We start from the raw sequence: 135,331 nt of genomic DNA, 5'->3' as shown, positions 1-135,331 counted from the left end.
AAAGTTCCGATTATTTTTGAACGTTTTTTGTTTTTTTTTTTTTTTTTTGGCGGTGAAAACGCATCACATGAAATCCCCTCATCTCGGCCGTTTTAAAGCGTCCATTTCAGTGCTGTTAAATAGGTTCGTTCCTTCCTCATCATGCAGCACGTATGAAGTTTTCTCTAAGCAAAGCGCTCTTGCAGGCCCACCTTCTGGAAGTTTCTCCCCCGTGGTATAATACTTGACCACCGCGCCTGAACTAACTTCGCAAGGGCTGCAGAGCTTTCAGAAAGGAGCTGGAAAAAAATGCGTGGGTGTGACCTTTGTCCTTTGACTTTGTTCCTCTCTCTTTCTAGAACCATCTTCTCGATTCTAGAATGACTTAACAGAGCTTGTAAGACTCCCCCCAGCATCAATGAAATCGTCATCTCTGGGGTCTCCGGGATCCGTGTTAAGGGAAAAACAAAAGCGTCCCCTGGAAATCGAATGTGCGCGGCCGCTTTGCACAACCCGTGTCCTGGATGGGTGGTTCTCGGAGTGAGGTCCCAGAGCAGCAAGAGCAGCAACACCGGGGAACTTGCTAGAAATGCAGATTCTCGGTCCCTGCCCCACAGTTACGGAGTCAGAAGCTTTGGGGCCAGGGCCCGGGAATGTGTATTTTAACAAGCCCTCCGGGTGATTCCCATGCAAATCAGATTTTGCCCCGTGGATCTCAGGGGTATGTTCTAGAAGTCGTCTAAGAATCAGAGCTGTGAACTGGAATTCTAAAAAAAAAAAAAAAATAGCTCATTCCTGACTCCTTACCGACCTCTTTCTGTGTTTTCACTGCAAACACGTCAAGCATTGAAGACCCATCTCTTCCCTCTCAAAACCTGAGTCGGTTTTGCAAAGGGCAAAAGGGCCCTTGTTTTTTTTTTTTTTTTTGAGACAGAGTCTGGCTCTGTCACCCGGGCTAGAGTGCCGTGGCGTCAGCCTCGCTCACAGCAACCTCCAACTCCTGGGCTCAAGCAATCCTCCTGCCTCAGCCTCCCGAGTAGCTGGGACGACAGGCATGCGCCACCACGCCCGGCTCATTTTTCTTTTTTGTAGAGATGGGGTCTTGCTATGTTGTCCAGGCTAGCCTCAAACTCCGGGGCTCAAGCCATCCTCCTGCCTCAGCCTCCCGGGTAGCTGGGACTACAGGCATGCGCCACCACGCCCGGCTAATTTTTCCTATATATGTTTTTTAGCTGTCCAGATAATTTCTTCCTATTTTTAGTAGAGACGGGGTCTCACTCTTGCTCAGGCTGGTCTCGAACTCCTGACCTTGAGCGATCCTCCCGCCTCGGCCTCCCAGAGTGCTGGGATGACAGGCGTGAGCCACCGCGCCCGGCCAAAAGGGCCTTTATTTTGCATACAGTTCGCTCAGGTGATCTCCGTGTATGACCTTGGTCACGTCTGGTCTTTCTAGTCGGGACTCGTTTTTGTCTATTTGCAAAGCCTCCAGGGGCTTCCGGAAAACCGGTCCTGCTATCTCGGGATCCTTTATCTGCACCTTCATTCCTCCACGTGAAACCCAACCCCGAGAGTTTCTAAGACTCATTGATAAAGTGTTCCAGTAACTTCTCAATGAGACCACACACTGTAACCGCGGCCGATAATGGCCTATATGTAGCCGTGGACTCCTGCCCGGGTTCCTCCGTTATCTGCGGAGCATGAATGACCAGAGGCTAGGTGACAAGTGGAAGGTGATCAAGTCGGTCACATGCCAGCTCTCAGCACTCTGCAGGAAGCCAGATCAGCCCAGGTCTCTCGAGCCTGCTGACAGCTCGGAGCTGTCCGATAACGTCGTCGCAAAATGAAAAGGACAGTCCCAGGAAGTTTGGGGCTTCCGGAACTTGGAGAAGTTCTGCTAGAGGCGGGGCAGCGGTGGATGGGATGATGTCGAGGAGAGGCTGGAATCGCATTTAGGGGCAGATCAGACCTGTCCTGTCCTCTGCGATGTCACCGTGCTAAACTAGCACCATCCTCTCTTCCCTGCTCGAGGTCTCGGGGGTGGGACGAGGGGGCCAGGCTCTTAAAAGGAGAGCCAGGGAGCCACAGCAGTCAGAGATAATCGGAAAGACGGAGGAACTCAGGGCAGGCAGGGAGAATTCAGAATTGCAGAAATGAGAGGAGAGAAAAACAAGTTAACATCCACTGGCGTCAGAGCGCTTGTTTTTATTAAGCCTGCAAGGGCGTGATGCCACGTGCATTGGCGTGACATTAAAAAAGCCACAAGGAGGCACAAGGTCCCGATCTTTCTTTCCCCGGAGCGCATGAGCTGTCTGAGACCCTCAGGGGCTGTCCCCGTTATTTCGTCTCCGCTGTAGAAGTTCTCGGAGTGGAATCGCAACAGTGCAGAAAGCCATACGTTAATAAATGACACAGTTGCATTGGGAGTTTGCAACAAAGGACACAGTTGCACCGGGAGCTTGCAACAAATGACACAGTTGCACCGGGAGTTTGCAACAAATGACACAGTTGCACCGGGAGCTTGCAACAAATGACACAGTTGCACCGGGAGCTTGCAACAAATGACACAGTTGCACCGGGAGCTTGCAACAAATGACACAGTTGCACCGGGAGCTTGCAACAAATGACACAGTTGCACCGGGAGCTTGCAACAAATGACACAGTTGCACCGGGAGCTTGCAACAAATGACACAGTTGCACCGGGAGCTTGCAACAAATGACACAGTTGCACCGGGAGCTTGCAACAAATGACACAGTTGCACCGGGAGCTTGCAACAAATGACACAGTTGCACCGGGAGCTTGCAACAAATGACACAGTTGCACCGGGAGTCTGCAACAAATGACACAGTTGCACCGGGAGTTTGCAACAAATGACACAGTTGCACCGGGAGCTTGCAACAAATGACACAGTTGCACCGGGAGTTTGCAACAAATGACACAGTTGCATCGGGAGTTTGCAACAAATGACACAGTTGCATGGGAGTTTGCAACAAATGACACAGTTTCATCGGGGAGTTTGCAACAAATGACACAGTTGCACCGGGAGTTTGCAACAAATGACACAGTTGCATCGGGAGTTTGCAACAAATGACACAGTTGCACCGGGAGCTTGCAACAAATGACACAGTTGCATCGGGAGTTTGCAACGCTCAACGTTTACTCTGTCCACAGCCCCCACCCCCATCTTTTGCACTTGGATTTGCACGCCCTGTTCAGCCAGGCCCGAGAAAGCTGCAAAAGGGGTTCTATGACCCCGCCCCGCGCCCCACCTTCAAAAAGGCTCGAGCCCGTCGGGCCTTGGCACGCATCGGAAAGATCCTGCGGGTTCTCATATTGCCACCCGACCGTGTCACGGGGGGAGACAGGGCCCGACCTGGGCGGGGTGAGCCGAGGAGGCTGGACGACTTCCCGGCCTCCCATGAGTCAGGTGTTTCGTGGCCTCCTCGTTCTTTTGTTCCAAGAGAATTCCTGGCACCTAACGTGTTTTCTGATACCCGTGCAAAACACCTTCGGCACCAGGAGGTGTGCTCTGGGGGTCACATCCCTGGCCCCCTCCGGGCGGAGGCCCTCGTCTCTGCAGGGTCTCCGGAGCAAGGGGGCAGGGTTTGGGTTTTATGCTAAGGGCGATGGGAAGTTGTCGGAGAGCTGCATGCAGACAGGCCGTGACCTGACGATTGTTTTTTTTTTTGTTTTGAGACAAGAGTCTCGCTCTGTCACCCGGGCTAGCGTGCCGTGGCGTCAGCCTCGCTCACAGCAACCTCCGACTCCTGGGCTCCAGCGATCCTCCTGCCTCAGCCTCCCGAGTAGCTGGGACTACAGGCATGCGCCACCACGCCCGGCTCATTTTTCTTTTTTTCTTTTTTGTAGAGATGGGGTCTTGCTATGTTGCCCAGGCTGGCCTCAAACTCCAGGGCTCAAGCGATCCTCCTGCCTCAGCCTCCCGAGTAGCTGGGACTACAGGCATGTGCCACCACGCCCGGCTCATTTTTTCTATATATATTTTTAGTTGTCCAGCTAATTTCTATTTTTAGTAGAGACGGGGTCTCGCTCTTGCTCAGGCTGGTCTCGAACTCCTGACCTCGAGCGATCCTCCCGCCTCGGCCTCCCAGAGTGCCGGGATGACAGGCGTGAGCCACCGCCGCGCGCCCGGCCTGACGGTCGTTTTTAGAAGGCGTCTATGCCAGCGCCGTGGCTGACAGGGTCGGGGGGAGGCGAGGAGGAGACAGGGGGTCCCCTAGCTCCCGTGCGCATTCCCTCTGCAAATGTCCCTATCTCCCGGGCTCTAGCTGTAGGGGCGCAGGCCGGGGAGAAGGTCCCCTACCCTGCCGGAGCCGGGGAGAAGGACAGTACCGAAGGAAACACACAAACAGAACCAGAACGGGGACATTTCAAACTGCAGAAAGTGCTGTGCAGAAAACAACCCAGTCGGCTGCGACCAAGAGGGACGAAGGAGGGAGAAGGAGAGAGAGAGACACTGGTCACTCCAGAGGGCGGAAGGGACACAGAGGAGACAACATTCCGTGCGGAGACCTAACTAATGGGAACGCGCGAGACACGAGAAGCGTGGGGGTCGGGGAGAGCCGCGGGCAGAGGAAACAGCCAGTGCAAAGGCCCTGGGGCAGGAGTGAGCGTGGTTGGTGACCGGAGAGTGGCGAGTGACAGGGGCCCAGGTCGGCAGGGGCCTGATGCCCGCGGCTCAGAGCTGGTTCCACTCTGAGCAGACGAGGAGCCATCACAGGCTTGGGAGGCGGCGTGGGCTGGGCAGCTGGTTCCCATAACCTGCGTGTCCCCCGCCAGCCGCCCGTCGGGACCGCCAAGGGCGCCCGCACACGCCCAGCCCACGGCAGGAGGGGCTGTGGGAACCGGATCTGGTTTCCAAGGCGCAGGGCAGATGGCTTCGGTTTGGTTTCTTAAGGAAAAAAAAAAAAACAAAAAACCAAAAAAAAAACCTCCCCCCCCCCAAAAAAAAAACGCATGCCGTCAGCAAAATAGCTGAGCGCCGTGTTCAAAAACTAACCCCAAACATCTGGGTTTCCCAGACCGCGGGGGGTAGTTTCATTCCTCTGGTTCTCGCTGATAAATAGGCACGGAATAATTGAGTTGCGGCTTTTTGTTTTTTTTGAGAAGGAAACGGTCCGTGTGGCATGAAGACACGGCCAGGATGAGGGCAGGGACAAGGAGAGAAGCTGTCCCCAACTGTAGTGCCCTGTAGCTGCGAGATGGGAAAGGCTGCAGTTCAGCAAGCGTTTATTGAGCAGCTACTTTGTGCCAACCGCCGCTGGGTGCTGGGGAACGGGAGTGGGATGAAACGAGGTCCCTGCCGCCCGGAGGGGGTCACAGTCTGACAGCGGCAAATATAAGTGACAATATGACCAGGTGACAAAAGTGGGCCGTGGGCCAGGGCTGGAGGCCCGGGGAGGTTGGGAGCCTCTGGCCAGAGCCAGTTCTGGGGACGTCACCGCCACGCCGGTGTCGTCCCGGGAACCAGGAGGTTCCGCCGTCGGCCAGCCCGGCCCACACCCAGACTGTCCCAGAAACGGTCATCGCACGCGTGGTGGCCCCAGCCAGCCTCCTTGTCCGTCCACACGCGACGAGTGACCCACGGAAACCTGCCCTGCGACAGGCCCGTGCGGTGGGTTCTCGGCTCGGCGGCCCCGCGGGAAGGGGACAGACCGGCCGGCCGCTTGTTCGGGGCCAAAGGGCTCCGCCGCCCCGGAGTCCCTGGGCGGAGGGAAGACCCCAGCAGGGCTGTGTGGGGAAGCAGGGCTGCCGGGGACGTGACTGCGGCCAGCGGGCCACGAGGACGGGGCCCTGAGCCCAGAGGATTTGCGTCCCCACGGGGGGAAACTGCAGAAAGCTCCTCCCTCCTCCCCCTCCCTCCTCCTCCTCCTCCCCCTCCTCCTCCTCCCTCCTCCCTCCTCCCCCTCCCTCCCCCTCCCTCCTACCCCTCCTCCTCCCTCCTCCCCCTCCCTCCTCCTCCCCTCCTCCCCCTCCCTCCTTCTCCCTCCTCCTCCCTCCTCCCCCCTCATCCCCCTCCTCCCCCTCCCCTCCTCCCTCCTCCTCCTTCCTCCTCCTCCTTCCTCCTCCTCCCTCCTCCCCCCCTGCCTCCCTCCTCTTCCTCCTCCTCCTCCCTCCTCCCCCCTCCCTGCCTCCCTCCTCTTCCTCCTCCTCCTCCCTCCTCCCCCCTCCCTGCCTCCCTCCTCTTCCTCCTCCTCCTCCCTCCTCCCCCCTCATCCCCCTCCTCCCCCTCCCCTCCTCCCTCCTCCTTCCTCCTCCTCCCTCCTCCCCCCTCCTTGCCTCCCTCCTCTTCCTCCTCCTCCTCCCTCCTCCCCCTCCCTCCTCCTCCTCCTCCCGCCTCCTCCCGCCTCCTCCCTACCCTCCTCCTCCTCCCTCCTCCCCCTCCTCCTCCCTCCTCCTCCTCCCTCCCCCCTCACCCCCTTCCTCCCTCCTCCCTGCCCTCCTCCTCCCTCCTCCTCCCTGCCCTCCTCCTCCTCCTCCCTCCTCCCCCCTCCTCCTCCTCTCCCCTCCTCCTTCCCCTCCCTCCCCCCTCACCCCCTTCCTCCCTCCTCCCTGCCCTCCTCCTCCCTCCTCCTCCCTGCCCTCCTCCTCCTCCTCCCTCCTCCCCCCTCCTCCTCCTCTCCCCTCCTCCTCCCCCTCCCTCCTCCTCTCCCCTCCTCCTCCCCCTCCCTCCTCCTCCCCCTCCCTCCTCCCCCTCCCTCCTCCTCCTCCCCCTCCCCCCTCCTCCCCCTCCTCCCCCTCCCCCTCCTCCCCCCTCCTCCTCCTCCTCCTCCCTCCTCCCCCTCCTCCCCCTCCTCCTCCTCTCCCCTCCCCGTCCTCCTCCCTCCTCCCCCCTCCTCCTCCTCCCTCCCTCCTCCCCCTCCTCCCCCTCCTCCCCCTCCTCCTCCTCTCCCCTCCCCCTCCTCCCTCCCTCCTCCCCCCTCCTCCCCCTCCCCCCTCCTCCTCCTCCCTCCCTCCTCTCCCCTCCTCCTCCCCCTCCCCCCTCCTCCCCCCTCCTCCTCCCTCCCTCCTCTCCCCTCCTCCTCCCCCTCCCCCCTCCTCCCCCCTCCTCCTCCTCCCTCCCTCCTCTCCCCTCCTCCTCCTCCCTCCCCCCTCCTCCCCCTCCCTCCTCCTCCCTGCCCTCCTCCCCCTCCCTCCTCCTCCTCCTCTTCCCCCCCATTCCATCTGAGTGAAGGCTACAGCCGCCCCATGAGCTGCCGCAGGGGCGGGATCAGGCCCGCGGCCGCCCCCGGGGAGGCGGGACGGACCAGGCGGGGACAGGGGGCGCCGTGTGAGGAGCCGACGGTGTTTGGCGCCTGGGTCTGGGTGCGAGTCGCACGCGCGGGTACGTGTGTCACAGCCGTGCCCGGCCGTGCGCGGAAGGTGCGTGCCCGTCCCTGTGTGTGAATGACGCCTTAGATCTGCCCCTGCGCCAGGCACCGCGTCCGGCACCAGGGGAGGGCGCAGGACACAAGTCCTGCCCCTCCAGGGCTCTGGGGGCCCTCACATGTCACACCACCGTGCAGCCCTTAGGGGGGACCGGGCTCTGGGCTGGAACCAGCAGGCAGGGAAAGGGCGGTGGGAAATGTGTCCCGTGGTCCCCACCCTGGTCCCCACCCCCGCCTGCCATGTCGTGCATTCTTGGCCTTCCCGGTGCGGTCTGGGAAGACTCAGAAACTCGCCTTCCAGAACCCCGGGAAGCCAAGAACAGGAGCCGCCTGGGGCGATTCTGTCCCCGGGTCCCCTTTCCAAGGGTTTCTGGGTCCATGGAGACAGAACGAGGCTCGCAGGCAGGCGGGGGCGGGGGCCTGTCGCCGGTTCAGATTTCTGGCCGGGCTCAGGGGTTCAAGCTCTCCAACCCCCACGCGAGATGCCTCGATGGCTGCAGATGAAGGCCTGGGCCCCCAGGGACTGGCTGTGGCCGGTGTTGTTTCTGCCGCATCTACGCAGCCTCCCTCGCTGCCTTCCGGCCAGCCCCGCGTGGCAGTTAGGGATCTCTGGGTGACAAGTGACAGACACTCACGGCAAACCAGCCCGACCCCTGCCCGCAAAAGAGGGGATTTATCTGTTCGCAGATCTAAAAAAAAAAAAATCTAGGAGGAAACGGCTTCAGGCTGGGCTGGATCCAGGTGCTTAAATATTGTCATGAGGGGTGTGACTCTCTCTGCCTGTGGCTCTGCTTTCTCTTCCTCTGTTGGTGGCAGAGGGGACTAGACTTACACGTCCTTCCAGCTTGGTAGCTCCGGCGGAAAGATAACACCTCTTCTTAGTAGATGAAGCCAAAAAAAAAAAAATCTCAGGAAAGGCTCCCATTGGCCGAGCGTGGAGAATCAGCCCCCTGGAAACACGTGGTCCGATCACGTGGGGAGGGTCCCTTCTGAGAGGGACAGTGGGTGTTGCAACTGGAATTAGGGTGTCAGGCAAGCGACGTCACCAGCCACCCCTGCCACCTCCATGCCGCACGTGTTTCCCTTTCTGGAATATCCTCTGCTTTTTCCTTTTCTTTAAGCTCCACCTCCACCAGGAAGCCCTCCCTGGTCTTCCAGCCCGCGCGGCCGTTTCATGTCTCTGAACTCACCGTGAAAACGATTTGATTGTTCTGATGCTGTCAGAATCATACTGGTTCCCAGCAACAAATCGGAAACTATAAAGATGGAATCCCGCTGGGCACACAGAGGGGACAGCTCCGGGGAGGAGCCAGGGGTGCCCGGGTGCGAGTAGCGATTGGCAGGAGGGAGCAGGGGCGTTTCGGGGCTCTCCTGGCCGCGTGTCGCGCCCACGGCCGCTAGATGGCGCTGCTGCACACGTCCTGCTGGCCCCAGTCCACAGACCTCCACGCTGGCCTCCATGGTGACCTCCACCCAGACACCTCCACCCGGACCTCCACCCGGACCTGGGCACAGCCAGCGGAGGCCCTGAGGTCCCACCCGTGTGCCGGAGCCCTGGCCCCAACTCCACGCCCCCTGCCCCCGTTCCCACGGTGACCCCCTGTGGTCCTGTGAGCCGCCTGCCCCCTTCCCTGCCACCCCAGGGCCTGACCCTGACCCTAACTCGGGTCTGCTGCGTGGCGCTTCTGCCCAGACGGTCTGAGGCGTGACAGCCCCGCAGACAGACGCCACCTGGGGCCTCGGGCAAACGGCCTCCCCGCTCGCTGCCTCAGTTTCCCCCTTTGCACCATGACGTTGTCACGAGGGCGCCGTGAGTTACTCCGCGAGGAGAGCTGAGCTGAGTGCCTGGCCGGCAGGTGGGCCGTGAGTGTCCACGGTCGCCGCGGCCGGGACGGTCACCCGGCTCGTCGCTGTCATGCGTGACGGGGGTGACAGGCACGAGTCCCAGGCCCCGCCGAGTGCACCTGGGTACCCTCCTGCCCCATCAGCTGTGCGCGCATGTGTGTCTGTGTGCATGTGTGTGCGTGCATGTACGTGTGCGTGTAGGTGTGCGTGTATGTGCGTGTGCATGCACATATATGCACGTGTGCATGTTTGTGTGCCTGTGTGTGCATGCATGTACGTGTGTATGTGTGTGTGTGTGCACACGCATGTATATGCACTTGTGCGTGTGTGCACGTGTTTGCATGCATGTGTGCATGTGTGCGCATGTATGTGCATGTCTGTATGCGTGCATGTATGTGCGTGTGCGCATGTTTGTGCATGTCTGTATGCGTGCATGTGTGTGCATGTGTGTGCATGTCTATGCGTGCATATATGTGCATGTGTGTGCATGTATGTGCGTGTGTGTATGGATGTACGTGTGTATGCGTGCATGCGTGTGCACACGCATGTATATGCAGTTGTGCGTGTATGTGCGTGTGCATGCACATGTGTGTTTGCATGCATGTGTGCGTATGTGCATGTATGTGCATGTCTGTATGCGTGCATGTGTGTGCGTGTGTGCGTGTGTGTATGCATATGTGGGCATGTGTGGGCATGTATGTGCATGTATGTATGCGTGCATGTGTGTGCATGTGTGTGTATGTCTATGCGTGCATGTGTGCGTGCATGCATGTATGTGCACGTGTGTGCATGTGTGTGCATGTCTGTATGCGTGCATGTATGTGCGTGTGTGCATGCGTGTGTGTGTGTGCATGTACGCGCATGTATGTGCATGTCTGCATGTGTGCATGTGTGCATGCGTGCATGTGTGTGCATGCGTGTGCATGTGCACGCATGTATGTGCATGTCTGTATGCGTGCATGTGTGTGCATGTTTGTGCATGTCTATGCGTGCATGTGTGTGCGTGTGTGTGCATGTCTGTATGTGTGCATGTGTGTGCATGCATGTGTGTGCGTGTGTGCATGTACGCGCATGTATGTGCATGTCTGCATGCGTGCATGTGTGTGCATACGTGCATGTGTGTGCATGCGTGTGCATGTGCACGCATGTATGTGCATGTCTGTATGCGTGCATGTGTGTGCATGTTTGTGCATGTCTATGCGTGCATGTGTGTGCATGTGTGTGTGCATGTGTGCGTGCGTGCATGCATGTGCACGTGTGTGCATGTGTGTGCATGTCTATGTGTGCATGTGTGTGTGTGTGCATGTATGTGCGTGCGTGTGTGCGTGTACGCGCATGTATGTGCATGTCTGCATGCGTGCATGTGTGTGCATACGTGCATGTGTGTGCATACATGTGTGCATGCGTGTGCATGTGCACGCATGTATGTGCATGTCTGTATGCGTGCATGTATGTGCATGTCTGCATGTGGGCATGTGTGTGCGTGCACGTATGTGCATGTCTGTCTGTATGTGTGCATGTATATGTATGTGTGTGTGTGTCGAGCGTCCCTCGGGCCGTCCCTTTGAGAACGTGGGAGCCAAACTGTCAGCTCCACACTTGCCCCGCTGCCTTGGGTTCCACTCTTAGTTTTTCCAAAAAAATACACAGAAAGTTTGCAAAGGCGATTGCCAGGGTCTGGATGTCTGTGTCCCCTGCCAGACTCATACGCTGAAACCCGCACCCCCGAGGTGATGCTATCGGGGAGGTGGGGGGATGATCAGGTCACGAGGGCAGGTCCTGCGTGGCTGGGACTCGCGCCTTCCACGAGAGACCCCCCCGGGGTCGCCCGTCCCTGCCGCCGTGCGAAGACAGGTCTGGAAGGCGCCGTCCGTGACCCAGAGCGGAGCCCTCAGCACGCGCCGGGTCTGCGGGCGTCTCGGTCTCAGGCGTCTCAGCCCTGGGCACCGTGAGAAACAGCGGCCTCTCGTTTCTAAGCCACGCAGCCCGTGTGGTTCCGTTACAGCCGCAGGACGCCCCACGGAGTGACAGACGCCCACGGCAGCAAGCAAGCGCAGACGTCTCCAGAAACAAACTGCCAGCTCCGGCTGCCTTTGTCGTCCCCGTGCCTCCTCTTCGGTCCCCTCCCATGTGGCTCCGATATTGCCAGCCCCCTTCTGTGCCTTTCCAGAAATCCTCTTACCCCTGCACGCATCTCTCTCTCTCCTTCACGTCCATTCTTCCCCTCGTGATTATTTTTTGACGGCAAAAAAAAAAAAACACACACACACACAAAAAAAAAAAAACAAAAAAAAACAAAAAAAAAAAAAAAACGGAATTGAGCCAAACTGCCCCAAACTATCCCTGCCCTTTAAAAAATCTGTAGTCTGATCCAGTTTGGAGACCCACAAGAAGTTGCAAAAATAGCACAGAGTTCTCGTGTACCTTTCACCCGGCTCCCCGCAGCTGCCCGGGTGACAATATCTTACGCAATCACCACGCCACATTGTCAAAACCGGGAAGCTGACGGGGACACGAGGTGACTAAGTCAAGATCGGACTTGACTTGGATTTTTCCAGCCTTACGGTGACAAGGACCGCGGCTGTCGGCACACGGCGGCGTCAATATCCCTGACATTGGCCGTTTTAGTTAGGGGGTGCTGGGGTGGAAATTGACGAGGCGCTCAGGGCAGGTGGGCAGAGATCTCCCGCACAGAGTTTAGGGTACACGGAAGTAAAAGTTTACTGATGTCTCCGAGCAAGAAAGAGAGCAAGGGAGGAAGGGAAGGAAAGAAGGAAGGAAGGAAGAGAGAGTGATGTCATTTAAGGCTGTGACATGCGCCGCACACGTCAGCTTCTGGCAAGCACCATTGCTCACGGGCCGGGTGAAAACAGAGAGGGTAAGAGCCCTGCCCAAGGCCACACAGCAGCCCAGAAGCAAAGAGCCTGCAACCGGGGCGTCCTACCCCACATCGCAGCTTTCTCTCTGGCACCTTCCTTTGTCCCTTTAAGGCCTCTCAGAGGCTCCCGGGCCGCTCCCGCTGATCTGGGGACCCCGTTCTAATCGCCAGCCAGGAGCCCCCCCCCCCTTCTCCCATCTGTTGGGTTTGGGCCCAACTGACTCCCCCAGCGCCAGGCGGCGTGAGCTCCGCAAATCCAAACTCATTTAAATGTCAGCCGGAGCAACAGGGAGCTTAGAAAGGCAAACGGGGACAGAAATAGACGTGACAATCACAGAGCCTAGACTGTCACCAGCCGCCTCCAGCCCCCTCTTAACCCTTCCCAGGGCAGGAGGCCCTGCCAGAGTCAGGACAACGGGAGGCCCCGCGCGGGGAAGGCTCACGCACACGTGTGATTTCATGTGTCGCTTTGGAGCGGGTCACATGCCCAAGCCCCACGGCAACGGCTTGTTTTTTTTTTGTTTGTTTTTTGTTTTTTTTTGTTTTTTTTTTTTGTTATTTTTTTCATTTTGCCCACATAAGATTTTTTTTTTTTTTTTTGCAAAAAGCCGTCCGGTGCCAGGAATTTGGAAGTGACTGATGTCATTGATTTGTTCCGGGCAGCCACCGGCTCGTGAGCTGTGAAGACGTGTTCCGATCCGCTCCGGGGTCCGCCGTTGGCGACCAGAAACCCTCCCCTCGAAGCCACCTGCGTGCGAGAGAGAGATTCGGGGTCACCTGGCAGGCGGAGGTGTCGGGCTTTGACGAGCCGCCAGGCACAGGGGCAAGGAACACAGCTGGCCCGTCCTTGCTTGCCTCAGTTTCCCCATCCGTGCCGTGGGGAGGTGATAACCTGTGGCCGTCCCGCTTTCCAGGGCTGCAGGGAGGCAGAGACGGCTCTGGCCAGGGTCGGGGGTGGGCCTGCTTGTCCCCTCGGGCACTTACGAACTGCCAGCCTCTGACTCTGTTTCCCCATCAGAAACGGGTGAAGACGTGAGCCACGTCCCTGGCAAATGGCAAACCCTCTGCTCTCTCCTGCTGCGCCCAAGGCAGACATTGCTAATCGATCAAGATAGTCTCTCTCCCTGAGCTTCAGAATCCTTCTGTGTGTCCGGAGCTCCAGGAAGCCACTTCCGATGGGCATGTGAAAAGAATCTTATTTTTTTTTCTCTTATCTCCATTAAAATAGCTGTAGGATACGATTCTATATAAATGTCAGCTACCACCTGGTCTCCGCTCAGTGCAGGAACCCTCATCTGTGATCCCCAACTCTTGCTTACCTCCCGTGACGGGGAGCTCACTCCTTTCTCAGACCGGACAGGTCTGACGATGAGGAAGTCCCTTCTCAAACGTCACTCCCTGACTTTCCCCCTTCTGTCCAGCGGCCCACAAGTCTATGGCAGAGAGCCCCCTTTCCTGCGAGGAGAAACCGGCGTTTACAGATTTAGGTGACTTATCTTTAGGTAATAAATTTGAACCTCCTGTCGGGGTCAAACCTTGTCTCGGGTTGCCTGTGGCGGATCCCAGACTAGCTACGTGTTTGGGGAAGCGTGTGAACATGTGTGTGTGTGTGTGTGTGTGTGTGCGTGCGTGTTAGAACGCGCAGGTGAGGAGGAGAGACCGAGGAAGAGAGGAGAGCGCGAGCAAGAATGGATTTTGGAGCCTGGTGACACGCCGGGCCGATGTCACTGCTTATGTAACCCTAATAGCTTCTGGGGGATTGGGGTTGTATTCAGCTGATTAAAGGTGATTATTCCCAGGGGAGGGGGCCCGTGGAACGCGGGGGGAAGTTACGTAACTATCCGTTTATTCGGATTTAATCCGCGCTTCTAAATTTAGGCCCCGGAAGAATTCAGAACGAGCCCGTGTCATCCTTTGAAACCCTCCGTGCTGAGGACAGAATTCAAATCCCGCACCCCGGCCGCAAAAATCCCGTGTCCGAACCGAGCCCCCCGCCGCCCGCTCTGAGCCCGCTGCGCTCCTCGCTGGTCCTGGAACGTGCCAAGCCCGCGCCGACCCCAGGGCCTTTGCACCTCTGCCCGCGTCTGTCCACCGCTGAGCGGAGGGGGGGGACTGCAGGGGGCCGGGTCCCGCGGATCGTGGGAGCCGTTAAGGAGCAAGATGCCCGCTTTGTGGTCCCCAGATCGCTGCGTTTCGCCGTCCAAATCCTTCCTGTACCCGCCTCCCCCGACCTCTGCCAGTGTAAATGTTCCTTTACGTTTTTTTTTTTTTTTTTGTGGGTTGTTGTTTTTTTTGTTTTTTTTTTGGAAGAAGAACAAGTGATAATTGATATCTTGCCACGGAGATTAAGCGGCTAAAAACCGGCTTGGACTCGATTCAGAAATTGATACCGTCAGTGCGTCCGTTTCCAAAGATAATAAAAAAAAGAAACGGGCTAGGCAGGCTCCTCCTGCAGGGGCCCTCTGGTCGGACCCCACGGGGCCGGAGACCCCCGAGTCCTGCGGCTACGGTCAAGCTTCCTCTGAGCATCCCGACTCGCTGTTCCCTCGGGCTCGTACCTTCCCCGCAGGCCTCCGGCCTTAACGGCTGCTCTAGCCTCGGTCCGATGTGCCCTTCCCCCCACCTCCCCCGTCCCCGCATGTTCAAATTCTCACCATGTCCCCAGACCAAGGCGACCCCCGATCACCTGCGGGAAGCCTGAAAATGTCAAAGCAGCCCGATGACAGCGATCTTTTTTGGTTTTTGGTTTTTGTTTTTTCTGAATTATGAACTTGGCCTCTGACATCTGCACCCCACCCCCCACCCCCTACCCCATCTTGCCGACGCAGAGATGGGATTTGGAGACAAACCTCATTGATTCGCATCCGTTGTTTTCTGGTCCGACCCATGTTTTGTTTTGTTTTGGTTTGTTTTTGAGACAGAGTCTGGCTCTGTCGCCCGGGCTGGAGTGCCGTGGCGTCAGCCTCGCTCACAGCAACCTCAGACTCCTGGGCTCAAGTGATCCTCCTGCCTCAGCCTCCCGAGTAGCTGGGACTACAGGCATGCGCCACCACGCCCGGCTCATTTTTCTTTTTTTCTTTTTTGTAGAGATGGGGTCTTGCTATGTTGCCCAGGCTGGCCTCCAACTCCCGGGCTTGAGCGATCCTCCTACCTCAGCCTCCCGAGTAGCTGGGACTAGAGGAGTAGCTGGGACGAGAGGAGTAGCTGGGACGACAGGCATGTGCCACCACGCCTGGCTAATTTTTCTTTTTTGTAGAGATGGGGTCTTGCTATGTTGTCCAGGCTGGCCTCAAACTCCAGGGCTCAAGCGATCCTCCTGCCTCAGCCTCCAAGTAGCTGGGACTACAGGCATGCGCCACCACACCCGGCTCATTTTTTCTATATATATTTTTAGTTTCCGGCTAATTTCTTTCTATTTTTAGTAGAGACGGGGTCTTGCTCTTGCTCAGGCTGGTCTCCAACTCCTGACCTCGAGCGATCCTCCCGCCTCGGCCTCCCAGAGTGCCGGGATGACAGGTGTGAGCCACCGCGCCCGGCCCCGACCAATGTTTTTTGACAAATCGATCTTATCGTCCGGTGCGCCTTAAAAATTGAGAGTCGGGGTGGCGGGGGACGTTTCCCATCTGAACGAGGTGGCAGTTTGCTCAGCGAGGAAGGGAAAGGTTACGTAAAACCGAGAGTCTCTGCTCTGAAGCTGCTCGATCGAGCTGGCCTGTGGTGCGTGCTTGGATCGGTCTCACCTGCCCTGTCGGCGGGCTCGGAGGCCTCGCTTTGGACGCAGAATCTCAACCGCAGGCCGGGGCTTAACCGTCTAAACTTGGTCTGAACTTGAAGTGCAAACAGAAAACGCTGATGTCAAGATTTAACCCTCCGCACAGAGTAGAAAAACCCTGGGGGGGGCCCGTGTCTGCCAGGGCCAGCCCCTCCAGCCCATGCAGGTACCCCTGGCGGGTGGAGCTGGCTTTGGGAACAGGCCCAGGGACAAAGGGACGTATTAGCGGGGGGATAAAGGCGGGTTGGGAGCAGGTTGGGAGCAGCAAGTGGGCTGGTTCGGGCAGCTCCTGGGCCTCACGGGGAGCTTTTGTTGGCAGCTTCCTCCTGTCTCGCCCAGAGCCAAGGTTTTCACCCAGACACAGATAAACAACGCAGCGGGGGGCCAGAATAAGTCCCATGATGCTTGCTCTCCGTGCGGTCACTCTCCTGCTCAAGCACCTTCCATGGCTCCCCAGTGCCCACGCAGTCTTTGCCTGGCTCTCCCGTCTGGCCGCGACCCGGCCTGACAGGCACCTGGCTGGCCCTTCTCGGCCGCCTCTTCTGGGTGTTTTATCTCCTGCCCAACACGTTATCAGCCTGGGCCGGGCACCGGGCGTGGTGGTCCGCCAAGCATCTCGTTTCATCTCCATGAATGTTCTAGAAGAAGAGCTCATGAGGTTCCAGGCAGCGGGACGAGCCAAGGCACTCCTCTCGGTGGGCCTCAGTTGCCTCCTCTGTTCGTGCGTGAGTGAGGTTGGGGGGTGCTGCCTTCCAGCTCTCTGAGGGCCCCCCTAAAAATTCGGGGTGAATTTTGGGTGCCTCGATCGTGGGACCCCCGGTCCCATCAGGCTCCCGACCCCAGTGGGGAAATAAATAGGTAAACAGGCCGACCAGGGTCAGGGAGCTGGGCTCATGCTGGCTCCTAATTTCTCCTTTTTTTGTTTTTTTTTGCCTTTTCACAAATGTTCCGTGAGGTCCTTCGATGATAATAATGTCAAAATGAGTTTTTTTTTTGTTTGTTTGTTTTTGTTTTTTTTTGTTTGTTTGTTTTTGTTTTTGTTTTTTTTTTTTGGGAGACAGGGTCTCGCTCTGTCGCCCGGGCTAGAGTGTCGTGGCGTCAGCCTCGCCCACAGTCTGTCATCCCGGCGTGGGGCCAGCTCTGGTCTGAGCACAGAGACTGACGCGGCGTCACCAGCTCCTGCATTCGCCCAGCCATGGCCTCTCGGTCCCCCCTCACCGTCCTTGCTCCGCCCAAGCGGGTGGCGGCCGCTCTCTGCCACCCAGCAGGTCGGCACAGCTCCGAGCCCTCGTCCTCTGTCCCTGGGGTCCCAGATTTCCTTTATCTCCCCCCACAGGGGACTGTCACAGGAGATGGAAACAGACATCTGCTAGGAGTTCTAGGAAGGGTTTCGGTTTCATTGAGGAAAGGGGTCAGGCACAGCTGGCCTGCCCCTGCCCCTTTGATCCTTCCCGGAACGCAGGCGTGATGGCTGGAGCAGCGGCAGCCGTCCTGCGGCCGTAGGAGGGAAAGCGAAAACAATCACAGAATTCTAGCTCTGACCTCACCGAGTGACCAAATTAATGCCCGCGGTCACCTCTCTCCGGGTTTCTTATCAGATAAGGAAACTATCACCTTATTTGCTAGGCCATGTTGACTCGGAGGTGACAGTGATCCAACTGGAGACAGTTGCTGGCACTGTTCACCGCGGCTACACGAATGGTGACAGGGTTGCCTCCGGTCCCCGAGCTGCACGTTTTACGGCATCTGCTGAGTGTCGCTCTTCAGCGCGTCTGAGCTCCAATTTCCGAGTCCCGAGTTTCAAAACACATTCCTGGGCTGAGACTCACTGGCTCCGTCCGGGTTGCCCGGGCCGGGGCCAGTTCTCTGTGGCCAGGCAGGGTGGGCTCACGCCGGCCCGGCCGGTGCCAAGCCCTGGACGCGCCAGCCTCAGCCGGGCGAGGGGCGGGAGGGGAGCCAGCCCGAAGGGCTCTGGGCCACCCGGACCGTCGGTGTTGTTCTCGCCTCCAGATCGAGGGCGCTGACGAGGTCAGCCCCCCTGGCCGCTGTGGCTGTCACTCACGCGTTGGGGGTTAACTTGGCCAGGCCCCCCGGGTGGAGGCTCTGGGGAAGGGGCCGTGCCCAGAGCTGGCGCTCGGGACAAGCTACAAGCCACGTGTCGAAGTGGCTCCCTCGGAGCCCACCCCGGCCCCAGGAAGGAGACCCCGTGGTCACCCCCATTTCACAGAAGGGGAAACTGAGGCCCGGAGAGCTGAGCGGGCCTGCTCAGGGTCGCACGGCCGGAAAGCGGGCACCGAGATCGCGGACCCCGTCTGCCCAGCCCCAGAGAGGTGGCCCCTTCCTCTCCCGGGACGTCGCCTCCTCCGGGAAGCAGGTGAGACGTCATCGTGGCACCGTGGTGGCGTGGGACCCAGCCGGGCCAGGTGGCAGGGGACCTCCCCGGCTCGCCAGAGCACCCGCAGCCTGGCCCGGCCACCTGCTCGAACCACCCTCCCTCCCCCCCCACCCCCCCCACCCTCCCCACCCCACCCCACCCCACCCCCCCGTGCCCCAGCGGAGCTCCCCGCCCACTTCCAAGGTCTCCACTGAGACGCCGCCTCCCCCCGGCAGTCCGCCCTGATTTCTCCCAGCTGGGGCGCCACCTCTCAGCTTCCTTGGGGACAGTCCAAACCCCGGAGGACAATAGTGTTGCTGCCCCGTCCCCAGCAGTGTCTCCAGGGTGCCGGGCGCGCAGTGGGCCCTCAATAAATGGTTGACCAGACACCCCAGCCCAAGGGCCCAGAGCACAGAGCCTCCCCGGGGGAAAGCGCGGTGTCTCTCGGGCCGAGGAGGACAGGATGGGACCGTCCCAGGGAGTCTCAGGCGTCCCAGGGACTACCTCGGCCCCCCCACCGAGAATGCCATGTGTCCCCAAGGCCCCGCCCACCGCATTGTTTCCGGCCGACTCACTCGTGATTCACCCTCAGTCCCCTGGCACGCCCGGGCCTACCCAGAGGCCGCAGGGCCCCCCGGCTAAGTTTAGTGACTGCGAAATGTCCCCGTGAAATTCCAGACGGAGCCAGGGGGGCTGGCGGCACATTCCGCGGGAGCGTCCCTGGGCCGTCAACCCTGCGTCCCTCCAGTAAACAGGCTGGACGCGCTAAGTCCTCGACTCCACGGAAGCCAAGGACAGAGAGGCGTCCTTGGGTGTCAGGGGAACTCGGAGTAGAGAGGGACGGGAGACTTTGACGAACAGGCCGCAGAGGACAGGGCCACTCGCGGAAGGTCAGGACGGATTCTTCCCTGCCTGGGACATGTCGGACACCCCCCCCCCCCGCCCCCCGCCGTGCCCAGGATGAAACTTCCCTGCTTTGAGCGGAGGTTTGTGTCCCTTTGCCCGTCTGGGAGACGGCAGCGTCCTGGCTCTGTCCTTTGGGCCTCAGACCCACCTGCCTCGTGCCCATCGCAGGACAGAAGCCCCGGCCCTCTCCCTGCTCTGTAGCTGCCTTCAGATGTTCTCTGTCTGCCCTGTGCTTCTCTCGGAGATGAGCCAGAGACCCCCCAAACAAACAGAGGAGAGAGCCTGAGACCCCCTCCGTCTCCTCTGAACACGGCGTAAAACTCCGTAGCAACTGCAGAGGCAGCGAAAGGGATCTTAAGCTAGCTTAAAACTGTCGAGCTTGTGGTCCACTGAGACCTTCAGATCTTCTTCAGGTGAGCCCGTTCCCCCCCCCACCCACCCCGGGAAGGCCTCCCTTCGGCCCGCATCTGGCAATTGGTGTCAGCGAATCCGCGTCCACCTCATCCTCTGGGTCGGCAGCAGCAATATCAGTCTCGCTACCGGACCGTCCCATCCACGGGGACAGGGTGGCGCTGGCAGCTCTCCCCGCGATCTCCACCCCCGGCACAGAGGTGGCAGCGAGAGGGACGGCCCCTTTTTAAAACGTGAAATAGATACACGAAAGAGGATTATGACCGGTTATAAAGAATAATGTTTTCACAACGGTAAGGCGAGGCAAGCGAAATCCGATCCACCGAGAAAGGGAAGGAATTTTAACAATGGGATATGAGTAGGGGGGCAAAAAAGGAGCTTCAGCTGCCCCCCAAAATCCATTTGGAGTGGATCAGTGTCCAAAGCAAACCCAAGAGCGTAGAGAAAACAGACAAGTATCTCTGCGACATTAGAGGGCATAAGGCTGTCTTGGTGGGAACAGAAAAAATCGCTAACTCTAAAAGAAAAAAAAACGGATACACTGGGCTTCGTCCAAATCCAGATTTTTTTTGCTCATTGCAAGACAGCGTTAGCAAAAAATAATAGGCGAGCCGGAGATTGGGAAACAATATTCGCCGCATGTGCGTGTTTGTGTGTGTGTGTGTGTGCGCGTGTGACAAAGGGCTCATTCCCAGAACACACAAATAACGACACAGCGACAGGAACGAGAAAAATGACCCCATTGTCCCCGGGCGGAGAGGACGGGGACAGACACAAAAGACCGCATACGAACAACTGCTAAGGCCCCCAAAAATGGAGTTTGGCACCAAGAAAACACAAACGATTATTAGGACGTTTATAACCGGGTGCCATATTTTAGCCACCAGAAGGGCCCAATTTTTTTTTTTTTTTTTTTTTTGGAAAACTTATGACATCAAGGGCTACGAGGGTTTCTGCCGGGCTTGAAGTTAAACAAGAGGAGGCCGGGCGTGGTGGCTCCCGTCTGTCATCCCAGCGCTCTGGGAGGCCGAGGCGGGAGGATCGCTCGAGGTCAGGAGTTCGAGACCAGCCTGAGCAAGAGCGAGACACTCCCCCCCCAGCCCTGTGTAGCCTCAGACAAGTTGCTGCTCGCCCCATAAACTGGGTTGACAACCCAGCGTTTGTAGGATGTGTCCGTGGGAGACTCCCTCCTCAAGGTAATTGGAAGTGCCACCTCCTCCAGGGAGCCCTCCTGGCCTGCCAAACCCAAACAAGCCTCTCCCTGCTGGAGTCTCTGGTGTTTTCCTGCCCGCACGGTGCCCTGAGAAACATCAGGGCTGAAGCGACCACTGAACGAACTCATGGTCCCCAGAGGAAGCCGAGGCCGCCTCCAGGGAGTTCTCTTGGGGCAGCTCAGCGGGTGGTGTAGACTGTGGGCTTGGGGGTCTGTTAGACTTGGGTTCGAACCCCAGCTCTGCCCGAGTCCCGAGGCCCAGGTCACCCCAGCTCGCTGTGGGGGAGTGAGGCCCAGCGCCTCCACCTGCAGACGGGGGTGGTGATTACATGGTTGTCACAGGGTCGTTTGCAGCCGGTGGGGGAGGGGGCAGCCCGGGCTGTAAGAGTCGCCGGCTCACACGCGGGGCCTGCCTGAGCCGCTGGTGGCGAGACCATCCCGGTTCAAAGGTTCAAAGTCCGGCTTTGTTCCTTTCCCCGCTGTGTGACCTCAGGCAAGTTACTGAGCCTCTCTGTGCCTCGAGAGCTGAAAAACAAACACAGGAACAGTCCTTGCTGAGGGGAAGGGGCCATTGGAGGCGGCCAGGCTGACTGCCGAGGGGCCAGGTGGGCGGGAGGTGGCTGCCTCCCGGGACCCCCTCACGGCACCATCGCAGGCCACCACCCCCCGTCTTACAGATGGGGAAACTGAGGCCCGGGGAAGGGGAGCGCCTGCCCAGGTTCCCTGGCTGGGGCGTGGAAGTGCTGAGGTCCAAACCCACAGCCACGTCCCCGAACCGCACGTCCTCGGCCACCAAGCCCAGGGCGCAGGGCAGCGACCGGGGGCGGCCGAGCCTTGGGGCAGAGGTCGGCGTGACAATAGGGGTCACTGAGTCACGCAGGCGTCCGGGCAGAGGTCGGCGTGACAATAGGGGGTCACTAAGTCACGCAGGCGTCCGGGCCGGGTCCCCGACTGTGTGGCCTCAGCCTGAGCCCTCTCCCAGCCGGACCTCGGCTCCCCCGCGGGGAGGCGTGATGTGGAATCTCAGATAAACGACAAAGCATTTGCGGGTCTCCCGCGTGTCGCGGGCGATATCGGGGACACGGTTACACCGGAAGAACGGGCTTGTCTGTGTGGGATCCCGAAGGAGCGGGGTGTCTGTCTGCAACGCGCTGGGCCTCAGTTTACCCTCCCCGGGACACACGGCCGGGGGCAGCCGGGCCTTTGCGGGTGGCGGGCGGAGAAGGGGTCTCCCCGGGAATGTCCTCGCACTGCTGTCCTTGGTTTGCATCTCACCTCCGGGGCCGGCCGAGAGCTGGCACCGCCCGCCGGGCCAGGACAGACGTGACGTCAGGACCCCCGTTATCTCCCTCCAGCCCCGACCGACCCTGGGGGTCAGCTTCGTAATTTGCAGAAGGAACATCCGGGGCGCTATTCTGAATGCCATGCCCCAAAAAATGTCATTAAAAAGACCGCGGTGCCTCCTTTTTGTGTTCACAGTTTAATGTCTTGTTTTGCCTTGGCCGCCAGGGAACTCGGCAAGCATCAGCAACCGCGTCCTCCCAGCCAGCCCAGCCGTCCAGGACAGGGGGGCATTGATTAAGCTCCGACTGTTTGCCTCGCGCTTCTGCGTTCAGTGTGTTCTTAGCTGTCCTCTCCTCCTCTCTGCACGACTGCCCGGCTAGCAGCGGGGGGAAACTGAGGCGCCGAGGGGGAGGAGCCCGAGGTGAGCGGGGAGGGTCATTCATCACTCTAGAGACACCCGCCAGCAAACAGGATGGGGGCTCCGCCGCACATACTGTGCGCTTACTGAATGCACGGCGGAATGGGTGAGGCCCCGGCTCCGTGGTGGTGCCCGGCGTTTGTTGAGTGAATAAACGGTTCCCAGCAAGGCACATTAAAAGGCCCGCAGCGCCCCTCCTCCACCACGGTGTTCCGATAGCTCCGGCTCCAGGATCGGGAATCAGGTCGTTCTATTAACCGTGAACCGGGCTGGGCCGGGGCGGGGGGTGGGGCTGTAGCCAAGGCCAAGGTCAAGACTGGGGCCCAAACTGGGGCCCAGGGTAGAGCCGGGATCAGGCTGAGTCTGGAACCGAGGGGGCCGGAGGTCCGTCTACACCCGGCTCGAGACCCACTTTCCCTCCGAGGCCGTGTGGATAAGCGGGTTCCGGGGCGGAGGGGGGGGGTGAAGATTCAGGCCAAGGCCACACGATCCGGGCTCAGCCCTCGTCTGTATCATGAGGCTTGTCCGCGGTTTCCTGGCGACACAAAACGGTGAAGGAAGAAGCTTCCAGAAACGCTGAGCTCCCTCCCACGCTTTGGACCCAGCTGAATTTCCTTCTGCTCTTTAAAACCGAGCCCCTCTGTCGGGGGGCGGGGGGGGGGGGCGGGGCGGGTGCTGCCAACAGGGTCCGCAGCAGCCCCTCCCCCCCACCCCCACCCCCACCCCCCCCCCGCCAGGGAAGCCTCCGGACTCCAGATCGCAAAGCGCAGAGCAAGAGTTGGGTCTCGCACCCATTTCCCAGGGCAGGTAAACTGAGGCTGGGGCATCCCAGTCACCCGCCCAGAGCAGCACCGCCAGGAGGCGGCGGCGGCGCCGGGATTCGAACCCGCGTGTGCCGGGCTCTGCGTCCCAGAGAGAGCAGTGGGACCCGTCACCGTCCCCTCCTCGTCCCAGTCCAGCCCCTCTGTGGCAGCCCGCCCCTGCCTCAAGTCACAGCGGGGTGCTCGTGCAGCACGAGCCACGGCTGGACAGGTTAACAAAGCTCTGTCACCACCGGCTTCAGAAGGAGCCTCCGGCTGGCCCCGGGGGACGGGACAGTGGACCCAGCAGGGGGACAGTTCGCGCAAAAAGCCACCACGGGGAAAGCCGACCCTTTGGTCGGGCTGGTGGGAAAAGCGGAGGGGCAGTGGCGGGCAGTCCAGCCGGAGGCTGGGATGGGGGATGATACGCAGGGCAATAGGGAGCCACCGAAGACTCTATAGTGAGAGAGTAGCATGGCGACTTGGCTTTTCCTCAGGGGGTTTCCCGTGGAGGCCAGAAGGGGCCAGGAGGGTCCCGGCCGGGGCTGGGGAGGGCGTGGGGCCCTAAGTCAGGGTTGGGGACTCGGAGAGGGTCTCCCCGGGTGCCGCAGGCCCGGGTGTGTTGGGACTGACGGCGTCGGGGACGTTTCAGCTCAGGACGAGGCCAGGAGACCCCGAGGGGGGACCCCTGGGCAGCTGCGGGAGGCACGGACGGGGTGACTGAGGCCTGAGAAAGTGGGGTGTGCGGCCGACCCCGGGCCCCAGCCCGAGGCCCTGTCTACGCAGACAGGCCCCCCCGCGACTGGCTGCCCAGGGGACAGCGTCAGGCGGGGCCATTGCTGTATTTCCTGTTGGCAGAGCGGGGGGTGATGCCAGTGTCCCGGCAACCAAGGAGCCTGCCCCTCCCCGCCACCCTCCGCCACTTCCTCTTCCCCTGCTGAGAACAAAAACAGCAGCAGAAAGCCCGGCATCCCCCTGGGCAGGTGTGTTCTGCTGGGCGAGGACAGCCGGGCCCAGGCGGCGAGGTCGTGCGCCCAGAGTCACAGAGCCGGAGCAGGAGAATTGTAATTACCCATAATTTTGTCACCCCGGCACTCGGGGAGGCCGAGGCGGGAGGATCGCTGGAGGTCAGGAGTTCGAGACCAGCCTGAGCAAGAGCGAGACCCCGTCTCTACTAAAAATAGAAATTAGCCGGACAGCTAAAAATATATAGAAAAAATGAGCCGGGCATGGTGGCGCCTGTCGTCCCAGCTACTCGGGAGGCTGAGGCAGGAGGATAGCTTGAGACCTGGAGTTTGAGGCCAGCCTGGACAACATAGCAAGACCCCATCTCTACAAAAAAGAAAAATGAGCCGGGCGTGGTGGCGCATGCCTGTCGTCCCAGCTACTCGGGAGGCCGAGGCAGGAGGATCGCTGGAGCCCAGGAGACTGAGGCTGCTGTGAGCGAGGCTGACGCCACGGCACTCTAGCCCGGGCGACAGAGCGAGACTGTGTCTTAAAAAAATAATAATAATAATAATAACAAAAAGAAAAGAAGAAAACTTCTTTAATACCTGAAACGTCTCCTTCTGGGATGTTTCCAAAGATCAAGGCTTCAGGGCTGGAGGCCGAGCCCTTGGTGTTTGACGAAATAGAGGCCCAGAGAGGTGCAGCGATCTGCCCACAGTCACACAGCGCGCCGCCTGCCCGGTCTGGACCTGAACTCCTTCGCGCTTTCCAGGAAAATCGCACGTCCCGGGCGTCTCGAGGCCCATCCAGGAGTCCCAGGTCGCGCACGGTGGCCGTGGGCCAAGCACGGGGACACAGGGCAGGGCAGTGAAGCGCCGAGGGCTCGGCCTGTGTGTCACAAACACAGAGCCAGGGCTCGCGGTTGCCGCTCTGTCCCGAGGCCGCCTCTGGCTGACGCTGGGGGCTGTGGCCCGAGCGCCGATGCCGCGATTCCTTTTTCTTCTCGTGTCACTCGAGCATCGTGTGGGAAATCGGGGACGGTGCGGGCAGCCGTGCCACCCGCTGTCACAAGAAGACACAGGGCTCATGTCCCACAGCGGACGCCCCTTTCACCCTGGGCCCAGGCCACGTGGCTCACGTGGCCTTGTCCTTCCTGCTCCCTCTCCGCCGTCCTGATGTCCCCTCTGGTCCCCGGGAAGCAGCAGGGACTCCTGGCTCAGAGCCTGCTCCCCGCGGATCCCGCTGTGTGGCCCCGGGCAGGCGGCTGTCGTCCCCGAGCCTCAGTTTCCTCATCCGCGAAATGGGCCGTTCCTCCCCGGCGGCTGGTTTCTCTGCCCCAATGCGAGAAACCGCCAGTTCCTGTCCCCACCGCCAGACTGCCGGGTCCCTGCCACCCCTGAGGGTGGCCGCGAGGGACTAGCACGTCACCGTCAGCGAGTGATGTGACTCGTGCCCGTCTCTGTGCTGAGCCCTTTCCTGCCTGGACGCATCGAGCTTCTCATGGCCGTGTGCGGGTGACACTGTGACACCCCTTAGACCCCGGACAGACACCGTCCACCCCCCCACCCGCCCCCAACGACGTCACACACAGACTCCGCCGGGCCGAAGGGACGTCCCCAGCCCGAGCCGGCCAGGCCGGAGTCCCCCTGCCCCGGGGCTCTGGGTGGGCCTCGTCTCTGTCCCTCGGGGTGGCCCCGTGTCCTCCCCATTTTGTCCCCCACTGACCCTCTTGCATCCCAGGAGGGAAACTGAGGCAGAGAGAGGCTCGGGGTTACGGAAAGAATGTTCTGGACCTTTCGATGCACGGAGTCTAGAAGACTCAGAGGCTCCAAAGAGCCTCAGAGCAGAAGGGACAATAATGTACCTCCGGGGGTCAAGTTCAAGCTCCCACGTGACCAGTCACCTCCTCCCCGCTCGGTGCCATTCAAATACCAAGGACGTTCGCTTCTCTCCTCCCCCAGGGTCCCCCCGGGTGACCCAGACCTGTCCCCTCCCTCCGTAGTCCCCGAAACCGGCCCGTGAGCCCAGGTCAGGCATCCGAGACGCTGGTTTTGCCAGCTGGGCAGAAATAACCAGAACAACAGCAATAGTGACAACAATGACAAACACTCACTGTCCCTGTCCCCACCCCGTCCCCACCGCCGCGGGCCCTGAGCCTCACATCCCCCCTGGATGGAACCCGGGTGCCAACCCATTTTGCAGATCGACAAACTGAGGCTCAGTCTGGGGAGAGTTGATTGCAAAAGCCACAGCCGGTGCAGGGCACAGCCTGGAACAGAACGTGTGTCCCTCTGGGTCCCCGAGGCCACACGCCGAAGCCACGGCTGAGAGGCAGGGGCCTCCATGGGTGACTAGGCAAGCCGCTGGCCCCCTCTGACCCTCTGTCCCCCTGCGGGGGAGGGGAGGCAGCTGGGGTCACCTCGAGCCCAGGGGTCCCGCCTGGGAGTCCGGGAGTGGAGCCACCGGCTCAGATGGCCCGTCCCCAAGGGCCCCACCGGGCCAGCCTGGGATCAGGCCATAAGTGGGAACAAAACAGGCAGGGAGCCCGCGTCTCCGGCTTTGTTTATTGTCTGGGAGCTGGGAATATTTCGGATTTTTGTGTTTGCGGAGAGAGGGAGGGATAAAATAACCAAATACAAGAAGGCGGCCGCTCGGGGTGGCGGGGGGTGGCCCGGGCAAGAATGCAGAGAGATCGGGCCTGTCTGGGGACGTCTGGGCCGCCGGGATGTCCTCCCCCAGGCCCGGCTCCGTCTGGCTCAAGGGTCCTCAGCTCTGGTGAGACCTTCCAAATGCCCGGAGAGCTTTATTTAAAAAAAAAATAAAAAGCAAAGCCTCGTACTCATCGAAATTGGAATTTCTGAGAGTGGGATCCGGGCGTCAGGACTTTGTAAGATTTCCCGGTGGCTAGAGGGGACAGGGACAGCCGGGGCTGAGAACGGGGCGTCTTGGAAGCCCCCCCACACCCCCCGAGGCCTCGCTCAACGGCCCCCGCACTCTCAGGCCTCGGTGTGGTTTGTGGGCTGTGCCCCCGGGAGCTTGGTGGAAATGGGGAGGCCGGGGCGGGAGGATCGCTCGAGGTCAGGAGTTCGAGACCAGCCTGAGCAAGAGTGAGACCCCGTCTCTACTAAAAATAGAAAGAAATTAGCCGGACAACTAAAAATATATAGAAAAAATGAGCCGGGCATGGTGGCGCATGCCTGTCGTCCCAGCTACTCGGGAGGCTGAGGCAGGAGGATGGCTTGAGCCTGGGAGTTGGAGGCCAGCCTGGGCAACATAGCAAGACCCCATCTCTACAAAAAAGCAAAAAAGAAAAATGAGCCGGGCACGGTGGTGCATGGCTGTAGTCCCAGCTACTTGGGAGGCCGAGGCAGGAGGATGGCTTGAGCCCTGGAGTTTGAGGCCAGCCTGGACAACATAGCAAGACCCCATCTCTACAAAAAAGAAAAATGAGCCAGGCGTGGTGGCGCATGCCTGTCGTCCCAGCTACTCGGGAGGCCGAGGCAGGAGGATCGCTTGAGCCCAGGAGTCTGAGGCTGCTGTGAGCGAGGCTGACGCCACGGCACTCTAGCCCGGGCGACAGAGCGAGACTCTGTCTCCAAAAAAAAAAAAAAAAAATTTAGAGTCTCAAACCGCCACCCCCCGACCTGCTGAGTCAAAGGTGCCTGTGAACAGCACCCCTTGGACAGACCATTGGCATTTGTCCTGGAGGGGACTTGGGCTGGGTCACCTGGGCTAAGCTTGTCGCGCCCCAGGAGGGAGACTGAGGCAGAGAGAGGCTCCGGGTCACGGAGCCACTAAGAGTCCGCCCAGGGCTTGGATCCAGGTCTGTCCTGGGGAGGGGGACGGGGGGACACAGATGGGGACGGGAGGGGACTCTCGTAGCTGGGTTGAACCCACAGAGTCTTAAACACTGGCCCGCTTTCTCCCCAGCTACCTGGGTGCACGCGTGGTTAGTTTTCCGGTTTCTGGACCGTGTGTGCGTGGATGCGTGTGCGTGTGTGCGTGTGTGTGTGTGTGTGTTTGCGTGTCACACCGCCGGCTCCATTCACTCAGCAGAATCCTCTGGGCTTCTGCCATCATGGTGGCGGGGGGGGGGGGGGACCCTGGGGACACAGCCCCGCCCACGGGAGAGCCGAGCGTGACAACAGATACAAGCAGGCCGATCGATATACAAATGATCAAGGGGCAGTCACAGATGTCCGAGCCAGGGTGACAGTCAAACAAGGCGACGGCCCAGAGCGGCCACGCCGCGAGGGGGGTGGTGGCAGGGGGGTGGCGGGGGGGGGCTGTCACAGACGCAGTGGCCCCCGGGGAGGTCTTCGGGGCCGAGGCTTGAACAGCAGGAGCAGCCCTGGGACAGCCTGCGGCAGGGGGGAGGGGACAGCCCAGAGAGCAGGGACAGCCAGGAGGCCGGAGTGGCCCGCGGGGGACAGCAGAGCGTGGCAGAGATGTTGGGGTCCGTGGCAACGTCGGGGGGGGGGACCACGGGGTGGTTTCGAGGCAGGAAGGAGACCCCCCTCCCCCCGCCCCGCCTGGGTCTGGGGCTTCCTTGGGATTTTTGCCCAGGTCTACACTGCCTGTGGTCAAATGCACCAGTTGCCTGTGTCACGCACCTGTGTGGCCTTCAGCAGCTCAGCGGGCAGCAGCTCGCCGTCTTCTGGAAGGTTCTCTGGGGTCCCTAGACGCGGGACCCGCTGCAGGGTGCGCGCCATGTGGCTTCTCTCGCCTGCCGGGCCTGGCGTTTTGGAGCCACCACCCCCCCCCCTCCGACCCCGCTGACCCCCCTGGTCCCATCGTCTGTTCCTTTTCCTGAGCGAGCTGTGGTCCCTTCCAGCTGTTTCTCCATCCTCCCGTTGACAGAAACGGCCGGGCTGTCTCCGTGTTTATTCCGAGCAGAAATGCCACCCTTACCCTCCTTCTGGTCTCTGTGTGGACACCCGCGTCTCCCCTGCTCTTTGGTGGGTCCCCTGGGTGTGGCATGGCCGGCCGGTGGCGGAAGCGTTTCACTTTACAAGACGCAAAACCAAATCGGAAACCGCCCCAGTGCCTCCCGCAGAGGCTGTTCCAGTCTCTGTTCCCTGCTAGTCCTGCTGTCGGGGGCGGCGGGGGGATCCAGGACGGGCTGGGGGACGGGGGGTGGCAGAGGGAGCCAGGGAGGAAGAAGGGCCCTGCAGTCACCCCTGGGGTTGGTGGATGACTACATGTACCCGGTATGTTCCCAACCCCCTGTGGGTGGGTCCCTTGTCTGCCTGGCTCGGGGACAGCTTTCTGTTTCTGCAGACGGAGAGGAGGAAGTGAGCCTCGCGGGCTTGTCACCAGCACACCACATCCGGATGCAGGGTCCCCCGCGCTCCAGGCCCCGGGCGGGCACAGCCAGGGGTCCCTGCCACCTGGGTGCCCCCTGTCTGGGGCTCGAAGTCTGCCCAGAGACCCAGGCTGCACCTGCTGCAGACATTGCAACAGCTCTGGGTTTTTTTTTTTTTTTTTTTGGAGACAGAGTCTGGCTCTGTCACCCGGGCTAGAGTGCTGTGGCGTCAGCCTCGCTCACAGCAACCTCAGACTCCTGAGCTCAAGGGATCCTCCTGCCTCGGCCTCCCCAGTAGCTGGGACTACAGGCATGCGCCACCACGCCTGGTTCATTTTTCTTTTTCTCTTTTTTGTAGAGATGGGGTCTTGCTATGTTGTCCAGGCTGGCCTCAAACTCCTGGGCTCAAGCAATCCTCCTGCCTCGGCCTCCCAAGGAGCTGGGACTACAGGCATGCGCCACCATGCCCGGCTCATTTTTTTCTATATATATTTTTTAGCTGTCCAGCTAATTTCTTTCTATTTTTAGTAGAGATGGGGTCTCGCTCTTGCTCAGGCTGGTCTCGAACTCCTGCCCTCGAGCGATCCTCCCGCCTCGGCCTCCCAGAGTGCCGAGACGACAGGCGTGAGAGTCCCCGCGCCCGGCCTGCCACAGCTCTTGCCCGTGGCCCGACGGATGAGACAGTCTCGCAAGGGACACACGGGTTCATTCAAAGTCCTGGCTCGATTTTATTTTACTGTTGAGAGCTGGTGGCCAAAGCATCAACAGGTGGCTTTGGAAACCATCCGACCCGCGGCCTCCAAGCGCGAGGTGGCTGTGCCCAGTGATCGATTTTCAAGAATGAGACGCGTGAGTCCCAGCGGGATCCCAGCCCCGTCTGTGGCTTCCGAGGGCAAAGTCCGCCTGGCTTTCCCCGAGGCTCCCTGGCGCTCGCTCGCCCGTCTCTTGGAGGGGACAGGGATGGCGCACGGCGACACAGCGGGGGGATCTCGAACTCTGCCCCTGCCGGGGGGAAGCACAGAGGAGCACAAAGGAGCGCGCTGGCCGGCAGGGAACTGTCGCCCTCGCCAAGTTCTCATTAATGGAAATGAACCCGTGTCGTGTTGGAGCCAAGTGGCGGCCACAGAGGCGCACGTGGCTGGGTGGGTCAGATCACCCAGCTGGGGGGGGGCCACGAAGCTGGGGGTAGAAGCTGGGGTCCCTTTACCCCTCCCTGTGACCCCCCCCCCCGCCCGGCTTTGGTGGGTGACAGAGAGAGGCGGGAAGAGGAGGAACGCTGGGTCGCGGAAGAGAAAAGGTCTCCCCTGGAGGTCACACGCCGTCAGCGCGGGGTGGGGGGGGGACGTAGAAAAGGGTTGTCCGGGGGCCCCGCTCCTTCAAATAAGGACAAGAATGATGGCTCGCTCCCCATCTCCATTTAAAAATAGTCGCAGTCGCTGACACCCGCCTGGCACTTCCCAGGTGGCGGGGGGCCCGCTGTGGTGAGCTCTTTGCGCTGTTGTTAACCTTGGATCCCGACCCGTGCGTGCGTGCGTGCGGGCGGGGAGGAGATAAGGGCCGCGCTGCCTCGATTTCCAGCTCGCGGAGGGAGGGAGGGCTGAGTCCCTTTGTGCGGCCGAGCCCGGGCGCGCGCAGGCGCGGGTGTCCGCGGGCGGGGGGCGGGGCCGCGCGCCCAGGCCCCGCCCCGGCCCCGCCCAGGCCCCGCCCCGGCCCCGCCCCCGGCCCGGCCGAGCTGGTACTTTTCCACCCAGCAGGATGGGCGACGCCGGGCGCTCCCGGCTCAGACAACAGACGCGCGCGGTCGGGCCGGAGCCGGAGCCGCCGCGGAGTCGCCGCTTCCTCCGCGCCGCCACCGCCAGCGCCACCAGCGCCACCAGCGCCACCAGCGCCCCGGACCCCGAGCGCGCGGCGGGACCGAGCGCAGCGCCGCGGCCACCCCAGGTACCGGGGGGGCCACCCCCGCCGCGGAGCCCGCGTCCCCTCCCGGCCCGCGCGGGGGTCCCCACCCCGCGTCCCCGTCCCTGTCGCCGCCGCCACCCCGGGGGTCCCCTCCCCACCAGCCCCCCGCGCCGGGGGTCCCGCTCGAGGCGGCCGCGCGACGCTGTTATTGTCTCCGGGCGGCGAGGGGGGCCGGGGGGCTCCTGGCGCGAGCAGGTGTCCCAGGCTCGCTGGGTCCCCGTGTCCCCGTGTCCCCCAGGGTGGCTGCTGTGTCCCCAGCAGCGTGGACATGTGCGTCCCGGTGTCCCTCTGCTCTTCCCCCGTGTGTGCGCGCGTGTCTGTGATACCTGCGCGCCGCTGTCCTCCGATGTGCGCTCTTGTGTGTCGCCGCGTCTGCGTGTGGCTGCGTCCTCGAGCCCCTGGCTGTGTGCACGTGTGTGACTCTGCTGTGTCGCTGTGCCCGGGGACGGGAGGGGGGGTGTCCCCCGGTTGTGGGAACTTGGGATCCCCGGCTGTATCCCAGAGGGTTGTCCCCGGCACCCCAAGAAAGAGGTGGCCCGGCCCGGCCCGGCCGGTTGCCCAGCGCGGGCACTGAGTAGGCAGGCACAGGTGACAAGGTGCGGCGTGGCTCCGAGGGTGCTGCCCGTGTGCGGGGTTTGCAGGTGGCAGCGACAGTCCCGCGTGGTGGGGCTGAGCCCCCCGGGGGGGGGGGACAGCCGGGGACACTGGGCAGCGGGTCACATCCGCCTGCAGGCCGGTCCCCTGTGTGCTGAAGGTTCCGCTTTGGGCAGGAGGTTTCGTCCCCGCCCCCCGACACCACGGAAGCCACACGGAGAGAATCCCGGGGACCCCCGTCCTGCAGCCCCCGAGCTTCAGCCTGGACCCGCGGGGGGACCCGTGGGCAGCCGGCCCGCCGGGGAGGCGTGTGCCAGGCAGGGCCACCAGCCTGGCTATTTTGGTCACTGTCCTGTCTGTGCCAGATTCTGGCTCCCCCAGGAGCAGCCCCGAAGGCCTGGGAGGCAGCCGGGGGGGTCCTCGTTTCCTGTCCCCCCCACCACCACCCTGACCCCAGGGAGGTAAATCAGCTCAGCAGTCCCCCCCCCATGCTGGGACCGAGGTCTGGTGGCGCGTGGCCGCGTTGGGACTCCGGTGGCTTGGCCCCGGCCCCGGCACAGCTGATGTGCAAAGAAATGTCACCAAGATCTTCTGAAAATTTCTCGTTAATTTTCCGTCGTCGGCTGGAAGGGAGGGGATGCCGGCCGGAGTGTCGCAGCCAGAAGGAGTTTATTTTTATGAGACAGCGCGAGCGAGCGCTTAGCAACCGCCTGCCTCCCTGTCGCCCGGGGAGTCACCCGGTGCGTGCGCGAGGGGTGGGCGTGAGGAGGAGGAGGAGGAGGAGGAGGAAGAAGGGATCGCATTGGGGTGGGGGACTCCGGGGGGTGGCATCTGCCCCAGCCGAACACCCACAGCGGGTGGGACTGGTGGGATTAGGCCCGGCTCAGCCCCCTCCCGCCCCCCGCAGTTGACCTTGGCCACCCTTGCCCGGCCTCACTTTCCCTACCTGTACAATGGGTGGGACACGCTAGCCATGGGGTTGACCGGACACGGGGTGGGACGGGGGTGCCCGGAGCGTGTCCCCAGGGAGCTGAGTATAAGCCGCGTGGTGTGGAGCAGGTGACCTTGAGCGATTCCCTTGGTTTCCGCGAGCCCTGGCTTGGCTGTTGGGACAGCAGGGGACGCCAGCGCCGCCTGGGCCACGTCCTTGAGCGGATTGGGGAGGATGAGGCCCAGTAAGCCCGCGGTAAGCTGTAAAGCTGGGCTCGGCCGGGCAGACACTGATTACAGGGTGTCACGAGGGCCCGGGTCACTGCGGTGTGTGGCCGGGGCCAAGGAGCACTCCCCGGGCCCCCGTCCTTGGCGGATGCACTTGTGCCGACCCCGCTCAGCCTCCCCCTGCGGGACCCGGCTCTGCAGATTTCTGCGGGGGCGGAGGCGGCAGTGCCCATTTTACAGACGGGCAAACTGAGGGCCAGCGAAGCGACTTCGCCTTGATTGGACACGGGTCACAGATGTCCCCGGGGGGCGTTGAAATCGGGCAGGGGCCTGGGGACAAAAGTGTCCTGATCCTTAGGGGACAGGAGGGTGAGACACAGAACCCGTTTATGTGTACCGTGATTCTGTCCCTAGCTGTTCAGCTCCCCTCTCTGTCCCTTCTCAGGGGACCTAACTTGTCCCCCTGTCGATCCGCCAGAGGCTTTGGGAGCTGTCTTCCTCCGAAAGTCTTTGCAAAGGTCTCGGATGACAAGACACTCGCGTCTTGTCGAATGTATTCTGGTGTGTAGAATGCCCAGGGGTGGCCCCCAAGGGAGGACGAGAGCATTTTGCTACTGCGCCTCTTGTCGTCGGTTAATGAATGTCGCTCGGTGCTGGGCAGGCACTGGATGTGGGGTCTGATGTTGGCTCCGCCCAGACGGAGGTAGGAGCTGGTGGCAGCTGCAGGGACATTGTCACCCGTGGGGCGCTGGGAAGAAGAGTCAAGGAGGGACCGAGGGTGCACCGAGGGTGGCAAGTGGGCAGGAGGCACTTGAGCTTCTCAGACGAGGTGACGTTGCAGTTGGCTTTGCTGGCTGTCACCTCCCCGGAGCACGCAGCCCTGGTGTCTCTAGGGTGACGCGTGTCCGTCCTGGACGGGGCTGCAGGCTTTCCCTGTCCCCTCCCTGGTCAGAGGCTTCGTTTGGAAACCTGAGCTCAGGCTGACCCTAAGCATGGCGGTGACGGGGACAGGGGGGTGACGGGGACAGGGGGTGACAGGGACAGGGGGGAGACAGGGACAGGGCAGTGGGAGACGCACAGGCTGCCCTAACTGGGTGTGATCAGGCATCAGGATAATCTGAGCTACTTTTTTGAAAAAAAAAAACAAAACTAAACTAAACGAATTCAGATTCTAGATTTTCTAAAGTAGAATCCCCGGGGTGGGGGGGGGGAGCCTGGGAATCTGTATTTTTTCAGTTTCCTTGTGTGATTTTTTTAAAAAAAAAAAAATATTTTGAAACGGAGGTATCATTTACATGCGGCGAAATGCAAAGATTCTGTGCCAGTCCGATGAGTTTTGACAAATTTGTAGACACCTGCGGAACCGCCACCCACCCCAAGGCGTAGCACCCATCTCCGGCACCCCAGAAAGGTGTCTTGCGTCCCCCGCCTCCCCAGACAACCGCTTTCTGACTCCCGGCATATAAATTACTTTTGCCAAGTCTTAGAGCCGCGTCTAAACGGGCTTGTTCAGTTGTATCCTCTGGCGTCCGGGAGCGGTTCGCGCTGTTGAGCGTGTCATTGTTACTGCTAAGTAGCGGTACGTCGCGTGGCTGCACCCCAGTTTGTTTCTCTGTCCTCCTGGGGACAGACCTTTGGGCTGTTTCCACCCTGGGGCCATCAAGAATGAGCTTCTCTGAGCACTCACGTCCAGATCTTTTTGTGAACCTATATTTCCATTTCTCTCGGAATAATAGTAGCTCTAGATCATACGTTGACTTTACGAGAAGCTTCCAAAGGACTCACTTTTAATTACAAATACGATACGCCTCAAGCAATCCGGAACTGTATAAACTAAAAAGTGATCCTTTCACCAGACTAAAATGTCCAGTTCATCTTCAGCCCATCCGTCTATCAGCTATCGTGGTTTTTTTTTTTATAAGGCTACGCATTTTCCTCCACAGACGGCTTTGGCTGCACATCCCTCAATGGTGGCTGGGGACCTCGACTCCTTTCTGTTACTTTCTGAGTTCGAGTCCCTTCTCGAACTTGCAGTTTTGATCTCCTCTTGCACCCAGGGGTTACTTAGGATCTGTTTAGAGGGTGGCTGGCGTTCAGTGTTGTTTTCCGACAAAAATAGCGCCGTCCTGTTCCCGGTTGTGCTGCTTGGGCTGTTGGAACAACGGAGCATTGTGTGGCCGCCACGACCCTGCGTGTCCTGTCTGATCACCCCGGGCGCTGCCAGCTCAGTGAATGAAATGCTCCCCGCCCCTCTCCCCGGCCCCGGGGACTTTGAACTTGCCCCGGAGGTGGGCAGGGGAGCAGCCCGAGCCCATTCAGTATTCGGAGACGGGCTCCGAGCATGTCCTGTGTCGTGTGCCCTTCCCGCCACCGTGAAGCCCTGCATGCTCCTGCCTCCCTCCCAGAGAAGGGCCCCTCGGGACCGTGACTTCCCCCAGCTGAGACAGCCCCTGCTGTGCATCCATTGAGCACCTACTGTGTGCGCCGGGCACGGTGCCAGCGTGGGCGGGCGGACGGAGGGCGCTAAAACAGCCCCCCGAGCTCAGGCAGGGAGAAGCGATCGGTATCAGGAGGAGGTTAATGAACAACCAACCCAAGGCAGTTCGTGCCAAGGACGGGGACGCCACGGCAGGTCTCACGGAGCGTGGCCCGTTGCATGTGGGACGCGGGGACCCGGCGGGGGGGGATGTCACCCAGTTCTCCTTTTCTGCGCACCCACTTTCTGGATGGGGAGACTGAGGCCCGCGCGCGGAGCATTTATCAACGCGGGAAGACAAAGCCATCGAAGGAGCCGTTGTTCTCCAGGGCGACTCTTCCCCCCCAGGCCCCCAGCCGCACCCACCGCTCCCTGGTGACGTGAAAGTCCCCTCCACGGGGACACAGTTAAGCACAAGGTTAACGTCTCTGCCTTCAACTCTTGACGCCGGTGTGGGCGACTCTCAGATGCTGGTTTTGTCACACAGCTCATAGGACAGTTGTACCGGGGTTCAGGGGTCGCCTCCCGGGGGCCGGCTCTCGGCACGCGTGCTCCTCTCCTGCTCAAGAACCTTCCGTGGCTCCCTAGTGCCTTGTGCGGTCCAGTCCAAACTCCTGAGCGAGGCATGGGAGGCCCTGCACGGTCAGGCTCTCGGCCAGCGTCCAGCCTCTCCCGCCACCGCGTCCCACGTGGCCTGTGTGTCCCCGTGTACCGAGCACCCAGCCTGAAATGGGGACCCGTGGCTGGAACATCCCGCTGGGTTCAAGCTTGGGAATCAGGTTCACCCGTCACCCCACAGATACAAGTGTCTGGAGGCCGTTTGGAGGCCGCGGCCTCTGGCTTCTCGCGGGACCCCGGCGAGCTCTTCCCTGCGTCCCGCACCCTCCCAGCCTGTGCGGGGTGGCCGCGCCGGGCTCTGTGTTTGACGGAAAAGAAGAACGCACACGCTCAAATGTCCCCGATGTGACCCGCCCCCCCCGGGACTCCCCAGCGTCCCCTGAGCCCCGCCAGCCTGGCCCTGGGGGCTCGGGGACGTGCCACCCCGCATTGCGGCACTTTGCCGGGTGGTTCCGGGCGGGTGGGAAGGGACTCCTGCTCCCGTGTGCCCGTGGGGGTGACTCGGGGCCGGGGGACAGGAGGGTGACGCACGAGCTCCCACTTCCGTTGTCTTTGCTGCCTTGGAGCGAGGGAGAGATCCGGGGCTCCGTCGGGGGGTGCTGAGTTTTGGGGACCCCCCCACCCACGCACGCCTCGAGCCACTGCACACGGTGACACCCGTGGGGACAGGTGTTCCGGGCGGCGCGCTCGAGCCGGAGGGTCGATTTGCCGCCTTTGCACCTAAAAGATTCCGCCTTCTGCAGGGAGGGGACAGAGAGTCCGCCGGACACGTCCCCAAGTCTGTGACCTGGAGTGTTGTTTGCAGTGTATCTTGTCACCTCGGCTGTGAGCGAGGGTCCCCGACGGTGACAAGCAACCAAGTCCCATCGCGGGGACGCAGGCAGTGACTCCCTCCCCCTTCCTCCCCGATGACACAGCTGGGAGCCGCCGAGCCTGGCACCGCGGGCCAGCGCTGCCTTGGAAGGGACACAGCCGGGGAAGCCCCTCGCTACTGACTCGTGTCCTCGCTCCAAAAGCCACAGGAGGCCTTTTTCAAAGCAGCCAAGTTGGACGGGAATCAGGGGACAGCCCAGGGCCAGCCAGGCCCCGGGGACAGCGGGGTGGCCGGCGGGCCGTGTGGCCAGACGGGGCCCGCCGCGGGGCTGGGGCTGGCACGCTGCCCGTGGCGGGGGGCGGGGGGCGGGCAGCTCCAGGCTGCAGGGCCGGCGGAGGGGACAGCAATGGGACCGCTGAGCTGGGACCGGGTGCCGTGGTCGTTTAGAGACCGGCTCATCCTCGCGGCCACGTGGGCGTTTGCCCGAATCGGGGGCCGCGGTCTCCTTGCCGGCTTCCGCTGTATACTGAGCCGCCCTCCGCCCGCAGCTGGGAAGAGTCGAACATGTCCCCAAGTTGGGGTCCCTAAGCCGGCAGCGGGGGGGGCCGGGCAGGGTGGCAGCCTGTGTCTTTAGGGGCCCTCGGGGCGATTGTGCTTCAGTTTGCAGCTCTGCAGGGGTGGCCAGAACGCTGGGGCTTGGGGACCTCGAGGGTCGCGGTGTCTGCATTGTCGGTCCCCCTCTTTTCTGATGGGACGGGTGTCAGGTAGCGGGGACGTGCGTGCAATGCCACGGCAAGTTCAAGGCAGGCTGTGGGTCGGGCTGCAAGCGGCAGAAATCGGTTCACAGTAACTGGAAGAACACAAAAGTGCTTTCGCTGAAAAGCGTGCACGTGGTGTGCTTCAGGCATGGCGGGATCCAGGTGCCGCTGAGAGATGTTATCAGGACTCAGCTTCTTTGTCTCCGTTTCCGGGCTCCGGGTCGCGGGGGGGGCCCTGGCTGCTGTCCCCCCACCCCGTCCCCACCCCGCTACGTCAATCTAGAAAGAGCCTTCATTTCTTCCAATATTTCTAGCGGAAGTCCCCGTCCTCACTCATTGGCCTGTCTTTGAGCCAGTCACGCAGGACAGCTCCTCTGATTGGCTAGGCCTGGCTCCCGTGCCCGCCCACCCAGAATTAGGAGGCGGAGCCAGCCCTGGGAATGGGGGAGGGGGTCCCAGCTGGGCAACGAGGCCATTTCATTTAGGGGACAGGGACGCCCCGTTCGCCGGCTCTGGCAGCTGCGTGGAGGGAAGTGGGGGGACAGGACCCAGCCCTCCTGGAGGCGTCTGCCCTGCCCTGCCCTGCCCCCCAGCCTGGCCCATTTTGTCACTGACATCGAAGATCCCAGCGGAGAGGAAACCGTTTCCTGGTTGTCTCCATTGTGACATTCCGGGAAGGCAGGAGAAACCTCTCGCAGCCCCCGGGGCGAGAAGCTTTGCGGCTGGTTTGCCCGGCCGGGGTGACCCGCCTCTGGTCACCGATTTCCCCAGCCACGTTGCTGGGCTTAGTCACATCTGGGACGGCTTGCTTGGTCAGCAGGGCCGCACACGTTTCCTTGGTGCAGGAATTGTCAGGGCCTTGGGCTAGCGGATGAGCCGTACGTTCTCCGAGATTCTTCAGGGCTCCCGGGGCCTCCCACGGCCGTCCCCCTCGTCTAGCCTTGGCGTGTCCCGGTGCCCCTGACGGAGGTGGCACCGAGGTCTGGCTCACCCGTTTGCAGCCAGACGGGGAAACCTCTTCCCCGCTGAGCAAGGGCAGCTGCTGCGTTCCCAGCAGGGCAGAGAGCAGCATCCAGACAAGCACGCGTGTGAGGCTGCGTTGCCACGCGTGTCTGTGATGTGCGTGAGCCTGGCCCCCGTCCCCGTGGGGGGCGGCACGTGTGTTTGCTGGGCAGAAGATTCCAGCCCTGTGTGCGCTCAGAGCCTCCCTGACCACCTGTCTCTTTTTCTTCTCCGCTTGCCCGCTTTGCAATAGACGCAGAAGCAGAAGCCCAGCCCCCTTCCGAGGAGCCTGCGGAATGTAAGTGGCCTCTGACCTCCCGGTGGGGTCGTCCGTGTGTCTTGCTGGGGGCTCTGGGGGGCTCAGCGTCTCCGCCCCACCCCCTCCCCCAGGGCCTGCACGTTCCGTAAAGACAGTGCCAGGGAATATTCCGGTTTTGCTGAATCACTGGGGGGGGCGGTAAACGGCAGTGCGTGACCCTTTGCCCCGATCCCACAAGTCTTTCTCAAGAGCAAGGCCAAGTTCTCTGGCAGGCAGGGCGCGGTTATCTGGTTATCTGCCCCAGGACATTTGCTCGGCACCGATACAAGCCCGTTATCTAATCTCGGGCACCGAGTGACATTCTGCTGACCGTGAAGGTGTTCCTATCAGCTTTCTCTCTTCGTTCAATCAGTTCGGGGATCTTAATAGCTGCTCGTCAAAGGGGTCGAAGGTGTCCTTGGCCCTTGCACGCCCATTCCGGGACCCGCCGCGGGACCCTGCTTTGGAATTTGCAAAGCCCCGGCTTCCCGGGCAGGAATTTCTAACGCGACGGGGGCGAGTTTAGCTCCCACTGGGTCCAGGGAGGGGGGGGATTCGGGGCCGCCGGTGACACCCAGGACTAAGAGAAAAAGTCAGCGTGTGGCCCACGTCCAGCGTGGTCTGTGAGCAGCCGCTGGGCCCCCTCCCCCCCGCCAGAGATGAGCTCTTTCATTGTTGTTTGCAGGTAAAGGCACTGAGCACGTCCGCGCATGCAGCTTGGGGACCTTATAGACGCGTGCGCGGACTGTCGGGTGGGCGCCGATGTCATCCCCATTGCGCAGACTGGGAAACTGAGGCTCCCAGGGTGCCGCAGCTGGGAGGGCTTGACCCTGCTTGACAACCCGGTGTCCACATCCTCCCCGCCCCCCACCCCCAGGCTGGGCGCAGTCCCCTGGGTCCAGCCCCTTCCTCGTCCCCAAGGCTCTTCCTGCTGGTTAATGAGTAGCCAAGAGCCTCCCTGGAGGAGGAGGCTGGAATGCGAGTTCTGCTTACTGAGAGTCTTGCGGCAAGGGCCCCGGGCCGGGCTGGAGGCCTCACGGGCGACAAGCAGAGTCCAGCCACCGTTCCTCTTTTCTGAGGCTTGTTATCTGGTGGCCCTTGGAACCCATTTGACAGGCGAGGCGGCCCAGGCCCGAGAGCTGGGTTTGCGCTCGGAGCTATCAGACACTTCCTCCATGCAGCCCTCCGGGCTTGCTCTTTATGAAAGCTTGGCGCCTTGACCTGGCCGGCAGTGGGATTTGCGGGGTCGGTGCGGGGGGCGGGGTGTCTAGAGCAACAGGGTGGAAGGAGAGACACTGCCTCCCTCTGACGTCTGAGCACTTCTGGGGGGGGTGTGTTCTCCCTCCTTGCTGGGGGCCTCTCTGACCTTCAGCTTCTCATCTGAGAAAACGATCGATACAGACATGTGCGTGTTGTTTGGTTGCTCAGCGGAGCCTGAACTCTCCGCGAACCGGTCCCCCCCAAAGTACCACTAACCGGGGCAAACCCAGGCAGTGGAATCCGTGCACCCCGGGAGCCGGGGGGGTGGGGGGGCCCGGGTTCAAATCCCAGCTCCAACCGGGGCCAGCTGTTGTGAGTCTGAGGCGAGTCGCCGAACTGCTCTGGGCCTCAGCTTCCCGGCCTGTGAAATGGAACAATAACGTCCCCCGGGAGGGTTAGAAGGGGATTTTAGGATTCTGGCCCCAGAGCTGCAGTTGGGTCCCCGTTTTAAGCCACGCTTTGCTCAGCCACACGAGCGTTTGGTTAACGAGGCCCCCGGTGATGGAAAATTGGACGGTCGCAGTTTTTTTTTCTTACAAACCACTCTGCAGAGAACGTCTTTTTTTTTTTTTTTTTTTTTCCCCCCGTTCTATTTTTAATTGTGGTCAAATCCACGTCACATAAAATGGGCCGTCGTAAGCACTTTGAAGCAAACAGTCCAGGAGCGGTAAGTCTGTTCACGACGCTGTGCGACCTGTCTAGAACTTTCTCAGCTGGCAAAGCTGAATCAGTGAGCATCTTGGGAGCAGGTACTTTTACGCAGTCCTCTGGTCGGGCAACTGGGCTCGCTGGCTGATGGCGCACATTTTTAAGATGCCGGGTACGTGTCGCCAAATCGTCACCTAGAGGTTGCCCTAATTTATGTTCCAGCCTGACACCAGTGACAGCCCTGCGTCCCCAAGAAGGAGCGGTGGCATCTCCCTAGGGAGCTTCAGCCTTCAGGCCTTTGGGGAACAGGATTTAAAAGAATCCCTCCCAGAGCGGCAGCTCCTGTCTGCCTGCCTTCCTCGTTTGGGGAAGCCAAGAAAAACTCAGTAAACAAAACAGAGCGCCTGCAATCCCAGCACTTTGGGAGGCCGAGGGGGGAGGATCGCTTGAGGCCGGGAGTTTGAGACCAGCCTGGACAACATAGTGAGACCCCACCTCTACAAAAAAAAAAAATAATAATAATAAAAATTAGCTGGGCGTGGTGGTGGCGCCTGCAGTCCCAGCTACTCGGGAGGCTGAGGCAGGAGGATCGCTTGAGCCCAGGAGTGGGAGGTTGCTGTGAGCGAGGCTGACGCCACGACACTCTAGCCCGGGCGACAGAGCCAGACTCTGTCTCAAAAAAATAATAAAAACGAGCTGTGAATACCGGGCCAGACTCGAGGTCAGAAAACACACCCCGACCCTCGAGAGGAGAGGCGCGGTTAGCACCTGGGCTCAGGTGTCTGATGACGGTGAGTGTGAATGTCGTTTGGTCTTTGCCTTTCTGTGTGACCCCAGGCAGGTCAGTTAACCTCTCTGGGCCCGTGTCAAAATGAGCACGACGTAGGATGATGTAGAATCTCCCTTCTGCTTAGCGACACGTGGCAATTGTCATTGTCCACTGCTGTCCTCGCGGCTGGTGTTTTCTGAGAGGTCTGAGTATCGGGACAGGGAGGAGCTTTGGCCGTTCTCATGACGACGACTTTCCGTCTTTGGTACCTACCCCGTCTCGTAAGGCAGCTGCTCCTGTCCCCACGTCACAGGTGACAAGATTGACGCTCAGAGAGGCAGTGACAGGCTGGACGGCAGCCGCGTGTCAGGACGGGGGCGTCTCTGGCTCCGATCTTGCGCGGCACCTACCAGGAGGTCGGGCCAGGGCCAAGCAGGTGTGGCACCTTCCGGGGCCACCGTGGGTCTCAGGCAGGGAGGGGACACCTTGGGCGTCTCTTCCTGTCTTGGCCCTGCGTCCCCGCAGGGCGTCACACGAGGACCTCTTCAAGGGGAGATTTTTTTCAGAAACCGGCAGGGCCGTGGCTGCGTCCGAGAGTGGTTTCTGGAAGGTTCTGTCGCCGGTTCTCAGCCGGTGGGCGGCGACAAGTCCGAAAACCCAGGCAGCTGAGAGCCGGAGCCTCCCGGGTCCCGGGGCCGCACGCATTAATTCAGCCTTTTCAGCCATTCATTCATTCACTCAGCGGAGAGTGTTAAGCGCCTACTGTATACCGGGCGCAGGGCCGGACTGGGAAGAAAAGGCAGGACGGGGAGACACCACGGGTGGTCACACAAATCGTTATTCTGTTGCCAGGCGGGACAAGGGCCCCAGAGATGTGGTCGGCGGTGACACCGGCGGCCGGCCCTTGTCCCTGGGTGCCGGGGAGGACCAGGGGTCGCCGCGCCATTTTCTCATGAGCCTGTGTGTGTTTCCACTTTTCATCCTCTTTCCTTCAGGCACAGAGAGGTTCGTTGAGCTGCCCGAGGTCACACAGCGCCTTGCGGCCTGGGCCTGTTCTCCTCCCGGACCCCCCTGTCCCGTCAAGAGAGGGATCCTTGCTGTCCCTTCCTGGAAGTGCCACCCTGGGCGGTCCCCCTCCTGCCAGAGCCTCAGTTTCCCCTTTTGCGACAGGTCAGCCGGATTATACGAGAGAAAGCAGTTTGGTGTTTTGAAAAGCTGGGTGCAAATATATCTTGTTATCGTCCCTTATTGGGAATGGTCACCACAGCACGTTTTTGGGGACCACCTGGCCACGTTTGGCGATTGCGGACATGCACCGTGACCCCAAAGTGACGAAGCTGGGGACTGTCCCCTCCTCTGGGCCGGCTGACCCCCCCTCCTGGCTGGGTCCTGGGCTGGCAGATGTTTCGGGGCGAGGGGTCACGAGGTGGAGACCTCCCTTCCGCTCCCCCTCGGCCCCTCCGGTCCCTTCCAGAAGGTCACCGAACCCGGCTCGGTGCGGGAAAGGCCCGGGCCGGGGGAGGTGACATCAGGGGACGTTCGGGGAAAATCTCTGAGCAGCTCAGAACTGAGAATTGAAAGTCGCCTCGGTCACCAAGAAGTCACGGGGCCTTTCCCGCGGGCGCTGGCCCTAGCCGGGCCCTGGGGACACAGGGATGCGTGGCCCCCTGTCCCCAAACTGTCCTCGGGGGGAACTTGTGAAGACGCTTTGCCCGTGCAGAGTGCAAGAAAGGCTCCCAGGGGTCTTGGATGACAAAAGGGTGCCAGGCAGGAAGGGCCCACAGGGGAAACGGCCCACGGGAAGGCTTGGCAGACGGTGGAACCCGAGCGAAGTTTCCGGAAGCTTCTGGAAGCCATAGAGAGCGAGGCGCGGCTGGGCTGTCCTGCCCTGGGGGAGGGGGCCAGGGGCCACCCGGGGCTGCTTGGAGCCAGAAGGCCTTAGTGGATGGGTCCAGGTGTCCCTTCCAGGTGGCGACTCTTGTGTCACTGTGTCTGTGACACCTGCCTGGCTTCTGGCTCAGGAAGGACACAGCCGAGCCCGGCGTCACCCAGACGGTCGCAGTGCCCAGAGGAAACGCACCCCAACGGGTGGGGGGAGGGGGGGCGCGTCTAGCCCAGTTTGCTGACTCACGTGGCTTTGGGGGAGGGGACGTCAGCGCCACCATTGTCGTGGTGAGCTTCGTAGAAGTGGCTCGTGTGACCCGGGCCACCGGGGGGAGGGGCGTGTTTATCTGGTGTTGTCCCCACGGGGGGGGGGGGTGTCTCAAGCCCCCGGGTGTTTGTCTCTGCCCCGCCGCCTGCTGGGGACCTCAGGGGACCTCAGGGGACGCTGACAAAGACAGGATCAAGGTCAGGTGTCACAAATGCATGAATAGCAGGAGGCTCATCTTGCCCGGGCTGGTGCCGCGGAGACGGCCCATTTCACAGCCGGGGCCACTGAGGCCCGGGGGTGGGGTTGGGGGGAGGGGAGGTGACATCCCGAAGTCACCGCTTGCAGCCGGGAACTTGGCAGCGTCCGTTTCCGACTAAATCATCCCGCGGGCAAAGGTGGAACTAGGCAGAGGGTATTTGGGGGGCAGAGGTGACCGCCAGGAGCAGGGCGGGGGGGACTCGGGGACAGGCAGCAATTGCAATTCCAAAAAGGCCACCATGGTGGGGACACTAGCCCTGGGTCTGTCCCTTCCCCTGAGCCGCCCGGCCTAATTGCAAAATCTCTTCCCCAGCCCGAGGGCTCGCTCAGCAGGTGTCTTGGGCTCTTGGCAAGGACCAGGGTGACTCACCGGGAAGGTCCTTGCAGGGCCACTTGGCACAGGGCTTGCTGCAGCGCTAGACGTGGCCTCCTGCCGGCTCCAGTTTTCTCCAGTGTCAGCTTGAAGGGGCGTGGGACCTCGTGGTGTCAAAGGTCGTGGCCGGGAGACGCCCCGGAACCCGGTGATTAAGGATGCAGGACTCTGGCCGTTCGCCCCTTCCAGGCTGTGCAACCTCGGGGCAGTTGCTTGACGTCTCTGAGCCTCGCTCGGTTCCTCGGCTCGTCTGTGCGGTGCGGAAAAGCCCCTCATCTCCGAGGGCGGCCGGTAAAGGATGGCGGCGGGGGGGAGGGGACGATCAAGCAGAAACGCCACAGGATAAAACACACGGGAGCTGGCGCTGTCCCCGGGGTGGGGTGACTTTGGGGACGTCGATGGCGTTTCAGGAGTGTTCTGTGTCCCATCCGGCTGTCCAAGACGTGGGCAGCGTGATCGGTGAAAAGTGATTCAAAGAAGGAAGAGAAATATCTCGCGGGACTAAGAAATCACCGTCAGGTGGAATAGCCGTCGCTATTGTTGTTGTTACTATTATTGCAGCCGTGCGGGAACTGTCGGAATTAGGAGAACGAGGTGTTGCTCTCACGATAAACCCCTCCTCCTCCCTAGCTGGGACGGCCTGGCCCTGCCATCTGCGTGGGGATTTCAGCCGCCGAGACACAGGCAGGGGAAGGTCAGGAGGGCTTCCTGGAGGAGGCTGCATTTTGAGGCTGAGACGAGCAGGCTTGCATTTTGAGGCTGAGACGAGCAGGCTGAGACGAGCACCCGGGGACGAAAGCCCAGGGCCCCCCAGGGCTGGCGTGGGGACAGCGGAGTCCTGTGACACAGGAATCCCCCTCTCTCTCTGGCTGCAGTCCTTAGTTGGCTGCGTTTTTCTAGAAACTCCGGTCTCCGGGGCATTGTGACCTCGTGACCCGATATTCTGAGGCCGAATCCCCTGCCCCGAGTCAGTCACGCTTGCCCGTCCCCGTGTCCCCGTCTGCTCCCAGAGCCCCCCCCCCGCCCCCGGTCCCTTTCCAGAACCACACTGGGCTCCGTCCTGTGACTCGGTGGCCTGTGAAGTCACCAGCAGCCGCGGTTCCCTGGGAAACGGGGTTCCGGGGAGTCTGCCCGCGGGGGGGAGGGGTGAGCAGGGGACCCAGGTGGGAGCCCTCGGGGGCTGCGTGATTCCTGGGGCCCTGGGTGGTCCCGCGGGGGGGTGGCGGCTGGCGGGAAGGAGACCTTCCTCAGGGGCGTCCGGCCTGGAAGGGGACACAGCCCCCCTCGCTGAGGATGCTCGTCCCGGCCAGCCCCCCCGGGCCACCCATGGGCGCCTCTGCTCTCCGCCCTCCTCCTCCCGAAGCCCTCCTGGATGGAGCCTCCCGGGCCCTGGGCCGGCCCAAGGTAGGTGGCCAGGTGGGCCGGGGTGGGCGGAGCCTTCTCAGGGTGGGAGGGGCCAGGACATTAGGGGTCTGGCTGTCCTGGGCCCAGGAGGAGGTCCCCGGCTAAGTAAAGGAGCCAGGCTGTCCCCAGGGCCCCCAGACACCAGGGCAGGCGGGAAAGGGGACAAGGACATGCAGAGCCACACCTGGAACTCCGGAGACCGAGGCTCCCGTCCAGGCTGGAGCAGCCTCTTCTCCACCCAGGCCTCAGTTTTCCCCACCCGTGAAATGGGGCCGTTAGCCCGGATGACAGTGGCGAATTCCACAAGCTTCTCCGAGCTCAAAAACCAAATCCGGGTGGAGGGACGGAGCGGGCCCCGCGTGGGTTGGCAAAGTTTTCGTTTTACCGCCTTAGGGAGATTTAAAAAAAAAACGGGGGACCCAGTGCTCTCACCGTGACGTCAAAGAAAATTCAGTTTTTTTAAACCAAAAAAAAAAAAAAACGCAGGAAGGCTGTCGTTGTTAGAAGGCACGCAGGCTGGGGAAGGTTGGTGTAGCCGCCACTTGGCGCCCGGTGGCCGCAGAGTGGAAGCCGTTTGCGACACCCCTCCCAGCCTCACCTGACTGGAAGAGTCACCGGGCAGCTGGTTGAACAGCCCAGGTTCCTGGGCTGCCCCCGCTTGAAAAGATGCAGAGTCAGAAGGTCCGAGTGGACCCAGGCATCTCTGACGTTCCGGCCCCCGTGAGGAGTTCGGTCACCCGCCAGTCCTTCTTAAGAGGCCAGAGACTTCCCTAAGGGGCAGTTTTACAGATGAGGGGGCTCATTTTCCAGATGATGACATTGTCCCAAGGAGAACTTTGAACTTGGGCCAAAGTCACATGGTTCTGAACCAGAGCCCAGCGCCTGGTGAATTGGGGGGGTGGGGTGTGAGCCGGAGGAGGCGAGAGGGAACAGTCCGGGGTGCGTCTGGAGGGCTTCTGGGAGCAGGTGACAGCCACCTGGGCCAAGGTGGTGACAGCCACCTGAACGCAAGAGAACCCACCAACCGAGCACACGCTCCAAGGGGGCGCTGCCGGGGAGGACGAGGAGACCCCGGACTCTTGCTGAGCAGATGGAGACATGAGAGCTTGGGGACGGGCACACGAGTGTCGTGAGCCCCCGCATGCCAAGAGGAGAACTTGGAGATGATTCTCCAGGCAGCCGGGAGCCACTGATAGTTCTTGAGCTAGGTAGGAGCTGACGCGGCGGGCGTTTGGGGTCTGCTGGAAACAAGCTGGGGGGCGGGGAGCAGAGGTCAGGGCGCGCCTCCGGGGAGTTCCCAGGGGACCGGGGTGGCCTCTCGTGATGCCACGTGACTGCCTGGCCAGCCCTTCTCCCCCGGGACTCGGCAAACGTTTGGGCGCCGGGAAAGAGTCATTTCGGAGCCATTTTGGGAACGAATGAAAATCCCAGAGATTTCGGGCCAGAGAGCAGCTTCGCAGAGTTCCGACCGTCCTGGGGGGCAACGGGGTCCCCAGCGTCTGCCTTTGCGTCCCGCAGCCCTGGGGGCTGCCGAGTGGGAGGCTGTCCCCGCCCCGAGTGTCACCAGAGCCCTGCCGGTGTCAGGAAGCAGGGCCTCCCGGGGCAGCAGGGTGACAGAGAGTCCCAGTCGGGGCTGGGGACATGGGGACAGAGGTGGCCCGTCCAGGCTGAACGGGGAGGATTGCCTGTTCATTCCTCCGGGGGAAGAACGTTCCAGGCTAAGGGGACAAGGTGTGGGGGCTTGAGAAAGCCCAGGATGGGGAGCTTGGCTTGTCACCCGGCGTCTGGATAAGCAGGACGGGTGTCCTGTGCTCCGGTCTCGGGCAGTGCTGGTCGGTGGCCAAATCCCAGGCGGTTTCGTGCCTCTGGCCCCAAACCCTGGTCGAGCTCAATGTTCTGAGTCAGCGTGAGGTCAGGGTCTAGCCGGGGGAGGAAGAAGAACGTCCTTCCTCGTGCTTGAAAGGGGACCAGGAGGAGGAGGAGGGGACCGTTTGCAAACACGCAGCCAGCCGGGACCTGCAGGTTCTGCAGGTGGGACGTTTGTGTCCATTTCACAGACGGTAACGCCGAGGCCGAGAGCGAGAAAGTGAGCCCTGCGCAAGTCGGAACAGCCGGGGCTGTTTCCCCGTGTGGAGCTGCGGCCTCCTCGGCTGCTTGTCCCCGATTGTCACTGGGGGGGGACCAGTCTGCTTTCGTTTTCTGCAGAGCCCGGGAGGAGCTGCCCTCTCGCAGCCCCAAAAGGAGAAATTGGAGGAAATGACACCCAAACCTTTCTTGACTTTTCTCGCGATGCTATTTTTTTTTTTTTTTTTTTGTGGCCTCCTCCAGAAATAATCTGGGGTTCTGCGGGGGGGGGGGGGGGGGCTGGGGGAGGGGAGGTGGGGTCCGCCCCGCCCCCACTTCCGGCAGAACCGGGCTGCGGGGGGAGGGGAGCTGAGGGCGTGCAAGTGACAGCCGGGTGGCCTTGTCGCTGGTGAGTCAGTGCGGGGCGGCTGCTGAGACTCACCCTCCCCTCATCTGCCCTGTGGGGGGGCGGCCTCGGAGAAGGGGCTCCCCCCCTCCCCCCCGCCACCAGCCCTGCTGTTGGGGACAGGCCCGCTAGGTGGTGTCTGGGGTCCCCCCCCACGAGCCCTGTCCTGCAATTTCGTGTCCCTGGAACAAAACGAGCCCCCTCCTTCTGGCTGCAGACATTAGCACCACGGCGGTGAGGCCCAGAGGTGGCCCTGTGTCCCTTGCGGGTGCTGGGTCAGGTGACACTTGGGAATTTTGCTCCTGGGTGGCCACCTCTCCCGGGGAGAATGGCCCCAAGGAGAGTTAAGTCGCTGCTGCTCAGAGCAGAGCTGGGGAGGGGGGTGACTTCCGAGCCTCGCCTTCCCCCGCTAAGCACCTGGCCTGGCGGGTCCCCGTTCTGGAGGTCACCTGGCCCGTGGGTGCCACCAGCATCACGGAGTGGGGGCCCTGGGTGCAAACCCTGACCCTCCACCGCCCTGGCGCTGTGGGGCCGGGACAGGACGCCACCCCCCCCCCCTTCCCTGAGCCTCAGCGCCCTGAGCAGAGAAAGGCAAGGCCACCTGCGTGAGGCTCTGGAAGTTTCTGCAGGCTGAGGACGGGGCGGGAGCCGGGCAGGGGGGCTTTCGGCAGAGGTCGGGGGCCCTGAGGCTGCACCTGTGGTCTGGCGGGATCAGGAGCGGACAGGACCCTCCCCCACAGACGCCAGATGATAAGTCCTGTCCATGCCACCGCGGGGAGACAGGTCCCTGAACCTTGAACAAGAAGTCACTTTCTCGCTAGGACCAGAACGTTTTTTTTTTCCCTCATTGTTCCGCCTTTGTTTGTTCTGGGCAAAAACAATGCCCGGCTTCCTGGACGACCTGGCGGGGACGAGCCGCCCCCCATGTGGGGCTATGAGCCCTGTCACCACCTCCAGACGGGGACTGCTTGGGTGACCCGGGGCAGTGGGGTGACCAAGGGACCAGCTGGCCACCGGCTGAGCCCGCTCCCCTGTGCGTTTGTGCTCGGCGCACGTCGTGTCTGGGAAATCGGAAGGTGTGTTAACGTGCGCACAAGTCAGATCTCAACGTCTCTTGAGGAAGTAGAAGATCCCGAGGCCCAGAGGGACCCCATCCCGAAGGCAGCGGCAGGAGCGGGGGCTGGGGAGAGCCCCCTGCACCGCAATCCCCACCCTTCCCTAACGCCTCCCCACCCCACAAACGACTCCGTCCTTTGCCCGCCAGGTCCCCGCAGGCATTTGAGGTCGCCACACCTGAGTTAGCCTCGGGCCTCAGGAATACATAACCAAGGAGACAGGCCACGTGACCCAACCACATGATTAAATCTTCTGAAGGTGGACGCATTTTATTAAAAAGAGGGGGGAAAAAGGTCTCTGAGGAATTTCTACTTTCTTTTCACACACAGCTGTCCTGCTTAAAGCGGGGGACAGCGCCTGGCCCAGCTCACCTTGTCTTTGTGGTTGGCTGCTGCTTGCTAAGTAGACGCCACCAGGGCCACCGGTGGCTCCCAGGTGGCATGCCCAGGACAGACATTACTAACAGATCCCAGACCTCCCGCTCATGGAGCCCGTTCCTGGCCTGGAATCTACGGGGACCACGTCCCCCTGTTTGCTAGAGCATGACTCCTGTCCCCTGCACTTCCCTGTCCTGCCCTTGCCTGGTTTCCTAATTTGTCAGCTGGTCCAGTGGTTCCCAGCTGGCTTCTTAAAGGGCCAGACCCCCTTTCCGTCTGTGCAGTTGCTAACGCTGGTGACACACCCCGACCACTCAGGCTGGCACCAAGTTCAATCCGGCAACACGGGTGCAAAATCGGAGCGGGTGATCGGCAAGGTGGGCTTCAGGCACGGCTGGATCCAGGTGCCGCCTGTGGAAACAGAGACGGGGAAGGGAGGGCTTTCGTCCTGGAGCGTCGGTATCAGTCGATTCTGGCCACTTGGAACTGTAATCACCAAAGAGGAAGCTCTTAAAATGGGGAATTATGTCCCTCGGCCGCTACCAAATAACCCTGGGCGCGGCGCCAAGGAAAACAGCTCCCGTGGGCGGGCGCAGAGCCGGGGCCCGCTGGAGGCCTGTGGCAAGGGGGGTCCTGGGCGCTCATGTGGGGGCGGCGTGGAGGGGGGGGGGTGACCGGCCTAATTGCGACTCTGCGGAGAGGCACAGAGGGACGCCAGGGACGGTGTCGTCTGAGGCCATTCCGGGCCATCGGAGGCACAGCGGGGACACGAGCCAGGGGTTCAGGGACGGCCCCAGTGCGGCGTCCCGGTCACCGTGGCCACCCGTCGAGTGACCCCGGGGTGTCCGTTGGCGTCTCTGGGCCTTGTTGGTCTCCCCCCCCCCCCGGGGTGGGATGAAGGTTTCACGGCCCCCCGAGGTCCGAGTGGACCCGATCGTGCCACGTGTCCCCGAGGAGCAGGGGAGGCGGGAGACGGGGGCGGGCGCGGGCGTCCCTGTCCCATCAGGCACCTTCGGCTGAGAGCAGCTGGGGGAGCAGCGGGAAGACCCGACACAGATGCCCACGGTTGCCAGGGCGACGGAGCACCCGTGGGGACAGGGGGAGACCCCCGCGATGCCAGGCGTATGTGACAGACCCCGTCCAGCCCCCACGCCCGCCCCTGGCTCAGCCGTGCGGAGCAAGGGGTCTCAGCGACCCCCGGTTTCTGCCGCTCCCCCCCCCCCAGGCTTCCAGAGGGTTCTCTGCGGGTCACAGTGGCAGGCGGATCTGGGGACTCCAACGGCGGCCACGGGACAGCACCCCGGCTCCCAGGGGGACGCGAGTCGCCCCCTTTTCCACCGCGAGGCCCAGCTGAGCTTGCAGAGTCCCCCCCCTCTCCAGCCCCGAGGTCGCCCCAGCTTGGCTGCTGGGAGGGAGGTGACGCCGACATCCTGCCATTATGCCCACAATGGGCCGCCCAGATAACCATCGAGGGCGCCGTGCTGAGGATCAGCGCTGGGGACAATGCCGGGGACAATACCGGCCGTCGGGGGGCTATTTTTACAGTAGCCGCCGGCCCCTCCGCGGCCCCCACGCCTGTCCCCGGGGAGCGGGGCAGGGACCAGGCCGTGCAGACGGAGGAAGGGCCCCCGCGAGCCGCCCGGCGACTCCAGGAAGCCCTGCTTGGTCTGCGCGTCGCCAGACAGCGGAACAATCGGTGTCGCCCACCCCGAGCCAGGGAGAGGAAGGAGGAGGCGTGGGGGAAACGGGGGTCTTGTTGAGCTTTTGTGCCCCCTCTGTGTCCCCTGTGGACCTGGTGGCTGGGGCCGGAGCCGGGCCGGCGCGTCCCCATCCACGCCCGGAGTCCCCGGGCAGCGGCCACCTCGTGCCACCTGCAAGTTCCCGAGGCCGGCGTCGCGCAGCTGGGACGTGGCCGGGGCCGGGTTGGCAGATGCCACTCGGGGAAACGGCTGCCCAGACGCTGTTGCCTGTGTGCGAGGCACAGCAGGGGACAGGGCGGGCGAGGGCCGGTCCCCAGCAGCCTCTGTGTGAGCTGAGGATGCGAGCCCGGTAGCTCCGGGCGCTCTGATGAGAACACAAACCCAGGTGGCCACAGGAGCCGGTCCCCTGGATGAGGAGAGGGGACAGGTCGTGCCGCGGACGCACCGGTGGCCGCTTACGAGCCCCCCCGTGGCCGTGTTGTCCCCCCGCCCCCCCGCAGAGAGCGAGGACATGGCCACCAAGGAGAAACTGCAGTGTCTCAAGGACTTCCACAAGGACATCCTGAAGCCGTCGCCGGGGAAGAGCCCGGGCACACGGCCCGAGGACGAGGCGGACGGGAAGGCCCCGCACAGGGAGAAGTGGTCCAGCAAGATCGACTTCGTGCTGTCCGTGGCCGGTGGCTTCGTCGGCCTGGGCAACGTGTGGCGTTTCCCGTACCTCTGCTATAAGAACGGCGGAGGTGAGCCCGGGCCGCGCTCCGGAGCCAGCGGCGGGCAGCAGGGCGTGGGTGGGTCCCCCCCCCCGTGTGCCTTCCTCCCCCAGGGCCCCCACTGTCACCTCCCGGCTCAGCCTGCCACGCCCCCGTCCCACGTCACCTCACGTCACCTTAGAGACAGGAGACGAGCATGACTGAGAATCAGCGTCTTGCTGTGTTACCTTGAGCAGCTCTCACACCCTCTCTGATCCTGCACTTTGCCATCTCTGAAGAGGCGGGAGGAGGCCAGGCCTCTGTCTCCCCAACCTCAGACAGTCACACGCGCCCTTCGCGAATTTCGCCACACCGCTTACCAACGACGACTGTTCCTTCGTTTGTTTTTTCCTTACGTTGGCTTTTGCTGTTGACTTTACCAAAGACAGTCCAAAAAGTGGGTTTTCTTTTGTTTTTTGAGACAGAGTCTCGCTCTGTCGCCCGGGCTAGAGTGCCATGGCATCAGCCTCACTCACAGCAGCCTCAACCTCCTGGGCTCAAGCCATCCTCCTGCCTCAGCCTCCTGAGTAGCTGGGACTACAGGCATGCGCCACCACGCCCGGCTAATTTTTTCTATATATATATATATATATATATATATATTTTTTTTTTTTTTTTTTTTAGCTGTCCATGTCATTTCTTTCTATTTTTTTAGTAGAGACAGGGTCTCGCTCTTGCTCAGGCTGGTCTCGAACTCCTGACCTCGAGCGATCCTCCCGCCTCGGCCTCCCAGAGTTGCTGGGGTGACAGGCGTGAGCCACCGCGCCCGGCCCAGCAGGTTTTATTTCTCTTCATAAGTGGAAAACTAGTTTCATTTGCCCTGATGTGAAAGGTATCCAGGAAAAAAAAAAAAAAAACGGGGAAGAAATTTTTTTAGTGCAATGACTCCCTTCTGGCAGGGGCATGAGTTGGTGTTGGGGTTTTTTGATTTTTTTGCATTCGCCTGCGGAAGGCTCTGAGCTAGAATCCTCGGCCGGGGCTCCCGTTAGGGATGTGGGAGGCTGGCCGGACCCGGTGGAAAGTTCTAGCTGGCGCCTAAGAGGGGCTCGGAGAGCGCTGGAGAGGGAGGAATCGGCCACCACTCTTGCGTTAAGAGAGCCACCTTTTGGGGAAATGTCTCCCTTAGAGCCTGGTTTCTTAACCTTTTCCAGGTCCCAGGCCCCTTGGGGACTGTGACGAGTGTCCTAGACGCTCCGCAGCACAAAGCACACACACTAGGCACAAGTTGCCCACAGTTTCAAAGGGTTTTGGGACCCGCTGAAGCCATTAGTGGACGCCAGGTAGGAGCCCCCCGCCCCGATGCCGTGCCCCACGCTCCTCCCCTGGGTCCCACCCCCTTGCTTCTGACGGCCGCACCCTTTCTGGAAAGTTCTTCTCGGCCTCCTGCCTGGGCAGGCCTGGGAGGCTCGGGAGCAAGCAGCGTCTGCGTCGGCCCCTGCGGTGGCCCCGGCGTGACCGTCGTCCCCGTTCTGTTCCCGGCAGGTGCGTTTCTGATACCGTATTTTATCTTCCTGTTTGGGAGCGGCCTGCCCGTGTTTTTCCTGGAGATCATCATCGGCCAGTACACGTCGGAAGGCGGCATCACCTGCTGGGAGAAAATCTGCCCCTTGTTCTCCGGTGAGTACGGGACACGGGTCCCACCTGGGGTCCGGCGCTCATCAGCTCCGCACGTTTTTATCCACTCGTTCATCCATCCGTCCGTCTACCCGTCCATCCATCCATCCATCTATTGATCTGCTCATCCATCCATCCGTCCATCTACCCATCCATCCATCCATCCATCTATCGATCTGCTCATCCATCCATCCGTCCATCTACCCGTCCACTCATCCATCCATCCATCTACCCGTCCACTCATCCATCCATCCATCTACCCACCCACTCATCCATCCATCCATCTACCCATCCACTCATCCATCCATCCATCTACCCATCCACTCATCCATCCATCCATCCGTCCATCTATCTACCCATCCACTCATCCATCCATCCATCCACCCATCCACTCATCCATCCATCCATCTACCCATCCACTCATCCATCCATCCATCCATCTACCCGTCCACTCATCCATCCATCCATCCATCTACCCGTCCACTCATCCATCCATCCATCCATCTATCCACCCACTCATCCATCCAGCCATCTACCCGTCCACTCATCCACCCATCCATCCATCTACCCGTCCATCTGTCCATCTACCCACCCACTCATCCATCCATCCATCCATCTACCCGTCCATCTGTCCATCTACCCGTCCACTCATCCATCCATCCATCCATCTACCCACCCACTCATCCATCCAGCCATCTACCCGTCCACTCATCCATCCATCCATCCATCTACCCACCCACTCATCCATCCATCCATCTACCCGTCCACTTATCCATCCATCCATCCATCTACCCACCCACTCATCCATCTGTCCATCTACCCACCCACTCATCCATCCATCCATCCATCTACCCACCCACTCATCCATCCATCCATCCATCTACCCACCCACTCATCCATCCATCCATCCATCTACCCGTCCACTCATCCATCCATCCATCTACCCGTCCACTCATCCATCCATCCATCCATCTACCCACCCACTCATCCATCCATCCGTCCATCTACCCACCCACTCATCCATCCATCCATCCATCTACCCGTCCACTCATCCATCCATCCATCCATCTACCCGTCCAGTCATCCATCCATCCATCCATCTACCCACCCACTCATCCATCCATCCATCCATCTACCCACCCACTCATCCATCTGTCCATCTACCCACCCACTCATCCATCCATCCATCCATCTACCCACCCACTCATCCATCCATCCATCCATCTACCCACCCACTCATCCATCTGTCCATCTACCGACCCACTCATCCATCCATCCATCCATCTACCCACCCACTCATCCATCCATCCATGCATCTACCCACCCACTCATCCATCCATCCATCTACCCGTCCACTCATCCATCCATCTGTCCATCTACCCATCCACTCATCCATCCATCCATCCATCTACCCATCCACTCATCCATCCATCCATCCATCTACCCACCCACTCATCCATCCATCCATCCATCTACCCGTCCACTCATCCATCCATCCGTCCATCTACCCGTCCACTCATCCATCCATCTGTCCATCTACCCACCCACTCATCCATCCATCCATCTACCCGTCCACTCATCCATCCATCCATCCATCTACCCACCCACTCATCCATCCATCCATCTACCCGTCCACTCATCCATCCATCCGTCCATCTACCCGTCCACTCATCCATCCATCCATCCATCTACCCGTCCACTCATCCATCCATCCATCTACCCATCCACTCATCCATCCATCCATCCATCTACCCACCCACTCATCCATCCATCCATCTACCCATCCACTCATCCATCCATCCGTCCATCTACCCCTCCACTCATCCATCCATCCATCTACCCGTCCACTCATCCATCCATCTGTCCATCTACCCGTCCACTCATCCATCCATCCATCCATCTACCCATCCACTCATCCATCCATCCATCCATCTACCCGTCCACTCATCCATCCATCCATCCATCTACCCACCCACTCATCCATCCATCCATCCATCTACCCGTCCACTCATCCATCCATCCATCCATCTACCCGTCCACTCATCCATCCATCCATCCATCTACCCGTCCACTCATCCATCCATCTGTCCATCTACCCGTCCACTCATCCATCCATCCATCCGTCTACCCATCCACTCATCCATCCATCCATCCGTCTACCCATCCACTCATCCATCCATCCATCCGTCTACCCGTCCACTCATCCATCCATCCATCCGTCTACCCGTCCACTCATCCATCCATCCATCCATCTACCCGTCCACTCATCCATCCATCCATCCGTCTACCCGTCCACTCATCCATCCATCCATCCATCTACCCGTCCACTCATCCATCCATCCATCCATCTACCCGTCCACTCATCCATCCATCCATCCATCTACCCGTCCACTCATCCATCCATCCATCCATCTACCCGTCCACTCATCCATCCATCCATCCATCCATCTACCCGTCCACTCATCCATCCATCCATCCATCTATCCACCCACTCATCCATCCAGCCATCTACCCGTCCACTCATCCACCCATCCATCCATCTACCCGTCCATCTGTCCATCTACCCACCCACTCATCCATCCATCCATCCATCTACCCGTCCATCTGTCCATCTACCCGTCCACTCATCCATCCATCCATCCATCTACCCACCCACTCATCCATCCAGCCATCTACCCGTCCACTCATCCATCCATCCATCCATCTACCCACCCACTCATCCATCCATCCATCTACCCGTCCACTTATCCATCCATCCATCCATCTACCCACCCACTCATCCATCTGTCCATCTACCCACCCACTCATCCATCCATCCATCCATCTACCCACCCACTCATCCATCCATCCATCCATCTACCCACCCACTCATCCATCCATCCATCCATCTACCCGTCCACTCATCCATCCATCCATCTACCCGTCCACTCATCCATCCATCCATCCATCTACCCACCCACTCATCCATCCATCCGTCCATCTACCCACCCACTCATCCATCCATCCATCCATCTACCCGTCCACTCATCCATCCATCCATCCATCTACCCGTCCAGTCATCCATCCATCCATCCATCTACCCACCCACTCATCCATCCATCCATCCATCTACCCACCCACTCATCCATCTGTCCATCTACCCACCCACTCATCCATCCATCCATCCATCTACCCACCCACTCATCCATCCATCCATCCATCTACCCACCCACTCATCCATCTGTCCATCTACCGACCCACTCATCCATCCATCCATCCATCTACCCACCCACTCATCCATCCATCCATGCATCTACCCACCCACTCATCCATCCATCCATCTACCCGTCCACTCATCCATCCATCTGTCCATCTACCCATCCACTCATCCATCCATCCATCCATCTACCCATCCACTCATCCATCCATCCATCCATCTACCCACCCACTCATCCATCCATCCATCCATCTACCCGTCCACTCATCCATCCATCCGTCCATCTACCCGTCCACTCATCCATCCATCTGTCCATCTACCCACCCACTCATCCATCCATCCATCTACCCGTCCACTCATCCATCCATCCATCCATCTACCCACCCACTCATCCATCCATCCATCTACCCGTCCACTCATCCATCCATCCGTCCATCTACCCGTCCACTCATCCATCCATCCATCCATCTACCCGTCCACTCATCCATCCATCCATCTACCCATCCACTCATCCATCCATCCATCCATCTACCCACCCACTCATCCATCCATCCATCTACCCATCCACTCATCCATCCATCCGTCCATCTACCCCTCCACTCATCCATCCATCCATCTACCCGTCCACTCATCCATCCATCTGTCCATCTACCCGTCCACTCATCCATCCATCCATCCATCTACCCATCCACTCATCCATCCATCCATCCATCTACCCGTCCACTCATCCATCCATCCATCCATCTACCCACCCACTCATCCATCCATCCATCCATCTACCCGTCCACTCATCCATCCATCCATCCATCTACCCGTCCACTCATCCATCCATCCATCCATCTACCCGTCCACTCATCCATCCATCTGTCCATCTACCCGTCCACTCATCCATCCATCCATCCGTCTACCCATCCACTCATCCATCCATCCATCCGTCTACCCATCCACTCATCCATCCATCCATCCGTCTACCCGTCCACTCATCCATCCATCCATCCGTCTACCCGTCCACTCATCCATCCATCCATCCATCTACCCGTCCACTCATCCATCCATCCATCCGTCTACCCGTCCACTCATCCATCCATCCATCCATCTACCCGTCCACTCATCCATCCATCCATCCATCTACCCGTCCACTCATCCATCCATCCATCCATCTACCCGTCCACTCATCCATCCATCCATCCATCTACCCGTCCACTCATCCATCCATCCATCCATCCATCTACCCGTCCACTCATCCATCCATCCATCCATCTATCCACCCACTCATCCATCCAGCCATCTACCCGTCCACTCATCCACCCATCCATCCATCTACCCGTCCATCTGTCCATCTACCCACCCACTCATCCATCCATCCATCCATCTACCCGTCCATCTGTCCATCTACCCGTCCACTCATCCATCCATCCATCCATCTACCCACCCACTCATCCATCCAGCCATCTACCCGTCCACTCATCCATCCATCCATCCATCTACCCACCCACTCATCCATCCATCCATCTACCCGTCCACTTATCCATCCATCCATCCATCTACCCACCCACTCATCCATCTGTCCATCTACCCACCCACTCATCCATCCATCCATCCATCTACCCACCCACTCATCCATCCATCCATCCATCTACCCACCCACTCATCCATCCATCCATCCATCTACCCGTCCACTCATCCATCCATCCATCTACCCGTCCACTCATCCATCCATCCATCCATCTACCCACCCACTCATCCATCCATCCGTCCATCTACCCACCCACTCATCCATCCATCCATCCATCTACCCGTCCACTCATCCATCCATCCATCCATCTACCCGTCCAGTCATCCATCCATCCATCCATCTACCCACCCACTCATCCATCCATCCATCCATCTACCCACCCACTCATCCATCTGTCCATCTACCCACCCACTCATCCATCCATCCATCCATCTACCCACCCACTCATCCATCCATCCATCCATCTACCCACCCACTCATCCATCTGTCCATCTACCGACCCACTCATCCATCCATCCATCCATCTACCCACCCACTCATCCATCCATCCATGCATCTACCCACCCACTCATCCATCCATCCATCTACCCGTCCACTCATCCATCCATCTGTCCATCTACCCATCCACTCATCCATCCATCCATCCATCTACCCATCCACTCATCCATCCATCCATCCATCTACCCACCCACTCATCCATCCATCCATCCATCTACCCGTCCACTCATCCATCCATCCGTCCATCTACCCGTCCACTCATCCATCCATCTGTCCATCTACCCACCCACTCATCCATCCATCCATCTACCCGTCCACTCATCCATCCATCCATCCATCTACCCACCCACTCATCCATCCATCCATCTACCCGTCCACTCATCCATCCATCCGTCCATCTACCCGTCCACTCATCCATCCATCCATCCATCTACCCGTCCACTCATCCATCCATCCATCTACCCATCCACTCATCCATCCATCCATCCATCTACCCACCCACTCATCCATCCATCCATCTACCCATCCACTCATCCATCCATCCGTCCATCTACCCCTCCACTCATCCATCCATCCATCTACCCGTCCACTCATCCATCCATCTGTCCATCTACCCGTCCACTCATCCATCCATCCATCCATCTACCCATCCACTCATCCATCCATCCATCCATCTACCCGTCCACTCATCCATCCATCCATCCATCTACCCACCCACTCATCCATCCATCCATCCATCTACCCGTCCACTCATCCATCCATCCATCCATCTACCCGTCCACTCATCCATCCATCCATCCATCTACCCGTCCACTCATCCATCCATCTGTCCATCTACCCGTCCACTCATCCATCCATCCATCCGTCTACCCATCCACTCATCCATCCATCCATCCGTCTACCCATCCACTCATCCATCCATCCATCCGTCTACCCGTCCACTCATCCATCCATCCATCCGTCTACCCGTCCACTCATCCATCCATCCATCCATCTACCCGTCCACTCATCCATCCATCCATCCGTCTACCCGTCCACTCATCCATCCATCCATCCGTCTACCCGTCCACTCATCCATCCATCCATCCATCTACCCGTCCACTCATCCATCCATCCATCCATCTACCCGTCCACTCATCCATCCATCCATCCATCTACCCGTCCACTCATCCATCCATCCATCCATCTACCCGTCCACTCATCCATCCATCCATCCATCTACCCGTCCACTCATCCATCCATCCGTCCATCTACCCGTCCACTCATCCATCCATCCATCCGTCTACCCATCCACTCATCCATCCATCCATCCGTCTACCCATCCACTCATCCATCCATCCATCCGTCTACCCGTCCACTCATCCATCCATCCATCCGTCTACCCATCCACTCATCCATCCATCCATCCGTCTACCCGTCCACTCATCCATCCATCCATCCATCTACCCGTCCACTCATCCATCCATCCATCCATCTACCCGTCCACTCATCCATCCATCCATCCATCTACCCGTCCACTCATCCATCCATCCATCCATCTACCCGTCCACTCATCCATCCATCCATCCATCTACCCGTCCACTCATCCATCCATCTGTCCATCTACCCGTCCACTCATCCATCCATCCGTCCGTCTACCCATCCACTCATCCATCCATCCATCCGTCTACCCATCCACTCATCCATCCATCCATCCGTCTACCCGTCCACTCATCCATCCATCCATCCGTCTACCCATCCACTCATCCATCCATCCATCCGTCTACCCGTCCACTCATCCATCCATCCATCCGTCTACCCGTCCACTCATCCATCCATCCATCCGTCTACCCGTCCACTCATCCATCCATCCATCCATCTACCCGTCCACTCATCCATCCATCCATCCATCTACCCGTCCACTCATCCATCCATCCATCCATCTACCCGTCCACTCATCCATCCATCCATCCATCTACCCGTCCACTCATCCATCCATCCATCCATCTACCCATCCACTCATCCATCCATCCATCTACCCGTCCACTCATCCATCCATCCATCCATCCACCCATCTACTCATCCATCCATCCGTCCATCCACCCGTCCACTCATCCATCCATCCATCCATCTACCCATCCACTCATCCATCCATCCATCTACCCATCCACTCATCCATCCATCCATCCACCTACCCATCCATCCATCCATCCATCCATCCGTCTACCCGTCCACTCATCCATCCATCCATCCATCCACCCATCCACTCATCTATCCATCCGTCCATCCACCCGTCCACTCATCCATCCATCCACAGATTTGGTGGCCTCTGTCAAAGGTCCTCTCCAGGGCCCGGCGGGGGGGTGGGGGTGGGTGTGGCCCTCCCACGGTGGCCGTGGCGGGTCTGGCCGCCCGTGTGACGCTCACCTGTCTCGTTCGCGCCGCCCGCAGGCATCGGCTACGCCTCCATCGTGATCGTGTCCCTCCTCAACATCTACTACATCGTCATCCTGGCCTGGGCCGTGTACTACCTGTTCCAGTCCTTCCAGGAGGACCTGCCGTGGGCGCGCTGCAACCACAGCTGGAACACGCCCCACTGCCTGGAGGACACGCTTCGCAGGAACAAGAGCACCTGGGTCGCCCTCGGCGCCAGCAACTTCACCTCCCCGGTCACCGAGTTCTGGGAGTAAGGCCGGCCGCGCGCGGCGGGAGGTGGAGGGCGCGGGTGGGACAGAGAGGGGGCGGCGTCCCCCCGGGGGGTGCGAGCCACCCGCGGTCCGGAGGAGGGAAGGAGGCTGCTGGTGTGGAGGTGACGCTGTGCTCACAGACGGGCCTGACATCGAGTCCCAGTTCTGCCATTCACTGGCCCTTTGACCTTGAGCAACTCACCCCCCGCCCCGCCTTCCTGAGCCTCAGTTTCCTTAACTGTCAAATGAGGGGAACGAATCAGTCCTGCCCCTCGGGGACCCCCCCCGCGAAGCTTGGTTCCCAAAGGCAGGTGTCCGCAGTGAACGCTGTCTGAGAACGATACAGTTGTCTTACTGCGTTTTAGAAAAATTATATTCTCTGTGGTTGCACGGCGCAAAATGCATGTGTCAAGCTGGCGTGGTGACTCAAGTGGAAAGGTGAGGAGAGAGAGAAATATGTATCAGTTAGCTTGCGCTGCGTGACAACCATCCCCGACGTCGTTGGCTTTTAACGGCAACGTCGTATTTAGCTCTCGATTTCGCCGGCGTGTGGGCAGTTTGGGCCAGGCTCAGCAGGGCGGTTCTTCCGCTCTCTCGGGCTCCTTCATGCGTCTGTCTGTCGTCGGCTGTAGGCCCTCAGGGTTGGGCTGGCGGTCGGCTGGGGTGTCCCCGGGCGACCGGTCCACGGGGTGTCACCACCCAGCAGGCCTAGCCTGGGCTTGTCACCCGCCGGTGGCGCAGCACTTTCCGGGAGCAAGACATGAGCAAGCCGCGGAGCCCAAGCGTGTTCCAAGCCTCTGCTTGTGCCCAAGACGAGCCCAGATTTGAGAGTTGGGGGAAACGAACTCGGTCTCTTCACGGGAGGATGGAGAACTGTGGGCCTTTCTCCACGGTTTTTCCTGCTCCCCTTGAGCTGTTAAAGTCGGGGCTCAGAGCTCGGGTTCAGCCCCCTCGACCCCGAAATAGCCGAGATGAGGGCTGCTTGCGTTCAGGTGGCCGGAGCAGGGTCTGCTGCTTAGGCAGCGAGCGGGCTCCAGGGGTCACGAGACGACGATCCCTGTCTCTCTCTCTCGCGCGTGTGGCTTTGCTGTTCGCAAGGTGTCTGCCACTTCCTGCAAGCTGGGACAGGGAACAGGCCAGAGAGGCGGAGCCGCCTGCTTTTGCGGGGTCCCGGCCGTGCTCTGGGGTGGAGGCTGGGAGAGCCCAGGCGAGGAAGGGGGTCCCCTGCCCTCCCTCGGTGGCACGTGTCACTGTCACAACCCGTGGGCCTTCAGCTTGTGCCCGTGGGCGGGTCCCCAAAGCTGCTCCTCACGGGGTGGGCGTATTTTCCACTTGCAAACAAAGGGGACGCGAAAAGCACATTCGTCACCGCCGGCTGTCCCTGGAGGGCTGCGTGGACAAAGGCACGCCGGCACCCCATTCTTCTCCTCTGAATGGGGTCCCAGACGCAGGCCTGGCCTCTCTCTGCTGTTCTTGGCACGGCCGGACCGCCGGGGACAGCCCCGCCCAGGACACTGGCGCCCACCCCACCCTGCCCGGCCCCCCCAGGGCAGCCCGGCGGCCTCGTCCTGCAGGATCTCCGCTCCGCGCACCCCGGCTGCCTCTTCTGGCCCGGGAGACACCGAGACTGTTTATCTCTGGAACGTTCCGGGCCCTTCCAAGCCCCGACACGATCCAGATGGATCCGGTCCGTCTGCCGCCCGGCGGTGGCTCCCGCGGGTTCCAGCCCCCGCCAGCCCGGGTCCTGGCAGAGCTCGGGGAGGCCACCTGAGCCTCCCGCCTTCCAGAACCTTCCCTCTGGTTAGCACGAACCCCCCCCGGAAAGGCAAGAGAGCCGGTGGGGAGCGACTGAGGCCCGTGAGCCGCAGAGCTGGGACCCTCGACCGTGTCTTGTCACGTAATCTCTGCAGAGACTTTTTCAGTGGGGAAAATATCTAGGCATCCTCCAAAACTCTTCTTTCTACCCCAAATTCCATTCGCAGGTGCAAGGGAAGGCTTCCCCTTCAGAGTATATGCAGAAGTTGGCCACTGTCCCCATGCATTCTCCCTCCCCCTCCCTGCCCCGGGTGTCCGGGTCCTCTCTCTCCTGGACATTTGCCGAGTGCCGATTCTTCCTGTGACTCCCAGGTCTGTGTCAACCTAGCCGAGAGCAGCACGTCGCTCCCCCTCTCTGGCCTCGTTTCCCCCATCTGCCAGCGGAGGGGCCATAGGAGCTGGGCTTTGAGGGATGCATAGGAGTTCGCTAGGCAGCAAAGGAGAGTAGAAAAGAGATTCTGGGCGGAAGGAACAGCCCACGCGAAAGCCCATGAGTGTTTGGGGGGCAGCGAGGGACGATCAGTTCGGCCAGGCCACAGGACAAGTGACAGGAGGAGGCAGGGTCAGAGAGAGAAGGGTTTGGAAGGCCTGAGCGTCACAGTGGGAAGTTGGAGCCTCGCTCTCCGGGAGGAGAAACCCCCGGAAGGTACAGGCGGAGGGGAGGGACGTGGTCATATGTGTTTTCTGGACATTTCTCAGGGTAGGAAAGAGAGGCTGGGTGTAGAGTGAGCGCCGACTGTATACAGGGCCGCAAGCCCCGGCCGCCATCGGGAGGAGGCGGACGAGCCCTTTACAGCCGTGGCCCCCGCCGGTCTCCAGGGGACGGTGGCGGCGGCCAGTCCAGGGCTGGCCCGCGGCCAAGAGGAAGCGATTGGGTCGGCCCGGAGGACGCACTGACTTGGGCGAGTGCCGGCCCCAGACAGACGTCCAGGCTGGTCCCCTCTCGGGTCCCGCCCTGGATGTTGGCTGTTCTTGGGCACGCAGGCGGCCTGCCTCGGTCTCCCCGCCAATCGGTCCTGGGTCCGGGCGTTAAATTCTGGGGTCCTCTGGGCCATCAGCGCCCTGCCCCTGGCCCTGCTTTGGGGCGATGTCACCCCCACAGGGAACGCGTGTGGGAGTGGGTGTCTACACGCGTGTTTCGGGAGGGCCGGGAGGGAGCTTGAGCTTCGAGTCCAGAGACACCGTCCGGCCATGTGGCCCTGGGCGGGCCTGGTGGCTGTTGCATTCGGATAACGCTTGGAACCACCCACCTGCCTCAAGGAAAGAAGGATAGAGCAGACCCTGTGGGGGGAGGGTGGTTACCCCATTGTACAGATGGGGAAACTGAGGCTCGGGGGCTACTTAACTTGCCCAAGGCCGGGCTGAGTGGAAGCCCGGGTTTGCCCGGCTTGGGAGTCTAAACTCATCACCTTATTTTTGGTTTTTTTTTTTTTTTTTTTTGAGACAGAGTCTGGCTCTGTCGCCCGGGCTAGAGTGAGTGCCGTGGCGTCAGCCTCACTCACAGCAACCTCAGACTCCTGGGCTCCAGCGATCCTCCTGCCTCAGCCTCCCGAGTAGCTGGGACGACAGGCATGCGCCACCACGCCCGGCTCATTTTTCTTTTTTTCTTTTTTGTAGAGATGGGGTCTTGCTATGTTGTCCAGGCTAGCCTCAAACTCCTGGGCTCAAGCAATCCTCCTGCCTCAGCCTCCCGAGTAGCTGGGACGACAGGCATGCGCCACCACGCCCGGCTCATTTTTTCCATATATATTTTTAGTTGTTCAGTTAGTTTCTTTCTATTTTTAGTAGAGACGGGGGTCTCGCTCTTGCTCAGGCTGGTCTCGAACTCCTGACCTCGAGCGATCCTCCCGCCTCGGCCTCCCAGGGTGCTGGGATGACAGGCGTGAACCACTGCACCCGGCCTGATTTTTTTGTATTTTATTTAGAGACGGGGTCTTGCTATGTTGTCCAGGCTGGTCTCCCCAGAGTGCTGGGATGACAGGCGTGAGCCACCGCGCCCGGCCTCATCACCTTCTTGGCGTCCCGAGAACTCTGTCCCGAGCCAGGCGGGAATCCCGGGGGTTGGGCAGGCGAAACAAACCGGTGCGAAGTCAGGATTTGAACCTGGGACTGTTAGAGTCCAGCCCTTGGCTGGCTGTCTGTCCCCGGGGGCCGCCGTGCCCCACCGCGCTGACTTGTCACTCTTGTGTGTTTGCCTGAAGGCGCAATGTCCTGAGCCTGTCCTCTGGCATCGACCACCTGGGCGCTCTGAAATGGGACCTCGCCCTGTGCCTCCTTTTGGTCTGGCTCATCTGCTTCTTCTGCATCTGGAAGGGCGTCAGGTCCACGGGGAAGGTAAGTCGGGGCTCTCTGTCCCCTCCCCGCGTCACCCGGGGGGCACCACGTGAGGGTCCCCGCCGGCAAGCTCCAGTTTGCAGTGTCTGCCTGCGTCCCGGTCCCCGGGGGCAACGCCACGCCTCATGTCAAGGTGTCAATGGTTTTAATGAGCAGCTGGCAACATTCTAGAACATTCTAGAACTGACAGTTCGGCCGGGAGCTCTGATGTTCGTTGTTCGGGCCACGTAGTCACCGGCCATTAAATCATTCACTCGAAGACAGAATGTCAGCTGTTAACTAACGTATTAGGTGTAAGTGGAACGTTGGTGGCCGATTAATACGTAACCCAGTGACCGGGAGGTTAGCGATTAACCAGTGTCGTGGCTAATAATTAAAAACGTTCGCTTGTAATTAAGGTCGCAGGGAGAACCCAGGCACTGGCGACCGTGAGCCAACGTTACTGTTACCAGAGCCGAAAAATTCCCTGATAACCGAGACGTCGGCTGATGTCCTCGTTGTTGGGACCACCAAAGTCAGCGCAGGGACAATCTGTTACGATCAGACCTGTGAGCTCAAACCCAGGGCACTGAGCCACCAATAACAAAGGCGTTGCGTCATTTTCATGGAGGGAGGACAATCTCTTTTTTTTTTTTTTTTGAGACAGAGTCTCGCTCTGTTGTCCGGGCTAAGCAGGCTCCCGGCAGGGAGAACAGTCGTGCAAAGGCCCTGGGGTAGGAGGACAGCCGGGCAAAGGCCCCAGGGTATGTCCGACCTGGGCCGCCAGGGAGCTCTCCGCCGAGAGCAGTGAGCAACCTTTGCAACAGGACAGGGCGTGCAGGAGAGCAGCACCGAAGCCAACACAGAGGTGCCGGGCCGCACCGGTAGCCGAGCGAAGACGTGACTCGCCGGAGGTCCCCCCAACGCCCCCAGTAGTGACAACCTCCCCTGCGGGGTGGCTCGGGGCCTCCCGGGGACAGGCGCGGTTCCCAGAACAATAGCAGGGCCCGGGGCCAGCCCAGGGAGGCCAAGACAAACACTGGAGGCCGCCCGCCCGCCGGCCGTGGCTTCCAGCTCTGGCCCAGGTCCAGGCTGGGCTCGCAGACAGCAGACGGCCCGCGTCCCCGCCAGGGCCCTGTGTCCCCGGCTGTCGCTGGGCCGGCGGGTGGACGGACAGAGGGCCTGGGCTTCCAGGGGCTCAGGACCTGAGTTCGAGTCCCCCCCCCGACTGCCTGAGTTGCTGCGTAATAGCTCATCTAATCCTCAGCATCTCTTGTGCCAGTGGGCAGTTGGTGGGCCCATTTCGTGGATGGGCAGACTGAGGTTCAGAGAGGTTAATTAACTTGCCCGACGTCACACAGCTCGTCGGCGGCCAAGCTGGGATTTGGAACCCCGGGCGGCCCCCCACTCCCGACCTGGGTGCCCCTCACTCTTCCGCCTCCTGAGGTCACCCCTGTGCTGGCCGGAGGGTGCAGCGAGTGGCCCTGTCCCTCTGTCACAGAGCATGGGGTCCGGGAAGGGACAGAGCTGGACGCTCAGGGAGCTCAGCCGCGTGGACCCAAAGGGGCAGGAGGCCACGGCAGTGAGCGTGACATTTACGCCCCCTGCCTCAGTTTCCCCTCCAGGGGGGCTGCTGGCGTCCCCCTCTTCCCTGCGGTTCCCGGGTGACAACGAAAAGGCCGCAGGGCTCAGAGGAGCCGCGGAATTTTACCGGCGAGGCTGGAAAAATACCGCGTCCCCCCGTGAGGCCACCACGCGAGGCCGCCTGGCACCAGCCTCTCCCGCGAGGGTCCCCGGGGAGCCACGGGGACGTCGAGAGCAGCCGATGCTGCAAAGCAAGGGTGGCTTTCCGAGGACGGACGTGTCGGGGACAGTGTGACCAGGGTGGAGGGGGGGGGACTGTCCACGCCACACGGGGGAGGTGACATCCCGCCTGCACCGCGGCTGGTGACGGCCCCGCTCAGTGCCTCAGTTTCCCCACCTAGAAAACGCAGGTGACGATAGTATCAGCTCTTCGGAGGTTGGAGGGTTAAGTGAGTTGAAACTCATCAACCTTTTAGCAGACGGCTGGGCACATCGGAAAGGCTACCTAAGTGCTTGTCACACAGATTAAATACGTGACAACAAGGAAAGCCACCAGGGGCCACCACGCCCGCCCGCCCGCCCGTGTGTCCCCAGCACAAAGCCCTCCGGCCACGGGCTGGTTGCTCGCTCGGCCCAGGGTGGGGGCCCAGCTGGCTTTGAAGTGGCCCCGGCCCTCTGGGGACCCCGAGGGCGGCTCCTGTCACCAGCTATTGTTCCCCAGCCGGGGTGGGGCCCAGCGCGGGGTCCCTGGGGCGCCTGTCTGCCCCCAGCCCGTCCCTCTGTCCATCCTCAGGAAGGGAGGCGCCGGCTGGCTTTCTTTCGTCACTTCTATCCCCGCTTCTGTGGCTTCCCGGCCTGTCCCCAGCCTCCGCCCCTGGTCCCCGACCTGTCCCCGGCCTCCGCCCCTGGTCCCCGATGACATCGCGTCCCCGGCCTCCGCCCCGGCCTCCCCCGGCCTTGGGAAGTAGTCGTGGAGGTGGAGAAGCCCAGGCCAAGGTGGCCGGGGAGGAGGCGGCGACGGAGGGGACACAGGTCCCCGCCGGGACATCTGCGCCCCTCGGCCCGGAGACCAGAGCCAGAGGGACCCAACCCCAGAGCTCGCCTGGTCCGAGCCCCCCACTGCGAACTGGGGAAACAGAGTCCAGAGAGGGGCGGGGACTTGCTGGAGCTCGAGCGTGGAAGTCACAGCACTTGGAGTGGCGCCAGGCACGCCATGGGCGCCCAATAAATGCAGGCTGCGGTTGCCGGGCTCGGGGCAGCTGGGTGAGGTCCAGGGCTCTGTCACTATCTGTCTGTCTGTGTCTGTCCCCTCCCTGGGCCCCAGAAGTGCCCCGCAGCCCCCTGCCACCGCCCCCCGCCCGCCGCGGGCACATCCATCCCGTTCTGTGGGTCTCAGTTTACTCACCTGTGAAATGGGTACGTTGACCACACACTGGCTCCTTCCGGGTCCCCGGTCCTCGGAGGTTGCCGGGGGGCTCTGCTACCCGGTCTTGGTGTTTGAGGTGTCCCCGACCGGCAAAGTGACGTAGGTCACACCCTCTCTCAGAGCGAGGGGCATGGGCTCTGAGTTCCAATCCTGCACCCTGTAGATGCCCCCGGAAGCTCCTTTTTTTATTTTTTTGAGACAGAGTCTGGCTCTGTTGCCCGGGCTAGAGTGCCGTGGCGTCAGCCTCACTCACAGCAGCCTCAGCCTCCTGGGCTCAAGCGATCCTCCTGCCTCAGCCTCCCAAGTTGCTGGGACTACAGGCATGCGCCACCACGCCCGGCTCATTTTTCTTTTTTGCTTTTTTGTAGAGATGGGGTCTTGCTATGTTGTCCAGGCTGGCCTCAAACTCCCAGTCTCAAGCCATCCTCCTGCCTCAGCCTCCTGAGTTGCTGGGACGACAGGCATGTGCCACCACGCCTGCCTCATTTTTTTCTATATATATTTTTAGCTGTCCAGCTAATTTCTTTCTATTCTTAGTAGAGACGGGGTCTCGCTCTTGCTCAGGCTGGTCTCGAACTCCTGACCTCAAACGATCCTCCCGCCTCGGCCTCCCAGAGTGCTGGCGTGACAGGCGTGAGCCACCGCGCCCCGGCCCCCGGGCAGGTCCTTGAGCCCCACCAACTCTCAGCTCCTCCTCCTCAGACCAGCCATTTTGGGGGTGTGTGGGGGAGAGGCGGGCGTGCGGCCTCAGGACGGTTTGGGGGAGACCAGCGCTTGCAGGACAGGATAAAGGAGGAGAAAGTAGGGCCGGTTCTCGGGCCTAACCGGGGCCCTTTTGTGTCCTTGGTGTGTCTGGGGTGCCTGGTGTGACCCAGGAAAGTGGGGTGTCTTCCCTGTTCCTGCCTGGGGGCCTTTCAGCGGCCTCGTTCCGTCACCAGAAGTTTCCGTGTCCTAACAGCAAAATCACGGGGTCCATCACGAGACCCGTTTCTTGAGCACCTACTAAGTGCCGGGCGCCGTTTCGACAGCATTACAAGCATGGTTATCACTGAATCCTCGCTGCGGCCCAGAGAGGTTGAGCCACACGCCCAGGGTCACACAGCACGGCAGCAAGGGAGCAGGGATTGCCCACGGCCCACCTGAGCCCCTGTCCCCTGTCCCCCCGCCCCCCGCAGGTCGTGTACTTCACGGCCACCTTCCCGTTCGCCATGCTCCTGGTGCTGCTGATCCGGGGGCTGACGCTGCCGGGCGCGGGCGAAGGCATCAAGTTCTACCTGTACCCCGACATCACGCGCCTCGAGGACCCGCAGGTACCGACCGTGGGGCCGGGACACGCCGTCCTCCCTCCCCCCTCCTCCCCCCACCGGGGCAGGGCGCGGAGGGCGGCGGGGCGGGCAGCTCCGTGGCCCTCGGCGGGTCCCTGGGGAAGGTTCCAGAAACCAGTCTGGCCTGGCGTGTTCCAGTGGGAATTCCTCCCCGCCCCGCCTCGGGGGGCTCAGGCTTCACTCCTTGAATTTGAACTACAAGCTCCGTGAGGCCCATTTTGCAGATGGGAAAACGGAGGCTCCGGGAGGGAGAGTTCCTGGCCCAGGGTCACTCCGGGGTGGGGGGTGGGGGGGGTTGGAATCCGGATTCTTCTGCTGCCAAAGCCCTGCTGAGGGACAGGCTGAGCGGGGAGGGTCTTCGATGTCACCCGGCTGGGTGTGGCCTCGAAAGCGACTCTGGGATTCCATCCGTGCCGATTGCAATCAGCGCATAGCGAGGTCCCGTCCTTGGGCCAATTTCAGGTGGCCGAGGACTCGCGCCGCCTCCTCCGAGAAGTCGGCCCTGATTGCCCTTTCCCCCGCTCCTCCACCTCCTCCTCCGGGAAGTCCTCTCTGATTGCCCTTCTCTCTCTCTCTCCCTGCTGCCCTCCCCCCCGCCACGGTCCCCCCGCAGGTGTGGATCGACGCGGGGACCCAGATCTTCTTCTCCTACGCCATCTGCCTGGGGGCCATGACCTCGCTGGGGAGCTACAACAAGTACAAGTACAACTCATACAGGCAAGTGTGGCGCCGGGCGGCGGCGGGCCTGGCGGGCCTCAGCCATGATGATGATGATGATGATGATGTTTAAAGAAAAGAGAAAGAAAAAAAAAAAAAATGAGTAGGGGAGCGTGGCTTCCTCTTGCGTTGTGACATTAACTTGCTCCCTGACGTATGTGCAACTTAGGGACTGTTTGCTGCTGGGATGCCTCAACAGCGGTACCAGTTTTGTGTCTGGCTTCGCAATTTTTTCCATCCTGGGCTTCATGGCACAAGAGCAAGGGGTGGACATTGCGGAAGTGGCCGAGTCAGGTACGGTGGTGTTGGCGGCAGTGGTGGTGGGCACTGCCACCTGGCGTGTGAGCCCAGTACTGCAGGCGTGAAGCCAGACTCCCCCTCCCCCCGCCCCCGGGGGGCTTTGCGGGGGACGAGCCTGGTTGGTTTCTCCATCGGACACCCTCCCCGGCCCCCCCCACCAGACAGCAAAGAGTGCAGATGCTGCGTCGAATTTAAACTATTTTTTTAAGTTGCAATTAAAAAAAAACGGACAGGGTTTCATTTAAACTATTTTTTTTTATTGCAATTAAAAAAAAACGGACAGGGTTTAATTTAAACTGTTTTTTTTTATTGCAATTAAAAAAAAACAGACAGGGTTTCATTTAAGCTATTTTTTTTTTATTGCAATTAAAAAAAACGGACAGGGTTTAATTTAAACTGTTTTTTTTTTAATTGCAATTAAAAAAAAACGGATGGGGCGGTTGGTTTCTCCATCGGACAGCCCCCCCCCGGCCCCCCCCACCAGACAGCAAAGAGTGCAGATGCTGCGTTGAATTTAAACTATTTTTTTAAATTGCAATTAAAAAAAAAAAACGGGCAAGGTTTCATTTAAACTGTTTTTTTTTAATTGCAATTAAAAAAAAACGGACAGTGTTTAATTTAAACTGTTTTTTTTTTAATTGCAATTTAAAAAAAACGGACGGGGCGGTTGGTTTCTCCATTGGACACTCCCCCCCTCGGCCCCCCCCCCCACCAGATAGCAAAGAATGCAGATGCTGCGTTTAATTTAAACTATTTTTTTTATTGCAATTAAAAAAAAACCGACGGGGTTTAATGTAAACTATTTTTTTTTTTTTATTGCAATTAAAAAAAAGAGGACGCGGCGGTTGGTTAAGTCGGGGAATGTGTAGCTGCCTTGGTCCGGTGTTCCCGCCCTGTCTCCCGGGAAACTCCTGGGTTCGGCCGCAGAAACCGCCTTCCTGGCTCAGGCCAAGGTGGCTGCCAGGTGACACCCATCCCCCCCCTGCTCAGCTTCGGTTTCTGTGGTTGGCACTTTGCTCCCAACTCGCCCCCCATTGGAGCAAGCCCACATCCTCCTCTGTCCCACCCACCTGTGTCTGTCCGCGAGTCCCCTGTGTGTCAGGCGCTGCGGTGCTTTGCCCCGGGACACCTGGGGTCACAGGAGCGCAGAGTGACAGGGTATCAGCATCACACTCTCATCCGGAGCCCCCCTGCAAGGTGGTTCTGGACCCTGAGAATGACACAGGGTCTCTCGTTGCGGGAATCTCCATGTCCCAGGCGCCCAGGGTCCAGGACCTGGCTTTGGTTGCTTGTCGTCCCGGGCCAGCAGGTTTAAAACTGGAGTGACTTGGATTCTAGGGTCACCTTAGGGCCCCCAGTGTCCCCAAAGCCCACCTTTCCGGCTTCCCCACTCTTCCTCAGCCCTGCCCGGTTGGTTCACTTGGAGGGTGATGTTTGGTTGCCCGGGACGGTTGGTTATGTTGCGCACTGAGCCACCAAGCCCCCCCTCCTCCCCGACACCTGCTGGAGGCAGGGGAGGGTCCTGGGCTGAGGCGCCTTCCAAGCAGAGGGGACCGTAAGAGGGAGGGGACTCCAGGGGCCACCTCAGGCCGGGGCTGGGCACAGCTAGAGTCCCTGCCCAGCCCCAGTGTCTTTTGCTTTTGGAACGTGAGAGAACCTTCCAGCTCCTGGTTCTAGAACCCCAGCCTCGGAGGCTCAACAGAGCACCTTGGCTTTGCGCGTCCAGACGTCCACTTCGCGGTTGAGCAGAGCCGGCGCCAGACCCCCGTCCCCGGCGCCCCCTGTCCCCACGCTAGAGCTTCAGACGCCCCCGACACCGCACCCAAGGCAGGCGGGAAACTGAGGACGCGGGAGAGAATTCCAGAAGCGCCCCCATCCCGCTGGGAGTTTGCAGTTAGGATGGAGAGGCGGGTGGGGGGGCCGGCTGTCGACCCACTGCGCGTGAACTTGACCCTGCTCCGTGGACAGCTAGTAGGTCGTCAGCCTCGCCTGTCGTCTCCTTCCCGGCCACTTTCCGAGACACTTTGTCATTTGTTCCCCGAGGTGATGTCTAAACAAGCCAGGAACCCGCAGGGTGATTATTTCTCTAATAAGCTTTTAACGAGCACCTTGGAAGCGCCTTTGAACGACATAATTATGCCACTTAATGGAATGCAAACAGGACATCAGCATGGGCCGCAGAGAGGCGCCCCCGGGGGTGCTGGGAGCGGCCTGGGGTCGCTTGTCCTGGACGTGTGACCCTCTGTCTCTCTCTGGAGTCACCGTGCTCTTGCTGCTCGAGAAAGATGCTCAGACCGCGTCCCGGGAAAAGGCAAACCCGAAACACAGACACGGGCGCATGTTGGGAATCCTCACAGCGCCCCCGCGGGACGGGGTGGCGGGGACCCCGGGTGACATCGGCCTTCGTCACTCTTGGCGTGGACCAGTCAGGGCCGGAGCTGACGTTGCCGTGGGGACCGGCCGGGACCCCCCAGACTAGGCACAGACTCCACGGCTTTGGATGCCAACTATGGCTCTGATTCCAAAGTCCTGGAACGGGGAGGGGACACATTTTTTTGAGCCCAGCCCTTGTCCCCTTCGAGCAGCTCTGGGCCTGGGAGGGGCCCCCGGCCCGGCCCACCCCCTTCTTGGGGCATTTTTCAAGCATCACGGCCACCAAGCCTGTCGCCGCCGCCAGAGAACGCTAACTTTGGTGGCATTTTCCCAGAACGAGGGGACTCTGGTTTGTGGAAAGGGCCCACCACGTTGGGGACCGTCCACGCCGTAGAACGTGGCTTCCGGTTCCAACCTATGGCAAAGTCTGTTTTTTCATTCTTAAACTTTGCATTTTGTTCCCGACACTTGCTTAAAAAAAAAAAAAAAAAAAAAAAAATCTTCCTCATTTCCTGCTCTTTTCTGGCCGTTTTTTTTTTTTTTTTTTGCTTTTCCCGTTTGAATTTTCTTTCTTTATCTTTTTTTCTTTTCTCTCTTTTTCTTAGTTGTAAATTTTACTTTATTTTATTTTTTTTTTTATTTTATTTTTTAGCCCGGGGCCCCTGGAGGCCTCCTTTCCTTTGCTGCCCCCAACCGATTCTCGGACCCCCCGGTCTGAGTTGACAGGATTCCTTTCCCCCTGGCGGCTGCTTTCAGACGGGCTGGGGACAGGAGGGGACATTTCCGGGTGTCTCCAGAACGAGGCCCAGCAGAAAGGCACTGAGCTGACAGAGTCCCCTCTTTGGAAACCCAAAGCCCTTTTTCTAGAGAAACCGTGTCTGCCCACGGCAGAGAATCCGAGCCCCAGGCGGCTCCCCGGGAGCTGTTGGTGGCTGTCGGGGACACAGAGAGGACCCGGTAGGATGAGGGTTTGAGAGCAGGCTGGGGGTCTCACGCGCCCCGTCCCCCTGCGCCCGCCCCCACCCCCGTCCCTCCCGCGTGGGCCCCACCCAGCCAGGGCAGGCGCGGCCGATGCTGCCTGGACAGACGTGTGTCCCCCCGCGTGTGGCTCTGTGACCTTTTTCTGTCCCCTCGTGCAAGATTTTCGCCGTTAACTCAAAACGCGGAGAACTTTTCCGTGCAAACAAAAAGCAGCAGATCTCGCCCCTTCGCGTCGTTCCAGCAGATTCTGCTGGTGTGGGAGGTGGACGGGGAGCGGGGGGTCCTGCTTTTCCGGGAGCCCCCGGCCGCGTCCTGTCCCCAAGTAACCAGGGTCCGAGCGGGTCCGCCCTGGGGAGAGGCCACTCGTGCGCCCCCCGTGGGACACGGAGGCTAGAACCGGGCAGGCGTCCGGGCCCGGCCTGTCCCCGCGTTGGGGTGTGGGGGGACCCGCCGGGGGTCCCTGCGGGGGCCGCGGTGTTTCCCGGTGGCTTCGGCCGCTGATGTCTGTCCTCCCTTGTCCCCTGCCCCATTCTCTCTCCCGCTGTAGGGCCCGGCTTGGCCTTCATCGCGTACCCCAAAGCCGTGACCATGATGCCGCTGCCCACGTTCTGGTCCATCCTCTTCTTCATCATGCTGCTCCTGCTCGGGCTGGACAGCCAGGTGCGTGCGCGCGGCCAGCGGGGGGCCCGGGGGACTGTCCCTTTTGTGGGGGGTGACTCTGCGGGGGGCCCCCTTGTTGGCGCTGGGAGGGGGTCAGTCCCCTGGGGGCGGCCGCCGGAAGGCGAGTGGCCGCTGGGACAGACCCGTGACCGCCCGCGTCTGGCCTTAGGGTCCCCAGCCCCCCAGCACGTGACGCTGGGCAGGCCTCCTCCTCTCTGAGCCTCAGTTTACCCATCTGGTAGATGGGTGTGATTGTGGCCACCTCTGAGCCTCGGTTTACCCGTCTGGTGAATGGGTGTGATTATGGCCACCTCTGAGCCTCAGTTTACCCATCTGGTAAATGGGTGTGATTTTGGCCACCTCTGAGCCTCAGTTTACCCATCTGGTAGATGGGTGTGATTGTGGCCACCTCTGAGCCTCGGTTTACCCGTCTGGTGAATGGGTGTGATTATGGCCACCTCTGAGCCTCAGTTTACCCATCTGGTAAATGGGTGTGATTTTGGCCACCTCTGAGCCTCAGTTTACCCATCTGGTAGATGGGTGTGATTGTGGCCACCTCTGAGCCTCGGTTTACCCGTCTGGTGAATGGGTGTGATTTTGGCCACCTCTGAGCCTCGGTTTACCCGTCTGGTACATGGGTGTGATTTTAGCCACCTCTGAGCCTCGGTTTACCCGTCTGGTAAATGGGTGTGATTATGGCCACCTCTGAGCCTCAGTTTACCCATCTGGTAGATGGGTGTGATTGTAGCCACCTCTGAGTCTCGGTTTACCCGTCTGGTAGATGGGTGTGATTATGGCCACCTCTGAGCCTCAGTTTACCTGTCTGGTGAATGGGTGTGATTATGGCCACCTCTGAGCCTCAGTTTACCCATCTGGTAAATGGGTGTGATTGTAGCCACCTCTGAGCCTCAGTTTATCCGTCTGGTGAATGGGTGTGATTATGGCCACCTCTGAGCCTCGGTTTACCAATCTGGTACATGGGTGTGATTGTAGCCACCTCTGAGCCTCGGTTTATCCGTCTGATGAATGGGTGTGATTTTGGCCACTTCTGAGCCTCAGTTTACCCGTCTGGTACATGGGTGTGATTATGGCCACCTCTGAGCCTCAGTTTACCCGTCTGGTACATGGGTGTGATTTTGGCCACCTCTGAGCCTCAGTTTACCCGTCTGGTACATGGGTGTGATTTTGGCCACCTCTGAGCCTCAGTTTACCCGTCTGGTACATGGGTGTGATTTTGGCCACCTCTGAGCCTCAGTTTACCCGTCTGGTACATGGGTGTGATTATGGCCACCTCTGAGCCTCAGTTTACCCATCTGGTACATGGGTGTGATTTTGGCCACCTCTGAGCCTCGGTTTACCCGTCTGGTACATGGGTGTGATTATGGCCACCTCTGAGCCTCGGTTTACCCATCTGGTAGATGGGTGTGATTATGGCCACCTCTGAGCCTCGGTTTACCCATCTGGTAGATGGGTGTGATTGTGGCCACCTCTGAGCCTCGGTTTACCCGTCTGGTAAATGGGTGTGATTATAGCCACCTCTGAACTTCAGTTTACCCGTCTGGTAAAAGGGTGTGATTATAGCCATGGGGTCGAACGGCCTCGTGGAAAGTCTTGGGGTCCACTGAGACCCCAGGAGAGCCCTCTGCCGGCCTCCCCAGGGGTCCCAGGCTTCACAGCCATGGCCCAGGGTCGGCCCCCCGTCCTCAGGGGGGGCGTAGAGCTGGGGAGGAGGGAAGTCCGAGGAAAGAGGCTGCAGAGGGGGGAGGCCGCCGGCCGGCGGGGTCAAGAGCACAGCGGAGGATTTGGCAGGAAGGGGACCGGGCTTAGCGGGGAAGACAGAAATGCAAACATCGGGGAGACGGACAGACAAAACGCTTTGCGGCTGCGGCTGGAGCCGTGTCTACAAGGACGGGCCCCCCGTTAATCATCGCTGGGTATGAGTCCGGCCCGCCGGGCCCCCCCCCCCCGCCACGCCAGTGGCTTCTAGAACTTCTCCCAGAGCTGGAGGAAAAAGGAAAAAAAAATCAGAGGTTAATAAATGACAACCCACGATGTCCTCCTGGGCTCAAACCAGGGGACTTTGGGTTTGGAGGTGGCTGCTCCGTGCGTGGGCAGAGGGGGTTGCGGGGCGGATTTTGTGTCCAGGACAACGGGGGGCTGCTGGGGTCGTGCCCTCAACACCAGCTCCCGAATCTGGTGGTGTCCCCATCCACGGGGACTGTCACCACGCTGCTGTCAGGCGAGGAAACGCAGGCTTGGTTGGAGCAGGAATCCGGCCAGAGCCGCACGCAGCTGGGGAAGGGGCTGCCTGTCCCCCGAGACCGTCTGTCACCTGCTAGTTTGGCCCCGCTGGCCGCGGCTGCGCGGGCTGGCGGAGGGCGGGCATCTCGGGGACCGCGGGGACCTTGGGGTGTGTGCTGGGCTCGGCCCGCCCCGCAGCGACTGTGGGTCTCCTGTCCCTAAAGCCCCCGTCTCGGAAAAGGAAAGAACCTTTGTTTTGTCTTTTTTTTTTTAACTCCTTTGGAAGCTTAAGGTCTGAGTCCAGGCTTCTGCTTTGCAACTTTGCAAAGAGTCACATTGTCACCATGTCACCATGGGCAGCCCCAGAAGGTAGCCGATGACGCGGGGAGGCCGCGTTGGTCGGCAGGGCGGTTTGGGGGTGGCCGTGCAGGCTCCAAAATGCTTCTGCGCAGCCCTGGAGCCCCCAAGGGTGGCTTCTAGGACGGTGCTGGAGAAACACGTGCAGCTCAAGGCGGGTGGAGGCGAAGCCGGCTGCGAACTTAGCCGCGAGATTCTGGGACCCGTCGGTCGGGCACCGTTGGTCACACCGACCACGATCGGGGCCCTCGGGTGAAGCTTTCCGCCCCCGTTTAAAAATCCAGGTTGCTGGCCGGGCGCGGGGGCTCACGCCTGGCATCCCAGCACTCTGGGGAGACCAGCCTGGACAACATAGCAAGACCCCGTCTCTAAATAAAATACAAAAAATCAGGCCGGCCGCGTGCGGTGGCTCAGGCCTGTCATCCCAGCACTCTGGGAGGCCGAGGCGGGAGGATCGCTCAAGGTCAGGAGTTCGAGACCAGCCTGAGCAAGAGCGAGACCCCGTCTCTACTAAAAATAGAAAGAAAATAGCCAAAAAACTATAAATATATATAGAAAAAAATGAGCCGGGCGTGGTGGTGCATGCCTGTCGTCCCAGCTACTCGGGAGGCTGAGGCAGGAGGATCGCTTGAGCCCAGGAATCTGAGGCTGCTGTGAGCGAGGCTGACACCACGGCACTCTAGCCCGGGCGACAGAGCCAGACTCTGTCTCCAAAAAAAAAATAAAAATAAAATAAAAAATAAAAAATCCAGGTTGCTCTCTACGTAAATATACATAATATAAGGGACGTCCCTACGTAAATATTAGGGACGATCTCCAAGACACATTGTTAGGCACCAAGACGGGAAGATTTAGAAGGCTGAGAATCAGCCTAGATATACGGAGAGAACTTCTCAAATTAGCTTATTTTTTTATTTTTATTTTTTTTAATTCCTCATTTATTTATGTATGTATCATACATTTATTTAATTAATTTATTTATTTAATTTATTTATTTTATTTTATTTTTTATTTATTTTTATTTTTATTTTTTATTATTTTATTTTATTTTTTAAATTTAATTTTATTTATTTTTTTTAATTTTTTAATTTTTTAATTTTATTTATTTTTTTAATTTTTTTTTAATTTTTTTAATTTTTTAATTTTTTTATTTTTTTATTTATTTATTTTTTATTTTTATTTTTTTATTTTTATTTATTTTTATTTATTTTTAAATTAGCTCCTTAAATCAGCCAAAAGTCACAGGCGGCTTAAACGCGCCCGGGCACGTGTGCAAAATTCTTTCATGGGCCTTGTGACCCCCAAAGGGTTAAAAGCCACGTGTGTGTGTGTGTGTGTGTGTGTGTGTTTCTGACCTTAACCGCCCTCCGTTCCACTCGTGGGGAAACTGAGGCTCCCACGTGCCCCGGCTCACCCAGCCAGTCAGGGCTGAGGTCCCCCCCCCCAGTGCCCCGTGCGTCGCCTGCGTGCTGGGCAGCCGCGTGAGTCCGGCTGGACTCGGCACTCAAGGCCCCAGAGACGAGCGTGGCGCCACCGCTGCCCTCGGAGAGGACAGAGGCCAAGGGCGGAGGTTGTCATGGCAACACACGGGGGCCACTGAGCATGCCCAGCTGGGGGGGGGGGAGGTTTGGGCTTCGGAGAAGCTGTCGTTCCAGAGCTGAGTCTTGCACGAGGCGGGAAGGGTTTTTGGCGGCAGGAACAGCCTAAGCAAAGACACAGAGGTGCAGAGCGCGTGGTGAGCGCGACGAGGGCCACCGTGGCTCAGCCGCGCGGCCCCCAAGAGGTGACAGGCGGGACTCCTGCCCGGGGGAGCCTGGAAGAGCAGGCTCGCGTGTTGGGACGTGACTGTCCCCTCCGAGCAGCGGGCAGGCGCCGGCCATGTGCCACTGAGCGGCTCTCTCCTCCTCTCCCCCCTGCTCAGTTTGTTGAAGTCGAGGGACAGATCACGTCCTTGGTGGACCTTTGCCCGTCCTTCCTCATGAAGGGACATCACCGGGAAGTCTTCATCGCCGTGATGTGCAGCATCAGCTACCTTCTGGGGCTGCCCATGGTGACAGAGGTACGTGGCCCCCGCGCCCTGGGCTGGGGGGCTGGCGACCCAGATGCCCCGGCTGAAAGCCGCGGAGGGTGGGGAGAGAGGACCCGGGAGAGGCGCATCTCCCGACCCCACCCGCGTGGGTTCCCTGTCGGCCACATTTGGTCGCAAGCACCTCCCTCTAGAGGAGCCATCGTTTTGCCAAGACACGTTCCGCTTTGATTTTTCTGTGTGTGTGTGTGTGTGTGTGTGTGGGTGTGTTTACTTACGTGTGTCAAACATGACGTCGAACATGTCTTTATCCATTTATCTGATCATCATATCACTGCCCACTTTTCTCTTGTGGGGGGAGGTGTTTTAGTTCTTATTGATTCGCCAGAGCTCTTTATATAGGAAGGCAATTACGGACCAACTAACGAATCTGTCTTCTCTGCGGTTTTGTTTTTTTTTTTGTTTTTTTCCTTCCGCAGGGTGGCATGTATGTGTTCCAACTGTTTGACTACTATGCAGCTAGCGGCGTATGCCTCTTGTGGGTGGCATTCTTTGAATGTTTTGTTATTGCGTGGATATACGGTGAGTATAGTTTTTTTTTTGTTTGTTTGTTGTTGTTGTTTTTTGTTTTTTGGTTTTTTTTGTTTTTTTATGGTTTTGGTTTTGTTTTTTGGTTTTTTTTTGTTTTTTTATGGTTTTGTTTTTTGTTTTTTGGTTTTTTTTTTTTGTTTTTTTATGGTTTTGGTTTTGTTTTTTGTTTTTTGGGGTTTTTTTTTGTTTTTTTATGGTTTTTTTTTTGTTTGTTTGTTTGTTTGTTTTTTGTTTTTTTTTTTGTTTTTTTTTTGCATATCCTTTTCCGCGTTTCTCCTTCGGGCCTCGACGTGCAAGCTTCAGAGGCAGAAATTCTAACGGGGATTGAGTCTGAGTTGAACGGGAAGGAGAAATCCTCTACCTAATGTCATAGCGACATTGCCGATTCTGCCACTGCCGAAGGCACCAAGTGTGACCGTGCGTCTTGGCAAACACAGAACTTGGTTGTGTGCACGGGGGTCTGTCTCTGGGGTCCCGGACGGGTCCATTTTGACCCTCCGATTGGTCACGCTGGGATCCAAGGTTGCCAGGGAAGCACGCAGGCCGCCCGGTTACAGCTGGGTCCCAGGCAGATGTCAGCCACGCTCGTGTCTGTACGACGCTGAGCTTCCGTCTCCCGCAGGCGGTGACAACTTTTACGACGGCATCGAGGACATGATCGGCTACCGGCCCGGGCCCTGGATGAAGTACAGCTGGGCGGTGATCACGCCGGTTCTCTGCGTGGTGAGTTCGAGCCCGCCCCGGGCAGGGCAAATGCCACGTGGCGCTTGGGTTTAGCGACCAGCCACCTCCGCATGCACGCACGCAGGCCAGACTGACTCGGCCCTGCTGTCGACCCACTGTGAGACCTCAGTTTCCCCGCTTGGAAATTGGGGAGACTCGGAAGCGGGGCTCGAGCGGCCGCCGAGAGCTCTCAGGCTGTGCCTGTCATTTAATGGGATCGTGGCTTAGCCCCCCCGCCCAAGGTGCCGGTTTTTGCCCCATAAAAATAAATCAGCATGGCGGCCACCAGCCACCATTGTTGAGTTTGTCGTTGGAGGTGAATCGATTGGCCGGCCCGTGTTCTCATCCTTGTTTAATATTCGTGGGCAGCCACTTGGACCCTCAGTCTCCTTCTCGCTCCCTCCCTGGGGCGTTGGATAGGTCAGAGGATAGATTAGTCCCTTCTCATCCTCGTTTAATATTCATGGGCAGCCACTTGGACCCTCAGTCTCCTTCTCGCTCCCTCCCTGGGGCGTTGGATAGATCACAGGATAGATGAGTCTCCGTCTTCTCATCCTCATTTAATATTTGTGGGCGACTCCTCTCACCACTTGGACCCTCGGTCTCCTTGTCACTCCCTCCCTGGGGCGTTGGATAGGTCAGAGGATAGATTAGTCTCTGTCTTCTCATTCTTGTTTAATATTCGTGGGCAACTCCTCTCACCACTTGGACCCTCGGTCTCCTTCTCACTCCCTCCCTGGGGCATTGGATAGATCAGAGGATAGATGAGTCTCCGTCTTCTCATCCTCGTTTAATATTTGTGGGCAACCACTTGGACCCTCGGTCTCTTTCTCCCTCCCTCCCTGGGGCGTCGGATAGATCAGAGGATAGATTAGTCTCCGTCTTCTCATCCTCGTTTAATATTTGTGGGCAACCACTTGGACCCTCAGTCTCCTCCTCCCTCCCTCCCTGGGGCGTTGGGTAGATCAGAGGATAGATTAGTCTCCGTCTTCTCATCCTCGTTTAATATTTGTGGGCAACCACTTGGACCCTCAGTCTCCTCCTCCCTCCCTCCCTGGGGCGTTGGGTAGATCAGAGGATAGATTAGTCTCCGTCTTCTCATCCTCGTTTAATATTTGTGGGCAACCACTTGGACCCTCGGTCTCTTTCTCCCTCCCTCCCTGGGGCGTCGGATAGATCAGAGCCTGCAGGCCGAGGTGGTGGGATGAAGTCACCCTCGTGGGCGAGGAACGTGACGTGGGCACGTGCTGTTCGGAGCCTCCTCCGGCTTGGGGGGAGCCCAGGGCAGCCCCCACCTGGGCCTCACCCAGACCTGCCCTCCCTCTGGGCCGAAGCAGAAGCCACCGGTCCCCAGGCCAGGCTTAGCGGCTCCTCTCAGACGGAAACGGAGGGGGCTGTGCAAAGGCCCTGAGGCAGGAGGCTGGGGAGCCGGAAGGAGCTCGGAGCGGCTGGAGTGTAGACGGGGGTGGGGGAGGCGGGACGGGACAGGGCAGTGGGGGCCAGGGCCGTGGCTGGGGCCCCTCTGCTGACCACCCGCGTCCTCCCACAGGGCTGTTTCATCTTCTCCCTGGTCAAGTACGTGCCCCTCACCTACAACAAGACCTACGTGTACCCCACCTGGGCCATCGGGCTGGGCTGGGTGCTGGCCCTGTCATCCATGCTGTGCATCCCCCTGGTCATCGTCATCCGCCTCTACCAGACGGAGGGGCCGTTCCTCGCGGTGAGCGCGTGGGCGCCGGGGCCGCGGGAGGCCAGAGCCGGCCAGTCGGTTGTGGGTTTGCTGTGTGACCTTGGCCAAGTCGCTTGCCCTCTCTGAGCCCTCCACCCCGCAGTGCCTACCGGCGTGGCCGAGATGAGGGGCAGGAGCGTGCACGGTCGGGAGAGTGAGAGGGAAGACAGTTCCTGGAGGGTCCCGGGCTCTTTCCGAGAAATTCTTTCCTCAGAATCTCTCTTAACCTTTGGGCTCCAGCCAGCTCCAGGATTGCGCTGGTTTGTTCTGGGCTGTTTTTTATTGTTATTCGCTTTTAAAAACCTGGAGCCAGGATGTCCCGGGGCCCTGGCTGCCCCCCTAGGGGACAGAGTCTCACTCTGTCGCCCGGGCTAGAGTGCTGTGGCGTCAGCCTCACTCACAGCAACCTCAGACTCCTGGGCTCAAGCGATCCTCCTGCCTCGGCCTCCCGAGTAGCTGGGACGACAGGCATGCGCCACCACACCCGGCTCATTTTTCTTTTTTGTAGAGATAGGGTCTTGCTATGTTGTCCAGGCTGGCCTTAAACTCCGAGGCTCAAGCCATCCTCCTGCCTCAGCCTCCCGAGTAGCTGGGACTACAGGCATGCGCCACCACGCCCGGCTCATTTTTCTCTATATATTCTTAGTTGTCCAGCTAATTTCTTTCTATTTTTAGTAGAGACGGGGTCTCGCTCTTGCTCAGGCTGGTCTCGAACTCCTGACCTCGAGCACATTAGAGGTTGTGAGTCCCCCGTCCCTGGAGGTATGTAAGCAGGGCTTGGCCAAGGAAACTACCAGCCAGGAATTCTGCCCCCAAGGCAGGGCCTGGTGAGACCTCAGGAGACCTTCATCCAACTCCTTTACCTCCAGAAAGGGCAAAACCAGGAGGCCCAGAGAGGGCGATCAGTTTGCCGAGGGCCACACAGCGCACCAGCCGGTTCGGCGGGGAGGGAGTGAGGTAGCCGTCGTGGGAGGTAATCAAGCCCGACTCCTCCCCGTCTTCCCCCTGCAGAGAGTCAAGTACCTGCTGACCCCGAGGGAGCCGAACCGCTGGGCGGTGGAGCGCGAGGGCGCCATCCCGTACAACTCGCACACCCTGGCCATGAACGGCGCACTCATGAAACCCACGCACATCGTCGTGGAGACCATGATGTGAGCTCTCTCTGGTCGTCGGGGCCCGGCCGCTTCTCCTGCTGTTTACTAACATTTAGATTCTCCTAGGACCAGGTTTACAGAGCTTTAAATTTGCACTAGGATTTTTTTTTTTTTTTTTTTTGTAATTGTCACAGAAAAATCGGTGATCGTGTGTACGTGTGTATGTGTGTGCGTATCATGTGTGTGCGTGTGCGTGTGTGTGTGCGTGTGTGTGTTTTGTTTCGATCTGGGGATATTTTGTACAAAAAGAAAAAAAAAACGCACAAAAAAAAACAAAACAAAACAAACAAAAACCCGAGAGGCGGAGCTTTCGTACCGAATTCGATGTATTTTATGGAAACTTGGTAAACTTTTTCTTTGTATCGTTTTTTTTTTCTTTTTTAACATACAACTATATATAGACGCTTCGAGATCGTCCTATACTTTTTAACCACTTGAATCGATCCTCTTGCCAGCAATAGATTTTTTTTCAAAAGCAAAAATTCTTCGGTGCTCCTGGAGGTGGCGGCAAGTTCTGCCCGGAAAAATGCAAAATGGGAGTTTTTTTTTCCCCTGGGGCGGCCGACCGGGTCTTAAAGGTGCGGTACCCTCCGAGGCCCGGAGCAGGTGGAAGGAAGGAGGAGAGAGGGTCCCCCCTGTCCCCCCCTTCGAGCTGGCAGACCCAGAGGGACAGGAGAAAGGGAGGCCACATCGCACGTGGCTTGTCTCTGGCCAGAAGAGAGATGTCACCTTAGCCTGTAATGTCACCAAGCCTGCAAGTGACAGTGACTCACTAGAGCCCCACTGCAGCCGACTGAGGGTCAGTAGGGTTCGAGGCTGGTGGGATCGAGGCTCACGGCTCCCCCTGGCGACAGGACGTGTCCCCCCTAAGACACACTCCAGGCAGAAGGGACCGCAGGGTGGCCCAGCAGGAGCCGGGGGGACCCCCGATAGGTGGGCCCGGATAGGGGGCGTTTGAATGGGGTCCTGGTGGCTCTGTCATCCCCAAGACGACATCTCTCAGCGTCCCCGGAGCTGCCTGCAGGAGCCAAGTGTGGTTTTGAGGGAGGAGGGGACCAAAGCATGTGTCCCCAAGCGGGCGGGTGGCCCGGTGTTAGAGAAGGGTGCTTTGCTTGTCTCTCCTGTCTCTCCACCCTCCGCTCCGTCCCCATGTCCCCGAGGCCGGGAGACACCCCCTGACAAGCTGTTGTTCCAGGTGCCACCCGGGGCCCCTCGCTTTGGGCCGGGGACGTCCATTTGGGGACGCGGTCCCAAAACGCCGCTCAGAATTCGTTCGGGCACAAAGGCAGCCCTTGGTGGTGACCCGGGATAAAACAAAGCTGTTCGTTTCAAAACCCCGGAACAGGTGGCGCCAGGGGACGGAGGAGAGACAGACGAGGGGCAAGAGAAGTTTCTAGAAGGTCGGGGTTATGACGGGGCTGGCAGAGACCCAGCAGGGAAGGTATCGCACCTTTAAAACCCCGCGTGTGGGAAACACCTCCCGTCCCAGCCCCCACGTGGACCTCAACTGTGCCATTTGGGGACGGTCACTTCCGAGTTCAGAGTCTGAACGAGACGGACAAGTGACAAGTGACTTCCCCGGGGGGGTGCGGAGCGCGGAGTCCGGCCTGGGGTTAGGGGCTCTCAGAATCCCAGAAACTCCGTCCCCAGATCCGGGAGGGGACGGGACCCGCCGGCGTCCCCCTCCCAAGGGACAACTGCTGAACGTCGCCTTTGGCAGGGGGGACACATTTCTCCGTTTCCAAAGCGATCTCCTCTGCCAAACGACACCCCCGACCCTGTTCCAAACTGTCCGATTCCGGAATGTTCCGGAATGTTCCGGAATGTTCCTGTTCTATCTGTGGTTGCTGTTGCGTCTGAATTGAGTGGACCGTTTTTTTTTGTTTTGTTTTGTTTTTTGTGGTTTTTTTTTTTTTGCCTAATTTTATCAGAGTAGCCTTGTGACCCGTTTTTTTTTTTTCGTGTCATGTGACTTTCGTGAACTAACCACTGTCGCTGATTGAGGACAGGTGACACAGGGAGGAAGGGCGTTGGCAGGCAGTGGCTACTTGGGCATTCGTGGTCCTTTCGGTCTATGTCCCCTGTCCCCTGTCCCCGTCCCGGAACTCGTACCCGGTGAAAAGGCCACAGCATTCGGATGGGGACGGAGGTCACCACGTTCTGGAGGCGGCTGAGCAGGGCGTCACCCTTGGATTCCCAGACCAAATTCGAGACCAAAGACACACGCAGCAGACCAGGTCCCCCGGGGCCCGGCCTGGGAGGAAGGTCGGCCACGTCCCCAAGCCCACGGCCGCCCGCCACCCGGCTCTGGGACCCCGTGAGGATGCCCCAGCTCCAGGGTGTCCCCAGATAAACAGAGCTTCATTAGAGCTCGTGATTCCGTCCCCGCTGTCCCCGGAGGACGGCAGAGCCCCCGGCCTGACCCAACGCACTTGTTGCCAGTGGGGAAACTGAGGCCCGGCGAGGCGCCGTGAGCCAGAGTGGAACCGGACCCAGTTCCAGCCGTGGGTTCTCCGAGGGGCATGCAGGGGGTGACAAGCGTGTGATCGGGGTGGCGGGGGGCGGGACAAAGCCAGGGACAGAGGTCCCCGGCCCTTCCTGACAACCAAAGACAAGCCTCTGTGAGGACGGACACACCCTGCCACATGGGGTCGGGGACGAAGGGGAAGCCACTCCCGTCCCCGGCCCCCTCCGACCGTCCTCGCGGGCCAGCTGTCCCCCAGCTGTGGTGGCCGAGCCAGGTGGCTCCGGTCACAGGCAGAAGAGGCCAGCCGCCCCCCTGCCCCCCAGGCTGGACATCCACGGGCTCGGGGTAAATACCACCGTGGGAAAAAAAAAAATCCATCAATGCAAAAAAAAAAAAAACGCAACACGCACAAAAAAAACAGATAGCAAAACTGGGAGACGGGTGGGCAGCCCAGAAGCCAGGGGGACAGGGTCCCTCTGTGTCTCTCTCTGTGTGTCCCTCTCTGCCTGACCCCGGCTTTAACCCGGGCAAGTTCCCGCTGTTCTCCGCTGGGTGTCACTGCAGACAACATCTGACGCCGATCGTTACAGATCTGACCGCAAATTGGGACGGTTGCCCGAATTTCTTTCCTTACCCGGTGAATCTTCCAGTCCCGTGAGTCCCTATTTAGCACAGGAGAAAGCGGAGAGTCTGGCTCTTGCCTCCTTTTCCAGAAATATGTCTGGCTCATCAGGACATGTTGGTTTTTTTTTTTTTTTAAAAAAAAAAAACCAACTTCAAAATATTTTTCAGATATTTTAAACTTTTGTACAAAAAAAAAAAAAAAAAAAAAAAAACGCAGGAAAAACCAACCCACAAGAGACTTTTTTGAGGAGGGACGTTTGTATCTGAACAAGACCGTTGGTGTGTGAGTCCGTCTCGCGGTATCCAGGCTTTGTGTACAAATTGTTCTATGATCCGAAACCCTGCGTGTAGCAGGGTTGGTTTTTTTTTTTCTGTTTGTTTGTTTGTTTCTTCTTTGCTTTTTAGATAACTATGTATATCGATATTTTAAATTCATCTTTTTTGCTTTTTTTAGAGGAGTTTGTAATCACCTTATAACATGAGAATAAACATTTCGTTTTTAAAATCCAACACGTGTGGGTTCTGTTTTGGGGGAGGCAGGTTTTGGGGGTTTTTTTTTTCCTTGTGTTTGGAAAATACGCTCTGCGGTTGACAAAGCAGCTCTCGGGCCGACCCCAGAACGGTCTTCAGAGGTGGGTATCATCGGGCAAGGGTAGAGGCTCACGGGGGGAAAAGTGAGTCACTCCAGGGCACCCTGAGGGTCAGGGGAAGAGTCTATACCCGGGTGCCCCCGGGGCTTGCGCTCAAGTCCTGTCTCCATCCTTTTGCTGTGTGTCCTCGGGCAAGTAACTCAACCTCTCTGTGCCTTGTCTCCCCACCCAGGCTACAGGGGCTCCGGACAGCACGTGCCACTCACTGGCCTCAGGGACTGTCCCCTGCACAGAGAGCCAAGCCACGGCCCCTGCCCGAGCCCTCAGTTTGATCCCTGCCACCGCCAAGCCAGTCTCCACCCCCAGGCCCCTTCCAGATCTCCTTTATCCTCCTTCAACCCGCCAAGCCAGTTCCTACCCCAGGGCCTTTGCACTTGCTGTGCCTTCTGCGTGGGGTGGCTCTATCCATTGTGCCGTTTTGCACTTTTACACTCTTGAAATAATTCTTTTTTTGGAGACAGAGTGTCGCTCTGTGGCCCGGGCTAGAGTGCTGTGGCCTCGCTCACAGCAGCCTCAGACTCCTGGGCTCAAGCCATCCTCCTGCCTCAGCCTCCCGAGTAGCTGGGACTACAGGCATGCACCACCACGCCTGGCTGATTTTTCTTTTTTGTAGAGATGGGGTCTTGCTATGTTGTCCAGGCTGGCCTCAAACTCCGGGGCTCAAGCCATCCTCCTGCCTCAGCCTCCCGAGTAGCTGGGATTACAGGCATGCGCCACCACGCCCGGCTAATCTTTTTTTCCTATTTTTAGGTGCCCATCTAATTTATTTTTACTTTTAGTAGAGACGGGGGGGGGGGGGGTCCTCGCTCTTGCTCAGGCTGGTCTCGAACTCCTGACCTCGAGTGATCCTCCCGCCTCGGCCTCCCCGAGTGCCGGGGTGACAGGCGTGAGCCCCCGCGCCCGGCCAAATGGCAGACTTTTTGAATGAATTAATGAATTCATCAAAAACCCAGGATTAAAAAAAAAAACCAATACTCTAGGTGCATTTCAATCATTTTATTAAAAAAAACAAAATCATCCCAATAGCACCCCGCCCCCAAGTCACGGCAGCCCCTGGTGGCACAAAGATTTACACGTGGCCCCGAGCAGACCCGTATCCGTGGGGACAGCCCCGGCGCCCTAAGAAAACCCCGTGTAGAAAAATACTTTACAAGGAATATGCTCTAATCTCAGCCAGAGAAAAATACAGCTTTGGGGGGCGTTGGGGTCAGGGCGACATGTCGCAGGGGCTGTACCCAAAATGCATAGGCAGGCGGGACGCTCACCGGGGACTGGGGGGTGTCAGGGAGGAACCGTCCCCAAGGGAAGCCAGGAGAAATATTGCATATGAGGAGGCCGGCGTGGCGGGGACGGCCACCCTGCGCCCGATTGCATATGACAACAGGGGACACGTGGCGGACGCCTCAGCCCGGGGAGGGAGGGGATGGGGGTCGGAGTTGGGGGTGTGTCGTCCCTGTCCTGGAGTCCTGGAGTCAACGCAGCCGTCCCGAGCCGAGAGGCCCTGAGAGAATGTCCCGTGCAGCCCTGTGACGTAACAGAGGTCCAGAGAGGCTGAGCCACCTGCCCAACGTCACACAGCGGTGGCTGCTGGCAGCCCGGAGCCGCATCTCTGCTGGGCAGCCCTCCACCCCGAAGGGGACGGCTCTTGGCTTTTGCCGGGAGTCCCTGTGACGGGCGGGTGACGTCCTTTCACGCTGACGTTTGCACGAGAATCAACAGCCCCGAGGTGGGACCTAGGGAGCAGAGGAAGGTGGTGGAGGGAGGCAGGCTCGCAAGGGACAGGAGGGAGGACGTGGTTCTGGCCCTGACCCGGGGGGCCCGTATCTGCCCCCTGAGACCCCCCCCTTTATGAGCCGGGCCGGGGGCCACCTCCATCCCCCGGGGGTGTCACACCCCGGACCACAGGTGGAGGAAACCTGGGCCCTTCTCAGAATGCAAACGGGGTTCTGGTTGGTGGACACGGAGAGAAGTGACTTTAAGGGCTGCTGGTGCGTCCAGAATAAAGTCCCTCCGAGTGGCCACTTGGGACACCGTCCCCACCCGCTTGGACCCAGAACCGCAGCCGAAGTCACAGCAGCTTTGGACCAAGACGCCGAGGGGACACAATCGCTTGGCCACCGGTTCCCGACACGCCGGGCTCCGAGTCTCCTAAGTGGGGCTGGGACGCTCGGAAGCACAGGGGTCCCCGAACCGGCGAGCCCCAAACGCCACAAGTCTGGAGACGGGAAAGAGCCGGGTCCCTACCCAGAGCCGCAGCCTCTCTGGGGACAGGTGTGGCGCCAAAACGACCTGGGCCGGCGCGGAGGTATCCCGGGAAGGCCTCGCACCCGGACTCCCGAGTGGTGCCCGCTTGCTTACCTCCCATGACGGGGAGCTCACTCCTCCCCGGCAGCTCATTCCAGCTCCACGGCTGGAACGGAACGGAAGGAGAAGGGGAGCCGGGTCTTCCCCACACCTGGGACGTCCCCCAGGGAAGGCCCTGCAGGGACCCGGGGTGTCCCCAGGGGCACCCCTGGGCTGAGCAGCCGGTGCCGGCCCCGCTCAGCTGGGCAATCTTGGAGCCCCAACTTGGCGACAGAGACAGGTGTCACTGGGGGTGGGGACCTCCGTGCCTGGCGCCCCGGTCACCGCAGAACTGGGAACAGAGACCAGGTCCCCTCCCTGGCTCGGGGGCCGCCGGACCACCGGGTGCACCAGGGCAGCGGTGGCTTCTCCGGCCCGGCCACGACGGGGTTAGCGAGTCTGAGGCCACGTGCCAATGTCACAGCATCCGGGGACTGCTGCGGCCGGGGGCTCGGGGGGCCCGGCCAGCCTGGGCCAGCGGGTTGCGGCTGATGACAAGGTCCAGCACGTCGCCCGCCCCTGCCAGGAGCGGCACCGCCAGGCAGCAGTCGAAGTCCCGTGTGCGCACGCGGTCCACCTGCAGGGTGCACAGCCGGGAGGACAGCGTGGAGGAGGCGTCAGGGGACGGAGGAGGAGGAGGAAGGGGAGGGGCTGGGGATCACGTGATCTAAACCGTGGGTCCCGCCCGGCCCCGGCACAAGGTCATGTCCCCAACCCTCGCGCGCAGGGGACATCCTGCCTCCCCGGTGGGGTCCCTTGCAACCCCTGCGCTTCGGTCTCGGCAGAGAAAGTTCTAGATCGCCTGCTCCCGTCTGCAGGGCTGGTCGCACCGTTGCCTCGTTGCCACTGCGCGTGGCCTTGGCGGGAACTCTCCGCGTCGGGCACGCGCTGCCGGGTTCCTCCCTGCGCACCGGGACGGAGCGTGTCCGCTCAGAATAAACGGGACTTGGAACAGCCCCGTCGGGGCGGGGAAAAACCTGAACTAACGGAGGATAAATGACGGCGGAAACCACATCGACAGCCGGACGCGAGAAAGGGCGGCCCCAGGTGGCCGCGGGGATGTGCCGCATTTCCCATGCTCCCTCGCGGCTGCGCCTTTCGGATGGCTGGTCCACTTCCCGGGATCCTTCGCGGCTGGGACGCTCGCACGGTGCGCTGGTGCACTTCCTGGTCCACTTCCGGGCTCCCTCACAGCTGCGCCTTTCGCACGACTGGTCCACTTCCGGGGCTCCCTAGTGGCTGCGTCGCTCACATGGTTGGTCCACTTCCCGGTCCACTTCCGGGGCTCCCTAGTGGCTGCGTCGCTCACATGGCTGGTCCACTTCCTAGTCCACTTCCGGGCTCCCTCGCAGCTGCGCCTTTCGCACGACGGGGCCACTTCCTGGTCCACTTCCCGGCCTCCCCCGCGGCTGGGCCACTTCCTGGTCCGCTTCCTGGGTTCCCTCGCAGCCGGGCCGCTCATGCTCCTGGTCCACTTCCCAGCCTCCCTCGCGGCTGGGCCACTTCCTGGTCCACTTCCCGGGCTCCCCCGTGGCTGGGCCTATAGAACGACTGGTCCACTTCCCGGGATCCTTCGCGGCTGCGCCTTTCGCACGACTCGTTCACTTCCTGGTTCACCTCCGGGCTCCCTCGGGGCTGCGTCGCTCGCACGGCTGGGCCACTTCCTGGTCCACTTCCGGGCTCCCCAGCGGCTGGGCCGTTCGCACGGCTGGGCCACTTCCGGGCTCCCCAGCTCGCACGACCACTCCACTTCCTGGTCCACTTCCCGGGCTCCCTCGCGGCCGGGCCAATCACACTCCTGGTCCACTTCCCAGCCTCCCTCGCGGCTGATCCACTTCCCGGTCCACTTCCCGGCCTCCCTCGCGGCCGGGTTGCAAACCCGGGTGCGATTTTCCATCTTGTCTCCTCCGTGGAGTCCGCGGACGGCGTGTGACTTAGATGGGCCATGGCAGTCGGTGGACCCGGCCCACGGGGACACGCGGTGCACGTGACAAACACAAGTTTGTGCGCGTCCCGCCGCCGGGGTGCGGGTGGTCTGTTCCCGCCACGTGACTGCGCTGACCTCGCTCACACGACCTGTGCTGTCATCGCTGTCCGCCCGCCCCGGGGCCGGGGACGAGGCCACCCCCCGTGTCCCCGCCGCCCCGGCCTTACCTGAAGGACCCTGTCGAAGGGCCGGAGGCCCCCGCGCTGGGCCGGCCCGCCGGGGCGCACGGTGTGCACGTAGACGCCCCGCTCCAGGACGCCGTCCGACACGCTGAACCCGAAGTCCCTCCGCGCGGGGTCCTTGCGCAGCGTCACCTGGGGACACGAGAGCACGCGGGTCCTGGGCGCAGCCGCCGTGGGCACCGCCGCCCGCCGCCCCCGGCGTTGCTGCTGCCCGCGCAGGTGGCTTTGGGTTTCGTCTTTGACACAGAGTCTCGCTCTGTCGCCCGGGCCGGGCGCCGTGTCCTCAGCCTCGCTCACAGCGCTGGGGGGAGGCCGGGGCGGGAGGATCGCTCGAGGCCGGGGGTTCGAGACCAGCCTGAGCAAGAGCGAGACCCCGTCGCTACTGAAAATAGAAAGAAATGAGCTGGACAGCTAAAAATATGTATAGAAAAAATGAGCCGGGCGTGGTGGCACATGCCTGTCGTCCCAGCTACTCTCACAGTCCCAGCTACTCCCGCAGTCCCAGCTACTCCTCTAGTCCCAGCTACTCCCGCAGTCCCAGCTACTCCCACAGTCCCAGCTGCTCCCCCAGTCCCAGCTACTCCCCTAGTCCCAGCTACTCCCACAGTCCCAGCTGCTCCCCCAGTCCCAGCTACTCCCCTAGTCCCAGCTACTCCCACAGTCCCAGCTACTCCCCTAGTCCCAGCTACTCCCACAGTCCCAGCTGCTCCCCCAGTCCCAGCTACTCCCCTAGTCCCAGCTACTCCCACAGTCCCAGCTGCTCCCCCAGTCCCAGCTGCTCCCCCAGTCCCAGCTGCTCCCCCAGTCCCAGCTGCTCCCCCAGTCCCAGCTACTCCCGCAGTCCCAGCTACTCCTCCAGTCCCAGCTACTCCTCTAGTCCCAGCTACTCCCGCAGTCCCAGCTACTCCTCCAGTCCCAGCTGCTCCCCTAGTCCCAGCTACTCCCACAGTCCCAGCTGCTCCCCCAGTCCCAGCTGCTCCCCCAGTCCCAGCTGCTCCCCCAGTCCCAGCTACTCCCGCAGTCCCAGCTACTCCCGCAGTCCCAGCTACTCCTCCAGTCCCAGCTACTCCTCTGGTCCCAGCTACTCCCACAGTCCCAGCTGCTCCCCCAGTCCCAGCTGCTCCCCCAGTCCCAGCTGCTCCCCCAGTCCCAGCTGCTCCCGCAGTCCCAGCTGCTCCCGCAGTCCCAGCTACTCCTCCAGTCCCAGCTGCTCCCGCAGTCCCAGCTGCTCCCCCAGTCCCAGCTGCTCCCCCAGTCCCAGCTACTCCTCCAGTCCCAGCTGCTCCTCCAGTCCCAGCTGCTCCCCCAGTCCCAGCTGCTCCCCCAGTCCCAGCTGCTCCCACAGTCCCAGCTGCTCCCGCAGTCCCAGCTGCTCCCCCAGTCCCAGCTACTCCTCTAGTCCCAGCTACTCGGGAGGCTGAGGCAGGAGGATCGCTTGAGCGAGGAGTCTGAGGTTGCTGTGAGCGAGGCTGAGGCCACGGCACTCTAGCCCGGGCGACAGAGCAAGATTCTGTCTCAAAAAAAAAAAAACCCCAGCCCAGAGAGGGGCGGGGCGAGGGTAGGTCCTCACGGCACCAGGACGGGGGTCCAGCCCCCCACTCCGTGCCCACCTTGTGCATCTCCAAGGCCGTCGGCAGCAGCAGCTCCCGCATCTCTTCGGGGGCAGCTCGCGCCTCCCGCCCCCCGCGCCGGGGCTGGCGGCCAGGCCTCCGCTCGCGAGCCGCGCTCTGCCCGCTGCCCGTCCTGATCGAAGCCTGCGGGGGACACGGCCCTTCTCTCAGGCGCCCGCTCTGCGCCGGTCTCTACTGCGGAGTGAGGCAGCTCAATGCCACTGTGCCCCCATTTGACAGATGAGGACACTGAGGCTTAGAGAGCTACGACCTGAACCCTACGGTCTAGCTCCAACGTCAGGGCTTTTAACGGCTCTGCTGTCCTGCTCACTGCAAACATAAATATGATAAAATTACACGCCGCAGGTGATGTCACAGAGGTGAGGCACGCAGGGAGGGACAGGTGCCTCTGGGCTGGTGGGAGGGGTCAGGGAAGGCGAAATCGGGAAGATGAGGAGGAAGAGGTGGGGGAAGAGAGTCCGTGGCGGCAGGAACAGCACGTGCAAAGGCCCTGCGGCAGCCTGTGGAGTCCAGTAAGAACCGTGAACTTGGTCTCAAGAGCAGCAGGGAGACCCTGGGGGACATCAGGAGGGACGGGGGAGGGGACGAGGTCAGACATGGGGATCTAGAAGCATCTTCCAGCTGCCACGCAGAGCCTGCACCGCCAGGATACGAAGGGAGGCCGGGAGGGAGACTGGTTAGGGACCAGGTAGTTGTCTAAGCAAAGGACAATGGCATTGGGGACAAGGACAGCGATCGGGGAACGGGAGAAGAGACAGACTTCCGTATCTTGGGATCAAAGAATGACTAAGACACAGAATCGGGGAGTCCCGGTATCACGGGCTCTTGGCCCCCCCTGGCATGGCAAGAATTCCAGGATTTCCAGTTAAAAATGCAAACCGAGCCGATCCGGGAAGTTCCGATCTCCCTCCAAACACGCAGAGGTGGTGGCTTTAAAATTTTTTTTTAAATCGAGATTTAAAACGTTGGGAATTGGGAGGTACAAGGTTTCCTCTTGGGGCGCTGCACATGTCCTGGGACTAGTGTTGCCGACTGCACAACACGATGAATCTACGAAAGCCACTAAATTGTACCCGCGAATCTGGTTAAAATGGTCCATTCGATGTGTGCATTGTAGCTCGATAAACAAAAAAAATTTAAAAGTGAGCGTCCTTCAAAAAGAAAGTAAAAATAAAGTAAAAAGGGAAAGTACGGACCCCAGGCGCCGTACCAGCATGGTGTTGGTCAGACGTGCACACATAGGCGTGCACACCCCGTTACATGGAGGATGCCTAGGTCAATCCAGGCATGCACACACATGATCCCAGCAACACGCCGGCCTCCCGTGGCGCACACCCCCAGCGTGCCCAGCCCCTGGTGTCCCCGCACGCCGGGCCCGGGGCGGGCGGCCGTACCTCGAGTTCCCTCAGCAGCTCCGACTGGCCACACGACTCCAGGTCTTCCAGGGCCTCCCCAAACACGCGCCAGAAGCCCTCGTCCGGGGCCGGGCCGGGGACTGGGCTGCAACGTAGGAACCAGAGAAGGTCACCTCCGGGCGGGCGGGCAGGCGGGCACGCTGGGGTCTCCTGAGGAATCTTCGGGGACAGGGGGCGCCCAGCGTCGCGCTCAAGGGACCGGAGGGCGCAAAGGCAGGCGGGCGGGCTGGGCAGGCGGGCGTCCTCGGTGGTATCGCTGGGGCCCCCGGGGCAGTGGTGGGTGACACAGGACTAGACAAGACGCGGTTAAGGGCCACCAGGACTGTCCGTGACCGGTTAGAACAGGGGTAGGTGAGACGGGGCGCGGAGCGGTGACACGGGACGCCTGGGAAGAGAGACAGACGGACAGACAGACAGACAGACAGACAGGAGATCCAATGGTACAGCCCCCCCGAGGTCAGCCGCGGCCCCGCCCGGACACATGGCACCGTGGGACAGGGACAGAGCTGGAACCAGCCAGGACACACACACACACACACACACACACGGATGGAGAGGAGGGAACCCTTCCCACACCATCTGTCACAGCTCGTACGAGCCCGTTGTCACCTGTCACACTGAGAGCTAACGGTTCACATTGTCACAACGCCGCTCGCCATTTGCGGGGTCCTCGGCGTTGACAAGGTTTGCAGAGCGCAAGCTCGTGCAATGCACGCCGGCGTCACTCGCTAAGGGCGCCTCGGGCGCGGGGACTCGTTGCCGCCTCCCCTTCCCGTTTTACAGATGGGGAAACTGAGGTCGGACGACATTCGCTTCCCTCAAGCGTGACGTGTGAGGGCCAGGGGTGCCACACGGAAGAGATGACACCCGGGAGCCAGCGCCACCAAGAGGCTGGCAGGAGCAGCTGCGGGTACCAGGAGGGAGGGAGGAATTCCTTCTGCCGGGGAAAGTCGAGGAAGCGGCCCAGAGGCAGAGTAATTTGGGCTGGGTTTTGAGGGATGCGTAGGAGTTTTCCACGTGCGACGGAGGGAAAGGCATTCTGGGCAGAAGGAACCGCCTGATCTTTGGATGGGAGGGGGGCATCTGGGGCCAGACGGGGAACAGCATCTCTCCACAGTCCCCCAGCGCTTTGGCACAGGGGACCGGCCACCCTCACCCGTCCCAGCCAAGCGACTATGACCACCTCATCCTCCTCCACGGTGCTCCCACCACAGACCTCGTTGGTGGCTCCCAATCGTCCTCCTCCTCTTCCTCCTCCTCCTCCTCCTCCGGGAAGCTTTCGGCGGCGGGGGCCGGGGTGTAGCTCGTCCTCCGGGGCTCGGGGGGTGGGGGGCTGCTCCTTAGCCGGCCGGGCCGCCACTCCTGGGGGGTCACGGCCCGGGCTTTGGCCTGCGGAGTGTAGGAGCCTGGCGAGCGGGGACAGGAGGCATCTGGATTCTGCGTGTCCTCACCTGGCCTCCTTCCCGCCACGCTGGGTCACCCCGGGTAGGTCTTTGCTCTTTTCTGGGCCTCCCGGCGCCCCCCAAAAGCCCAGGACCCCCCCAGACCTCCGGGTCCTCCTGCACAAATTCGGATACCTGTCCCCTGGGCTTGGCCAGCGCCCCGCGTCACTCCGCTAGGTCCTGCCCTGGGCCATGGGGACTTCCCGTGGCTGTGGGTCCCCGAGGCCGGGAGACACGGGATTGAGACGCCTCCCCCGAGGCCACCACAGGTCCGTCCCCAGCCAGGTCTTGCAGCAGCAGGGGGTGGGAGGGGGCTTTGTGCCTTCCCGTCCTCAACTGGGTGAACATCGGTTGAGCACCTACTGTGCGCTGGGCACCTGTGTTGAGCACCTACTGTGTGCTGGGTACCTACTGTGCCCCGGGCACCTACTGTGTGCCGAGCACGTACTGTGTGCCAGGCACCTGCTGTGTATTGAGCATCTACTGTGTGCCGGGCACCTACTGTGTGCCGAGCACATACTGTGTGCCAGGCACCTACTGTGTGCCGAGCACCTACTGTGCGCCGAGCACCTACTGTGCATTGAACACCTACTGTGTGCCATGTACCTACTGTGTGCTGAGCACCTACTGTGCACCGGGCACCTACTGTGCATTGAACACCTACTGTGTGCCATGTACCTACTGTGTGCTGAGCACCTACTGTGTGCTGAGCACCTACTGTGTTGGGCACCTACTGTGTGTTGAGCATCTACTGTGCGCCGGGCACCTACTGTGTGCCAGGCACCTTCTGTGTGTTGGGTACCTACTGTGTGTTGAGCATCTACTGTGCACTGGGCACCTACTGTGTGCCAGGCACCTTCTGTGTGTTGGGTACCTACTGTGTGCCAGGCACCTACTGTGCGCCGGGCACCTACTGTGTGCCAGGCACCTTCTGTGTGTTGGGTACCTACTGTGTGTTGAGCATCTACTGTGCGCCAGGCACCTACTGTGCGCCGGGCACCTACTGTGTGTTGGGTACCTACTGTGTGTTGAGCATCTACTGTGCGCCGGGCACCTACTGTGTGCCAGGCACCTTCTGTGTGTTGGGTACCTACTGTGTGTTGAGCATCTACTGTGCGCCGGGCACCTACTGTGTGTTGGGTACCTACTGTGTGCCGGGCACCAGGCTAGGAGCGAGGACGCTGGGAACGTGAGTAGCCAGCGTGGGTGGGGCTGTGGGTCTAGATCAGAAGCCGAGTCTGCGGTCTGTGCTCTGAGGATCAGGGACCCCCAGTGTGGCCGATGGCAGTGTCCCCAAGGGTCATCCTGGAGCCAGGGAGGAGAGGAGGGGCAGGAAGGAGGAAGGGGCAGAGGGGACAGCCCCGTTCAGAGGCCCGGCGGCTGGGGCGGCCCGGAGAGAGCCCAGTGCCGGCCCGAGGTCCCCACGGTGTTACCTGGGCCCCCAAAGCCGCCCTCCGTGGCCGAGCTGTCCCAGGACTCCACGGCACTGTCCACGCTGGGCACGGCGGGCGAGCAGCGGGCTGCCAGGGGGCCTCCCTTCAGGGCCTCCGCGGGCTCGTCGTCTGCGTCACTGGGCTCGCTGAGGCTGCCCGACTTGTGGGGCAGGAGGGGCCCTGGGGGGAGAAGGGAGTGTCGTCTCTGACCTCAGAGACACAGAGATACTCCCAGAGCCTCAGCGTCCCCGTTTCAGCCCGGTCTGGGGACGCACGGCTGACGCGGGGTGTGGCAGATTCATAAGCAAACCCGTTGCACAGATGGGGAAACCGAGGCCCGGGTGGAGGCCAAACAACACACCCAACGGTGGGCGCAGTGGAGCCCGGATTAGAAGGAAGACCCCAAAACGTGGGTTCCTTCCGCTGCACGTAGGGGCAGGGGACAGTGGGGACGGCGTGGGGGGACGGCCACGCAGCACAACAAGCACGAGCACCTTAAGAGGCGGGAAGTGACGGCCCATGCTCAGACACAGCGCTGTGTGACCTTAGGCTCGTCATTGCCCTCTCTGAGCCTCGTCTTCTCAGCCATCCCAGGTCCGCCCCCCTCCACAGTGCTGTGTGACCTTAGGCTCGTCATTGCCCTCTCTGAGCCTCGTCTTCTCAGCCATCCCAGGTCCGCCCCCCTCCACAGTGCTGTGTGACCTTAGGCTCGTCATTGCCCTCTCTGAGCCTCGTATACCCCCCACCCCCACCCAGCGCAGGCAGCGAAGCTCACGGTCTAGCTGCTTCTTGATCTTCAGCGTGACGGTCTCCCCAGCCACCTGCAGGAGGTGGATGGCCTCGCTCAGCGGCCGGCCCTTGAGGCTGACGCTGTTGATGGCCAGGATGCGGTCGCCCACGTGGATGGCACCGGTCCTGAGGAGGGGGCCACAGGGCGGAGAATCAGAGCTGGACCCTCAGGGGCTCAGAGAGGGGTCTACCCTAGGGGAACCCAGGGGCAGCCCGGCTGACCCGAGTTACACCCAGCTGGGAATAAAAAAAAAAGCAAAAGCAAGTATAACCTTGGGTTGCATTACCAGAGGTATTAAGTCTAGAACCTGGGAGGGGATTGTCCTGCCTGACTCTAAAGTTCGGTTCCGGAACGAGTTTTGAGAATGGTTCGAATCCCGCACACCGGCTGCCAAATCCTTGCTGTGTGCGCTTGGGCCAGTGTCTTAACTTCCCTGAGCACATTCATAAGCAAACCCATCCCACAGATGGGAAAACTGAGGCTCGGGGAGGGGAGAGGTGATAATATTTATTTTATCATCCAATTATAATTGAGAGATGAATGAATAAAAATGTCTAAAATACACACCAGATTCTGAAAGTGTAGTATGAAAAAAATATATAAAATATTCTGCTCATAATTTTTATATGGATTCCATGTTGAAGTAAATCTATATAAAATGGATTTTGTTTCTTTTTTGTTTTTCTTTTTCTTTTTCTTTTTTTTTTTGGAGACAGAGTGTCACTCTGTCACCCGGGCTAGAGTGCCGTGGCGTCAGCCTCGCTCACAGCAGCCTCAGACTCCTGGGCTCAAGCGATCCTCCTGCCTCGGCCTCCCAGAGTGCTGGGGTGACAGGCATGAGCCACCACGGCCGGCCACTTTTTTTTTTTTTTTTTTAATGTGACGACTACTAGACGGTTTGCGATTGAATTTGCAGCTGGAATTCGATTCCAGCTGGGCAGCCCGGTGCGGGCAGGGGGAGCTGTGTGTGGGTCCCCAGCACCCAGGATGGCGCGGGGGGCGCACGGGGACATTTGGAATCCGCAGGGTCCCCGCTCTGAGCTGTGCATTCTGCCCGGCGTCCAGCAGGGCGCGCTCTGGGACTAGGGACGTCCCGGGAACCTCAAGCCCTGGAATCCCTCCCACCCTCCCGCGCCACCTATGACCCCCAGCCCAGGACAGCCGGGGGCAGAGAGGGGACGCCTCCCTCCCTGCAGTCCCTCCACGGCCACAGCCTCGGGGACACTTCCCGGGGCAGGAGGCTGGGACTCGCATTTTAGCATTTTTACAGCATTTTAGCATTTTACCGTTTTGGGGACCTGAGGTTCAGAGGGGAGGTGACCGGCCCAGGGTCTCTCTGGGAGCGAAACAGATGTCACCATCCAAGGTGCCTGGTGCCAAAGCCCAGCGCCTGCTCCCCGGGGGGGGGGGGTCCAGCCTGTGTCCCCCGCAAAGCCCCCGCTCACCTCTCCGCCAGACCACGCTTGGTGAGCCCCGAGATGACAATGGGGTCAAAGGGCTCCTCCGTGCCCGAGATGGTGATGCCGAGGGGACCCCCGTAGCGCTTGAGCTCCACGGTGTAGCTGACGGCCCCCGTGGTCTCCAGCTCGTCTGCAAGAGGGGGACACCGGTCACCGGGGTGGGGGGACAGGAGCTGACACACCCAGGCCCCCAGCACCAGGGGGAGCCCCGAGCTGCAGGGGGGGAGACCCCAGCGCCAGGGGGACCCCCGAGCTGCAGGGTGGGAGACCCCAGTGCCAGGGGGAGCCCCGAGCTGCAGGGTGGGAGACCCCAGAGCACCAGGGGGAGCCCCGAGCTGCAGGGTGGGAGACCCCCAGGGCCAGGGGGAGCCCCGAGCTGCAGGGTGGGAGACCCCCAGGGCCAGGGGGAGCCCCGAGTTGCAGGGTGGGAGACCCCGGAGCACCAGGGGGAGCCCCGAGCTGCAGGGTGGGAGACCCCAGAGCACCAGGGGGAGCCCCAGGCTGCAGGGTGGGAGATCCCGGCGCCAGGGGGAGCCCCGAGCTGCAGGGTGGGGGACCCCGGCGCCAGGGGGAGCCCCGAGCTGCAGGGTGGGAGACCCCGGAGCACCAGGGGGAGCCCCGAGCTGCAGGGTGGGAGACCCCCAGGGCCAGGGGGACCCCCGAGCTGCAGGGTGGGAGATCCCGGCGCCAGGGGGACCCCCGAGCTGCAGGGTGGGAGACCCCCAGGGCCAGGGGGACCCCCGAGCTGCAGGCTGGGAGACCCCCAGGGCCAGGGGGAGCCCCGAGCTGCAGGGTGGGAGACCCCCAGGGCCAGGGGGACCCCCGAGCTGCAGGCTGGGAGACCCCCAGGGCCAGGGGGAGCCCCGAGCTGCAGGCTGGGAGACCCCCAGGGCCAGGGGGAGCCCCGAGCTGCAGGCTGGGAGACCCCCAGGGCCAGGGGGAGCCCCGAGCTGCAGGGTGGGAGACCCCCAGGGCCAGGGGGAGCCCCGAGCTGCAGGGTGGGAGACCCCCAGGGCCAGGGGGAGCCCCGGGCTGCAGGCTGGGAGACCCCCAGGGCCAGGGGGAGCCCCGAGCTGCAGGCTGGGAGACCCCCAGGGCCAGGGGGAGCCCCGAGCTGCAGGCTGGGAGACCCCCAGGGCCAGGGGGAGCCCCGAGCTGCAGGGTGGGAGACCCCCAGGGCCAGGGGGAGCCCCGAGCTGCAGGGTGGGAGACCCCCAGGGCCAGGGGGAGCCCCGGGCTGCAGGCTGGGAGACCCCCAGGGCCAGGGGGAGCCCCGAGCTGCAGGCTGGGAGACCCCCAGGGCCAGGGGGAGCCCCGAGCTGCAGGGTGGGAGACCCCCAGGGCCAGGGGGACCCCCGAGCTGCAGGCTGGGAGACCCCCAGGGCCAGGGGGAGCCCCGAGCTGCAGGCTGGGAGAACCCCAGGGCCAGGGGGAGCCCCGAGCTGCAGGGTGGGAGACCCCGGAGCACCAGGGGGAGCCCCGAGCTGCAGGGTGGGAGACACCCAGGGCCAGGGGGAGCCCCGAGTTGCAGGGTGGGAGACCCCGGAGCACCAGGGGGAGCCCCGAGTTGCAGGGTGGGAGACCCCAGAGCACCAGGGGGAGCCCCGAGCTGCAGGCTGGGAGACCCCAGGGCCAGGGGGAGCCCCGAGCTGCAGGGTGGGAGACCCCAGCGCCCGACGGTGGCCCTCAGAGGCGGCAGGGCCCGCGAGGGGGACCGTACCCGAGTTGTCGTCGTCCTTCCGGATCTTCAGCTTCACCAGGTCCTCGCATCGCCGCAGGATCTGCACGGCGTCCTCCATGGGACAGTTGTCCAGGCGGACGTCGTCGATGGCCAGCAGCTTGTCCCCCGGCTCCAGGGTGCCCGTCCTGCGAGGGGACGGAAGGCGCCGGGCGCGCGTGCAGGCGCCACCCCCAGCCCTGCCGGCCGCGTCCCCGCGCCCCCCTGTGCGTCCCCGTCCCCTCCCCCACCTGTGCGCCACGCTGCCCTTCTTGACGTCGGAGATGACAAGCGGCTCCCCGCGCCTCCTGCTGGCTGCTGGGGGGAGGGGGAGAGGTCATGAGTCCCCCCGCCTTCCACGACCTCCGCGCGGGGGTGGGGACAGGGCGTGGCAAAGCCCCAGGGCTGGGGACGGGCTTGCCGGGTGACATCTGGGCAGAGACGTGGGGGGTGGGGAACAGAGCGGAAGGGACAGGGGTGGGGGCAGAGCCGCCCAGGGAGGCAGGAGGAGCAGCCGGTCCCAGCTGTCACCCGAGCAGCCTCAGCAGGGGACAGTGGGCCAGAGCGGCCGGAGGTCACACAGGGCCACGTGGGGGCCTTTCACTCCGAGTGACATGGGGGCCGTCCCCGTTCCTACACGCGTGTTCTGTTTCCCTTTGCCCCCCTGCGTCCCTCCCTTTCTTCAGCAGACATGCATTAAGCGCCTACTGTATTCCTGCCCCTCTTTGGGGCTCTTGGGGACACAGAGGCAGACGGAACAGCAAGCCCAGCCCACGCGTGTGGCACCTTACAAACCTCCGTCCCCGAGGACACCTCACACCCCGCGCAGGGAGACCCACGAGGCCCGGGGACCCCCGTGGTGCAGAATGAGAAACTGAGGCTTTGGGAAGAAGCTGGGGTCGTGCCCGGGGACGTGCAGCCGGGCCTGGTCCCCCCCCCACCCCGACACCCAGGGTCCCTGCCCTGCACCCGGGCGGCAGGCGGGGGACGTGGCCGCCGGCGGACTCACAGCTGATGGTGATGCCCAGCTCCACGCCGCGGCGCTTGGGCAGCTTCACGTGGAAGGTTCCGCTGCTCGGGATCACGGACTCTGGGTACAGACACGCGGGGACCCACGTGAGGCCCAAGGGAGGAGCCTCGGGGGGCCCCAGCCCCCCCTGCTGGGGGGCAAAGAACCCCCCAAAATCACTGTCCCACCCCCATCTTGCTTCTTCATCCTGACAGACGGGGAAACTGAGGCACGGGGCGCAGACACGCTCAGAACGACACGCTCGCTCCGGGCAGGGCAGTCAGGACCGTCAGCCGCAAAGGTTTCCTGAGCACCTACTATGTGCCAGGTCTTCCTGAGCACCTACCGCGTGCCGGGGCTTCCTGAGCACCTACTATGTGCTAGGTCTTCCTGAGCACCTACTGCGTGCCTGGTCTTACTGAGCACCTACTATGTGCCAGGTCTTCCTGAGCACCCACTGCGTGCCTGGTCTTACTGAGCACCTACTATGTGCCAGGTCCTCCTGAGCACCTACTGCGTGCCTGGTCTTACTGAGCACCTACTATGTGCCAGGTCCTCCTGAGCACCTACTGCGTGCCTGGTCTTACTGAGCACCTACTATGTGCCAGGTCTTCCTGAGCACCTACCGCGTGCCTGGTCTTACTGAGCACCTACTATGTGCCAGGTCTTCCTGAGCACCTACCACGTGCCGGGTCCTCCTGAGCACCCATTGCGTGCCGGGTCTTCCTGAGCACCTACTGCGCTCTGGGTCCTCCTGAGCACCTACTGCGCTCCGGGTCCTCCTGAGCACCTACTGCGCTCCGGGTCCTCCTGAGCACCCACTGCGTGCCGGGTCTTCCTGAGCACCCACAACATGCCGGGTCTTCCTGAGCACCTACTGCGTGCCGGGTCTTCCTGAGCACCTACTGCACACCGGGTCTTCCTGAGCACCTACTGCGCGCCGGGTCTTCCTGAGCACCTACTGCGCGCCGGGTCCTCCTGAGCACCTACTGCGTGCCGGGTCCTCCTGAGCACCTACTGCGTGCCGGGTCTTCCTGAGCACCCACTGCGTGCCGGGTTGTACCGAGCACCTACTACGTGCCGGGTCTTCCTGAGCACCCACTACGTGCCGGGTCTTCCTGAGCACCCACTACGTGCAGGGTCTTCCTGAGCACCCACTATGTGCAGGGTCTTCCTGAGCACCCACTACATGCCGGGTCTCCTTGAGCACCTACTGTGTGCCGGGTCTTCCTGAGCACCCACTATGTGCCGGGTCTTCCTGAGCACCTACTATGTGCCAGGTCTTCCTTAACATCTTCCGCGTCCCATGTCTTACTGAGCACCTACTATATGCCAGGTCTTCCTGAGCACCTACTATGTGCCAGGTCTTCCTTAACATCTTCGGCGTCCCATGTCTTACTGAGCACCTACTGTGTGCTGGGTCTTCCTGAGCACCCACTACATGCCGGGTCTTCTTGAGCACCCACTACGTGCAGGGTCTTCCTGAGCACCCACTACGTGCAGGGTCTTCCTTAACATCTTCCACGTCCCATGTCTTACTGAGCACCTACTATGTGCCAGGTCTTCCTGAGCACCCACTATGTGCTAGGTCTTCCTGAGCACCTACTACGTGCCAGGTCTTCCTGAGCACCCACTACATGCCAGGTCTTCCTGAGCACCTACTACATGCCAGGTCGTGGCTGGGTATTTTCACAGCATTTATCTCCCCTAACTCAAACAACTCGCCCTGCAGCGAGAAGATTCCAGCCACTGTTTTCTAGAAGGGGAAACTGAGGCTGGAAGGAGGTGGCGTCCCGTCCAAAGTCGCACGGTGTCCGCGTCCCCGAACCAGACTTCCGTCCGACTCGAGCTGTTCTGGGCTCTTTGAGTGACGCAGAGAAGCAGCTTGGCTATTTCCAGCTTCTCGCCCGCCCTGTCCCCACTAGGTCCTGTCCCGCGGCGGCAAAAGTCACCGTGTCAACTCTAGCGCGGGGACCTTGTTCCTCCCCTGCCTTTCTGCCACCAGCGCGCAGGCGTGAGCAGCCCATGTCCCCAGGGGAAGAGGGGGACGGGCGGAGGCGTGTGCGCCCCAGGCAGGGCAGGATCAAGGAGGGACAGGCGCGCGGTCCCCAGGGGCCAGCGGGAAGCTCTGGCCGGTCACTCACCCGCCACGTCGAATTCGACCTCCAGCACGACCTTGCGGGCCAGCGCCGCGTCCCGCAGCAGCTGGTTGGCTTCCTCCATGGTCCCGTCCTCGGTGGCGACGCCGTTGATGGCCAGGACGCGGTCCCCCACCTGCAGTAGCCCACACCTGGCCCCCAGGGGCCACAGCAGAGAGAAGAGGCTTCGATGACAGCCCCACTGCGGGGTGACAACCCGGTCCCCCACCTCCTGGGCTGAGCTGTGACTCTCGGCGCTGCCGCCCCCCCACCCCGAGCCAGCTGTGTTGCCTCAATTTGTCACATGCCCCTGGCTGAGGGCTGGCGGCCGCGCCGAGCCTCAGTTTCTCTGTCTGTACAGTGGGCTCTGACTTCAGCCAGACAGGGGTTCGAGCCCCGGGCATGACACTTAGGAGCTGTGTGACTCCGGGTGAGTGAACCACCCTCTCTGAGCCTCGGGTGCAAAACGGGGCTGGTGACGGGGGTTGACGGGATGGTTTAAGTGAGATACGTTGGTAAAGTCGGGGCTCGGTTGGGGTGACTCAGTTTCCCTGGCTGTCCTGGAGGGAGTGAGGGGCCCAGACGGGGAGGGCGGCGGGCTCTCACCGCTCAGCCGGGCTGTCGGGCTCGATGAAGCGCACCAGGGGTGGGGACGACAGGGTCTCGGTGGCGAAGATGCCACCCTGGAGCTGGAGGCCGAACCCGCCCAGGGGGTCTCCGCAGAGCACGACCTCTGTGGTCTCCGAGTGCACGACCTGCCCACCCGGTCCCACGGTGCTGGAGGTCAGAGACACTGTGGGGACACGGGGGTGCGTGGCGGTCAGGGGGGCCACCCCACGGGCCCGGGTGACAGAGCCAGACTCTGTCTCAAAAAAAAGAAAAAAAACACGAGACTGAAAGGGTACAGAGTAACTGGCACCGCTCAACTGTGCGCTTGTGCAGTGCGTAACCTGCCCAACCATCCATGGCGGCCTGCGTACCACTCACGCACACCTGGGGGACGAGACCAAGCCTTACGTGAGCTCTTATGTTCCCTCCTCCGCTGCCTCCTCCGCCCCATGGTCGTGCGGGGACTCATGGGCTGGGATCCGCGGGGAAGGGTGCTGGGGTTGGCGCAGGAAAAGGCGTGGTTCACGGTCGGCGAGGAAAAGGGCGTCGAGGACGAGGCTGAGGAGGTGACGAAACGGCCCCGTGAGCCCCGGCAGAGCCCCTGCACCCCCGGCGCACGGTAGGTGCGGGGAAGCCACGCTGTGTGACCTCAGGCAAGTGTCTTTCCCTCTCTGGGCCTCAAAGACCGCAGGGTTTCCACAGACCTGGGGACACCCAGCTGCTAGGGACGGGGACCCCTCGCGTCACTGACGTGCCAGGTGCCAACGGGGCAGACCCCTCCCCCAGAAAGGCCGGCGGGACCGGTTGTCGGGGGGCAGGGGGGACGTTACATCGGCTTTGGTCCTGGCCGGCGGGTGTGGCCCAGGTGGGCGTCCGGCAGTGGCCGGGCCGGGGGCTGTGGCAGGAGGACAGGCAGGGGTCCCAGCGGTGCGGCTGCTCACTCCTCTGCACCTTGACTGTGGCCGGCGACAAAGAGGGGAGAGACGGGTACGGGCGTCAGGGTTGGGCACTGTGCAAGGGAGGATGGCGGCCACCGTGGGGGGTCCTCGTGCTGTCCCTGTGCCAGGCACCACATTGAACGTCCCGCTCACGGGTCCGGCTGTGCCTCCTTCTGCTGCCTGGTCCCTGGTGACCCCGGGGTGGGCAGGTGAGGCCCCTGGTATCTCAGTCCCCCGATTCTGTCCCCTGAGATGGAACCCCGGCTCCCTCCGCGACCAGCCAAGGACTGGACGAGCCACTCAGCCTCTCTGCGTCTGGCTGTCGTCACCTATAAAATGGGACCCTGTCGTCACCTATAAAATGGGACCGAGAGCGCGAGCGCCACCCGCCCGGGGCAGCGGGGAGGATCAGAGAGGGTTACCGCGATGCGTTTAGAGCAGTGCCCGACCCTGACAACTGGACGGAGACGTGTGACCTTGTACGGCCACCTCAGCCTCCTCTGCAGAGGGACACGGTTGTGACCCTGACCCTCGCAGGTCCCACCCGGCCCCTGGTCCCACGGACGCCCTCTAGACCCCGCAAGACCACCTCTCCCTCTGTTCTTGGACTCGCCTGGCACCCAGCTCCCTGCTCCCAGCTGGGAGACCCTGGCTCCTGCCAGGAGCAGCTCCAGGCCCTCTGTGCCCACCCGGCCGCCCCCTGGGGACCCACTGGGGCCACTAAGATGAGCGTCGGATCCCGGCTCTGAGCAGCACGGAGCACGAAGGACAATCCCCTCCCGCATTGTCACGCTCATACTTCTATTAATGCAACCAGGGACGAAATCGGCTATTCCAGCCGCCCGTCAATCCAAACGGTGACATTGTTTCTCTGCCCCACCACCCCTGTACGCATGGAATTTGTTCCAGCAAATTCCAGCCGGGTCCTGCCTAGGTCCCTCAAGCCTCACACACGCCGGCCCTCTCCGTCCGACTTGCGGTTTGGGGTCCGCGGAGGGGACCTACCCGCCTCCGAGGGCTTCAGGGGACGCTGGCTCTGGGGGACAGGCAGGATCTCCAGGCGCACCTTGTCCGACACGCTGGCCAGGAGCTTGGTGGCCTCGAGGAGCGAACACCGCTCGGTGCTGGTGCCGTTGATGGACAGAATGTGGTCGCCCGCGCGCAGCGCCCCGCTCCTGGCCGGGCGAGGGGACAGGCTGGTCCAGGCCACACGGAGCTCGGGGGCCGCCCACGCCCCGTCCCCAGCCCGCTCCGCGCCTCACCTGTCCACCACGCTGGCCGGCTTGATGCGGTCGATGGCGATGAGCGGCCTGTCGCGGTGGGACGCGGTGGTGAGCGACAGGCCCAGCGCGGACCCCGGCGCCTTCACGATCTCCACCGTCAGCGGCCCCGAGGCGTCGGCCGCCGTGTCTGGCAGGAGGGACAAAAACAAGTCGGGGACGCACACGTCGCTCGCTCCCCTCCCGGCCTCGCTCCCGCTGCCCGGGGAGGGGTGGCTGTGCCCGCTGGACAGACGGGGAAACTGAGGTGCAGACCCCGGTGGAGGGGACAACGTGGGGGCAAAGCCCGGCCAGGATCGCACGGAAGTGGAGCAAGGGCGGGAGGTCAGGTCTGGGGACCTCTGGCCCCCGGGGTTGTGCCGGGTGATGCGGGTTTGCGTGCATTTATTGGCAGCCTGCTGTATACCGGCATGTGCATTTATTGGCAGCCTGCCGGATAGTGGCATGTGCATTTCTTGGCAGCCTGCCGGATACCAACGTGTGCATTTCTTGGCAGCCTGCTGGATAGCGGCGTGTGCATTTCTTGGCAGCCTGCTGGATAGTGGCGTGTGCATTTATTGGCAGCCTGCTGGATAGCGGCGTGTGCATTTATTGGCAGCCTGCTGGATAGCGGCGTGTGCATTTATTGGCAGCCTGCTGAATATGGGCGTGTGCATTTCTTGGCAGCCTGCTGTATACCAGCGTGTGCATTTCTTGGCAGCCTGTTGTATACCGGCATGTGCATTTATTGGCAGCCTGCTGGATACCGGCATGTGCATTTCTTGGCAGCCTGCAGGATAGTGGCGTGTGCATTTCTTGGCAGCCTGCTGGATAGTGGCATGTGCATTTCTTGGCAGCCTGCTGGATACCAGCATGTGCATTTATCGGCAGCCTGCTGGATAGCGGCGTGTGCATTTATTGGCAGCCTGCTGGATAGCAGCGTGTGCATTTATTGGCAGCCTGCTGAATATGGGCGTGTGCATTTCTTGGCAGCCTGCTGTATACCAGCGTGTGCATTTCTTGGCAGCCTGTTGTATACCGGCATGTGCATTTATTGGCAGCCTGCTGGATACCGGCATGTGCATTTCTTGGCAGCATGTGCATTTATTGGCAGCCTGCTGTATACCAGCATGTGCATTTCTTGGCAGCCTGCAGGATAGTGGCGTGTGCATTTCTTGGCAGCCTGCTGGATAGTGGCATGTGCATTTCTTGGCAGCCTGCTGGATACCAGCATGTGCATTTATCGGCAGCCTGCTGTATACCAGAGTGTGCATTTCTTGGCAGTGTGTGCATTTATTGACAGCCTGTTGGATACCAGCACATGCATTTATCGGCAGCCTGCTGTATACCGGTGTGTGCATTTATTGGCAGCCTGCTGTATAACTGCATGTGCATTTATTGTCAGCCTGCTGTATACCAGCATGTGCATTTCTTGGCAGCCTGCTGGATACCGGCCTGTGCATTTATCGGCAGCCTGCTGGATACCGACATGTGTATTTATCGGCAGCCTGCTGTATACCAGCATGTGCATTTATTGGCAGCCTGCTGTATACCAGCGCATGCATTTCTTGACAGCGTGTGCATTTCTTGGCAGCCTGCTGTATACCAGCGTGTGCATTTCTTCGCAGCCTGATGGATACTGGCATGTGCATTTCTTGGCAGCCTGCTGGATACCAGCGTTTGCATTTATCGGCAGCCTGCTTTATACCAGTGTGTGCATTTCTTGGCAGCGTGTGCATTTATCGGCAGCCTGCTGTATACCAGCGGTGCATTTATTGGCAGCCCACTGTATACCAGCACGTGCATTTATTGGCAGCCTGCTGGATACCAGCATGTGCATTTCTTGGCAGCCTGCTGGATACCAGCGCTACGCTGTCGTGTGCATTACACTCTGTCTCTGTTCACCCAGCCGATGGCTCGAAATCAAAGCATCGCACTCAGCTCCTTCTGCCTCTGTCCCCAGCGTCCAAGGGGCAGCAGGTCGGGACAGCTCAGCCTTCCTCGCCATTCTGAGTCCAACCCCTTCTCCCCACTCCCCTGCGACCAGCTGGGTCCAGCCACTCCGCTCTCTGTCTCTCTTTTCTTTTTATTTTTTTGTTTTTTTTTTTGAGACAGAGTCTGGCTCTGTCGCCTGGGCTAGAGTGCCGTGGCGTCAGCCTCGCTCACAGCAACCTCAGACTCCTGGGCTCAAGCGATCCTCCTGCCTCGGCCTCCCGAGTAGCTGGGACGACAGGCATGTGCCACCATGCCCAGCTCATTTTTTCTACATATATTTTTAGCTGTCCAGCTCATTTCTTTCTATTTTTAGTAGAGACGGGGTCTCGCTCTTGCTCAGGCTGGTCTCGACCTCCTGACCTCGAACGATCCTCCCGCCTCGGCCTCCCAGAGTGCTGGGATTTCGTTCTCTGCTGGATCCCAGCGCATCTAAGCCATAGACACTATTTATGGCCCAGAGAGGCTAAGTGACGGGCCCAAGGTCACACAGCCCTGGCTGTGATGAGGATCCGAGGCCCCGCGGCCCTCTCTCCGCTCCCCCCGCCCTGGGCCTTCTCCTGTGACGACCGTCACCCTCGGGCCCCCCAACTCACCCGGGGTGGCCACGTCGTACTCCACCTGGAACAGCGCCTCGTGGCTGCACTGCCGCAGGGCGGCCAGGGCGGTGGCGTGGCTGGCCCCGTGCAGGGGGATCCCGTCCACGCTGAGCAGCCTGTCCCCCACCTTCAAGGAGCCCTCCCTGCCGGGGGGGGATGCGGTCAGCCGGGCACCTGGCACGGCCCAGTGGGGGTGCTGGGGACAGGGGCGGGGAGGACCAAGGAGAAAGGGACAGGGGACATGAAGATGGGGAGCCCTGGGATGTCCGAGCCGGGCGGGGTGGGGGTGTCCTTCAAAGCCCCCCACCTTGCTCCTGCCCCAGAGGAGACCACGAGGGCCCAGAAAGGGCGCCAGCCCGGCCAGGGACACACAGCACCAGGGCCGGGCCCGGTCTGAGCCTTCCCGCCGCCCAAGACGGAGGTCCCTTCCCACGGTCCCCACCCCGCCCCGGTTTCTCAGCGGGGACTCTGGCCTGGTGACAAACACGCCTGGGAAACAGGTCCGCAGGGGCCTCGGGGGGCGGGGGGGGGGGGGAGCCGGGTTCACCTCGGTTTGGGTCAAACCCCGCCCCGGAGCGCCTCTCCCCAACAGGTGGCCAAAGCTATTCCGGGAGGTTCTAGAAATAGCCGGTCACAGGGCCGCGTCCCAAAGACAGATTTAGATTTCCGACAAGGCCGTTCCGGGCTTCTGTTAAAAATGGCCGGGAATCTCCCGCCCCCCACTCTCTCTCTCTGGGCCTCAGTGTGACCATCTGTGGAATGGGCACAGTGGCCCCTTCTATGCCGTCTTCATGGGGGGCCCGGGGAGGTGTCTGACGGCTCAGGTTGGGGCTCACCTGTCGGCGGGGCCGCCCGGCCGCACGTAGGTCAAGACGAGCGGGCGGGACTTGTGCCCGTCTTCATGGACGCCCCCTGCACGGAATCCAACAAGACGCAGAAATCAGCTCCCCCGCCCTCTTCCGTGATGCCCAGCGGCCCTCAGCAGGGTCCCGCAATCAAACTGGACCCCCTTATGAGACACCAACAATAAATGCCTCCCCCCTCCCCCCGCCAGAGATGGGGCACAGGGTACCAAAGCTCCGCTTCCTGTGCTCTCATCTTATTGCCCTTTTCCCCCTGGCCGCCAGGAAGCCCCCCCAAACTTTTTTCTCAGTCTCAGCAGCAGCTTTCACCGTCCTTTTCTGGTACGACTTTGTGTCCCCTGTCACTCCCCCCAAACGTGCACTCCTTCATCGCCTGACAGATTTTTTTTTTTTTTCTCCATCTGACACGGTCAATGCGGACACTGACCTCTGAGGACAAAGCCGAAGCTGTTCCCCTCCTTGTAGAGGGAGACGTCCACTGTCTTTGAAATGATCCTCGGGTTGTTCTCGGGGGCTGGGGAGAAAGGGGAGGCCTCCCTTGAGCGCCTCGGTGGCAGCTGTCCCCAGAGCGAATTACAGGGGACTTGGGTGGTCGCTCACGGAGATTCCAGAGAAAGGATCCGGCCCCACGTTACAGGCAGGACAAAGTGAGGCTCAGAGGACCTTCCTCCCTGGTACCCACTTACTCCGGCCCTTAGAGCGAGGAGACGCCCTACGCAGGCTCACTGAGGCGATTCAGAGCTGGAGAAAGCTCTAGAACCCGGGACTTAGCGCAGGGCGGTGGGGCTCGGGGTGGAGCAGGGAACCGCGTATTCACCAAATCTTCCCCAAACCTTCCCCCCCCCAAAGAAAAGCAGCTGGAAACTAGACACACAAAATGACAGCAGGCTGTACACGCAGCCGGGCGACCCTCATTCGCCAAACGGGAAAAGCGGAGGCTCAGAGAGGTCAAGACGCTCGTCCAGGGTCACACAGCAAGCGAGCAGGAGAGCGTGGATTTTTGCGGCCCGGGGTGTCTACGTTCCACCTGCCACCCCCCTCCGCCCCCCCCCGGCTGGCGTTGGTCCCCACCCCCCAGGCCCCGGCGGGGAGGCGGCCGTGCCGCCCGCGACCGAGGCAGGGGAGAGAGTTCCCCGTCCAAGGGCACCCACCAGGCGGGGGCAGCTCATACTCCACCTCCAGCACCACGCGCTCGCCCACGTTCTTGAGCAGGGTGATGATTTCGTCGTGGCGGAGCCGGGTCAGGTGGATCCCGTTCACAGACCGGATGTAGTCGCCGACGTTGAGCAGATCGCTCCTGGGACAACAGGACACACGTGGGGACAGGGGCCGCCGGCTCGGGCTCCGTTAGAACCTCACGGTCTCTGGTCCTTCCTTTGATTTTTGTCTCATGCATTGATTTGGGTTGGGAGGTGGGGTCTTGCTGTGCTGTCCAGGCTGGAGCGCAGCGGCACGACCGCAGCTCGCTGAGGCTCACGCCAGCCTCCTGCCTCGGCCTCTCAAAGTGCCAGGATCACGGGCGCGAGCCGCCGCGCGCACGCCCGTGGCTGCGACTCTCATTTTACTAACGGGGCAGCTGAGGCTCAGAGAGGTCAGACACTCGGCCGGGGTCACCCAGCAAGCGAGCGGGAGAGCGTGGATTCTAACCTAGACCTGTTGACACCCGGACCCCGGGCTCTTCCTGCTTGCTTTTGCTCGCCCTGGCGTGTCACTCTCAAAAATTGTGACAGCTCGTGGCCTCAGGCGAGCCCACAGTATGACCGGGTCATGGCGTCCTTTGCTAGTCCCCAACGCTCTTCCTGCCCTCTGCTCAACGGGACACTTGTCACCGGCTGCCTTGCGCGAGCCCCAGGCCTCAGGGTCTAAGGGAGCCACGGAGGCAGAGGGTAGGCGAAATCTGGGGCTGGAGAAATCCTGCACTCAGGGAGGGCTTCCTGGAGGCAGTGTCCTCTGTGTGGAGCGTGCAGGCGTGAAGAGGAGGATGCTACAGGGAACAGAGGGAACAGCGTATGCAAAGGCCCGGAGGACACCATGTCCGGGTGAGTGTGGGCTGCTCTGGCTGAGTGAGCCGGCGGTGCGGACAAAGGGGACCTAAAGTCACAGCTGCCACTGGACACCTCCCCGCCACAGACACCCGGCCCGTGGATGCTTCTGGAAGCGACTGTCTAATTGCTTTGCTTAAGGCCTTAAGGGCACACGTTCGCTAGCAGCCCTGGGTCCCCGCAATTGCCTACGCATCACCCCCCTTCCCGCTGCGCCCCCCCAAGCCCACCTCTCACCTGGCCGCGAGTCCCCCGGGTCTCAGGTTGGACACCCTGGGCTTCCCGTCCTTGTCGGTCCCGCCGGAGATGGTGAGGCCCAGGGAGCCGCCTTCTTTTTTGAGCAGCTCCACCACGGTGACGCCACGGAACTCCTCTGGCGACAGACGGGGGGCGGGTGGGGGTGTGTTTGCCCAGGGGGGGCGAGGGGGACAATCCCGGACCTCCAGCTCCAAGTCTGACCCCTCCCGGGGCTCTCCGTGCCTCCCGGGGCAGGACACGGGGGAAGGAGGGACGTCCTTACCTGGAATGCTTTGTCTGCGGCAGGCCAGGGCCACCTCGGGTCCCCCCGCGTCCTTGGCTGCTTTGGAATAGGGCCCATCGTCTGCGGGGGGGGGGGAGAGACAGAGAGAGAGACCCTGATGTCCCCTCTCCTTTGCATCCTGCGACCCCGTCTCCTTTGCATCCTGCGACCCCGTCTCCTTTGCATCCTGCGACCCTGTCTCCGTTGCATTCTGCAAACCCTCCCACGTGGGTGACTTCCACGCCACGCACGTGGCCTATAACGTCTTCCTGCCGCCAGCTCTCCCTGATCCTCCCCCGGGGGGGGTCGTCCCCCCAGGAAGGCCCAGTCCCTGCTCCGAGCGTGAACCACCTCCCTCAGAGCACCCCGCGCCACACGGGCGCCTGACGGCCGGCCGGCCGTTTCTGCAGTCGGCAACCTCAACAACCGCACGAAGGGTATCATCAGCCGGTAACGTCATTCCGCCGCGCGGATTCCGAAGCTGAGGCTCAGAGAGGGTCCGCTCACGCCCACGAGTCACGCAGCTGGAGAGTTCGTTGTACGGTGTGGATTAGAACCCGGCTCTGTGCACGGTGCCGCCCAGGGCTGTGCTTGCATACCCGCTGGGACGGGGAGCTCACTCCCTCGCAACCGCCATCGCTGGTGGGGGACGGCTCTGGCCGTGGGCACACTCAGTCTTGAGTGCGGTTTGACGAACGCTTCTTCACGAGGACCGTTCTCTACGGTTTAGGAGCCAGAGTCTCAGACATTCTAGACGACCTGAGTCTGTCCCCGTTAGCTTTAAGTCAAGAAAACGCCCCCAATTTCTTCTCTCTCCGTTGAAATGAAACTCAGGGCTTCCCGTTTTACTCTCCGAGACCCCTCGCCTGCCCTGATCCCGCAGTTCCTGCCGCTACGTCTCCCCGGCAGGTCCCCCAAATCTCCATCGAACCCCGTCTTGGGAGTTTTCTGAAGCTATTAGAAAATCGCGCACGCATCTCAAAACGTCGAGAGGGCGGAACCGGGTGAGGCAGACGGTTCTCAAACTGGGGTTCCCCGGCACACCAGCAGCACCCGGGAACTGTCACCAATACAAACTCTTGGGCCCCTCCAAGGACTTAATACATTAGGCACGAGGGTGGAGTCCAGAAATCCGCGTGTGCGTGTTAGCCTCACTCATGTTTTTCTCCACTTTCTAAAATTTTATACGCGGCCAGATTTATTCCTTGCGGTGTGCACTTCTGTGAGCTTTGGGAATCAAGTCTCCAGTGCCCCCTAAAACTGCCCCTTGGGGTCCCTGCCCCGCCCCCCCCAGCCCCTGCAAGCTCTGATCTGTTTCCAGAATCATCTGCCTTGTCCAGAATGGCCCCTCGATGGAATCATCCAGCTCGGAGGCTTTGGGTCCAGTTCCTTTCCCGCGGCATAACCGTTTGCGGTTCCTCCGTGCCGTGGGTTTCGGGAGGCTGTTTCTTCTTGTCACCGACGGGCGCTCCGCCTGTTGCAAAGCTGTTCCCACTGTTTCCAGTTTTGGGGTGATTTTGCATCGTGCCATAATAAACATTCGCAGACAGGTTTTGGCTTGAATGGAAATTTCCGAAGGGGTGCGGTTAACTTTGTAAGACTGTTACAAAGTGTTACAAACCGTTGCAAAGTGGCCGAGCTATTTTGTTGCAAACCGTTGCAATGTGGCCGAGCTATTTTGTTGCAAACCGTTGCAAAGTGGCCGCGCTATTTTGTTGCAAACCGTTGCAAAATGGTCGCACTATTTTGTTGCAAACCGTTGCAAAATGGTCGCACTATTTTGTTGCAAACCGTTGCAAAATGGTTGCGCTATTTTGTTGCAAACCGTTGCAAAGTGGCCACGCTGTTTTGCTACAAACCGTTGCAAAATCGTCGCGCTATTTTGTTGCAAACCGTTGCAAAGTGGCTATGCTATTTTGTTACAAACCATTGCAAAGTGGCCGAGCTATTTTGTTGCAAACCGTTGCAAAATGGCCGAGCTATTTTGTTGCAAACCGTTGCAAAGTGGCCGAGCTATTTTGTTGCAAACCGTTGCAAAGTGGCCGAGCTATTTTGTTGCAAACCGTTGCAAAGTGGTCGCACTATTTTGTTGCAAACCGTTGCAAAGTGGCCGCGCTGTTTTGCTACAAACCGTTGCAAAATGGTCGCGCTATTTTGTTGCAAACCGTTGCAAAGTGGCCGAGCTATTTTGTTGCAAACCGTTGCAAAGTGGCCGCGCTATTTTGTTGCAAACCGTTGCAAAGTGGCTGCGCTATTTTGTTGCAAACCGTTGCAAAGTGGTCGCACTATTTTGTTGCAAACCGTTGCAAAGTGGCCGCGCTGTTTTGCTACAAACCGTTGCAAAGTGGCCGAGCTATTTTGTTGCAAACCATTGCAAAGTGGCCGAGCTATTTTGTTGCAAACCGTTGCAAAGTGGCCGCGCTATTTTGTTGCAAACCGTTGCAAAGTGGCCACGCTGTTTTGCTGCAAACCGTTGCAAAATGGTCGCGCTATTTTGTTGCAAACTGTTGCAATGTGGCCGAGCTATTTTGTTGCAAATCGTTGCAAAGTGGCTGAGTTATTTTGTTACAAACTGTTGCAAAGTGGCTGCAATATTTTGTTACAAACTGTTGCAAAGTGGCCGAGCTATTTTGTTGCAAACCGTTGCAATGTGGCCGAGCTATTTTGTTACAAACTGTTGCAAAGTGGCTGAGCTATTTTGTTACCAACTGTTGCAAAGTGGCCACACTATTTTGTTACAAACTGTTGCAAATTGGCCGCACTATTTTGTTACCGACTGTTGCAAAGTGCCTTGCCACAATAGAGAAGGGTTTAATTTGCTCCGCATTTTCATCCGCCCTTGGCAATATCAGTTTGGACTTTTAAAAAGCTTTTAGTCGTGCTAACAGATGCGCAGAGGTACCTTCTTGCGGTTTTAGTTTGCATGCGCCAGATGACTAGTGACATTGGGGACTTGTGGTTCCTTGCATTTTAGATATATTGACATCATCTTGGGTGAAGCGTTTGTTCAAAGCTTTTGCCCGTTTTTAAAGCTGCACCTTGCACCAGCCACGCCCAGTGCTCACCGCCCATCCTGTGTCACTGTACCTCCTTCACTTGTCACACGGACCCCGGGAGGACGGAGATGCTACCGTCACACCTGCTCAACGGAGGAGCAGCAAATGAGGCTCAGAGAAGGAACATCTTTGGCGGAGGCAATCTCTAACCTGAAGCCAAGACCAGCCCCTAAGCCCCTTCACCTACCGGGCCCTGTGCTCCAGGCCACCTTGACCAGGGGATCTTTTTCAGATTCCTGTTCCACGCGCCCTGTCCCAGCACAGGGGCTGACAGGGCCAAGGGGAGGCGCTAAAGTGGGCACCGACAGGACCCCCCACGCTGGTGGGGGTTTCCCGTGCAGCCTCAGGGGGCTCAGTCTGAGCCTGGGTTCTACCAACTGTGCCTCAGCGAGCGCCTCTGGTATTCCACGAGCGCCATTCTGGAATTAAAATCTGTCTTATTGGCTGGGTGCGGTGGCTCACACCTGTCATCCCAGCACTCTGGGAGGCCGAGGCAGGAGGATTGCTTGAGCCCCGGAGTTTGAGGCCAGCCTGGACAACATAGCAAGACCCCATCTCTACAAAAAAGAAAAAAAGAAAAATGAGCCGGGCGTGGTGGCGCATGGCTGTAGTCCCAGCTACTCAGGAGGCTGAGGCAGGAGGATCGCTTGAGCCCAGGAGTCTGAGGCTGCTGTGAGCGAGGCTGACGCCACGGCACTCTAGCCTGGGCGACAGAGCCAGACTCTGTCTCAAAAAAAAAAAAAATCTGTCTTATCATGTGCAAATCAGATTCTGTCGCTGGAGAGTCCCCTCTCTCTCTTCTCTGTCCCGGGAAGACACCAGAGAGAAGCTCCGAGCTCCAGGTTTACGAATCCGGGGCTCGAGGAGGCGAGGAGGAGGATGATCTCTTAAAGAGAAGGCCAAGGTCACCAGACCCAGAGCGGCAAGATCCCAAAGAGAACGGAGATGGGGCTTTGAGCCCTCATATTAAAAAACAAGAGTCAGAAACCCAGATTGAGGAACAGTGGCATTCCCAGGATGTCACTGGGGAAGGGGAGGACCCATGTCCCGGGTGCCGCCTCTGAGCTGCCCCGTCCGGGCCTGTCATCATTTGAGACAGGCTGTCACTCTGTCACCGCTAGAGTGCCGTGGCGTCAGCCTCACTCACAGCAGCCTCCAATTCCTGGGCTCAAGCGATCCTCCTGCCTCAGCCTCCCGAGTGGCGATGGGCGAATTCCCAGGTAAGACCTTCGACCATGTTCAAAAAGCCGCCCGTGAGGATCACTACGATGTCCACCAACGCCTGTTCCAAGGGGGACGTCACCCCACTTTCGCCAACATCCTCAGGTGGCAGGGGGAAACCGAGGCAGCCTCCAAACCAAAAATCAAAGCAGGGTCTGAACTACCAACTGGCTTGCGTGACGCGAGCCTCTATTTCCCCATCTGTCAAATGGGGGTGTCTCCCCCGTCGCTGCCTCCAGGGGAGAAATTGAGGGGTTCACTTTATTTATAGAGACCCCCCCCACGGGGGGGGGTTCCGACCCTGGTCCCCCCTCCCTCGGAGAACGTGCTCGCTGTCTCCCACTCTCTCCCCTTCTTTGTTCTGAGACCTGGTAATTACACGCTTGGCGATGAAGGCTTTTCAAAAACATCTTTCCCACCGATTTTCAGCTGGAAACGTGCAAAAAAAAAAAAAAAAAAAGAAAAGAAAGAAAAAAAAAACGCCACAGAGATATTTTTAACCAAGTGCGTTTTTTTTTCCCCTCTCCCTGTCTCCTCCTTCCAGCAATTGGGCAATTATGAGCTTTTGCTTCAGTCGATCGTCCTGTAGGAACTCGCTTCGGAAGGAGATTCGTTTCTGCAGTGATGCCAGCCAGGCCTTGGCGACCTGGGGGGGGATGGGAGGGTGGGTGGGGGAGGGTGGGATTCTCTTTTATTTCATTTCTCTAGAAGTCATTGCTAATTTGCCTTCATTATCTCCCCCCCCTCCCTCTCTGGGGCCCCCAGGGTGTTCTTGAGCTTTGACAAAGGGAAGAGGAAGTCAGCTGCTCAAGCCAGTGCCAGGGTCCCGCCCAAGCCGGGTGGCAGGACAGGGAGACTGGGGGGACTGGGCAGGGTCACCCTGCCCGGCGCCTGGCTCCCAGAGGGAGCCCTCGGCATCCGGGAGGGACCCCTGGAAAACAGACACCCCAAGACTGAGCAGGGCCACGCCAGCCCCCTGCGTGCAGAAAGAAGAAGAGCCCGGGGTCCCACAGCACCCCAGCACGTGATCGCCCAGCACTCACGTGGGGCTCAGGCACCCACAGGAAAGGGACGCCCAGGCTGGCGGGAGCCACCGCGTCACCCAGAGAGGCTGCGGGCACCACAATCCTCCTCCTGCACACTGTCAAACCCGGGCTTCCCCGATCGCACCTCCTAACGCCTTCCCTGCCTCCGCTGCCCACTCACGCCTGCCCCAGGGCCTTTGCACTGGCTGTTCCCTCCGCCCAGAACACTCTTCCGCACACGGCTCCCAGGGGACACCGGGCTTCTGTCTCCTCCCTGCCGCGCGGGACACAGAGAACATCGCCGGGCGGCACATAGTACGTGCTCAGTTAAGCGGTTTTGGAAATTCCACTTGGAGATCAGGAGAAGGGGGACCAAAGGGGTACAGTGAGTCACGAAGGGAATAGGAAGAGGCAGAGGCGGGATTCAAACCCAAGCCCCCTCCGAGGGCTCCAGGCTCCCAGCTGCGGACCCCTGAGTGCCAACGGGGCACGAGTCGGCCCTCCCAAGGGACCTCGGGGCTGCGAGGTGGCTCTGGGGAGGGACCCTTGGAGGAGCCGGCAGCCCGGGGCACCCGGGGGCTCCCCTGCACACGGGCACACACACCCCACCCTGCCCGGGCTCTGCCAGGCCCCGGCCGGGCACAAGTGCTCACTTAGACCTCACAGGCCCCGGGAACAAAGGTGTCTTTGTGGCGGGCAGCCTCCTGTCCCCGAGGCAGGAGGGTGACACGGTGCACACACAGGGGTGGGGCTTCCTGGCATGGTCTGTGTCGGGGCCGCTGAGTGTCCCAGCCCCCACCCGGCCACACAGGTGACAGTCACTTCCTGCGGGGGCTGTGGGCTTGGTGGCGGGCGGACAAGCCTCCCAGGAGGAAAACTGGACACGCCCAGGGTTGGGGGGGATGCCGAGAAACGACCCCCCCCCCATCAGGAGCAGAGAAAGGGCACGTCCCACAGAGCCCAGGTCCCCTCCTGGCTGCCACGGAGGAGCGGGGCCACTGCGTTCACTTCTCGGCAGCCTCAGTTTCCCCTCTGCAAAGCGTGGAGACGCACGGAGTTGGTCAGTCGCCTGAAGGCGCCGGGGCTCTCTGGACACCCGGAGGAGCGAAGAGAGTCTGCCTGGAAATGAAGCTCAGCCGAAGAGAAGCAGAGCAGAAGAAGAGACCGAGAGTCCTAGTGGTGCTGAGCACCTGGATCCCGCTGTACCTGATGCTGCCGCGCTTTGGACTTTTCTAAACAGGAGCCTCGGGGCTGCTGCCCACGGAGGCCAGGTGGGATCATCGGGAGGCCCGGTGACCCGGGCGGGGGACAGGTAAGTCAGCGGAGAGAGAAAATCGCCAGAGCGGTCAGGAAGGGCCTCGAATGCCAGGCTCAGGAGCTGGGATCCGAGCTGAGTTTTAGCCGTGGCAGCCCAGGGATGGAGGCCAGGAGGCCGGGGAGGAGGCCGGGGCCAAGGGCCGAGGGGCCGGTCACAGGCCCACAAGCAACAGGAAGACACCTCCCTGGTAAGATCTCCGGGGCTCTGACCATGACAGACAGAGGTGACACCACCCCACTCGGGCCTTGGGTCAAAAAAACAGGTGCCTTTGGGCCAGGGAGGCAGTGCCTCTATTTATAGCGCCGTCACCCAGGGGGACGGGCCACGGGGTCCAATCCGACCCCAGCTTTGTCGTTCCCGGCTGTGCAACCTCGGGCTAGTGGCGCAACATCTCTGAGCCTCGGTTTTCCCGACAGTAAAACGGGCAGAATCACAGTATCCAGCTCACGGCGTCGTGAGGAATCGCACAGAAAGGGCTTCGGACAGAAGGTCCCGACATCCGCCAGCTGTTGTCATTTTGGGTGTCCTTGTCCCCTGGGGGCCTGGTCCGGGCCCCTGACAAGCTCCCCGTTGGGGGGACCGAGGCCAGCCCGAGGGACGGAGCGATCGTGTGTCTGCCCCTGCCTGGGCTCCAGTCCCCGCCGCGTCCCCTCCCCAGAAGGTGGCAGCTGTGTCCCCTCCAGACTCCAGAGCCCCGGGGGTCACTGCCCAGACCCCAGAAGGTTCGGTGTCCTGCCCGCCGGGCACAGAAACCGCCCGCCACACCGCCCCGCGCCCCCCGGCCCCCTGTCCTCTCTCCAAGCCCCTGGGACTCTTGGGAGTGGCAGCCCCGGTCTCGGCCACCCCTGTGTCCCCTCACTCTGTCCCCAGACCCCCCTCGTTACGTACCGGCCTCTCCGGGGGTCTCCCGGCCCAGCCCACAGAGCATGTCCGCTATTACGTCCCCTGCCGCTGGCGCCGCCGCCCACCGCGTCCCTGGGAAGCCACCACCACGCTGCGTCCCCAGGGAGGGGCGCTGGGAGGGACCATGGGCCGGGCACCGTGTCCTCCCCGCCCTCCCCCGCCCGCAGCGGGCGGCTGTCTGCTTAAAGGGGACACGGCTTTCGTCACCACGGGCTCCAGGACAGGGTGGGACGTCCCCCATCCCTGCAGGCTGAGTCCGGACGGGACATCCTTGGAGATGGCGCAGCCCGGGGCCGCCCCCGGGGCTCCCAGGCGGACAGACGACCCCCCCCCCCCAGGGACAGTGACACGCGACCCCCTCCCTGGGCACCGGTGTTTCACAGGGCCAAGCGCTTCCCAGACTTTCGGTTTTTCTGAAAGTTGCAGATTCCAGCAGAACTTGCACAGAATCCTAGAACGCCAACCGCAAAAGGCACAGACGTCCCCAAGCGCAGCGAGGACGCCGGGGTGGCACTGCGGGTCTCCGTTTGGGGACCCCCGCGCTCAGAGCCGCCCGGGCCCTTCCCACAGATGTTCCAGCTCCTTCTCTCCCCCCCCACCCCCCGGGCTGCGGTTTTGTCCTTGGTGAGACGGGCCTCGGGGAGGAGGGACCCGGCCGCCTGCCACGTGGAACGGCCGAGGGAGCCGGGACAGGACCTGCCGGCCTCTGGGCTTGACGGGCAGGGGCAGCTGGTCACACGCCCCGGCCACGGCTGGCGGGCTGCCCTCCCCACCCCGGCCCTGCACACGCCTGGGATTCCTCCACGCCGGCTCAGGGCCGACCAGGCCCCTCCTCTGCCTGTCCGTGAGAAGGGGTGGCTGGCTGCACCCCACTGTCCCCCCCCACACTGTCACCAACTGAGGGCCAGCTGCCACACAGGTGCCGGGGAGAAGGGAGGGGCGAGAGTGACACAGTGCACTGCCAGCGGCAGTCAGCAACCTGCACAACCGTACAGTGCATCCCAACCGCACAGTGCATCCCAGTCAGCAACCTGCACAACCGTACGGTGCATCCCAGTCAGCAACCCGCACAACCGTACAGTGCATCCCAACCGTACAGTGCATCCCAGTCAGCAACCCGCACAACCACACGGTGCAACCCAGTCAGCAACCCGCACAACCACACAGTGCAACCCAGTCAGCAACCCACACAACCGTACGGTGCATCCCAGTCAGCAACCCGCACAACCGTACGGTGCATCCCAGTCAGCAACCCGCACAACCGCACGGTGCATCCCAGTCAGCAACCCGCACAACCGTACGGTGCATCCCAGTCAGCAACCCGCACAACCGTATGGTGCATCCCAGTCAGCAACCTGCACAACCGCACGGTGCATCCCAGTCAGCAACCTGCACAACCCTACGGTGCAGCCCAACCCCACAGTGTATCCCAGTCAGCAACCCGTGCAACTGTACAGTGCATCCCAGTCAGCAACCCGCACAACCACACGGTGCATCCCAGTCAGCAACCCGCACAACCGCATGGTGCATCCCAGTCAGCAACCCGCACAACCGTATGGTGCATCCCAGCCAGCAACCCGCACAACCGCATGGTGCATCCCAGTCAGCAACCCGCACAACCGTATGGTGCATCCCAGCCAGCAACGTGCACAACCATACAGTGCATCCCAGTCAGCAACCTGCACAACCGTACAGTGCAGCCCAACCCCACAGTGTATCCCAGTCAGCAACCCGCACAACCACACAGTGCATCCCAGTCAGCAACCCGCACAACCACACAGTGCATCCCAGTCAGCAACCCGCACAACCGCACGGTGCATCCCAGTCAGCAACCTGCACAACCGTACAGTGCATCTGGCCGAATGCCGCAGAGAATCAGACACACGAGACTCCGGCTGCCACGAAGTTCTTGGCCACAGGGGACCAAGCAAGACTCCGACTTTGTTGTGCGTGTGGCCGGCGCCCGGTGGGAGACAGTGCTGCCTGGTGGTTAGGGACCGGGGGCTGCTTCTGTGTCCCCTCCCACTGTAGAATTGAGCCCACAATTCCCAGGCCACCGCCCCACCCAACACTGGTGGCACCTCCAGGAAAACCCAGGTTGTCAGTCTGGGGTGAGGCTACTCGTGCGTCTGTGTCTCCAAGCTCACGTCCCTCCCCTGTTGCCTGTTCCCAAACGTCCTCTTTCGGTGACTTGGGGCATGTCCCAAGAGGCCAGGTACCAGCTGAGTCCCCCTAAGCAGCAGTAAGGCCAAAGGTCAGAGGAAATGCCACGTGTCAGCCACAGGAGGGGTGGCGAGGGCTGGGTTGGAGAGGCAGGGAAGGGAGTTCAGGTTGCGCACTGCAGCGCTAGTACCCTGGCGACCGTCAGAGAGCGGCTCTCGAGGAAGACTTTGTCCCTTGCCAGGGTGCCGAATGTCACTTTGGGGCAGCCCCTCCCGGGAGAAAGGGTGCATTTAACCTGGGCGTTTGGAGTTATTTCTGTCCCTGCTCTGAAGAAAAAACATTCGCTGTCTGTACACATGCGTTTAAATGAGTGACTACAATTGGCGATTGGAAACGTTGTCCCGCTCTCTCTGCCTGCTCGTTTGGAATTTGCTTTTGGGGACAGGAAGCTCCCGGAAAGGTCACATTGTGTGTTTCAGGAGAGCTTGTGTGCAGGGTTTCTCTGGGTGCCGGCTGTGCCAGGCACGGAGGGACCGAGACGCCAGGGGACAGGGGGGAGGCGGCGTCTTCCCTCGGCTCTCTGTCCCTGACACCCCGGCAGGCACGTTTGCGTCTGATTTTTATCCGGGTGCGTGTTCAGAAGCACCTGTCAGTCCGCTTTGGAAGCAGGCGGGGTTGCAAGAAATGATTTGGCACAGAGAGGTGAAGCAACCTGCCGCAGGTCACACAGCACGGAAGGGCGGGAGCCGGGGGCTCGCCCAGCAGGTCTGAAGCCCGCATGGCTGTTCTTAATGGGGGTCCCGGGATTCCAGGGGTCCGGACAGGGAGCTGGGGGGTACAATGAGCAATTAGTCTGGGGGGAGGGCCACAGGGAAGGGGTTTTGTAGCCTGAATTTGAGGACGGGACGCAGGAAATTGCAGGCGTGTGAATCCATGGACAAAACCCCACGTGACCAGTGAGAAGGGGACCAGGAAGGAAATGTATACAGCAGGCCACGGGGTCCGCTGAGGTCCCGCCTGTCCAAGGCTGTACCAGAGGGTTTGGCTTCCGTCCTGCAGAGGTAGTAGGGAGCCAAGGATGGCTGTAGAGCAAAGGAGTGAGAGCATTGCCAGGGACAGCGCCTGGCTGCTGTGAGTTTCCAATGCCACAGGTGACAAAGGAAGGGGCACCAGGCAGCCTGGGGGACATTCCAGGGCCACCAAGCAGGCAGGCAGCCCCCCCTCCTTAACGGGGCACCGCCGTCACCGGCGTTGGGACATTCTCCGCCCCAGCCCCACCCGCCCGGGGTGCTGGGAACTGAGCCCCCCACTGCGCGGATGGGAAAACTGAGACCCACAAAGGGCCGGGTCAGGGGTGCCCGCCGGGCCTCCCCCCTGCCTCCCAGACTCCGGGGCTGAGCCCGTCATACGTGTCCCGAGCCCGCCGGGGACACTGAGCGACAGCCGGAAATGAAGTCTGGGTGGGAAGGAAGCCAAAGATGACGATCTGAGGGCCAGGGAGATAAACGCTTTGTTGCCGCCGGCAACAAAGATGCTTCCTCCTCCCTCCTCCCTCCTCCCCCTCCCCCTCCTCCTCCTCCCTCCTTCCCCCTCCTACTCCTCTTCCTCCTCCCCCTCCTCCTCCCTCCTCCTCCTCTTCCCCCTCCCTCTCCCCTCCCCCTCCCCTCCTCCTCCTCCCTCCTCCCCCCTCCCCCTCCTCCTCCTCCCTCCTCCTGCCTCCCTCCTCCTCCTCCCCCTCCTCCTCCCTCCTCCCCCTCCCCCTCCTCCTCCCTCCTCCTCCTCCCCCCTCCCCCTCCTCCTCCTCCCTCCTCCCTCCTCCTGCCTCCCTCCTCCTCCCTCCCTCCTCTTCCTCCCTCCCCCTTCCTCCTCCTCCTCCTCCTGCCTCCCTCCTTCTCCTCCCTCCTCCCCCTCCCCCTCCTCCTCCTCCCTCCTCCCCCCTCCCCCTCCTCCTCCTCCCTCCTCCTGCCTCCCTCCTCCTCCTCCCCCTCCTCCTCCCTCCTCCTCCTCCCCCTCCCCCTCCTCCTCCTCCCTCCTCCCTCCTCCTGCCTCCCTCCTCCTCCCTCCCTCCTCTTCCTCCCTCCCCCTTCCTCCTCCTCCTCCTCCTGCCTCCCTCCTTCTCCTCCCTCCTCCCCCTCCCCCTCCCTCCTCCTCCTCCTCCCTCCCTCCTCTTCCTCCTTCCTCCTTCCTCCTCCTCCCGCCTCCTCCTCCTCCCCCTCCTCCTCCTCCCTCCTCCCTCCTCCTCCCGCCTCCTCCTCCTCCTCGTCCTCCTCGTCCTCCTTCTCCCTCCTCCTCCTCCTCGTCCATCCTCCTCCCTCCTCCTCCTCGCCACCCAGGGGCTGGGCCAGGACAGTCACCCACGCCTCGCCTGGTCCCCCTCGGACCCTGCCCAAGGCCGTCCTGCAGGGACCCCGGCCACCCCAGCTGCAGGGCTGGCCACGTGCCGGGGACATCTGCGTGTGAGTCACCGAGAAGTGGGGGCCGCAGAGACAAGGTCGGACCAAGGGGACTGAGTGGGCAGGTGGGGGGAGGGCGCCTAGGAGGTTTCCAGTCCCCGGAGAGGAGGAGGGGCTGGGGGCACAGAAGGGAAACTGAGGCTGGGGGGCTGGGCAGGGCACATGCTCAGGGACCCACCGAGCACGGGCTTGACTGACAAATGCGCCTTCCGCTCTATCAGACCGTGTCCCCAGCCGGGGAGACGGGGCCACCGGCCCCCGCAATTATCCGCACAATTGAGACAGGCAGATGGTCCCGCCGGATCAGACATTCCAGCCCACGAGCGGGGGACAAAGCGGGGACAGGGGCTGACGAGGCCAGCGCAGGTTCCGGAGGGGCAGGGGAAAGGCTGGCAGGCGGTTGGGACAGTCACCCCAAGCGTGTGCCACCGCTGAGACCTCCCCGGGCCCCGGGCTCAACGCCAGCTCTGGTCTGCAAGATGGACACAGCCAGGATGGCGTGGTGGCCGGTGGGGACAGGCAAGAGACCCCGGGGAGCCCCATCACTAACTCTGCAAGGCGGGCCCCGGGCAGGGACAGCAGAGAAGGCAGAGAATTTGGGGACCCCGCGGAGAGCAGACCAGCGGCCACATGTCGGGGACAGGAGGGGTCCCCTCACTACCAGCATGGGAGGCCGATGGAGCTGCCCGCTGAGCCATGCCCCTGCCGCGAGACGTTTGCACTTGGGGTCTGGCCTGGGGGAAAATGCAAACGCCTCTTTGAGCCTCAGTTTCCCCAGCTGCAAAATGGGGCGATTGAAGTCCCGACTCCCAGCTCGTGGTCGGGGGTGAGAAAATGCGCGGGAAGCGCTTTGAGCCCAGGGAGAACGGAGACCGGGTCCGGGGGTTTGTTCCAGACAGGCTGCGGGGATCCTGCCATTGCGGGAAGGATCCCAGGATGAGAGTTTATCCCCGGCTGCTCTGATATGCTGGGGTCCCCGGGCAGGACAAGGCAGGGACTGTCTCGTTCCCTGCTGTACCCGCTGGGGGCTACCGGCACATAATAGGTGCTCAATAAATGTTTGTTGAATGAATGAAGGACATACGCGATTTTCCTGCCTCGACATCCGTTGATTTTGCAGCCCTGGCTCCTTGCCTCTTGCCCGGACCCCAGCCCCAGCCTCCTCCTGGCAGACGAGAGCCAGAGCCTATTGTAACACGCGGAGCTTTCCCTCCAGCCGCTCCTGCTCAAGAACCTCCCATGGCTCCCACTGCCCCCAGGACAGAGTCCAAGCGCCACAGCGTCTGCGAGATGCAGAACTTGATCCGCGGCATTTACGGGCTGTTCTCTGAACCCTGCAAGCTCCCCTGGGACGAGCTCAGCTGTCCCTCCAGCCCCGGGCGATCCCAGAGTGCTCAGCGTCTGCAGACCTTCATAAGAGCCTTGATGGGAAAGGCAGCTTCTCCCCGGGGCTTGGGGGGGTCCCAGCACAGAGTCCCTGGAAAGCCCCAAGGGAAACCCTGTTCCTGACGTTCTCCAGCGTTAGCTGCTCTGTCCCTGCGGGAAGGGGCTTCTGGGGACGTCAGATATCAGACAATCAGCTGCCCAGAGGCGAGTAAGGGACCTAGAGCCCTTAGCTGTCACCCCACGGACCCCCCAGCACCCCGTGAGGCAGCCCCACCCCACGTAGGCCCCTCGGAGTCTAGAACATGCTCACAGCAGTTTTGAGCTCCCCGGCTGGAGGAAGTCTCCGTATGTCGCTGTGTGGCCCTGGGCAAGTTACTTAACCTCTCTGTGCCTCAGATTCCTCCTGTGCACAATCAGAAGAAGGATGGGACCCATCGGTGGGAGGTCACAGGTGAAGCCTGGTGTCACGCAGCCTGGGGGGGTTAACTCTTCCCCGCCCCCATTCCCACCCTGCCCCCGCACCCTGAGCTCCTCCCAGGGCCCTGCGGGGCTGGACGTGTGTCCAGGGATGGGACCTGGGCACCTCCTGGGGCTCAGCTGGGACTCAGCCTTGGCCAGAGCAGGTCAGCTTTCGCCTGGGGGCCCCAGGTCCCCATATGCGGCCCCTGGCCCTGCACACACGCACACACACACACAGGCCCACATGGATGCACCCACACGTGTGTGCACACATATGCATGCATGCACACACATGCACACACATGCACACACATGCACACACATGCACACACGCACATGCCCACACAGATGCACACACATGCACACACATGCACACACACGCACACACATGCACACATGCCCACACGGATGCACCCACACGTGTGTGCATACATATGCATGCATGCACACACATGCACACACATGCACACACATGCACACACATGCACACATGCCCACATGGATGCACCCACACACATGTGCACATATGTGCACACATGCACGCACATGCACACACACATGCACGTGTCCACACAGATGCACACATACGCACATATATGCACACATGCACACACATGCACACACATGCACACACATGCACACATGCCCACACGGATGCACCCACACACATGCACACACACATGCCCACACGGATGCACCCACACGCATGTGCACATATATGCACACATGCACACACATGCACACACATGCACACATGTGCACACATGCACGTATGCACACATGCACACACGTGAACCTGCACACACATGTATGCAAACACACGCATGCACATATGGACACAGGCATGCACACGCACACACAGGCACACACACATGCCCACACGGATGCACCCACACACATGCACACATGTGCACACATGCACGCACATGCACACATGCACACATATATGCACACACATGCATACACATGCACACATGCGCACATATGTGCACACATGCACACACATGCACACATGCACACACGCACACACATGCACACACGCACACACGCGCACACACATGTACACGCGCACATATATGCACACATGCACACACATGCACACACATGCACACACATGCACACACGCACACACGCACACACATGCACACATGCGCACATATATGCACACATGCACACACATGCACACGCATGCACACACGCACACACATGCACACACGCGCACATATATGCACACATGCACACGCATGCACACGCATGCACACACATGCACACATGCACACACATGCACGTGTCCACACAGATGCACACATGCACACATATATGCACACATGCACACACACACACACATGCCCACATGGATGCACCCCCACACGTGCACATATATATGCAGCCATGCACACACGCACACACATGCCCCCACACATGTGCGCATATATGCACACATGTATGCACAAACACACACATGCACACATGCATGCAAACATGAATGCACACACAAACACATGGACACGCACACAGGCACACATGCACGCACATGTATGCACACAGAGATGCATACATGCACACATGTGCATGCAAACACACATGCACACACAAACACATATGCACACATGCACACATGCGTGTGAACACATGCGTGCAAACATGAATGCACACACATGCACACATGCACACATGCACACACAAACACACACGCGTGCACGCCCCTGCCAGCACATCCCAGCCGCCAGCCACCCCACGGCCTCCACAGGAAGGAGAGCAAAGGCCGTGTCCCCACGAGGGCCGGGGTGACGAAGGAGACACACAGAGCAGTTCTTGGAGAGACACAGAGAGAGAGAGACATGACAGAGACCCCCCAGGGAGAGAGACAGAGACAGAGATGGAGCAGGGAGGGAGAGACGGAAGAGCAGGGAGCCCGGGCAGGGAACCAAAGGCCAGGGACAGGGAGAGGAGAGCCAGGGAGGAGGGACAGGGTCACAGGGGACCAGAGAGAGAGACGCGGGCGGACGGGGGACAGGGGAAGAGCTGGAGGACGGTGGGGCAGGGGCAGGAGACGGCCGGGCAGAGATAACGGAGGGAGGAAGAGACCCAGAAATGCAGCAGAGAAATGATGTCCCCGGCCCTGCCACCTGGTCACCGTCCACCCAGAACGTCCTTCCTCTCTAGCCGGGGCTCCACCGAACTCCTCTGCCGACGAGTGTTCGCTCGGCGTTCAGACCCCTGCCTGCGGGAAGTGCTTGACTGCTAGATTTTAAGACGCTATTTCTTACTAGGTTGAGATTGATTGTCTACCTTCCCCCCGAGACGGGGAGCTCATGAGACGAGGACAGGGTCCGCTCGTCCTGCGCCCCAAGCAACAGGGCTGGGTAGAATGATGAGGCGTAGGCCCTGCCTCGTCCCCCCTGACCCCCTACAACCAGCCTCGTTTGTGACATGAGAGTGAGGAGAGAAGCCACCGGAACTGGCTGCTTGGGGCAGAGCGGATGGGACAACTCGTGACGGCTCCAGGCGAGAGCGCGGCAAACATTATCGGAGCAGCCGTACCTATTTCCCTTCTCGCTGATCCCCTGGTCTGGCCCCACCCCCCGAGTTTGGGCAGGGCAAGCACTATCACTCTGGGGGAAACTGAGGCACGGGGGCAACATCCTGCTTGGAGTCCCAGAGCACGCACGTCGCGGGGGGCAGAACGAGAAGCGCAAGCTCCATCCTCCCGTGTGCACCAAGGCAGATGCGTCAGGGAGGGACTCCTCCTTCAGGGGCGGGTGGCGGACGTCTCCCGGGGCAACCCCTAGGGGTTGAGCGACATCACCTGGCCCCCTCCTGGGACCCGAGGACAGTCCCCCCCCCCGTCCCACCTCTGAGCCTCTTCTCAGCACCAGCGACGCTCGGGTCTCTTGCGCGCAGCAGAGCTTAGCGGTGTAAACGGAAAAGAGGGAAGAAATGGGAGAACGCGAGCCTTTGGAGGCGAGTTCAAATCCTACCGTGGCGTGCCTCAGTTTCCCCATCTCAAAAACGGGGCTCACGGGCTCCTACCTCTGATGCGGTGAAGCTCTGTATGAGATCGCGTGCATGGGGGCACTGCGTTGAGCCTGGTATACAGTAGGTGCTCAATAAATGATCACGTGCTTGATCTGTGTGGGGTCCGACCCCCCCCAGGTGGATGGAGACGCGGGGGTACTAGCCCTGATACTGTGAAGCTCTATACGAGACCGCATGTGTAGGGCATTAAATTGAGCCTGGTATACAGTAGGTGCTCAATAAATGATCATGTGATTTATTGGGGAGTGGGGTCCGCCCCCTCCTATGTGGATGGAGACGGCGAGGTGGGGGGAGGGTGGTCCTACCTCTGATACTGTGAAGCTCTATACGAGACCGCATGTGTAGGGCATTAAATTGAGCCTGGTAATACAGTAGGTGCTCAATAAACGATCATGTGATTTATTGGGGAGTGGGGTCCGCCCCCTCCTATGTGGATGGAGACGCGGGGGTCCCACCCCAGGTACGGTGAAGCTCTGTATGAGATCGCATACGTAGGGCATTCAATTGAGCCTGGTATACAGTAGGTGCTCAATAAACGATCATGTGATTTATTGGGGGGTGGGGTCTGCCCCCTCCTATGTGGATGGAGACGCGGGGGTCCCACCCCAGGTACGGTGAAGCTCTGTATGAGATCGCATACGTAGGGCATTAAATTGAGCCTGGTATACAGTAGGTGCTCAATAAACGATCATGTGCTTCGTCTGCGTGGGGTCCGACCCCTCCTAGGTGGATGGAGTCGGGGGCGGGCGGGGGGCGGCCAGCAAGGTGAAGGCAGGAAATTCAAGCATCTGGTACTTTCCGTGAACGGTCTTGTCTAAGCCTCCCGGTGCACCCATTGTACAGATGAGGAAACTGAGGTTCAGAGAGGTTCGCCGTTTTTAGGGAGAAGACAAACGGCCCGAGTGGCCCCCAGATCCTTGCAGGATCCTCGATGGGCCCTTCCGTCTATAGGGACAGCAGCCCCGCGGAGATGGTGAGGGGACATGGGACCCGCTCAGAGCAGACGAGACCGTGGGATGCGTCAGGCGAGAGTCACGAAGCGCACAGCAGGGACAGAGCCACCGAGAGCCCTGAGCTCGAGTCCCAGGCGGGCTGGGCACAACCTATGGTGTGGCCTCGACCAAGTCCCGGCCACTCCCTGGTCCTCCTCCCTGGGGTCTCCCTCCCTGCAGCATCCTCCCGTCCGCTGACCCAAGGCCCAGAGAAGTTGCTCCTGTCGCCTGAAGACACACAGCCTCTAAGTCGGCCAAGCCGGGATTCGAACACAGGACGGGCCTGAGTCCCCCTCAGAATGGAGAGATGGGTTAAAAGAATTGGAAAGACCAGAAAGGGAGCCCGGCCGGCCTCCACTAATTGGGTTTTTTTTTTGCATTCTGGCCTCAACCTCAGAAAGCTCTAGAGAACCCCGGGGGTTGCTGTCCCCACCCCGCCCCCCACCCCACCGGCTTCCAGAAACAAATTAGCGTCTCATCTTCTCGGCCGTTCCGTCCCCCTGGGCCATGTGGTGACATTTCTGCCGCCCAGCCCAGCTCTGCCGATTTCGATAAGACCGAGGCTCGCTGTGTTGGGGGAGGAGACAGGGTTGGGGGAGACACAGGACAGCCGGCCATTCGCTTAGTTGACAAATCTTTCCGGCCAGGCGCGGGGGCTCACGCCTGTCACCCCAGCACTCTGGGAGGCCGAGGCGGGAGGATCGCTCGAGGTCAGGAGTTCGAGACCAGCCTGAGCAAGAGCGAGACCCCGTCTCTGCTAAAAATAGAAAGAAATTAGCTGGACAGCTAAAAATAAAGATAGAAAAAATGAGCAGGGCGTGGTGGCGCATGCCTGTAGTCCCAGCTACTCGGGAGGCTGAGGCAGGAGGATCGCTTGAGCCCAGGAGTCTGAGGCCAGCCTGGGCAACATAGCAAGACCCCATCTCTACAAAAAAGAAAAAAAGAAAAATGAGCCGGGCGTGGTGGCGCATGCCTGTCGTCCCAGCTCCTCGGGAGGCTGAGGCAGGAGGATCGCTTGAGCTCACGCAGCCTACAGGTGACCCCGGCCAGCACTCAGCCCGATGGCCGAGCCACGCTGGGCCACCAACAAACTCCCGTCACCCGTGCAACACCCGCTGAGCACCTCACGGACACGAAGCTCTTTTCTCCTGCCCGAACGGTCCCTTCTGTCCCCCTCTGTTAGGCAGAGGGACGTCTCGGACGCACGCACACAGACATCACCCGCGTTGGTGACACAGGGCATGAGCCCCGTCAAAGCCACTTAGACTGTGGATTTGTTCCCTAAACGTCACAGTTCGGCCACTTCTCAATTGTCCCAATTCCATTTTTCCTTCATCGAGACCCATGTCATCAAGATCCGGGCTTTTCCTCATTAAAATTTGTCACAAAGCCTCAACGCAGCCATCAGTTTCTTTTTTTCTTTCTTTGTTTTTTTTTTTTTTTTTTGAGACACACTCTCGCTCTGTCGCCCGGGCTAGAGTGCCGTGGCGTCAGCCTCGCTCACAGCAGCCTCAGACTCCTGGGCTCAAGCGATCCTCCTGCCTCGGCCTCCCGAGTAGCTGGGACGACAGGCATGCGCCACCACGCCCGGCTCATTTTTCTTTTTTTCTTTTTTGTAGAGATGGGGTCTTGCTATGTTGCCCAGGCTGGCCTCAGACTCCTGACCTCGAGCGATCCTCCCGCCTCGGCCTCCCGAGTCGCTGGGACAGCCATCAGTCTCTTTGCCTTCGAGAGATGTCTCGGGACACGTCCCAAGAGTCTCCCAGGCTGACCCCGTCCCAGAACAGGGACCCTTTTTGTAGCAACCTCGATGGGGGGGGGTCTGATACCTCCCGGGGCAGCCCGGTGCAGTTTGGCCCACGGAGAGGACACCTGGGGGGCTTCCTCCACCAGAGCTCGGGTGACAGACGGGTGACAGACCGGGAGGCCAGGAGCGGGCGAAGCCCTGTCCCTCCGAACTGGGAAAGCTGAGCGCTGCGAGAAATTGGGTTAAAGCAGGAATCATCAGCTCATGAACCCTCCCGTCGCCGACTGTCACCGCCTGTCACCGCCTGTCACTGCCTGCCTGCATCCGGGGGGAGGGCGCCAAGTGTAATATTTTATTTCTGCCTTGTGCATATTTATTAGGAAGAGTAAACAAATGAGCCACCCGCCATCTGTAACAACAGCCAATGCCAAGTTCTCTCCCTCCTCCTCCTCCTCCTCCTCCTCCTCGGCCTCGGGAGGAGCCCCAGCAGCAAAGCCCAAGATTTGTAAAAAAAAAAAAAAAAAAAAAAAGAAGGTGCTAGAAGGCTGGTAGAGTTTCCTTCCTCCAGGGCTTGAGCAGCCCTAGAAATAGAGTTTTGCTGCCAGGAAATGCAAGCTGGGTGCTATTCTAGGCCACTTGCCAATATCCGATCCTCCCAGGAACCCCGAAAGAATAGGCGTTGTGTCATCTTTGTTTCATAGAAGAAGATACTGACGTTCAGAGAGGTCAGGTCGATCCTCCCCAGGAACCCCGAAAGAACAGGCGTCGTGTCATCCTCGTTTCATAGAAGAAGATACTGACGTTCAGAGAGGTCAGGTCGATCCTCCCAGGAACCCCGAAAGAACAGGCGTCGTGTTATGCTCGTTTCATAGAAGAAGATGCTGACGTTCAGAGAGGTCAGGTCGATCCTCCCAGGAACCCCGAAAGAACAGGCGTCGTGTCATCCTCGTTTCATAGAAGAAGATACTGATGTTCAGAGAGGGCAGGTCACTTGCCTGGGGTCACACAGCAATTACAGCCACTGGGAGCCCCCCAGACCCCCTCAGCCTCTCGGCACCACCCAAGCTCAGCCTGGATCGGAATGTTTTATGAAGCGCCATGAATCTTGCCCGGAATCCGCGCTGCCCGCAGGCCCTGCCGCCCCGTGGGGCCTTTTTGTTAAATTAAGTGCAGAATCCAATGAAA

The 135,331-nt window shown here is 60.6% G+C and overlaps 2 protein-coding genes across 3 annotated transcripts; one reads left to right on the top strand and one right to left on the bottom strand.

The window, feature by feature from the left end:
• The first annotated feature begins 31,333 nt into the window (after positions 1–31,333).
• SLC6A6 (solute carrier family 6 member 6) lies at positions 31,334–84,340 on the top strand. Of its 2 annotated transcripts, none has more exons than XM_069497663.1 (14): positions 31,334–31,457; positions 52,221–52,460; positions 53,952–54,086; positions 61,724–61,958; positions 65,976–66,108; positions 70,273–70,407; positions 71,036–71,139; positions 71,309–71,433; positions 75,341–75,453; positions 79,973–80,110; positions 80,557–80,659; positions 81,291–81,391; positions 82,941–83,111; positions 84,132–84,340. In XM_069497663.1, the coding sequence occupies exons 2-14, from the start codon at positions 52,232–52,234 to the stop codon at positions 84,273–84,275; spliced, it is 1,866 nt and encodes a 621-aa protein (XP_069353764.1). In that variant the 5' UTR covers positions 31,334–31,457; positions 52,221–52,231; the 3' UTR covers positions 84,276–84,340. The 2 variants fall into 2 exon arrangements, with proteins under 2 accessions (XP_069353764.1, XP_069353763.1); XM_069497662.1 differs by lacking the exon at positions 31,334–31,457 and adding an exon at positions 39,154–39,193.
• A 5,543-nt stretch (positions 84,341–89,883) lies between these two features.
• Positions 89,884–121,932, bottom strand: GRIP2 (glutamate receptor interacting protein 2). Its single transcript, XM_069497661.1, has 24 exons — positions 121,893–121,932; positions 114,385–114,465; positions 114,102–114,237; positions 112,974–113,119; positions 112,250–112,336; positions 111,796–111,871; positions 110,957–111,102; positions 108,372–108,519; positions 108,115–108,284; positions 107,002–107,127; positions 106,580–106,729; positions 106,169–106,355; positions 105,569–105,714; positions 103,425–103,505; positions 102,667–102,733; positions 102,419–102,564; positions 100,684–100,828; positions 99,224–99,363; positions 98,449–98,628; positions 96,790–96,979; positions 95,553–95,658; positions 94,138–94,281; positions 92,513–92,659; positions 89,884–90,935 (listed from the first exon to the last, which is right to left on the bottom strand). Exons 1-24 carry the CDS (start codon positions 121,930–121,932, stop codon positions 90,777–90,779), a joined length of 3,144 nt encoding a protein of 1,047 aa, XP_069353762.1. The 3' UTR covers positions 89,884–90,776.
• Between the last annotated feature and the right edge of the window lie 13,399 nt (positions 121,933–135,331).

Source organism: Eulemur rufifrons, chromosome 22 (assembly GCF_041146395.1).
Source record: "Eulemur rufifrons isolate Redbay chromosome 22, OSU_ERuf_1, whole genome shotgun sequence".
Taxonomy (NCBI): Eukaryota; Metazoa; Chordata; class Mammalia; order Primates; family Lemuridae; genus Eulemur; species Eulemur rufifrons.
This window is presented reverse-complemented; position numbering and strand designations above follow the sequence as displayed.

Coding starts and splice junctions, on each gene's coding strand:
- SLC6A6 (XM_069497663.1), top strand. CDS start 52,232: ATGGCCACCAAGGAGAAACTGCAGTGTCTCAAGGACTTCCACAAGGAC. Junction 70,408..71,035: donor CGCGCCTCGAGGACCCGCAG/GTACCGACCGTG, acceptor GTCCCCCCGCAG/GTGTGGATCGACGCGGGGAC. Junction 80,111..80,556: donor GGCTGCCCATGGTGACAGAG/GTACGTGGCCCC, acceptor TTCCTTCCGCAG/GGTGGCATGTATGTGTTCCA.
- GRIP2 (XM_069497661.1), bottom strand. CDS start 121,932: ATGCTCTGTGGGCTGGGCCGGGAGACCCCCGGAGAGGCCG. Junction 114,238..114,384: donor CCGCAGACAAAGCATTCCAG/GTAAGGACGTCC, acceptor GTCTGTCGCCAG/AGGAGTTCCGTGGCGTCACC. Junction 95,659..96,789: donor GATTGGGAGCCACCAACGAG/GTCTGTGGTGGG, acceptor CCTACGTTGCAG/CCCAGTCCCCGGCCCGGCCC.